This window comes from Rissa tridactyla, chromosome 9 (genome assembly GCF_028500815.1).
Source record: "Rissa tridactyla isolate bRisTri1 chromosome 9, bRisTri1.patW.cur.20221130, whole genome shotgun sequence".
Lineage (NCBI taxonomy): Eukaryota > Metazoa > Chordata > Aves > Charadriiformes > Laridae > Rissa > Rissa tridactyla.
Window position 1 is genome coordinate 9,215,204 of NC_071474.1, and position 121,896 is coordinate 9,337,099.

Sequence of the window (121,896 nt, forward strand, 5' to 3'; positions counted from 1 at the left end):
CTTTTCCACCTGCTGCTTCTCTGCCCATCTGTCCCACCCCAGGCAGCCAGGAGAGGGGCAAAGTGCTGACCTCCGTGTGTGCCTGCGGCAGTCAGCAGCTGTCGGCTGGTCACAGAGGTGTGTGTTTTTGCCGGTGAACTCTGTAAGCAGGGGTAAAAGGTGATGCTGAAGGCAGCGTAGCACCCAGGGCAGAGCCTCGCACACACCGGCCTCCCGTGCCCCGGGGGCAGGAGATCTTGGCAGGGTCTGTGGTGTCTCCCCATGTACTGCGTCACGCCAGAGGCTTCTAGTTCACATAGGCGAGGGGACAGCTACCGGGACTCTAAAACTTACCGCTGCCATCTTTCTCCCCAGACATCCTGGCTCCATCCTCCGCAGGTTACCATGGGAGCCGCGAAGCTCTGCCAAAATTCGCACCTTATAAGAACTTCTGAGTGGAAACTCCGAATCTGTGCAATTTCCACACTTTCGGCGGCAATCTCTCCATCCTTCCCCCCACTTTTCCCAGTACCTCATTATCCTACAAACCCACAGATTGACCAGCCCACCCCCCCTCCCCCATTTCAGTGTCTGTGCCCTGCAGCTCTGCGCTGGGCCTGCCCCAGCCCTCAATGGAGCCATTGATAGCGATCCCTGGTTTGCTTTGGCTTCCAGTTCAGCTCCTCAGAAACACTGAAAAATAGACACTGGCATTTCCCCGATGTATATCTAGGAATAAAGGGATTTCATTTCAGGGAGGCTACACGGCCCTGGCCCTGCCTGAGAGGTGCAGTGGGACCCACGTGAGGCTTTGACTCCATCCACTCCCTGCTCCTCCTTGGCTCTCCCTAGAAGCGTAGCACAAGGGCTTTCCTGAAGCAGACCTTGCTTTCTCCACGCTGTGGGTGCAGAGACCTCACAGCTATTTATCTCCAGACGATGCCCTCCACCACTCATTGGGCAGCTCAGGGGCTGGTTCAATTTAGGGACTTTCTGCATGCGTTGTGGGACACCCCCATGTCCCCTCCTTCTTGCCCCTGGCATGCCCTGGACTAAAGGCACGTCCAGCTGGTTCACAGGCTGATGCGTTTGGATTTATGCTAGTGGAAAGTTTTCCTCCACAAGGCTTTTTTTTTCCCTCCGGCCAGTCGCAACGAAAATCCAGTCCTCAACTTAGCAAGGACAGAGCAAAGGTCTCTGTATATGACTTGCGGGTTCTGGCTGGCAAATCTTAACATCATATATGGTTGTTGACTTTTCAGGTTTACAAATGTACAAGTCACACATTTTGTAGACCAGCTGGTGGGAGGTATTTTCTTTATGCTCTTTGAAAGCCCCAGTGAAGAACAGTGAACATTTCTTATCCCCAGGCTACATACTTATTTTATCCTTAAATGTTCTTAGTAACTATTCACAGATTAAGTCTCTAATTTTCTTCAGGAGTGAAGGCCAAGATAGATTGTAGATAGCAAGGGCTATCAGCAGAGACAGGAGAGCACAGCTGAGATCCTTTTTTGATCACTAGAGTGTGATGCAGAGAATTTAACAAGCCGCGTGTTGCAAGGTGAAAACTACACAGACCAGCATTTTAATGAATTATGTAAAGATTTATACATACATATTTTGCATGTATAAAAATGCATATAGAAATACACACACATGGAGAAAATGAGCTTAGCTAGTGGTTGTGCCTGGCACTTACACCGCCTTCGTCATATAAGGAGCTCAGCATGGTTTATAAAGCCGTATGAGAGCACTTTTCCCTCACCATTGAAAAATGGGGGTGGTTGTTTTAATGTTTCATAGCAACAACTAGAAAGAGAAAGCACAGTGCCCAAGTGAAGCTGCTGGCTAGCTTGGGCAGGCAGGTTTATTGGAGGCTGGCTAGCGCAGCAGAGTTAATGCATTTCTTCCATCGGGTGCCAGGGGGACTCTTTGGTGACCACAGGCTGCCAGAGACCTCGTCTTCCCTGTCAGCCCAAAGGCAGCCTTTCATGGTGTGGCTGGTCTTTCCATAAGAGCTTGTTTGTGCTGACAGCTTCTTACTGAACTTGCAAGAGAGATTGACAGCAGCTGTCCATCCCAGCAGATGCTTCTTGGACTAGCCTGCCTGTTGACATGGTGGGCAGCCCAGTGCTTGGACAGGCAGGAAGCAGCCTGGCTTCCCTTCCAGTGTGACCTCCACAGGCTCTGGGAGACCAAGAAAGTTCTTGCCTTGTGGACAAACATCTCACAAATCAGTTTCAACCAGGTCATGCTTGAGTTCTCTGGAAGTGCCTTATGGATCTATCTGCAAGCCTGAAAGGTGTTTATCCCATGTATCTACAGTGTAGTGGAGTCCAGTCATCCCAGTCCTGCCCAGTGACCCAGTGCTTAGTTCTTAAACAATCAGCAAAAACCAGATTTTGTTCTAAATTGAGCCATTCCTGATGAAGCATCTTGGTTGATGGAGTTTTGGTGCCGGGAGGTTCAGTCTAAGCCGCTTTCACCCTGGCACACCATCACGGGGACCCACACTGGATTTCCATGACAGCTTGTGGGCCAGTAGAAGGTCTTCTAGCAAATGATCAGATGAGAAGCAACATCCAGCACAGCCAGCTGGAAGAGGAGGGGAGAGGCAGGGGAAGGAGCAACCACCATCACGCATGGACCAGGGCTCCCCTAACCTCAGAGGACACTACCCTGTCCCGGTGAGCACCCTTCCATCAGTCAGTGAGTTGTATGGTGCCGACAGAATGAGAATGAGAAGATACCATTGGTGCTGTCTTCATCCTTACTGTTGCCCTCTTCTCAATTCTAACAGTTGCCCTTTTTTTCTTGGTTCCCCTTTTCCTTTCCTCCCTGTCTCTTCTCCCTGTGCCTGCTCCAAGCCATCTCTTCTTAATTGCCTGCATGTATTTTTTTAAATGAAAGGGCTATACAAACAGAACCCCACGAGTGCCAGGCTAAATTCCTAAAACAAGCTTTCTCTTCCGGGAGGAGACCCAAACACATTCACTCATTGATTGGGCCGCTAGCTGATACTCAGCTCACCCCCCTCCTCCTGTATTTCAGATAGGTTTTCTTTTTTATTAAATGTCTCTAAAAAAGACCAACAGATTGCCTGTGAATGACCACACAGTAGAATCCTACAAAGCTCCCATTCATGGCCAAGAAACTTGTACAATCCCAGTGGTGCAACAGAAAGACAGCTCTTTATAAACCAACCTGAGTTAAAAGGTCAATGACCATAAACTCCCCCTCCCTGCTTTCCTGCAGGGTTTGGGTTTTTAATAGTAATCAGTATTTTTTTACTATCCTAAGGAATAGGTCTTTTGAAGGGCCGGGGGGAAGGGTTATTTTTTCGCTTGAGGACTGCAGGGAAAGAGCTGTATCATGCTGAGAGAGGTGCCTCAGGATCCCTCCACTGAAATTCCCTTTATCCAGTGGAGCTGTCGGCTGGATGGATTAACCCTGGCTTGGTTTGTTTTATGTCGCTGGCCTTGGAAAGCAGGAGGGTGCTTTGGCTTGAACATGGCCTGAAGATGAAAGAACCTCCTACAGAAGGTGACCATGGATGTGGTCTCTGAGAGAAGGCAGGCAATGGAGTTAGGTGGCCAAGAGTCCTAAAATCAGGCCATCTGTTATGACCAAGGACAGGCAAGTTTCCACAATGTCAAAGGTCTCAGTACTTCCAGCAGCATCCTCTCCTCTTGATCGTTTGACCTTCCTGCCACGAATAACCTGCTCTGGCTGACTGAGCCACTTTTAGCTGTCTGTTAGTCTGCTTAGCTACAAGGTACAGACAACACATGGGTCTCTTCAAGGCTCTTCCATTTGCACTAACAAGAGGCCATACAAGAATGCCTGCAAAAGGAAAAAAACAAAACCGGATGATTGCAGATAGAACATGCAGGTGGCCTGTGCCCGTGTGGTTAGCTAACAACTATATGTCTCTGCTCAATGGCAGAGCTATGGTAGTAATTAGGTGTTTCCTAGAGACCCATGTGGAGAGGCAGGTAGAGCAATTTAGCTTTGCTACATCTTTGTGAACACAAGCACCGCCTTCTCCGAGCAGGTTCCTCAGCCAGAAGGTTATGAAGAGCCTCTGGACATCGTTCATTAATGCATGGGGTGCATTCCCAGAGAAGAAAGCATACGAGTAGGCTGTGCTCTGCTAAGTCAGGACCAGTGAGCCCTGTTAGCACACAATCCTCAAGGGTTTGTCCAAGTAGGAACAACTTTTGCCACCATCCTGGCCTTTTAGAAATTGACCTGGATACTTTTATATCTCTGAGTGATACTTGTAAAATATACCTGATTCTGAAAAGGTTAAGTAATTTTTATAGGAGATGATAAAATCCCTTTCCTAAAAACCCCTAAAGCCAAAGGAGACGGAGTCCTCCATTGCAGTAAGTCATAGGAGCATAAATACGAGGATTTGCAACTGAAGTGTTTACGACTCGAGCATGTATTTACTGTCTCAGAGACACGTCTTTATTCAGGAATTATTGGGGAAGGACTACAGTTCCCTGTGGCAGTAGCTATGGATGAATGGGTGGGTCTGGATGAAGGCAGGTGTGTGCCCATGCAAGTTTATGTTCAAGTGAACTTCAAAGGCATCAGCCCACAAACATACCCACTCAGCGTGGTGGGAATAAAAGGTTATTTAAGTTCTTCCATTAAAAAATATCATTCTTCAATTATTTTGGCATGTTTAAGATGTTTAAGCCCTCATTAATATCCTTTAAATCTCCCTTTCACACACACCGCAAAGCCTTTCAACGAAGGACTCATTTTAATGGACTTAGAAGTAATCTTGTTTTTTAGCAAATAAAATAAAGGTTTTGCTAATTAAAAATGTTACAACATTTAGACTGGTCTTTTCTTTCCACTGCTTTAATGAAAAGGCATCTTGGGGGAAGGTCTTGAGAGCTGGACCAAAGTTTTATTTAATAATCCTAATACCGAGGCCAAAAAGGAACAAGCTGTTCTTGAAAGAATTTCATCCTGGAGATGTAGAGAGTGGGAAAGGCTTAGCTTAGCTAAGAGCCACTGGTTCAGGTGGTCGGATCTGAGCAAGCCCTTCACGAAAACAACGAGGGGGTACACGAAGCAGAGATTCTGTTGCCATGGAGAGCGGGGTTAAAATAGTCAAGCTTTTGAGTTCAAGAACGAGGAATACACTTCTTAGGTCCCTGGAGAGCAACCGCAGCGACGGCAACTCTAGCCCCGTGTTGCTGGCTACGCGCCCCATCGGCTCTCCGTTGCCTGTGCAGAATATCATCTCACACAAGAGCTGCATCCCTTCCAGCTGGCCTCGCAGCGTGCCAATGGAGGGATGCAGTGATTGCTCTGAACGCTCATTTGACAACCCACACCACCCCTGGTAGGCGGTTGAGGTACAAGCTGGAGGAGCAGAGTTGAGATTTGGCGATCCCTGTGTGTCTGCCGAGGAAGGGCAGGTTACCTGTTACCCAGGTCAGCTGCCTGCCGGAGACGGTGCGAGTGCTCCCTCCAGAGCCCGTGCTGACTCTCACATGCGCTGGGCTTGCATCAGCGTCTCGCTGGAAAACAGGTATGGTTTTTTTGGTGGAAAACCAGACAGGAGTGGTTCTTCTCCCTCCTTTTTTCCCTTCCCTCACCCAAGCTCCTGTTGCTGAGCACCTCTTTTGTGTTTAAAATCAGCGAAATGATCGAGGTTCGAACGAAAGCTGAGGTTTATTCTCAAGGGCTTTTTTTAAACACAGATCCCTGACCCAGTTAGACATGAGTTGGCACAATGGAGTGGGGTGGCCAGCTGCCTCACAGCAGAGAGGTATGAGTAGCCGGAGGCTGGCAAGATGCGAACTTAAACTGGCTTTGCCACTAGGAAAATTGCAGTGGCACCACACCCTGCATCTCCTCTTCCTTCTCCTCCTCCTGAAAGTGCTTGAACATGAGACCAAATCCCAGCCTGCTTTGCAATGGACGCCCTATTGCACGGTGTTGCTCTCTGCTTGATCCCAAATCCCACTACCTCGACTTTGAGACGCTGGAAGGCATTAGGTCGGTGTTAAACAGCAGGGAGGCAGAGAGGTCCTGGTATCCACATAGCGCACAAGCTGATGAAGAACAGCATCCTAAGGGGCACTGCTATTGACCCTTTCAGGGAGCAGAAAAGGGCCAGCGGCTGGCTTTTCCCCATGGAAGGAAGGAAGTTGGACTAGATGATCATTCTATGTCCCTTCCAACAGAAATCAACTGAAAGATTCTATTCTATTGTCCCTTCCAAGTGAAATAAAATGAACTATTCTATTCTATTCTATTCTATTCTATTCTATTCTATTCTATTCTATTCTATTCTAAACATCTAAGCCTGTTTCCTTTGGCTAGTGCAGGGATAGCTGGAGGTCTGACTCCCACCTTGTTCCGATGAGCAGGAATGGGTGAAGCCAGGTGGTGAAGATGAAGGCTTCTCTGACATTGACCTAAACAAATACCCACAGCTCTGACCATGGGAGAAGGCCTGCTCTTCCATCTTCCAGCACTGAAAACACTCTTCCAAGCCTGGATGGAGGGGGCCTGAAGGACTCTCTTGATCTTGTGATCTTGAGAGCATTTTACAGCCTTCACCTCACTCAGCTCCTGAGCCGTGAAAGCATAAAGGACAAGATGGTGGACATCTGAACCTCAGAGTCAGCAGGGCACCTTGTCACAAACTGGCATAGGGGGTCTCTAGGTTCACTTACTGATCCTTTCTAGACTATAAAAGCTATTTTCAAAGCCTGGCCCGGTGTCTTTATCGGTGCTGAGCAATGACACCACTTCCCAGCTCCACCACTTGCATCCCTCCCACACATCTGTTAAAGGACCGGCAGCAATTGTTAACGGGTGCATGAGACATCTGCCACTTCTGGAAAATGTTAACGTTTTCCTGCCTGATATGCTCAGCTAGCCTGGAATTATTTAAAAAAAAAAAAGGAAGGACTTTTCCACAAGATTTCTGGGAGGGGTCTGCAAAGAGGAACTTCTTGTCAGCCACAGCTCATGACTAATGTAATATAAAAAGCGTCTGTTTGGCAGGATTTTAGGCAAGTGACTGTTTCAGGAATGAGGGTATTATTTTATGTGCAAGGTTATATTTAGAATTTGTAGACTGCAGAGTCGCAAGAAAATAATTGCATCAAGGAAATCTGGTGGAATCATAAACCATGAGAATGCAAAGCCTGAATCATCTGAGCCCACAGGAGCCTGGAAATTTATTCCACCATGGCTCGCAGCAGCTCATCCATTTGTTGGTGTTTTGAGTATTTCCTTAGCTTTAAAGGAGTTTATGCTTCCGTGTTGATATATTTACTAAGGGCAATAATTGCAACATGTGAGAATGACTGAAGCTGTAAAATAGTTTCTAGACCCTTAGAAAACAGACTTCAAACTGTCTCGTTTTGAACTATACCTCCTCCCCCTGGCACGGGTGCAGCTGAAAGCTCCGAAGATATGAATCCTCAGGAATTTGACTATTGTTCAGATGTGGCTTTCCACATGATGATTCACACCCTCCTCATTTTGGGCATCCTGGCATTCAAGCGATGATGCGTCCCCTGCTCCTGAGTATCAGCCTAGAATACAAAATGCCCCAAGATGAGATGGCAAAGCATTAGGCTGTGACAGCCTCACCCCCTGCCCCTCACAAGATCCTCTTGTGTCAGCTAAAAGCCTCCCAAAGGGCTGCGGAGGTGTTTATGGCTCCTAGATATCGCGTTATTTACATATACAGCATCGGAGGTGGGAGGGTTGCATACAGACTCCTGCATTCCGATATGGCAGGACCGTAGATGTACAAGCTGGACGTTTTGAAAAGAGGGGACAGCTCAGCTGGGACAAGAACATGAAACAAACTCTCCGACCCTTATCTCCCTCTGTCACCTCCAGACCCCTCCTCCTCACCTTTCTCCATACGCTCCTCAACAGGTTGCAGTTGGCTAAGCTGAAGCCTGTCTGCATTTTTAAATTAAATAGTTATTTTATTGAGTCTTCAGTCTGGTTGCACAGTGTGACAGGCCAGGGATGATCCTGGCAGTCACTGATCTTGCCTTTTCTAACAACAAAGGCATGTGTTTATCCCAGGGCAAGGACATCTGAATGGGGCCAAGGGTTGCCTCAGGTAAATTTGTTTTGCAATAAAACCATAATGCCTCTTCTTCACTTCTGCATCTGAGCCGAAGAGCATAATGGGTTTCAGTTACTTTTATTTGGGCAGTGAAGACAAGACCCTTGTCACAGCACCTCAAGGGACAGTCAAACACGAACTGTCCATGGCTCCCAATTTCCCTCCAACTGAAGGGCACGTATGATACCTAAGAAGAGTCTCTTTCTTCACAAGTCAATACACTGCCATAGTGTCCTCAGTGAGCAGGAAGGAGGGATGGGGCAAAAGAGGGTTTCAGAGAAAGAGATGAGAGCGGTGGTGACATTTATTTCAAGACCTTCATGATGAAAGGTTCCCCACGCTGTGAGGACTCATTCATGCCATTTCAGAGCTGGCATTCAACCAGGGCTTAATCCGGTGCAGAATGAAATCAGGCATTATGAAGAGATGGATGGTTGTAATTGAAATAATAACATAAATATAATTGAAATATAAATATATGTATGCACACACACACGCACACTGTATAAAACCTCCGTGGAAACAACAATAACCTTTTAGCTCTGCAAACCAACTAACCTATTCCTGTAACCGCCTCTAATCTGTATGTTTGCACCTGGGGTTCTTTAAGGAAATGCAGAGTTGTAATTAACTGGGGGTGTGGAGAAGTCAGATGAGTGGGATATTCACACTACAAGACCAGAGCGTGAATTTGCACCAGGTCACAAGCATAAAGAGGGGGGGTGTGCCAACTTCGTCCCAAGAGATCGTTTTACGTGCTCTCCATCGTCAAATAGCCACACATTGCAACTCGCAAATTTCCTCCCGTGACCGTAAAGCTTCTCAGAAAACTTTACTTCTGAGTTAGTCATTCAAAAAGTTACTCTGTGACGTTAAAAAAGACCCTTGGCTTTCATTAGACTCCTGCACAGCTTTAGCAGCCGTGAAGCTGGTACCAAGCTGCCATGAGACATTACAGTGCCTACATTGTTGGTGGGAACCTTAGGGAAAGAGGTTTCTGGACATGCCCTAGCGTCCACTTTCAGGTGATAACTTCTTGGCTAATAAACACATTTAAAACACAAAATATGAATTTCCCTTATTGCTCATGATGGAGTGGCTGCCAAGCATCGGCAATTAGGATTATGTCTGGAGAGGGAAGGGGCTTAGCCAGCGCCTTTGGATGTTCAGCGCAGGAGTCTTGGCTCATGGCTGAGACCGCTCTCATGTCTGGCTGGAAGGGCTGGCTGGTTGTGACGCTTCAGTGAAGCTTTAAACTGGGCCGAGGCCTGGCTAGATGAAGCACAGCTTCCCCCCAGATTCCAGTGGCCCAGCCCCTGGGCAAGCGGTTCCTTCTTTTTCCCTGTTGACAATACTGTTTCTTGCCCGGTCTTATCTTGGAGATGAAAGTTGTCTGCAAAATGTCCACATCCAAACCAGTAGTGTCAAAGGTGTTCGGGAGGCTTCACTAACAAAACTTAGTTTATAAATCCGAATCTCCAATCAGTCTAACACAGCCCACAAACGGGTTCTTGTCTGTTCCTCTCTTGGATGCTGCAGCCCACAAAGCGGCTTTTGAAAGGAGATGATGTTTGTAGTGTTTGTTAGAAGGACGCTCTGTAAACCATTGAGACATCCATAGCTACCTTAAACCAACATCATGGTGTGGCTAGTGGGGCAAACATAGAGAATTTGGCAGAGCGAGTGATGGAGCTGAGAATAACGTGGAGGTTTCATTTTGTCAAGGCGGATGTTGTTGTTGGGTGGAGGTGTCTGGTGTGTGTTCTTGTCAGTGAGAACTCTGAAAATGCCAAAAAATTGTCATCGGTGATTAAGCTCCCTCACGCTGGGAGGCTTTGGGAATAACAGTCAATGGCTTTATAATTAGCAAAAATTACTGAGAAAAGAGTCATTTGGATGCTTCTTTTTTTCATCAAAGACTTTCTGTCTCTAAGTCCCCTTCTGAGCTGGTCTGTCTCCCAGCCCAGCCTTGTTGTGATGACAAGGGACAACAGACCGCCTCAGATCACACAAGACAGGATGGATTCACACTTGCCAACGTGTGAATCATATAACGACTAAAGAAACTCCACTGGAGTCTGCTCCTCTGAATGCCAGTCAGCTTTTGCATCGCACCTGATCCTGGCTGGGTGGTCAGTCACGGGCACGGTGTTCCCTGCTGGTGCTCACCCCTGCCAGCTAAAGCAGTTGATCCTTCAATAGACTTGGAGCTGGCTAGCAGGTTCTAGAAACTCTCTTTGATCCTCTCAGCCTGCAGCCCGAAGATCCAAACATGAAAACTAGGACCGCATCAGGATCTTCAGCTCTGATCTGGTCCTGCTGGACTCAGCACAACTTCTGCTCCTGGTACCGTTAAATCCCCTTTTCTAGCTGGATCACACGTGTGCGGCCGGAGGAGCAGGAGCCTGGCAATGGTTAGAAGCAGGGTTGCTGGCTTTTTAGGCACAAATTACACTCAGGAAATATAGCTAGTGTGGTTTGCATGCTTAGCTCCCCGCCATACGTGAGTGAAGGCTTGGCCAGCACGTCCTGGCTGATGCGCAGAGCGTGCAGAAGTCTGAACCTTTCCTTCTGGAGCTGATGAGCCTGGTTGAGCCCCAGGGAACTGTCACAGATTCACACCGCTGCTGGATGAGACCCCAAGAGGATGCGTAACACCCTTTCCACAGGCAGATTGCATACATTAGTGTAAGAATTTCTCAGGAAAACCCATTCTTAGAGAGAGCTGGCTTCTATTTAGCAAATGCCACATGAAACAAGCTGTCATGAGCCTGCTGTCTCCTATGGCGTGATGAAGACCTTTTCTTGCTTCAAGGAGTCTTCTCGGATGGAGAAGATTTTATCTGCTCCCCCCCTCCAAAAAAAATTTCACTGTCTTTCTATCTGCAACTCTGTTCTTTCCCAGAGGGCTGGACATGCCTGCCAGTGAGTCTAGTCCCTCTAGTATGAACACAGGGAGCGTCACCCAAAAAACAGTGTGATGAAGGTCTAAGTGAACAGGTGCAAGGGAGCTGGTGGCACTGTGCTCAGTCGTCATGCCAGCGCTGGGATGCCGGAGTCACTTGTTAGTGTATAATGCATGTGCTCAAACACCCACGGGTTGCTCTTCACAGAATCACAGAGTCACAGAATGGCAGGGGTTGGAAGGGACCTCTGGAGATCATCTAGTCCAACCCCCTGCCAGAGCAGGGTCACCCAGAGCAGGTTGCACAGGAACGCGTCCAGGGGGGTTCTGAATGTCTCCAGAGACGGAGACTCCACCACCTCTCTGGGCAGCCCGTTCCATGTTTAGGTGGAACTTCCTATGTTCGAGTTTGTGCCCGTTACCTCTTGTCCTGTCACTGGGCACCACTGGTTACTTGCTCGTGGTTACTTGGATGTGACTCCATTGACCGCAGGGGGAGCTGCGATGGAAAGGGGAGCAAAGCAGACCCTTGGAAGAGGGACGCATTGTCCCAGTTGCCATCTGCCATGTGGAAGTGGCAGATATTGCTTTGTTTCTGCTGCCTTCAACAGATGGTCCTGTAAAACACACCACCAAAACCAGCAAAGATCTTGACAGCAAGGGCCGCTTAGCAGAGAGCGCTGCCTACTTGCTCTTTCAGAGAGACACTCGGGAGAGGTCCCCGGAGGCATCGGTGGAGCCTGGGGCTCCCACTGGAGCCAGCGTTCAGCTTCCCCAAGTCCCGCAGCCTCCGGTGAGCCCTGAGCAGCATCCTGCCAACAGACCAGAGCTTCTTAAGGCTCGAAGACTGGAAGTGTTGTTCCAGGCATAAGGCAGCAGTGTTTTAAGCTGCCTGTCCCCAGGGCTTTCTCTCACGAGCTCTGTGATTACGTCATGTCTCCAGTGAGGTCAGCGCTCAGCTAGCGAGATGGAGTTTCAATTGCTGCCGGGCTTGCAGGCGCGCTCTTGCCCGTGCAGGATGTGGCCAAGCCATCACCAGGAGGGTGCAATGGGATTGTCCCACCTCAGTAGTCCTTTCTTCGGGGACCGGCTTCCCCCCGCACGCCCAAGCAAGTCCCGTGGTGGGAAGAAAGGGGCGCTTGTTTCTTGCCTACCGTTAACAGAAAGGGTTGGAAGTGTAACCAGAAATGACAACTTGAGTGAAATGTGATGCCTCCGGAGGGGCCCTGAAGGCAGCAAAGCGGTGCCTTCCAGCCACACGCCAGAGACCCCTTTCTCCCCCTCACCAGAGAAGCAGTCAGCTTGGGAAATCTTGTTTTCACAAACGTATATTTTTCCCTCTAAAAACAATAAATGGTGTTATTGATGGGCAAAGCTGAGGTCCAATGTGGCCACACACTGTGAGGTTTGGCTGGCTTCCTCTGCTGTTGCTACGCTCTTCGTTTCCCAAGGAGACTTTGGATACTTCCTTCTGCTGCGAGGGCCACACATAATGACAGAGCAACCCATCGGAGGACCCTCTATACACCATCCAGTCACATCCAGGACCCAGGAGGTGAAGAGGTGCCCAGGAGGATGAGACAATGGCCCCTTACTATAATCCGTGCCTCCAACTCCTTCTGTCACTGCTGACCTGCAAGAACAGAGCCTGCCTCAAGCCTCAAGCTCCAGTCCAAGCTGACCAACCTATTTCTCAATACTAAATTTCAATTGACAAGGCTGCAAATTTATGTGCATGCAGAAATGACCATCCTCAGGAGGAGAAACAGCTCTGAGCAACGGCTGCTCTTTCAGTCCCACATCCTGCATGGCCTGGGCTGATTTAGAGCCATCCTTATCTCTCAGGTACAAGTGATTTGGGAGGTTTGTTGAGCACAGATGCTCAGGCTCAGGTCCAGTCTCATCTGGACAAGGTCTGAGCAAGGAAGGAAACATTGCTCGGCGCCTGGCTTGGACAATGCTTAATTCCCAAGAGCTGTCCTCACAATTTTCCCCCAACACTGTCTCTAACTAGCAGTTGCCAAAAAAAAAAAAGAAAAAAGGTCAGACCCTAAACAGATGTTAGAAAAGAAAAATTAGAGCAAATAAATAGTATCTGGCTTCGTATCAGGAATCCGAACTATGAACAAAACCCAACGGCTGGTCACCATTAAAGCAAACATCGGAGAAGAAAGCGGAAACTGGTCAAGCCCTTGATCTCTCCCACACATCTGCAACACCAAGCTGCTTCGCTGATTTACATCCCCCCCTGCCTCTCCCAGCTCCCGTGCATCACGTCCCCCTCCACATGCTGTCCTCCACGCGTGCACAGGCACACTTGCACACACTCGCACTCACACACACCCTTTCCTCCCGTGTCCCCTCCTCCGCCAGCCCGCGCCGCTCGCTTGGGCCGGTGCCCCGGCTGCCATGGCATGGATGCTGCTGATTCACATGTCGTCACCGGCGACTGCCCTCCCACGCTGCCCCCCATCCCTTGGATCTGCTGCGCCGCACGTCGCTGGCACATAGCGGGGCCAGGAGCATTTACTGGCCTGAAGTAGGGTACTGGGGCAAATGCCCGCTGCATACCAATGAGTGGAAAGCAGCCCGTGAGCAGCCGCGGGGCAAAGGTTCCCTATTCTCTTTTCTTGGCTGCCGGCACAACGTGGGGCAGCGGGGAGGTGGGAGAGGAGGGAAGGAGCGGCGTGAGCCAGAGACAGTGGTAGGAGCTCTGTCGCACTTTGGGATGAATGCTAAGCAGACCCCACTGGGCGGGAGTGCCCAGATGAATGGGATCCTTTCACATCAGCCTGACAGAGGAGGGATTTCATAGTTCTCCGAGCAGCACAGAGCTGCCTTAATCCAGCAGATACAATGCCCTGCTCATACGGCTCAGGAAACAAAATAAATATGTTCTTGCAAGGACATCACAATGAAGCTTTTAAGGACTCAACACGAGAAGGCTCTACCTGGTTCTCGGGTCTCCTCGCATGTGTGGGAGCTAAGAGCCAGGCTTTTTATTTTCTCCCTCTCTTTGGTTTTCTCAATACTTTTCTCCACCGCTGAACCTGGCCCCGGCGTGGAGGAGGAGAAGAACACTTCCATATAGTCTCTCCTCTAAAAATAAACAGAAACAGTAAGCCCCAGGTTTGTTCTAAAGAAAGCCATCACATATACACCTGGCAAAAAAAAAAAATAGAAATGCAACCACTGCTGCAGGTCAAGTAAAAATAACCAAAAAAGACTAAAACAGCTGAGGGGACCGTGCCTGGGCAGGACAGAGAAGATGTCTGCTCCCCACGTCTAACACCTCTGGTGTCTCTACCAAACAGCCATTGCAGCAGCAGCAGGATGGAGTAGTTGTGACTATAGGATAACCATGGAGCAAAGCTCACCATTGAGGACCAGGGGCTGTTCCTTCCATCTTCCCTGTAATCCCACGTGCAGGCAGGGATGAAGCAAAACAGCCCAACAGGGTGCAGTGTAGCAATACCCAAGCAACTCTGTGTCTAAAAGCAGCCGTGGAGCTCGTGATGAGCCGTTTGCACTGTGGCTTAGTCCTGCAGCAGGTCCACTAGCATGCAGGACCACAGGCTGCCACAGAGTCTAGTACCCAGCAAGCTCTCAATGGCTTTGAGACAGGGAAGTTGTGGATGCCCCATCCCTGGAGGTGTTCGAGGCCAGGCTGGATGGGGCTTTGAGCAGCCTGGTCTAGCGGGAGGTGTCCCTGCCCAGGGCAGGGGGGTTGGAACTAGATGATCTTTAAGGTCCCTTCCAACCCAAACCATTCTATGATTCTATGATTCTCCACTTCCATCCAACCATGGGTGGAGAGGAGTCTTTAGCATTAGTGGCTAACTCAGCTGCCCTCCTCTGGCCACACACCTGGTTTTTGATATTCTCCGTTTGTCCTGTGGTGCTGCTGCGGCAAAGAGCATTTACTCCGCCGTACAAGTGGGATGCTATCGGAGATCTATGGCACATTCGCTGTGGTGGTTGGGGCTGGTTTTGGTGCTGCAGTCAGGGCTGCTTGAGTCCATCCCTCCCTCCCCTAGACTGCCCTTTCCCAGGTGGCATGCAGCCTTGAGAACAGGCTGAGTGACTTCACTTAAGGCATATATGGTTCATTTCTTATTTCTGTGGTGGTTTGGGTTCCCAGCTGAAGGTTACCCTTGTTGTGCTGGGGGGGGATATATTAATATCTCTGCTAAGAGGTAACGAAGGCTCTTTCCAACACCGCAGCTGAAATCTCCTCTGGGAATGGCTCCCAGGAGATGGGTTTATAATACCCAGAGGTTATGACAGAATTATACCACGTATATGGGATGAATGATCACCTTGTTTGGCCTTCTGTGCTGTCCCTGTTGTGAAGGACCAGGTATGGGGTGTTACTCAAGCAGCCTTTGTCACCTATCATCTGGAACAGATTTCCGAGTGCAGGACTCTGTGCTGTCACACGTCAGCTTGGGAAGCTGCCTGCTTGTTCTGCACGTGGCAGGTGCCAAACAGCAGCATAAAACTGTCAAATCCATTCCTGAGATAACGAGCTTGTGTCAAGCTGATCAAAGCATGCAGACATGAGAAATGCAGAGAGGCTGAGGTTTTAAGGCCAGAACCGGTGGCTTTTCCACCAGACCTCCCTGCATACACCCAGTGGCAGAAATTGTTCTTCCTATCAGTGCCAGGGGCTGAGGAGAGATGTGCCTTTTGGGGACAAAGCTCTGCCTTCCAGAACCCTATCAGCCAGCTGTCCCGCTGCAAGACTTCTGGCCACATTTTGCTTTCCCAAAGCATTAAGCTTTGTCAAAAACCCAGTGCTTGTGCCCGTCGCTGAAACGGAAACATGCTCTTCCAAAATTTAGCCTAACCGTGGCCCTCGCTGTTAGATGCGTGTTAGCTCCCATGCCCTGCAGCCTGTCTGGATGTGGAGTAAAATGCCCATTTTCTGCCAGCTTCCCCAGCCCCTCTGTGTGCGAGTGCCGCCGTTCCCGTGCCAGAGCTGCCGAGATGCGGCGGCGGGTTGGCCGGAATAACGGCAGCTCTGTGATTTCCCGGGCCGATGATCTACCAGAAGTGCCAGACTGTGTCAAGCGACATGTGAGTCACCGCTCACAGCTTCTGCTCAGTGGTGAAGCAGAAATCCACAATTCTGGCAAAATTTAGGCCTTTTTATTATTCTCTATAACAGCCTTACCAAGCTGGCATTTTTAGCGTCCCAAACCGAAGTTGAATAGAGCTGCCAAGGGCTGTCATCCCAAGTCTCTGCTTCTAATTTCCTTGCAGTGGAGATGCTGAGGCGGCTGAGAATATTTCATTTTACCACCTGGCCGCCAAAAAGCTGGGTCTGCATTTTGGGTGATGTCACATTTCCTGAGCTTTGGAGAATGGTTGTCTCTCCTTTCTCTTTTGGCGCAAAACGAGCTCGATCATTCAAAAAAAGCAATCCCTCGTGAGCTGCCAAGGAAATACCAATGAGAGAGACAGGAACAAAAGCACAACTGTAAAATCGGAGGAGACAAAAGGATTCAATAAATCTGATATTTTTTTTTCCCACCCAGACCGTAGCAGCCATGTCAACTGGTGACAATAATAATTTTGTGACGTTGGAAGAAGTCGGAACAAATCTGCTCTTCCTCAGCAGCCCTGTGTCTAAGCCACCCATCCCAGTGGGTTTGTGGTTAATCTGGCTGAGGTCTGTGCCCTCTTTGACTCAAGCTGTAGCTCCCATACAGCCCTTCCTAGCAGGATTCGTCTCAGAGATGTCAAGGAGATGACTAATAACAGAATGTGCTCTCAAGCTCGGTGACTGAATTCATTTGTGTGGCCAAAGACCCCATTAATAGTCTGTACACACAGTGTATATATAGTTACTTTTTTAAATATAGAGGCATTGTCCAGAGGTATTTCTATTAGCCCTGTTTACTCCGAAACCACTTGGGCTCAGACATCTTGACGTCCCGAACCTAAATGTGGATAAAGCGTGAGGCAGCGCTCCAAAGGGTGAGACAGAAGGGAAATCACTGTGCCAAGCAGCTTTAATGGAAAAAACATTGGAAGTTGCCACAGTTCAAGATTTCTTTTTTTTTTAACCTGGGTAACCCAAAAAATGCAATGACTGGGTTACATCGAAGGTGGGGATTAAGGGTTACACCAGAGGCGGGGGTTAGGTGCCCATGGAGAAGGAAAAGACATCAGTCATGGGAAAAACACCAGGTTGGGTTATTGGAGCATCTCACTATCAGAAAAGATTGGAGACTGATTTTCTGGGCATTCCCACAGGAGCAGCTATCTCCTACTGGAGTCGTTATTTGTCAGGCCTTTTCTTCACTTTGCTGGTGGAGTGACCCCAACTTCTTTGAGAACATTTGCTACTCCAAAGCGCCTGCCGATGAACCTCTCTTCAGTGATTTTTAGGATAAGAAGTATCTGATGGCTATTTCCAGTTTGCTCCTTACTCTGGGGATTCAGGAGCTGAATAGCACCAAGTTTTTATTTTGGGTTTGGTTTGGTTTTGATCTGGAGGGCATTGGTTTGGGCTGGTGGTTTTTTTTTCCTTTCTGGATGGAGAACAGGAAATCAGTTCAAAAAAGCAATGACAAAAAATAGTACCTGTATGGCAAGTACATGTGAACAGATGATCAGTAAGGTTTAAAGAATATGGAGGTTTGCAAATATTTTCACCTAGAAACAACGTTGTGCCACCCATAAATAGCAGCAATTCAAACAGAGGGCTCAAGCTCACAAATAAACGCATGAATCACTGTTTTTATTCTTTAGTCATATTAGTTACTAAATACTTGGGAACTCCAGTTCTTCCACCCTCCTAGCTGGGCAGGGAGAAGCAAAAGCGTAAGGCCAAATGCTGACTCAGAGCCGCGAAGGAAAGCATATGTGCGGCAGAAGAGCTTTTGAGAGCCATTCTCCTTTCAGTCTGCCTTGTTCCTGCTAGAGGTCTTCTGAGGCTCTTGCTGAGGACTCACATTGTTAGAAAAGTGGTTTGGTTTGACCCAAACACAAAACAAAACTTTCCAGCTAAAGGAGAGCCGGAGGGTCTATGGCTCTGGGGCGATTCTGCTGGCTGGTGTGAAAAAGGATGCAGTGAGGATCCAGGGAAGCAGATTCCTCTGCCGTTGCCATCACTGCCTTAGAGCTGCAGATCCTGGGAGGTAAGCAGTGGAGCAGTCAGGGACTATTTTTCTGTCTGGCTGCAAAAGCAGCCAGTGAGATTAGCACAGGTCCCAGTGCATCAAGCAGGCTTCTGGAGCATCTCCCGACATGCCAAGGATGGCAGCCACTACACAAGCTTTTATTCCCACATTTAGCCCCCATAGAGAAACACTGTTGGTGGTTTTGGCAACAATGAAAACACATCAAAAAGGAAAGGGTTCTTGGGAGAGGAAATGGGGAGAAAGGAAAGGGAAGCGCCTGAGACTTCGTCTCTGTCACCTAAGGGACAAAGAGAAAGGGGCGTTGCTAATTAATGGGTGGTTTTCAACATTATGTAAAATGTTTTTAAAAGTTTCATTTGAAGAAGAGCTGGCCTGATGTGCAGGGGGATGTTTGAGCCCTTTCAGGTCTCAGCTGGCTCGCTCGCACCTCGGCCCCGCCGAGCCCGCCCGGCTGCTCCCGTAGAAGCGGGGCATTCATGCTCCCGGCGTGTTAATGATTTCACCCTCCATAAACCGGGCTGCTCAACCGCACGCTCGGCAGGACACACACCGAGATGAAATGCTCTCTTTGAAGGCCGGGAGGAGGTGAAAGGACTGAAGTTTCTTCCTGGGACAGTTTCACCTCCATCCCAGGGGAGTTCCCCATGGGAAGGGTTGTCTGATTCCCATCACCCATGGAGGCATCTAGCCCTCTTAGCCTCGCTGATATTGATATATTTTAACATAGGCGGCTCGCTGGGAGCTCATGGAGGCTGTTAATACTCAAAGCCAATTCCTTCTCTTGGCTCCTGCTTTGGCAAAGGGGCAGGGGGACTCCATACATCCCGCTGCTCTGCTGGCGGTGAGGGGCAGAAGACCTTCTCTTGTTGCAGAGCTCTCCACCCACAGACACACAGGGTTAATTTACTGCCCAAGCACTCTGTTGACAAATTTTACAGGAGGCTGGGAAAGTCATGGAAATAGTCTGCGCTGCATGTTTATTTGAAAAATGCTATAAAACCCCCTGAATAATTTTCACACTGAGGTGATCTGACCAGCCTGACATGAAATACTTAAGTGGGCAACAGCCCTGGACCTGCCCGCGTAACCCAGCTGGGTATGATGCTCTTCATTGCTGTTGCATGTTCCAGCTGTTCCTGGGGGTTAGTATGAGTCTGCTGCTGCGTCTGGGCTGCTCCTATTTGCATCCAGCTGTGGGATCTACCTTGACACTTCCAGTGCACCGGAGGGCTCCATGATGCACCCTCCCCAGCTGGGAGCATAGGACACACAGAAGGAACCTGGATGCTCCTGCACTGGGATGTTCCCAGGTGATGATGTAGCACAGCATCTTCCCAAGGCAAAGACAAGGGGGAAGGAGACAGCAAGGAAAACCCAGGATTTTCCTTCCGTTTTCAAGGTGAAAAAATGATGCAACCATTCAAATACAGTGAATTAAATGTGATCCTATCTCATATTTGCCATCCTATCTCATATTTAATGGGGAGCCATCTCTCCAGATGAAACTCTGCAGGTTCCTCTCCCTGTAGTTTGGACATTTGCAGCTCAAAGGAACTACAGATCCCAGTATGCAACGGTCCTTGTCCTTCTGAAAGGCCTGAGGGAAATGTGGGTACTACTGGATTAAAGTGTTTTTACTAGTAAGACTCCACGCCAGTACAGATGTTTCTATAGCTTTTATCCTCGTTCCATCCACTTGGCTCCAGCAGTCAGTGTTTCCCTCTGTGACACACTAATGCTTTTTGCATAGGTGTTAATGGCAGGAAGATCCAAACCCGCCAGCTCCGTTGGGCAAAGCAGCTTTACACCCTCTCGCACGGTGTTAACATCCACTGAGAAAACCCAAAGGAAAATGACTGAGCCTCCCACTGCCTGCTGGCTCTCTCCTGCTGCCCTGGGTGGGGAGAGTCCTGTTAACCAGGATCTCGTGATCACACCAGAGGGGCAGAAGAAGATGCGGGTGAATGGTTTTATGCCAAGTACAGCTCTCAAAGCTGCTGGGTCAGCGAGGGGTGGGACTGAGCACTGAGGGAGGGTGAGGATCTTCTCAAAGCAGCAGATGGAGAGACACAGCAAGTTCTCACATCCTGGAAGATCCATGGCCCACAGCAGATGGAAAAGCAGGAGAGGAGCAACACGGTCTCCGTAAAACTACATGGTGCTTTTGGAGGGAGGAAGGGATTTCTTTCATGGGGTAGTTGAGGTCAGAGTTTGGACTTGGATCGGTGTGTGAGTGAGACAGCAACTCACGTTGTGCTTCAGCAGGACCCAGCACTGCTTCTGGGTGACCAGAAGCTCTTTCTCCCTCTTCTGTAGCAAGAAAAGCCAGTCCTCTGCCTTCCCCTCTCAGGAACTCTGTCCCCCAGTGAGGCGAGAAGCAGCTTCAGGAGGATGGGTGAAATCCTGTAGCTGCTGCTGGCACCACGAACAGGACGTGTCACTTAAGCGCGGGAAGAGGACACACACCGCAGACTTCCTGAGCAAACCGGGAACTCCATCCTGTGCCTGACACAGCCCCTCCAGCCACCTTTGCACGAGCCTCCTGCTCCCCTCCACAAGACTGACCGTCTGCCAGCCTTCCTGCCTGTCCCTCCCGTCCCCTCCTTCCTGCCTGCCCAGCTACTCTCTCCTAGCGAGGGGAAGCAAACAACTTCTGTTTATTCCCTTTCTTCCATCTGCTAGTGCATAACATAAGCCCACTCTGCCGGTTTTCCCCTTCTTTTCCCCCTTTCACCTTGCTGAAGGCGCCGGTCTCCACTGAGCGGAGGGAGGCCACCTGCACCGCTCCACTGCAGGTGTCCACGCGGAGACGTGGCCCTTGGTCCAAATGTGAAAATTTAGAAACAAACAAAACCCTTCATTTGCCTTCACCAGCCTCAGATATTTGTCACAGGAAGACGAGCCCAAAATATTGACTTCACGTGAAATACGTCTCTTTTATTCTTGACTTTCCAAGTTGTGGGGTTTTTTTAAATTATACCTGTCATCCCAAATGAATTAAGAATGGATCTTTCCACGGGGGAAAGTTAAAAAAAAAAACCCTAATTCTTGTGAATATGCCAGCTCTGCTGGCTATTCTCATTCCTTTCCCATCCTACTCTGCTGTGTGGGACAGCCACGTGGTTGCGTACAGAGCAGCCCCACACCGGACCCAGCAAAGGTCTATGGGATTTTGGGGCTGGGAGGCAGCAAGGAAACATCTCAACTCACTTTCACAGCTCCTCCACCACTCAACAGCACTGTTATGAGGCGGCGACAGCTACGCACAGGACACTTACCATGCTTGCCATGTTCCTGCACACTTCCCTGTAACTTTTTATGGAACAATTAGCCTGAATAAGAAAATCCTGTATAAATACATAAATCAGTATCTTTTCTAATTAAGCACTCTGGTCCTCATTTTTTCTGGGAAGAAATGGCTTGAGAATAGCTGGCGGTGCAGTGGAAGCTGAAGGTCCATCCTTTTTTCTTTCTGTCCACCCAAGTCATGTTCTCTGCGTGCGACATCAGATTAAACTGTTCCCATTGCAAGATTAGAGCAGGTCCCCAACAGGGACCCGCAGCAAAGCCACACTTGGCAGGACATTATTTCTGTGACAGCGTGTTAGCTCCCTGGCTGGATGCTCTTGCTGCCCTGCCCGTTGAGTCCCACATCATATACTTCATTAATACTCCCTGGAAGCTTCACCCGTGGGAAGTCGGGAGTGCAGAAGGTGTTTGTCACATCCAGAGATGACAAAACCCACCCCAGCACCTGAGAGCACTGGGAGCTGCTGGCAGCATTTCTGAGTCATACCTCTGCACTGCACAGGCAGTTCCCCAAGCCCAGCAAATAGCCAAAACCTCCTAAAACTCACTTTTTGGTAGTGAGTGGAGATGGGAGGCGCTCTCCCACCCCTGCTGTGAGTTATCCAAGGTGAGTCTCAACTCTATGGGTCTGCTTCCAAATAAAAAACATCATTGCTTACACATAGTATTTATATGTTCCTCCGCCCTGGTTTTGGCTCCTTCCCACTTTTCTTCACAAACTGCAGGCTGAAAAGGGCCATTCAGGGTGGCTCGATGATGGGGACGCGACTCCAGCCCCTCTGCCAGCTCCCTGCTCTGAAGAGAGCACCATAGATTTTCATCAGGAGAAAAATCTTCCTTGACCTGCGTTAATGTTTTCACTTCTTAACGCTTAGACGATGTTCCCCTGGGCTTTGCTTTATTCTCCTGTCCTCTTTTCATGCTAATTACACAGAATCACACAGAATCACAGAATGGCATGGGTTGGAAGGGACCTCTGGAGATCATCTAGTCCAACCCCCTGCCAGAGCAGGGTCACCCAGAGCAGGTCACACAGGAACGTGTCCAGGGGGGTTCTGAATGTCTCCAGAGACGGAGACTCCACCACCTCTCTGGGCAGCCTGTGCCAGGGCTCTGCCACCCTCAAAGGAAAGAAGTTCCTCCTCATGTTTAGGTGGACCTTCCTATGGTCAAGTTTGTGCCCGTTACCTCTTGTCCTGTCGCTGGGCACCACTGAAAAGAGCCTGGCCCCATCCTCCTGATGCCCACCTTTTAAGTATTTATAAGTGTTGATAAGGTCCCCCCTCAGTCATCTTTTTTCCAGACTGAAAAGACCCAAATCCCTCAGCCTTTCTTCATACGAGAGGTGTTCCCGTCCCCTAATCATCTTGGTAGCCCTTGGCTGCACCCTCTCCAGCAGTTCCCTGTCCCTCTTGAACCGGGGAGCCCAGGACTGGACACAGTGCTCCAGGTGCGGCCTCACCAAGGCAGAGAAGAGGGGGAGGATGATTGTTGCAGTAGAGACCATAGCAGCAAGCAGGCAGCAGAGCTGCAGCCCGTGTAAGCTCCAGCTGAATTCTATATAGTCACATAAGCCTGGGGAAGCAGCGCCTTCTTCCCATGATCCCGCTTCTGAGAAATCATTGAACTGACATAGCCGGCCCTTGGTTTCTGCTCCTGAAACACATTTGCACCTGGTTCGCTGTCAACAAGTGCAAAATGGAAAATAAGCACGATTCCCTATAGTGGGTCAAACAGGTCTTTGCTTTCTTCAGTGATGAGATAGGAAAATGTGTATTCACCGGCAGTTTTCAATGGCAGAATCTGTGGCCATCAGCAAAACGCTCCTTGCCTGCTGCTGGCTGGACCTGTAAACATTTAAATCTCTCACCGCGTGACAAAACACATGAAAGTGAAGTGGAAGGACAATATGTCAACAGTAAAATTGTCTTTTTTATTTTTTAATTTTTTTTCCTAAATCATGAAATTGAAATCCAAATAGCCTTTTTCTGGGCTGATGATTTCCAAAGTCCCAGGGTGTTTCCAGCTGGATGGGGCTTTGAGCAGCCTGGTCCAGTGGGAGGTGTCCCTGCCCAGGGCAGGGGGGTTGGAACTAGATGATCTTTAAAGTCCCTTCCAACCCGAACCATTCTGTGATTCTATGATTAAATACCCAACAGCCCCACGACAGCAGCCAGGGCTGGGAGGAGCGGGCAGCTTCCCCTCAGAGCCTGCAGAAAGCTCACTAGGAATCATGCCCACTGCCATCCCAGATTTTATTGTTATGCCTATCAAATCTTAACCAAAAATAACATCTTTTCTGCTTAATCTCATCACTGTCCTTTCCTGATTAGATATATTCCCTCTGTCTATGTAGATAATAGGACAAACTGAGCCAGGAGTACAGTAAGGGAGAAAGAGAGAGCCACAAGTAAAGAATTAGTATCTTCAGTTTTACTAAGAGTAATAAGGTTGAAAGCTAAAAACAAACAAACAAAGTATTTTACCCTCTTTTGGAGACACAATCTTTATCTTTAAGGATAAGGATTTCCATCTGCTAAAGAAATCCCCCAGGGAGCCAGCGTGTTTCCTTTTGAGGAGAGGCTTGAATCCCATGCTGATCTTTTATTCTGATAATTTCAATTCTTCCCAAGTGACACTGGAGTCCACATTATTTTACCTGATGGGTATTTACACAGAGGGGTTCACGTTTCTCATTACAGCTTAACAGAGACACGACCTTCTTCTTAAAATAGGTCCAAGCCATTTTCCCGAATTCATGCATGCAGAGCAACCGCAGATTTGGGCATGCAAATTCTTTGGGTTGTTTTTTTTTTTCTTGTTGGAAGCTGAATTTCTTGCTTTCTATAATATATTGCATGTGTCCTTGCAATCAGATCTGCAGCTGGGAGAAACCAGTGTGGCTCCATTTAGTCACCGGAGTGTGGCTGATCTGCATTTCCCAACTGTTTCGCAGCTCACTTCCAGTTACCTATAGGCATGTATGAACACACTCGCAGAGTCTCTATAATTGCTATGAAGCTGATTTTCAGAGGAAATTTAAAACCTCCTCACTGTATAACAAGTCACTGCAGACACTCTTAGCTCCAGAGGAAGAGTTGGGTTGATAAAGGTGGATTAGATGGCCTCTGCTGATCAGTGCAAGTACAGCCTGGGCAGAAGTGGGACAGAAACCTCTCATTGATCAATGTGCTCAAAGGTAAGCTGAACCTGCTGGCAGAAGCACAGGGAAAACTCTGGAGCATGTAGGGTGACCTTGATCATAGAGTCATAGAATCATAGAATCATAGGATGTGTTGGGTTGGAAAGGACCTTTAAAGGTCACCTAGTCCAACCCTCCTGCAGTGAGCAGGGACATCTTCAACTAGATCAGGTTGCTCAGAGCCTCATCCAGCCTGGCCTTGAATGTCTCCAGGGATGGGGCCTCCGCCACCTCTCTGGGCAACCTGGGCCAGTGTCTCACCACCCTCATTGTAAAGAACTTCATCCTAATGTCTAATATAAACCTTCCCTGCTCTAGTTTAAAGCCATTGCCCCTCATCCTATCGCTACATGCCCTTGCAAACAGCCCCTCCCCAGCTTTCCTGTAGGCTCCCTTCAGGTACTGGAAGGCCGTTATAAGGTCTCCCTGGAGCCTTCTCTTCTCCAGGCTGAACAACCCCAGCTCTCTCAGCCTGTCAGCAGCCTGTGATCCTTTTGTCGAATGACCAAGCCAAAGAATGACAAACCCCGTGGCTGCTGGGTTTTTAAGTACGCTGTCACTGGGGTCAAAACTGGGATTCTCCAACTCATCCAACTAAAAATACTATCAAATTGTAATGGCTTTTGGACATAGGCAGTGTGAAAGCAGAGAGGGACCACAGCTCTAGAGAAAAGCTGTTTTCTTCTCTCAAGTACTTATGCTGGCAGTGCAGTAGACAACTATTCCCCGCCCCCACCCCCAAAAAGGCACCAAGGTCTATTTGCTCTGATCTGGGGTCATATTTGTTGTACACAAACACTCCTCCAGCCATTGGGTGCTTGCAAAAATATTTGTGACTCCGATGACGGTATACACGGTAGCACAAAGATCTACCTGTGACGGAAATGTCTAAAGAGAAGCACATTATTATTATTGTCCTGTTTTTGAAAACATGCCTCGTACAATCGGGGGGGCGGACTCTGGTGGCCAATCATCGAATGTAGATGCCAAGCAAATGGAGGACACGGCACACAAATAACCCACGGGCCGGCTGGGATGACTCAAAAGCTCCTTAAAAACATGTAGGAGAACACACTGGGGACCTGCTCCCGTGCCAGGGTTTGTGGTGGGGTTGGCAGGGTGCTGACCAGGTGCCCCCATCAACTCCGTCCCAAGAGGCATCTCCTCTCCAAGAGGGTTGAGACAAAGGAGCTGGGAGAAGCCGGGGGCTGCACTGGGGATGTGCAAGGTCTTGTCTGGGAGACAGGGAGTAATGGCAAGTTGGGGAGAGGACCTGCAATAAACCAGCCTGTGGGAAGGGCACAACGCTCTTTGCTCCCACAGCACCACCCAGAGCTAAACCATCCCTTGAGGACTGCTCCTCTGGCAAATCCCAGCCCAGCTTCAGCCTCCAAAACATCTCAGGAGCAAAGAGCCCTGCTACCCGCCGTGCTGTAACCAGACCTTGTCCTGGTGAGCTTGGCAGAAAGGCCCCCCAGGAGCAAAACCAGACCGTGTTTCTCTCCCTGACATCCGTCACAACACTCTAAGAGCTACCCAATTTAGGGTTCTTGCAAGCCTTTCTTCTCCTCCTGTGTTTGCTACGTGTGTTTGCTTTGGCCGCCTCACCCCAACCTCCTTTTCATTTCTAATTTTTGTATTCAATCACTTTACACACAGCAATTGGCTCTGGTCAGAGCAGACACAGGTCCTCACTTGTTCCCCAGCTGGAGCCATAGACCACGCAGTGTTTGGAGCCTCAAAGAGGGGGAAAATGGAGATGGAGAAGAAGTGACTTACAGACGCAGGTAGACACAGGATATGGCGAGTGGAGGGTTCACAGGGACGCTGGCCCAAGGGGACTGTGGAGCTGAGCTGAGCTCTGCTTTTCTCAGACGGCTTTCTGTTGTCCACTCGAAGGAACATCGTGTTTTTTAGAAACCCCACCAAATCACAACTGCCAGCCAGAATACAAAATGCCATGTTGTTCATGGTGGGGTTTCTTATCCCGGACTGCTTTTGACTGTTTTTTTCCTGTAAGGAAAAAAAGTCACTGTTGTTTATTGCCACTTGTGGTGTGTGTGTAAGCTGGTGTCGGCATGCTCTGGTGAAATGAGACATTGGTGGTTTGGTTTGTTTGCTCTTCTCCAGGAAATGTGGCTTGCTTGTGGCAGCCTGGTCCTGGCTCTCTCTCCCTCCTCATCACGTAAATGCAAAGGTTGTGATGGCATCTGGGCTAAAAGCCATTGCAAAAATTGGCATAAGGGATGTGCCCAAGACAATACGGAGGATCGGGGTGAAGCTGGGCACAGAGTCCAGCTCTTTGTCTCAGGTAGTCTCTATCCTCACTCAAGGACAAGAAACTTTCTCATGCCATTCAAGCCAATGAGGGGACCTCGAAGGAGTAAAGCCTTGAAGTGGTGGCCATCCATCCACACGCATGCTCTGCACTATAGCTGGGATGTGCGAAGCCTCATGACTCAATTGCAGTTAACAAGTATATTGAAGTTAGCTGGAGAGCTACATAACACCCTCCCTCTTTCCTTCTCGAGGTGCTTATTGCCTTGTAAAATGCCTACTACATGATGCTGCCAACTTTGTCACGCAGGATCTTATACTGATCTTCATAAACATCGGTACCCCCACCTGTAATGTCACCAATGGCCTTAGGACTTGGCTAAAAATCTTCCAGTCTTGTGACTAAAGTGGTTTCTGAGGACCTCATTTCAATTCTGTTTTGGCAGATAATTTGTAATTTACCTCTATCATTTTTACAGCACTGAAGAGTCCAATTACAAAATAAATCACTACCGACCAAAGACACATATTGCTTGCGGATGCTGCCCAAACACAGACCAAGAACCATCTAGATCACTCAGGAAAGGCTCAGAAATGAGAAGCAGAGCTTGTCCCTGCTCTTGGGGAACTTCCCAACCTTCTTCTTCACTCACCACCTTTCTAAATCTTGTGTCACAAGCATGAAGAAAGCGGATGTCTTTTGAGAGGGAGAAGACCACAATTAACCTGTGGCTGTGGTAGCCTGGCACCGGAGGAGTTAAACTCCGGTGGAGGGGCTGGAATCCACAAAGGTGTGTAAACGGCAGCCAGCCCCTCAGAAGTGCTGGGTTTGCCCAGGGGCTGCTAAATTCCTGCCTCTCCCCATGCAGTTGACATCTCCACCCCTACAGGCTTGCTGGCTGCCTTCCCTCCCCTGCCTAGCTGGGAGAGAGAAATGAAAATAAAGATGACTATAAGGCTGGAGAAGACGCTGCTGCTGCCGCCGCAAAGGTGGTTCCTGGCAAAGGAGGGTTGGCCACGTCACGGGACACTTCTTGGCTTCAGCCCTACAAACAGCTCTCACCGAGGCTGCCAGCAGCCTGCGAGGAGGAGGATGGAAAAGTACCAGTGAGTGCTCGCTCCCAGCCCTCCTCCTGGGGGGAGCTTTGCAGACACCCCGCACACACGCTCCCGGGATGCAGTATTTAACACCGGGCTGCGGGGAGTGAGGTGCTTTCCGAGGGCATGGGCCTCGAGGTGTCACAGACTCTGTGGTGGGAGCAGAGAGAGCGCAGGGGAGACGAGACCAAGTGACCTTTCAGAGGTGGCATTAGAAAGGGGTGTCCATCTGACCCTACTCCCATAGCTGATCTGGTACCCATGGAGGATGATGAGGGAGTTGCTTGGACAGTCCCAGGATTTCCAAGCCTGTCTCCAGGCAAAGGAGTTAAATTTTTAGGCGACTCTTACCAACCCCCGAGGCCAAGCACCAGCAGATGCCCCAGAGATGGCAGACTGGCTGATCCGAGAGCTGTCTATGTATTTTGCAGCCATGTCTTAAAAACGGGAGGTGAGCAATTTATAATGAAGCAGTGTCACCAGCTGGCATGTGAAAAGCATTTCCTCTCTGTCAACGGGCAGAGTTGAGGCTGGAGGAAATTATGTGAAACCAAATTTCATTTGCCTCGATTCATAAAACGTTTCCCCAGCTCAGCAGCCCAGCAGCTTCAGGATGGTTGTCGGGATCGGGGCTCAGAGCGTGTCCCCCGAGCCAGCAGCAGCCTTAAGCCCTGTTTGCAGCGTGGCATCGATCCGTACCCGAGTTAAGTCTCATCCTCGTGTCAAAAAGCATGCCAAGACAGCACATGTGCATGAATATCAGCAGTGGAGGCATGCCCATACTTTCTTAAGCTGATGCTGTGTAAGAGATAAGAAAATTCAAATCCTGTGTTTGTGGGCTCCGCGCAGCCAGGCAGAGGAAGAGGAACAGCTTTCCTCCGCCTCTGAATCTGATTTGCCCATTATCTCCCAGCTCCTGCCCTCCAGCCCGGAGAGTAATTGGGAATACAGATCTCTTTATAATTCTCCTCCATAAGCACATGAGTCAGAGCTGCTGCCTTCATTTGCAGGTAATCACAGTAGTGAATGCAGCCGCACTAGCTCCTTGCCTTTTAACATCCTTAGAGGGGGTCTTCAGAGTTTTAATGTTCTGGATCTGGATCAGCTCTGTCGGCTCATTATTTATGGCCATTTCTCCCAGCCTGAAACAGGTCTGTCAAGTTCTTTGGTGAGTCGGATGAGAGATCACTGAATTCCAAAGGGGTTTCTGGAAGCGCCACTGTCCTCTATTAAAACCAGCATCATCCAGAACATTTAGCTTCATGATTTTCCTATGAGTTAATGTCATAACCATCCCTTCCTTGCCTCAGCAGTGCTGGAGACTGTGCAGGGATGCAGGAAGGCCTCTCCGATGCAGGAAGACACTGTGCAAAGTGTCCCCCCTCTGTCCAGGAAAGGGGAGGGCAAAGGTAACGTGTCGCATTGCTGAATAAGTGACAGATTATTATACCGATTCCCCTTTCAGCTTTACTAGGCAGTAGGTAGTCGGTGTTTCATTCATCGCGCCTGTGGCTACCACCATCAGACTGTCTGAGTGCTCCAGTCTTCACAGAATTCCTCACATCTCCGACCACCTCCCAAAGGTTTCAGCTTTGCTCGCTGAGGAGGACCAGCCGGCATCTTCGTGGGATGCGGTGGGTGGCTGTAGCCCAATTCGCTGCACTGGCCAAGTGCAAGGCTGCGCTCAGACCACACAGATAACAGTTTAACTCCAGAAAACAGCGTAGCTCCTGCTTAATTCAGTTAAAGGTTTTAGCAACAGATATCTGTTGAGTCCTATGGGGAAAAATACAAAAGCAGCAGGCACAGGAGCCCATTGATTTAGGGAGGGTGACAGGGAGAAAACAGCGGTCCGACCAAGCTGGGGAGCGTGCAGCAAAGTGCAGGGTGCTCTCTGAGCCTTGCTAAACAAGGGCACTCTGTGCGCGGAGAGCTGCAGGACTTCCAGTTCTTCCAGAAGTCCAGGGCTTGAGTCGCTGCTCCCTGCCAGATGCCTGTGGTCATCAACTCCAGGGCACTGGCAGCCAGGACAAGATGACCAGAGCTGCCTCGTCTCTCCTCAAATCACAGAGTTATGCAAATTGCTCACTGGCTTAACAAACTGCTTTAAATTAGACACAGGCTTCTTTTTGCAGTGCCATCCGTGCTGCCACTAAGACCAAGAGTGTACGTTAAATTCCTGCCGTCTTTATCCATGGCCTGAAAGAAAACCATGGCCAACAAGCAGAGCATTCTCACTAATCCTGCTTGTACCCCAGGCCCAGAAAACCCTCAGCGTTTATGTTTAGCACCCAGAAACCCAGCTCCCAGCACCTCCATGCCATTTTGCTGGTGAATCTTAACCTTCTCCCAAAAGGACTTCCTCCTGTTGTCATCGGCAGGCGCCCTGGGTTTGTGTCCTCTTTGGTACCTTCAAAGCCTAAGCATGAGTGCTGTGTTAGGACCAGTTCTTGCAGTCCCGTAATATCTCCACTGCCTTGTCCACACAGGCACTGTTTAAGGAAACTGCCCTAAGACCTCTGGCTAAGAGCATCAGAAGACCCCTGGTTAAGAGCATCAGAAGCTTGGGCCATTTTCATGCAGGAGCCTTGAAGTGTACCCTATCGCTTTAATTTCTGGTCCTGACTTTTCTGAATACAGGGTGTTTACCCCTTCTCCAGCCAGAACAGCTCAAGATACCTAGGCCCACCGATGATTTTAGGAAGATTCACCACCAGTTGCTGGAACAAGGAAAAGACATCCTCCATAAAATCCCTCTCTACACATGATTAGAGCTCAGCAGGCTTTTCTACTGAGACACTTATGAGATCCTTGGCCACAAAGAGGGGCATTTCAATAACCTGAAGTGGCTTGATTAGTGAACAAGATTCCTGCTTTTCAGCCCAGAGGCCATCTGCAGCTTTGGTCCCGTCCTTTAAAGCCGTTGAGTCAGTTTTTCATGAGTTTCCACAAAGAGGCTGCTCCTGGGCATGTCTGCCGTGCCAGCAGCAAAGCGCAATTATCCCAGGTAGCTTTAAATGAGTTAGCACAAGTGCTGGAAGGAACACAGCCCTCAATGTCCGTGGTTCTGTGGATGGAAAACAGATTCAGCCCGCTCCTCCCGTCACCGGACACCGGGCTCACCCCAATGAGCTGGGGCAAGACGGAGCAGGAGGCTCCCAGGGCACCAGGGTGTCACCAGGAGAGATGTCCCACCACGCCACTTGGCTCACAGACTTGCGTCTCTGCAGTCTGGGTTTTCGCCCTGCTCCGTGCTCTCCGATAAGATAAGGGACAATTAATTTAGTGCGTGAGTGCAGAAATACAGACATGCCCAAACTCTGCTGCCTAATGCACCTCCAGTCCCTCACCCCAGACATAGACCTGGCCAGGCAGGGGTTCCTCCGGCCAATACAGAGGAGAAATGATCCAATCTTAAAATCTCTTTTTTTCTCACTCCTGCTCTCTCTCTGCTGGTGTTTTTTGGTCCCACTGGACAGTTGCTTATGCGGGGGTCTCTGGCATGTGAAATGAAATACGGAGGTGCCTGTAGGCCCTGCAGTTAGGATCTGTGAGTCTCCAATGGTAGCAGGTTGGCAGCTTCTCAAAAGGCAGAGCTAGCACTCACCCTGGCACAGAAAATTATGTCTGCGTGTGTTTGAGGTCAGTCAGCTCTGAGCTGTGTCAAGTGTCCTATTCAGGTCTCAGCTACCATTAACCAGTTCCTTCGTTTGCCTGCAGCTCATGGTCATGCCCGGAAAGGAAACCTCTTTCTCCATCTTTACATCCTGAAGTTCCCTCAGCAGGAGCTCACTGCAGCACAGACCGAGACTCTGCTGGGAAGTCGGATGCAGCTGCACAAGGCAAATGTATTGCTGTCCGGAGAGCCAGAAGCTGTCATACCAGAGCAGTCCCTTCTTCATCCAGCCTCATAAATCTCTCATGCCACCTCTCTTTCGCCATGTTGAAAAGTGACCATTTATTCTCAATCTACCCGATCTCTCTCAGATGGATTCTAATCCTGACATCGATCTTGGGGCCCATGTTTCCCATCAACTCTCTCTAGGCTTGCTGCTTTGAGGGAACTTCAAATAATCAATTTGTTATTTGACATTGTATGCTAATATTCACTCGCTAAGGGTTTTGCAAATGAGCTTCCTGCTCAAAGCTGGGTTTCTGAAGGGGTCTTTGGGTAACTCCTCGTCACGTAGCAATGGGATAGTTTTCCTCCTGTGCTTAAGCTGCCTTTCTGGTTCAAGTTACGCAGGCAAGATAAAACCACGGTGCCTTAGTTTGTTTTGAGACTGTCGGAGAGGACAAGAGTGAGAAAGCTCTGCAGGGACAGCAGCGGAGAGGTGATGGTCTCAGCATACGCTTGAATAAATGGCAGGGAATGTGATGGAGTGGTGCTCTGAGCGTATTTGTGGCTAGGGACTACCAGCCTTTTGCTGGTGCAGTAATCACGTACCTGGCCCAGGTATTCGTGGAGGCGGGGATGCCACCTGAGACCAGCACTGTGGTTTGTGGGGTCTGTGGGGAGGATCCCCGGGGTGCGGAGCAACACCAAGCCCAGGCAGTGGGAAGGGGCATGCTTTGGGCCACTTTGTTTCTAGATCTCCCTTTCCCACCACTTGCGCCGCCCTGTTTTGCTCTGCTGTGCACTCTCTTCTGCCTGCGGTCTACCGCACGCTGCATGGCTGTGGCAAAGGCGCTGGACCACTGGCTTTCTTAAACCGGAGACATGCCTGGTAGCTTATTCGCCCACCTCAGCAGAGAAAGAATTAATGTCACAAACCAACCTCGGCACTAACGGACACGGAAAATTGGCAGGGGAGAGAGCGGCATAATTGCAGCAGCTGCGGGAGCATGGAAAAGCGCTGCCCAGAGGCACACATCAAAGGAAAATCCCTGCCGGCCTGGCTGGCTCTGCCATCAGCCCCACTTTCCTCCTCCGTCTTTTGTCTCCTACCCTGAGGGTACCATGAGCCAGAGCGTGCCTGCCAGCCCTCCACCTCTGCATCCAGACTGGAAGGTAAACAGTGTGGCTTTAAATGAGGGAAGAGCGGCAACGAAGAGACCAACGCCGCCCGAGTGTCTCGGGGGCTGCCGGGGATGCGTGCTGTCCCTCCTCGCGCCCCAGCCTCCTCCCGACTAGCTGAGCGGTGTTGAATAGAGAAGCCTGTTTGGGGACAACCGGGGCAGTGGCTTTTCCAGGGCTGGCATGCGTCAGGGGACAAAGATGAGAGCCACACACAGGGCAAATGGAAAAATCCAACCAGCTCACCTTGCTAATGGCAAACAGAGGGTTATTCTTGGCCACCCTCCCCCTGCACGAAGGAGGAGTGCTGTAAACACTGCCCCAAAGCCTTCCCTGCCTCCTGGTACTGCTTCCCAATTAATCCGCATCCTGAGTTTCAGGCAATAGCTTAGTAATGGGCAGAAATACTCATCTACCTAATCTAATTCCCAACACCCAGGTGCTCCCTGGCCAGCAGAGGCTAGAAGCGTGACGAGCTCCCCAGTTCCCTTCTCAGACCCAGCAGTACCAGTCGTCACTCTTTCATCTGTGACAGACAGGTCCTGCCTGCCTAAGCCCGAGTATCTTTCCACTCACTTTCCTCCTTGCCATAATCTGGATTTTGTCTGGATTTTGCGCCTCTGCCTTATTCCCTTCCCCTTGACCTCCATGTCTCCAGCAGCTGATTCAAACACAGCCTCCAAACCCAGCCTCCTCAGCTCCTCCGTACAAGCAGCACCCAGCACTGAGGGAGGACATTTGGCAGCCTCTTGCCACATGGCACATGTAAAGACAGAGAGGACACGGGTTGGGAGTCGGGGACGTGCACAGAGAAATGGCCTTCTGACATGGAGGTAAGACAGAACCTTCAGGAGAGCCAGAGGGATATTCCAGAAGCAAATATTGGGCAGGGAAATGTACAAAGTCCAAGAAGAGAAGAAAGGAGAAGAGCTCCCAAGAAAAAGGGATGGGCACAACTTGAATGTAGTGTCAAGTGACTGCTGTGCTTTGCTTCACCTCCATCCACCTCCTCCATTTCCGATCAAATATGAGGAAAAACTTCTTTACGGTGAGGGTGACAGAGCACTGGAACAGGCTGCCCAGGGACGTTGTGGAGTCCCCTTCTCTGGAGACTTTCAAGACCCACCCAGATGCAGTCCTGAGTAATGTGCTCTGGGCAATCCTGCTTTAGCAGGGGAGTTGGACTAGATTATCTCTAGAGGTCCCTTCCAACTTTGAAATTCTGTGATTCTGTGATTCCATGATTCCGTAGTCCTCCACAGACTGTAGATGCTCAACACCTCTGACTTTATGTGTCCTCTAGCCAAGCACCACCATACAGTCAGAGCAACACAGTATGGCAGCTGAGGCAACACATAAAGAATTGAGCAGCTGTTGAATTACTGAATTACCCGGGTGCTGCCAGCCCACTTGGGGAGTAGTTAAATATACTGGTGCCCCTGTCAAGGATGAGGAGACCAGGTCATGTCACTTTGCCTTCAAAGTCAGTGGCATTGCTGTGAATATAACTCAGGAGTCCTGACAGCCCGTCCCTACGCTAACCACCAGGCAATGCTCCTCCCTAATGTCTAATAGCAACCACCACAAATATGCTTCACTCATCTCCTAAGCACAGTAGGAAATAAACGGCCACAGTATATTCGTGCCTTCTGTAGAGCTGCTGTTCAGTTCTGGTGTTGCCCTCAGGTAACCTGGGAAAGAGTGGCTCTTGTAAGACACCCAAGATATCTCTGGCCACAGAGTGACGTAAGCTTTAAAAATGAAGCGAGCAGCAACAATAAGGAAGACAAACCAGCTGGCAGCAAGCACTTAGTTTTCATAGGGAAGAGCAGGGTTTGCAAGCAGGAGAGTCTAAGTGCTGCTTCCCCTGCCTGGGAACAAGCATTCAGGGTATACAGGGCCACTGTAGGGCTAGTTGTAGGTGGCTAGATATGTGTAAAACAGAGATTTTTAACAAGGCCCTGGGTAAGGCTGTGGTCTCATAGAATTGGTCTCACCAGACCAGTGAGACCTTCACTCTTCACTTCTCTATTTTCAAAGCAGGAATAATAGTACAGCAGATCCAGAGAGGTGATTCTACCCCTCTACTCTGTTCTTGTGAGACCCCACCTGGAGTACTGTGTCCAACTCTGGAGCCCTCAACACAAGAAGGGCATGAACCTGTTGGAGCAGGTCCAGAGGAGGGCCACGAAGATGATCCGAGGGCTGGAGCACCTCTCCTATGAAGACAGGATGAGAGAGTTGGGGTTGTTCAGCCTGGAGAAGAGAAGGCTCCAGGGAGACCTTATAACGGCCTTCCAGTCCCTGAAGGGAGCCTACAGGAAAGCTGGGGAGGGGCTGTTTGCAAGGGCATGTAGCGATAGGACAAGGGGCAATGGCTTTGAAGTAGAGCAGAGCAGGTTTAGATTAGACATTAGGATGAAGTTCTTTACAATGAGGGTGGTGAGACACTGGCCCAGGTTGCCCAGAGAGGTGGAGGAGGCCCCATCCCTGGAGACATTCAAGGCCAGTCTTGATGAGGCTCTGAGCAACCTGATCTAGTTGAAGATGTCCCTGCTCACTGCAGAGGGGTTGGACTAGGTGACCTTTAAAGGTCCCTTCCAACCCAACACATCCTATGATTCTATGGTTCTATGATTCTATACTTCTGCATGTCACAAGGTGTGGTGGAGAGCTCGGAGAGATCAACAATAGGTGCCATGCAATAAGGTAGCAACATGAGTCACATGGACACATCAGTCCTCTACTCCTCGTATCAGTTTCCCTCAAACTAGATTAAAACAGAGACTTGGGGTCTTCATTTTCAGGGATCTCACTGAGCCCAAGGGATCAAAAAATCCCAACAGCAGTGAAAAACCCCACCTAAATAAGGTCATACCTCACTCATATAACTCTCTCTTTGGAGAGAAACACACACTCACAGATACAGCAAGGTCCACCAGGGAACTCAGAACTCTAGAGGATACAGAGCCTACACTGATGGGTTTCATGGGAACAGCCAGAAAGAAAGAGGTCTATGGTGGACTTGTCACTACAGCGTGGGCAAGGTTGAGCAACTTGAATCTGTCTGGGGAGATTTTGCATTAAAAAAACTGCTGTTCTCTGTGGAGTGGGATCAGTAGATGGAAGAAGCAGGCAAGAGCTCTTAGAGAATGTTGGAGAGGTCTTCAAAACAGGAGGACTGGCTGGTTTAACTCACTGACACAAGGCAGAAATTGGGTGCATTCAGCTGAAGGAGACACAAAGATACCAAGATTCTTGATACCAGAGGAGTAAGTGGGGCTCTTGGTCCTTGCTCTCCTCGCTCGTAGGTATCTTACCCCTCAGCTCCACACCTGACCACCCAGGTTGGTAGTCTGCAGCCCTTGCGGGGTCTGGGGGAGGGAAGCAGGGAGCATCACGCCCGCAGTAGCTTAGTTTAATCCCAGACCCTGATGCACATGCTGCCCTCCTGAACAGTTTCTTTCTTGCAGCTTGAACACTCCACATTGTCCTTCCCTACCATTTTGCAGGCAAGGTCCTTCTCCTGGTTGCTAGTGTTAACACAGGTTTCCCTTGTTCTGTCCCTTGAAATTTCCAGTAAAGCGCCCTTAATACAATCTCTCTGTGGCTGCTCTAATTATGTGTGAAATATTTTTTCCCCCCATAAACCAAAGAAAACAAATCAACACAGTAAGATCCTTTCTCTCGGGCTGTTTGGCAGGTCTCACAGTCTTCAAAAATGTTACCCAAGGTCCACACAGTCTCTGCTGTCTTTTCACAACTACTTTTGGGTTCCTGTAAAAGGACCCAACAAAGGAAAGGGTAAAACAAATCACAAAGACCTGAAAGGCTATTTTCCCACCTGAACAGTCCCAAGCCAAAGGACAGGCTGTCTGCTGAAGGGCAGAATGTATGTGCTCCGTGCCAGGGGTGTTTCTGATTTGGGAGAGATTTGGGATAGGGTAGCAGCAATCGGGGATCCTTTAAAGGCAAGGATGGGTCAGTCAGTTTATTCTCACAAAGGACAAGATGCATTCACAGCACCCAGGAAGAGAAAGGGATTTTGTTTTGTTTTCTGAAGGCGAGGGACTGTTTAATCTCCTCCCCACACCAGTGCATCTCCATGCCTTGCTTCTCCATCCCTGGCAAGCACCCAGGTGTCCACACAGCCCTGACAACACCTGGGTCATAACCTACTGCCCCTGTGCCCTTCCCAGTCCTCCTCCGCCACAGCAGGAGGGTCTCTGCTGGCACCTCCATCCTGCCCCGCAACAGCCCTGGTCCAGCCCGGCTCTCCTCAGGGCCACATCGCCAGCATGCCAGAGGCCACACAGCGGGGATTTCCTTGATCTGGTTAATTTTGCTCTGGTTTATCGCTTGCCCTCTTTGCAGCCCTCAGCCGCTGCTCAGTTCCAGTTTCTCTTGTTTTTGCTTTTGCCATCAGGACCATGTTACTTGCCTTTTCTAGTAATACTTGGGAGAAGAGAGTCCAGAAAGTGAATGACCTTCAGAACTCAGCATGGCTGTCATTCCTTCCATACAGGGAATATTCTGACATCTTTTTTTCCAAAACCAATACCGAGCACTTACCACTTAAGGAAACATTATCCCCATATTTAGGACTTATTTGAAACACCACAAAGAAGAAACAAAGAAGGGAAGGAGGTAAAGCTTATATGTCATGGGAACAACTAGTCTCGATCTTGTAACTGCACCAAGTCTGCCACTCGGTCAGCTGAAGGCTCCTGGCAGGTTCAGGCCCCTAACCCATTCTTTCTGAGGTGTCTTTTCCCCTCCTTGGGGACAGTGACATTACTCTCGCAGCCTGCCATCATCATCGTTGCATCCAGGCTCAGCTTCTTGCCCTCTCTCACTCGTAGGGCTGAGAGATTCACATCACTGTTAACTCGCCCCTTCGAGGAAGCGGTACTTTAACACGATGATCACACTGGAGCAGCATTATTCCTTTGCAGACATCAGAGCTCTTCCCCTCGTGCCCTCAGGCAACTGTGCCCCCTCCTGCCCCGTATCAAAGCCAGTTCACTCATGCATTTTGCCGAAGCAGAAGGACCACAGCATCAAAGCAACATTTGCTGTGTGCTTCTGTGAAGAACGGTATAAATCTCACCCAAACCTCAAAGGGGCAGGCCAGGGTTGTGAGTAGAGCCACCCCACCTTCGCCTCCCCCAGCCTCACAGGGTAGGTCCGGCCGGGGGCTCCTGAAGCATCCCCAACCCCCGGTGTCCCAGGCTGAGCCCGCGGCAGCTGCCCCAGCCCTGCACACAGAGGCTTGTTTCTGGAAATGCTGCAGCTGGCAGGGCCCTTCCTACTTCACAAATATTGACACTGAGATGTCTGCATCCCAGCCGAGGAATAACATTTTCAGGGAGCCCTTGATCTGCAGAGCTTTGCTGTTTAATGGGGGGGGGGGTTGAATTTTAGTCCTTTGCTTTCCTCTCTACCGTAGAAACGCCTCAGGTGGACCTCTCCAACCCTGAGCCAACTTCGGGCACCAGGAACCTCTGGAGAGCACACAGAAACACCTCCTGGAGGTGCAGCCGCCACTTTGCAGGCCAATGAGGGATGTTTCACAATAAAGTACAGATGCCAGGAAGCAGCAGTTATCAAAGAGAGACCTGTTAAGAGCTCTGAGCACAGTCCCAGATGGGTTTTTAAGAAAGCAACTGCAATTGGTAAAGTAGAAGCATACAGACTGCTGGGAAGGTATCCTGAGGACTTCTCCCCTGCATCCTTACTTGGTCCAGTATTTGTGAGTGTGGATCTAATCTCAACACGGATGCAAAAACCTAGGGCAGTTCAAGATGTTCTCTCCTAACATAAGCACAAGCCAAGGCAAGTTTTTCTTACCAGCCACACCACATATGCCTCAACCAAGGCTCAAACATCTATTGTTCATCTCATCAGCCCAGAAACTCAGCCTCAACCAAGGCTCAAACATCTATTGTTTGTCTCATCAGCCTAGAAACTCAGCAGAGGGCACAGAGAGACATCAACATGTGGTGAAGGCTCAGCTGCAATGAGCTGAGGAAAAGGAAGAGGCTGTCTGGAGTCGTGTTTGGTGATGGAGAACCATACGAGTATCTTTCTAACTCTGGATGCTCCTCAGAGAACCACTCCAGTGATGGGGGAAGGATGGGAGGGTCACAACCTGCTCTCCAGCCATGGGTTTTTAATGATAGGTTTGATCTGGTCCCCTGAGTACTCGTAGCTAAAAGGTGAGGCAGGTTATATCTTCCACTGGCAGAAAAAGATGAGGTGCACTATTAGGAGTAACCCTGGGGATATTCCTGGGCCTCCTGAATTAAAACTCCAGCTCCACCTACCCACCCTACAATCCAGACAGAGAAATGTCCTCTCTCCTGCAGCAAACAAAAAGATGCATTTCCTGAAGACTGAAAAGCAAGGAGTGAAGCGCTGAAACCAGAGGATGAGGTTTCATAGGTAAATAAACCAAGAAAGAGAAAGACTAATAATAAATGTAGGAGAAGTGGAAGGAATAAGCTGCCAACTCACTGGCAACCTTGGGGTTGGATAATTTATCAGCATCTCCATGTGTCATGCCTGGAGAAGCCCCCTACACTCTTCTTCTTCCCTGCAAGTCTGATACTGAGCTCTGAGCACACGAGTGGGAAAAGGGCTGGTGGAAGATAGCAACACCCAGCAGTGATCTTAAATCCACATCTGTTATATGCGGGTCTGTGTAGCTATTACTGATGAATTGTGGAGGTTTTAGTATGATTTTGGTTTCGAGATTGACTTTTTTACAACATTTTCTTGTGCACCAGCGTGAAACCTGTTTCACTTGGAAATTAGGAACTGAGGTATAAATGGGAAAGGGAAAAAGAATACTCCAGGGCAGGGCTGAGAGGGTTAAAAGGCTCAAGGGGATTCTTGTGTTAATGGGATGGCAGAAAAGGCTGACCTCCAAAAGATGAGCGTGCACCTCTTGCTGAAGGACTGAAAACCCATTTAACCACAGTAAGAAAAGCCCACTGCCTGCTGTGAGTGTTCTTGGACTTTCTGCTTAAAAAATGACCTCCGGGCTGTTGCATGCCAACAGAGCCGAGTCTGTCTGAGATCCCCTTATTTATCAGCTGAAGCTGCTCCGCCTGGAGGATTCCTGGAAAGCAGAAAGCTCTTTGCAACCGAGGGCCTTGGCCTCGTCTTCTGCAGGGACTTTAAAGCTGCCAGCACAATGGCCATGACCTTCTCGGTACAGAAGACATTCCTTCTAGCTCCTAGCAGGAAGCCTTTCCCCCTCCAGAAATAAGTGGGTGAGGAGCACCTCGTTCACCTCTCATCACTGAGATGCGAGGGTTCATTCCTCCTGTTTCTCAGCAAGACTGGCCACAGGACAAGCCGTACCCAGAGCTGCCAAGCAGCCCCTTCAACGGTGGCAAGCTGCTCCTCTTTCTGTTGAGTTTCCTTTTCACCGCCAACAAATCAGCTGAAATATTTCTTTGTGGAGGGCCATTGGTATGATCATGTCCAAAGCCTCTCCAGTGACCTCTCCCACCTCCAAAGTGGCCAAAGGGCCTGACACAGGCCACCAACGTCAAGAAGCTTTTTGAAGAAGGCAGACGGAGCTATATCTGCTGTCAGACCCTATTTGCTGCCTGCTCTTTGCAGCCCGCATACCCCCCTGCCTCTTCCTCACCAAGCTCAATCAAACACCTTTCATTGGAGCAAAACAAATGCCTTGTTCAACACCAAAAAAAACCAAACAGGGAAACAAAGCAAAAGGAGGAACTCTCTGCAGAATTTCCCCTGAGCAGCCAGTTTTCTGGGGGTCAGGAATATCTCCGGGCTTCCCCCGTGGGGAGAGGCAGCCGACCCCACTTTGGAGCCCAGCACAGGGCTGAACGCACGCCCCGTACGTCACCTCTGCAGCCAAAGCAAAAGGGTGCGAGACCGTAAATATCCAGCCCGGCAAACCTGCTGGACTTGACGTAATCTCTCTGCCAGCTTCCAAGGTCAACAGCAACCTGTTTATACGGCGCGGGGCGAGAAGAGGCATTCTGGGAGAAAAGCAAACAGAGGAGATGTCCTATGCCCATACAAAAGGTGCTGTATTCCCGTGTTGCTCCATCCCAGGCTGGGAGGAACATAAAATTAGCACTGTTTTCATTCATTCATTGTATAAATATTCCGCGTGGTGCCCACCCCCACATTTCCTCGCTGAGCCTGCAGGTCTCCATCAGGGAGGCTGGGAGGGGGGCGAAGTTAGGTTCAGTCCAAGCAGCTGATTAACAAGGTGAGGTGAGGGCATGCATGTGTGCAAAAGGGAGGAAAAAAAAAAGGAGAAAGGGAGAAGCGAGGGTTGCGTTTCGAAGGCAAGCAGCGCACGAGAGGAGCACGCACGGGCAGGGAGGTGCGCACAGCATCGCCCTGGCCAAGGGAGCGGTCCACACTGTGCCTCCTGGACAAAAGCCGTTTCACCATCACCTGGGGATGGTCCGGAGGGCCGGACATGTACTGCACACTCTGAGCACGGAGCTGCGTAGCGGGAGGGACAGCATGTCCCTTGTGCGGTGGGGCACCGTGGATGGAGCTGGATGGGCCGTGCGGTCACGTCTCGGCTGATCAACAGCACTGCGCAGCCCTGCCACCCCCCGCTGCAGCCTCACTGGTGCCCACTCCCCTCACCAAGGGGGTGCCAGCCCTTTTCTATACCCTAAAAACCACTGCCAAAGGCAGGAGGGAGTTTTCCCGGAGTGCCCTCCATGAGTGCGGAGGGGTGCGCAGCCCCAGGGTGCTGGCCTTCCCCTCTGTGCGCCCAGCCCCAGCCCAAACGGCAGTGCAAGCCCTGACACCAGATGTGTTTAAGCTAGTGGAACCCTCCACATGCCATCGGCAGCCATCCGAGCATGGAGACAGGGTGCTGCGCAGCCAGGACAAGCACAAGAGGCCCCATCTTGGTGAGCCTGTGATGCCTGGCGCCGAATCTGTGACCGGAGGTGTCCGTTCCCCACTCCCTCCGCACAGGCCCATTGAGCAATTCAGAAAGACACCGCGAGGACAGGAGAGGGGCAAAAAGAAGAAAACATTTTTGAAAAAAATCCGCTGCCAAACAAACACCGGTCTGTGCGCGCCATCCCACCCGCTGGCCGGGGCTTCTATTTTTATCGGGTGATGAACAAGCCACAATACCGGGGTGGGGGCGAGCCCCGCTGTTTATGTCTGCCAGCACGGGGACGGCCACTGCAAGCAGAAGGCAGCTCATTCAGCAGGAGCCGGAGCGTCCCGGTCGCTGCAGGTTGAATAGGTACATTGTCCGGCCCGGGAGGTTCAGGAAGGGCACCGTTTCCAATCCAGGATGCAAACAGGGCTGGGAGAAGCTGTGTGTGTGTGTCTATGGGGTTTGCTTTTTAAATATGGGGTGAGTTTTTCAGCGGCACCAACAAGGCTGATATTCACTCTGGAATGAAGGGGCACAGGTGCTGTCTTTGAGACAGAGAGAAGGCTCCTCCGTGCCCTTTTTACCCCCTGATGTTGACTCATCTCTTTTCAGTCCTGTCCCATGCTCCCAGGGTAACGTCTCAGTGGGTAAAGTCTCTCCTGGGAGTGTTTAGACCCTTCCTAATTATTGGCTAGAGAGATTTTGGCAGCATCCCTTCCCATCCCTCCAGTGGGACCCCAAAGTAAGACCATACAATCCCTTCCAGGACCCAGTGACATGGGCTGTGCAGAGACAATGACACTTCTACATCACACCATGCTTTTCCCATCGTGGGATCTTGGCCTGGAGAAGGGCAGGACCTTCTTGACCATGAGGGTCAAAGCTGATGTTGAGGCACCCTAAGAGCAGCACTGGGGCAACAGCTATTCAGGCTTTGCCCATGACATTTGGGAGGCAATCCTTGCTGATGCACAGGGTGGTGCCTCAGCATCAGCTCTGGAGGGGTTTCCTCCTGGTGTAGGACTTTCACCTCCAGGACACCCAAGGCTGTCCCTGCCGGGCTGCGTGCATGTTCTGGGCTGTCAGCAGGACCAAGCAGCCCAAATGGATGCGTGTGAGCCCGTACATGTGTGAGTGCGAGTGTCAGTACCCAAACCCTGGCACTTCTTTCCCATGCACGCTCAAGCTGAAAGCCAGAAAGGACGGGAAGTGTCGAGCGCCTGGGCAAAAACACAGAAAACGGGCCATCTCAGCCCTCTCCCCACCCTCCCAATTAGAGGCTCGTTTCCCTCGTCAGTCAGGGCACACAGTGGGCTCGTTTTGCCGGTGCTCGTCTCTCCCCGCTGCGGGAGGCGTGGGGGCTGTCAGCCTGCTGCCTCCGCTCCCTATCTCCCAGCCGCCACTGCTGAGAGGCGAGCTCCGGACCAGCAGGTAGGTGGGACCTGGCTTTTGTGTTTTTCCCACCTGGATCAAAGCCCAGCAGAGGTTTCTAAGTGGCAGCCTCTCCCTCGCAGAGCATCCCTGCTTCAGAAAAGACAACCTCGCAGTGCAGGCAAACCCGCTCCTGAGCTGCTGCAGTGGATCAAGGCCTTTGTTAGCTTTAAAAGAGGGAACGGAGCTGGGAACGGAGATGTTCTGGCTCTGACACTGGCTTCACCCATAGCCTTGAGCGAGTCATCTCGGCGTGCCTCAGCTCCACACGGTGCCAGGGCTTCAGCAGCACCACGAGGCAGCAAGGACTCAAATACTGTTATCTAAAGGAACCTGTGACGGCTCATCAAGAAACGTCTGTTGTAATGTGTTTTGAACTCCTCAGACGCTGACTGTAAAAGCATGAACAGTACTTTATAGGCTCAAGCTCAGAGCTCCTGGGTTGCCCTTAGATCTCCAGTGCCTTTTGATGAAGACGGGTCACAGACAAACTCTTCACCACCCCACGCAGCTACTTGTGCACAGAATAGCTGGGATCCCATACCCCTTCCTCACGTCCCTGTAGGTTTTCTTTAATGCCCAATTATCTTTTAATAGGACACAATCATTCTAGAAAAGGTAAGCGTTCTAGGGGCACAAAACCTCCCTTTTCACCTCAAGAGCAAGACAGGGTTTGAGTTGAGAGCCATGAGATGGCTCCCCTTGTAGTTGCAGGGAAGGAGCAGTAGTCCACAACAGTGGGTGATTTCGCTTGCACAATTTTTAAAAGGAGTTTGAAGGTTTTATTCTACTATTTTTTCTATTTCTTTCTTGTTTCCTTGCTCTCTCTCTCGGCTGGAAAGCCACCCAAGTCTCCCTTCATCGCTTTTGGAAAGCTGCAAGCAACTATCAACTGAAGTGACAAAACCTTTTTCTGTGTGGTATTTTTTCCTTTTCTACCCATTTTCATTCAGTGGCTGCTTCCACCATACAAATTCTGGATATTCTATAGTTTTCACGGCAAAGCTATTATTCACTCCTCCATGGCCACAGGGTTTGTTCTCTGTTCAAACATTTGCTCTCCCTGAAGGCTGAACTTCACTGGGGATAGACATAAGCCTCCTTTGAAATTTATAATGACATGTAAAAATCTTACCTAACTGTAAGCACTTTTGCAATGTGTTACCTGTGTTTCAAAGAGCTCTGAGTTGTTGCTTCCCTGCTTTAAACAAAAATCAAAAGCCATCTATGTGACTTTTTTTGACCTGGCCTCTCCTTAGCTTAAAAAACAAACACACACAAGAGCAGTTTATGAATCACAATTTCTCTGAAACATATTTAGCTGTTTTTCCAATCATTCCTGATGCAGACAAAAAACTGGAAGAGCCAGCAGGTACTGAGCAGTTCCTACCCCTTTCCTGAAGTTGCTAAGAAACTGCTTTGTGTGGAGCATCACATTTTCCTAACTGGTCAGCTCCAAAGTGGAATTTTCTCTGTTCCCTGGCTTAAGCTCATCAAAAGTTTAGATGGGGGTTTTCTTCGCCAAACCACAGTGGCAGCAGAGGGTACACAGGGCTCACAGTTATTCCACAGCAAAACAACTAAACATATACATTTCCCAAAAGGTCTTTATGCTACGGGGAGAAAGGGCTGCAGACGGGCATGAGATGTTTCAGAGTCTCTCACGTACACGAGCCAGAACAAAATCGGTCAGGTCATATTTTATAGCTCCTGTCTACGTGCTTCTTATCCCCAGCTGGAAAAAACGAGTCCTGCCTAAAGCGTGAGCTGTCAAGCCCCGTGTGAAGTATGTTTTGCCTGTCCGCTCTCATTGCTACAGCTACACCGTGCTGCCCGGTGTAGAGACAGCCCAGCCAGCGAGGCGAGGAGGCAGGCGATGCTCCAGCACAGCCTGTGCGGCTCCATCTGCCCCAGCCCACCCAGCAGCTGGAGCTGGTGGCAGCCCCGCGATGGATCCTTTGCCCTGTAAGTTGGTGGGAAGGTCCCCGCTTGAACTCCACAGATGAAGGATTAAGTTTTTTGTGGACAGGCAGCACTCTTATACACCGAAAGGCATGTGAGGTCAAGGAAATAAAGTCCGAGAGTTTCAGATGAGGCTGTAAATGTACTGTCCTTTCTAATGGTTGTGGAGTTTTCCCCCACTGCCCTTTGAACTTTTAGCATAAAGGCACCTGGAAAGCTTTCAACACCTAGCACTTCACTACTGAAAAAAAGGGGGGATGATCCAAGGGAGACGTTCACACCCAAAATCTGGTTGTGAATCTTCAAGATGGAATAAGGTACTCGTGGGAAGAAGCGTGTCTCCACGCTCTGTGATCTGGGAGCATTACGTGTCAGGATGATGGATGCACGGCTCTCACGAGAGGGCACAAACACTGTGAAAGGGTTACGAGCCTCAGGCCTAGGAGCGAGACAGTCAAGGAAGCAAGTTTTGAAACGAGGCATGGGATCAAAATAATTCATGGAGGGAGGAAAAACTATTATATCATAACCCAGAAAGCAAAGGAGGGTTTTGGGAAGAGAGGGGGAAGTGCAGATATCAAAGATCCCATCAAAAGAGAGCTGGAGGGAGAGAGGTTGAGGGCTGGCAGGCGGCTTGGGTGCAAGGAGGGCGTGAGCAGGACATTCAGATTTTATCTGTACTTTAGGCTAGTGATGCTCTCTTCCGTATTAGGGGAAAGGGCTTTCTCCTTCTTAACCCCAGAGGGTTCCCCACCTTGTAACTCTTTAAGAATTATAGGCTTTAAAAACTTTTCCCTCTTTCCCACAGGAACAGTGGTACTGCAGAAATTAAGCTGTTAAGACTTGATATAATTTGACCTACCAAATTAGCCATCTCTGTCTCCTGCTCTTCTCTGGTAACCCATGTCACGGCCTGCACAATGACTTTCCCTTGGGCTGGAGATACTCTCCTGCGGTGGAGGGACCTTCACCTATGAGCCAAGAGGAGTGGTTACTACCCAGATAGCATCATACAGTTGCATTTCTGTACTCAGGATCACCCTACTCTGATCTCTTGGAGATCTCTTAGCAGCCAAAATGGCGATGAACAGGGAGGTGAGGAGACTGACCCACGGCAAGGACAACCTCAGCCTGAGCTGGGGCCTTCTTACAAGCCTGAGGAACTTCAAACGTAAGACCTCAGGTTTCTCTGCTGATGTACAACAGGTTTTTCAACCAGAAGATCTTTTCTCAACTGTGAAAATCTCAGCGGTTTCCCACCTCCTCCCAGCTGCCATCTGGCCCCTTCACAAGCCAAAGTGTGGGCCTGCAGCAACAGACCCGTTCCCTCCTTTCCAAGCACAGCTTTTTCTCCCACTCAAAGTTACCAGCATCCCCCACAGGAAAAAAGAAAAAAAAAAAAAAAAGAAAAAAAATCAAAACACGTTACAACCTCTTCAGCACTTTCTGACAGTACCAGAACTGCCAAGGATTCAGTTATGGGATCCTCCTGAAAGTTTTGGGGTGGTTGCTCCACTCTCCACCATTCCCAGGTGCTTACAGGCTCTGTATTTCTCAGCTTTTAGACAAACTCACCCCTAACATCCTCCTTTCTCTGCCTTTATATCACTTATCAGTTACTAATGCTCCAGGTGCTTTCTTCAGGAGCACGGAGCATCCCTTCGCTCCCTCCCTCCCCCCCTCCCTCCCCACTGAGATTCACTGCCATCACCTGCCTCCTCCTCCTCTGCAGGAGCTAGCACAGCCATGCCAGAGACTTCCCTAAACTTTCCTGTTTGCTACTCTCTTTCAGCTCCCCACTAAATCTGCTCATTTCCACTCAGACTGCAGTGATATTGACTGCATTGCAGACACACGGACTTTGCTCAGGTTCCTTAATTAGCTTCATCTTATTTTAGTTTGCATAAACCACGTTCTCTTTTTATTACATAAACTATTTCTTGTCTCTCAACCACTTGTGGTGCTCCAGCCAGTTTGCTTCCAAACCAGAGGGCTAAATTTAATCCCCCACTCTCCATTCAGCTTTCTCCATTTACAGTATTTTTTTTTTTTGGTCGTGCTTTTTTCCCCCCTTTCTTTTCTTTTCTGTGTTTTTTTTTTTTTTCCTTCTTTCCAAGAGGCTGGGCTTCCCTTTCTGTCCTTAAGCCCTCCTATTTCCCCCTGCCCCCTGGATGCCTGCCTACCTTTACTCTAAAATCCAGAGGAGGATCCAATGCACTTAGTTTGCCAGCTCTTCAAGAGGTATCTAAGGAGGCTGACAGGAGTTTGATGGTCTCTCTTGCAGCCAGTGGCAGCTGATGTGGTCTGAAACCCTCTCTCTCCTTTTTGCCATTCACACACAGTACTTACTCTTCAAGCCTGCTGCTGCTGCCACTGCCTGAAAGGACCTGAAACACCACACAGGGAATTTTGATTTCTTCTGGGGAACCAGGGAAGAGAGAAAAAAAAAAAAAAAAAAAAGGGCAGGAAAACTCATCTGGAGATTGTGAAGAAGACATACAGTAATAGCAAGAAGTGGCAAGCTCTTTCCTTCTTGAACGCCGAAAAACACCTCATTTCTCTGCCAGGTGTATGGGACTTAGATTCTGGAAGCACTGCACTGAACTGTTAAAGGTAATGTATTGTGCTTTCCTCCCTCCTTTCTCTTTGGTATCTTTTCCTTAACTTTCCTATTTGTTTCCTCAGCGCTCTAAAGATGCAGGCTCTCGATCAGTGGATTGGCTGTTTCCCTGGTGAGCAGCCAGCAGAGAAATGGGAGGAAAAGTTGTAAACTGATTGAGCCCCAGCCTCTCCACGGAGTTTCCCTTCTGGAAGCTGCGCTGCCGTGAGCGGGGAGCCTGCGCCTGCGGCGCCTCTGGGCGCAATGGTCCTCACCAACAACCCACCCGTTACGGGGAGCAAACCTATAGCCAGGGGCAACACCTATGTGTTGAGTTTGTTAGTCAGCTTGGGGAAGGGAGGGAACGCAAGCCACTGGCTTCAGAGACCCTATAGCCAAAACCACGAGGCGGGAGAGCAGAGACAGGGTTATCCCCCTTCTCCCTCCCCAAAAGACCTTCCAACCCACCGGTGTTTCTCTGTGATGGATTTCAGCTACTGCTCAAGCCCTGGTGATGCGTCTGATCCTGCTTCTGAGCACGGGGGAAGGAGGCTGCCGTCGTGCTGGGTTGTTTTTTTTTGCAAGCGTCCTAAATGGCTGTGCAGGGGTTTCTCGTGGCTATTGCTTTGATCAGTGTCGTTGCTTTGCTACAGGGAAGGCAAAGGGTGATCTCTGAGCTAGAGGGGTGTTAAGCTTTCTAAGGGCTGGCAAGTTTAGAAAGAGAATGAAAAGAGCCTGGATGCCGGAGGGTTTGACAGCGCCGTCCCCTTGCATGTGGATGGCAGGGGCCGGCGGCTGGCAGCGTCTCCTGGGTTATTTCCAGTTAGCTGCTCCGGGCGTTACTCAGTACCTGCCCTCTTTCTGAAGCCATTCACTGATGAAGCATATTTTTAGCAATAGTTTGCAGGGAGATGAGTTCTTCCGCAGAAGTTTTATTTTTCAGAATCTGTCTATCAGAAATGTCTTCTTCTCATTCATTTACTACTTTTTAAGACTTTTCATTTAAACCTTGTGCTAAGTAACCCTCCGCAAGTAGCAGAAAGCGTGCGCTTTAACCTTTCCCTTTTGAGTTGTGTAGCCAAAAAACTTCAGTTTGAAGAGCTTTCCTAGCTTTCTAAAATAACTTTGCCAGATGTGGAAAGGAGGGGAACATCCCACAATGAAATAGTTGGGAAAGTGGAATTTTTTAGCATTCCTTACTACTGTGGTTTTTCGTCTATAAGTTCCCAGTAAAGGATGTTGGCTGGGCAGAGGGGCCGGGGGTTCGGGGACTGAGTTTGGTGGGTTTTCAGATCCCGCGAAGGAGGGCAACCCTGCGTGCTGTTGGAAGCCAAGCTATTTGTTTCTTTGGTTTGGATGTTTGATGTTATATTTTCCTGCTGGCTTCAAGAGATTGCATCCGCCTGACAGGTCGAAGGGGAGATGTTGCTCCTCTCCGAGATGTTTCGAGTTGCTGTCAGAGTGTGAAAAGGGAGGCATCCCCTCCCACCATCGCCAGACGGGGCAGAGGGTGAGGGTTGGAGATGTCCCTGGCTGAGCGCTCTCAGCAGCCTGAACGGTCTTTGGGGGAAAACTTCATCTGTTCCACTTGAACTTGCCGGTTAATGTTTCCTATAATCACCTCCGTGTACAGTAGCAGGGTTTGACAGCAGCACGGGGGCTGGAGGATGGATGGGTGAAGAGAGCAGATGAGATGATAGGAAACTGGGGGAGGGAAAGAAACGGAGGGAAAAACTTCCTAAGGAAAAGATGTTCAGCAGACTTAGCACTGTCAGAGCAAACAGCAGCTCATCACCGTAAAACACTACCTAATTAGTGAGGAACATTGAAGGGTTTAGAGGAGAAGAGGATGGACGGTATTACTTAAAAGACAGAAATGAATGAATGAATGCGTAAATGAAAAGAGAGACCAGATTGTTGTTCAGTGCTCTGGTATCACCCAGGGACGTGCATAACAGTCAGAAACCCTGGGGACTCCAAAATCCACTCCATTGTTGGTCTTTCCTCTCCTTTTCTCTCTCTGGGGCAGATCCTCTGCAAACATAAGCTGCACAGATCCAGTGACTTCACTGCCTTCCCATGCTGACGGGAACGTGGGCTGGTGGAGGGCCAACTGGTCCCATTTTAAAAATCAACAGGACCTTTCTTAGCTGCCTGAGACAACTTTTCCACCGCCACCTTCCTCCGTCTCCTCGCTTCCCCCTTTCCCTCACCAGTGGTGGGACGGCTGCTCTACCACAAGACAACCTTCCCTGAGCTGCTCTCTTCTTCCTCCTCCTCCTTTTCTTCCCCCCCCCGCCCCTCCCCGAACCCGCTGCAGCCTCCACATGTGAAACAAGCCGGGCTGTGTGTGCCTCTCTCAGGCAGCTTCCCAGCAGCGGCAACAAAAGCCGTGTTCATAGCGGGTCTGGACCACATACGGAGCCAGCGCGCGACGGCTGCCGAGCAGCCCAGAGCAGCCGGGGCTGTTTAAAGAGTGAAAGAGAGAGAGTGAGACGGCAAAAGAGAGGGAGCTGTTATATATTAAAAAAAAAAAAAAAAAAAAAAGAAAAAAATTAAAAAAAAATACTTGAGCCCAGTGCAACAACGGAAACCTTACAGTTTACTTTTTAAAAACTCAGTACTTCCTTGTGAGAGGGCAGAACAGCTCAGCCTGTGTGCGGGGAGCAGGTCTGCGGGCTCTGCCTGTGTGCACAAGGATGGGTGTGTGAGCGCTGCCTCCCCTCCCGCTCAATGGGCTCACAGTATAAATCTAAAGAAGCTTTTTGTTGGCCTGATGAATAGGCGGGGGGTTTTGTCGCGCTACCCGCGCAGCCTTTTTTGAGACACTTCACACCGAGATATTTTTTTTTCCCTCTGTGTGCTTTTCATTGGGCTTTCCCTTTTTAATAAAAATTTCCATTTCTCCCTTGCATGATATTCCCCCTCCCCGGTGATTGCTCCGTACAGAGCAGAGAGAAGAAGGGTGGGGGGAACGATGAGAAATACCAGAATCATTCGACTTGGGTGGAATGAGCCTCCATGTGCTTTAGCTGTTGAAATGCCCTGAGGTGTTAAGTAGCAGCCCCATGGACCGCCTTGCTTCGATTTCCTTCCCCTGCTTTACAAGCCCAACCACTGTGCAATCAGCTTTACTGATCTAACACTCCCGATGGTTCCAGCCACCTCTGTCAATGGGTTGGAGCCATGTCACTGCCCCTGTGACCAAGTGAGGATGAGGGAGATGATGTGACTCGGGCACGCTGGCCACGCAGCAAAGTCCAGAAGCCACCAGGTCTCCGTTCCTGCTGTATAAGCTGCATGGAAGCAGCCTGAGAGCAGGCTTTGCCTGCGGGTTTCCATGGCTCTGCCTTTCCCTGAGGCTGGCTGAGGAGGAAACCATGCTGGACTTGGGAAATGGAGGGAAGGACAGAGCAGAGGACACGGAAAGGGCTCTGCTGAGAGAAGGAAGCAAGAGATCAAAGCAGGGGAACGGGATACCTCTGACAAGCATAATGGTCTTGGGTTTTCACCTTTGTCGTTGCTCTTTATGTCAGCCGAGGCATGGCAATTCATGGCTCTTTTCCAAACCCCAATGCCAGCCAGAGGACACCTGGGCCAGCTGAAGTAGGGAGAACTTTAGGAGAGACCCAAAATTAACCCAGGTGAGGAGTCCTGCCTTGCTGCCTTGTTCCCCCCAGGTTGTCACCATGTCCTGAGAGTGTCCAGGCTTATGATGGAAAGGAGCAGTAATTGCTGTGAAGAACTTGAGTGGTGGCATGTCCCAGGAAAGGGACGTATTTGACCTGGCAGCTGTACTCATTATTACAGTCAGTGAGGCACCACGTGAACCTTGAACGTGGGGATAGCCCTGGTTTCCGCCATGTTACCAGGGAACTGCATGGGAGGCAGGGATCTTCTGATACACCTTGGTGCTGCAGAGGGGTGGAAGGAGATGAATCCAGCCTTGCTCCATGCCCAGCCATGGGTAGGGCAGGTCCCAGAGGAAAGGCACTCACTTCAACGGAGGCCACATCAGGCAAGCGAGACAAAAGGGCATCTGCAAGAGCAACCACATCGCATCGTAGGGACAAAGTGATCAGGACAGGAAATTTCTTCTGGCAGGGTAGTGCTCATGGGTTAGGCCCAAGAGGAGCAAAACTGTCTATTAAGCCATGCCCAATAAATGTAGCTTACATTGGTGGGAGAATATGGAATGTAAATACTCATGCTTCAAGGCATAAGGTGACCACTAAATGCCTAGTGTTAAAAAGAAACTTCCTCCTCAGCAATTTATTCCCTATTTTTCGATGATGAGAACTTTGCTCTGAAGCTGGTGATATAGGTCTTGTCCAAGATAGGATACTGGCCTGGACACACCATCGGCTTCATCTGGTCTGGCAATTTCCATGTGCCTTTGGCGTCTCCAATGCCTTTGGTTAGCCCTGGGCAGAGGACTTGGACACTTTATTAGCAGTAGTATAGAAAACCGCTGAAGGACAGAAGGAATCTTCTGTGATGGCTGCAGGAGATTTGACTTAATAGGTGAGAAATTTAAATAGGAATAATTTGACAGGAAAAAAAAAAATCCATAGGGAAAACTAACAAGAAATAACCAAGGAACATCTCCTGACTGAGGTTAGATGACAGACTGGAGGAAGAGGGCGTGTAAGGAAAATGCAGAGGTCAGCAGCTGATAAAGAGGTGAAAATGATGGTGCTGATCCCTTCCAGCTGGAGCTCCCATCCATCATTCACACCTCCGTAGGGAGAGCCGCTGCTGTGCCGGCGATTGAATAACCTGTAATCCACTGCAAAACCTGCTGCTCCTGCTGGGATCCTGCATGGGATCAGGGATAAATACCCAGCCACAGCCCTGGAAATCCCTGGGCACCTCAGGCTTTGCGGAGGGCTGGGGCAGATTCGGTACTTTTGCTGGCACAAATCTATTGACTTCAGAAGATTACTCCGGCTTAGCAGTACTGTGGTACAGCAGCCGTAGATCTAAGTGTAATTAACATTACATCATCTGTACCACAGTTTCAAGGTTGAAATAATCACGTAGTTCACATATTGGAAATTACAGGATGGCTTTCATATAAATGATTAACTGTCACTATTACTTACCCCAGAAAAATAGTTTCTATGGTGTTTGGTGTATAAATAATACCCTGTACCTCTATAGCGCTCGGCTTCAAAGTAATGCTTCAGTGCCATACCATAACGAATACCCTAACATTCTGTAATAACCGGTCTGCAAATGATGTCTTTTCCCCTGTTGTAAATTATACCGTACGGTTACTGCCACTGCTGCTATTGCATTCAGTCTGGTTAGTAAATAATACTCTTTCCCTACCATTGTATCTGGGGTTTAAATAATACCCTGTCCTCATACAGCAGTTGGCATGTAAGTGTCACCCTAATCCTGGTCCGTACTTTGGAGTGCACAGAACTTCCTGCTGCTGCAGAACAAATTGCAGCCTTCCTCCCCGTAGCATTTGCCCTCTAAATATTACCCTGCTGTTTTATATAGCACTTATTGTATAAATAATACCCTGCTGCCTTTTAGTAATTGATATGTAAGTGATACCATCAGGCTGCGGGGTACTTAGTCTGCTAATGCCGCCTACTACATGGGCATTAGATGACACAGCGGGGCTGTGTGGTGGGGGACACTGGGATACCAGCTCAGCCCTTCGTCACTGTTACCTGGGTCTTCTCTCAAAAACCAGGGTGCTCAGCAGCCACAGAGCTGGAGCTCCCCTGCAGCCGTCACTGCGTGTCAGCAGGGAAAAGAGGTCACCCTTTTGCTTGGCCACCTAGCCCACGGGATCTTCACCCTTCCTAGAGTCCTTCAGGATCACTTTGCCAGAGACAGAGCAAAACCCCTATGCCTTCACAGTTCCCAGATTCCCCGCAGTTTGCCTCCTTAAAAAAAAAAAAAAAAAAAATTGATGCTAAGGGCAGGGGTCACCTTCCAGTCTCAATGCACGGTTTCCTGCCTGTTATATGACGGTGTGAAATGATTCAGCACCGCCAATAATGTTGAGAAAAACCTAAGGAGTCATGTTTAGCACAGGACAGAAGGATCTTCATGACTCTGATTGCTCAGCTCTGAATCTGTCCAGTGTTTTGAAATGCCCCGGGCCATCCCCGGTGTTCCCCTGAGACTACAGCTCTGTGCAGTGTTGTACCCATTTCATCTGCGCAATTATTCCCATATCAGCACACCGATGCTGCATGCATACCTCCTTTATACCATTTTGAAGTATGCGCATTCTGGTTTGGACTACTCTCTTGTGGTAGCCAGGTAGACCTGTGGGTTACGGGCATGAAAATCTCAGAGACTGGGAGGCAAATGCGATCTTCATTTCAGTTCATCTTCAGTGCTGTGCTTCCAGCTCTCGCTAACCTACCCAAAGAGACTTTGAATTAGCTAGCCCAGGCACCATCACCACTCCAACCAAGACAGCACTGAGTTCAGTGTGGGCTACAAAACATACCCGAGAAGTGAGATAAGTTCTCGGGTTAGTTGTCCGCTGCTGGACACCACACCGCCATGGCATGGCGCTTAGGCGGCTGGCGGCCAGCTCAGTCTTGTCTGCAATACCTAGTGAGGTTCCCCTGGAAGAAATTAGGACAAGTGCCCCTCAGTCTTCATCTCCATTCTCCATTAGGGAAACCATGTATTTTTCCCTAGAGACCCCATTTCAAAGAGATAATAAGCTTCTGTCCTTCCTTCTGCTAGCCCCACCGGGTGTTCTCCTTTAGTCAAGGTAAGGTTTATGGGCAGAGGTGCTATCTCCAAGGGCAGCTGAGAACACTGGAAAATAAATATTCTTTGTCTAACACAAGTCCCTTTTCCAGATTTTCAATCCAGACCAGCCACCTCGCTTCTGCTCTGGTTTTGGCCAGTTTCATATAATTGTCACTGTCAGTTGACTTAAAACTGGCCTCCTACTTTGAATAAGCACATCGAACCAACATAAACCCCTGTATTCTGTGAATATTAAGCTCAGCCCCTTTTTTCCTTGGTGCTAAGGCCCCCTGCTCCCCTATATCCTCCATGGCAACTCAGATGTTGACGTGTTCTTGGAGAGAGGGTGCTTTGGCATCTTCAGAATCAGTCTAGCATCAAAGACAAGAAGGCTGGGTTTGCTCATGCTTAAAATGGAAATATCTCTCTTATACTGTAGTCTCAGGGTAATGTTGAAGCTTTACTTTTGCCTCCATTATGTGTATTGGTGAAAGTGAAGTCCCTGAAATACGTTGGTTGGCACCTTCTCCCCAATCCTGGCACAGTTTATTTCAAATTTCTTCTGTTCTCCACTAGATTTCTCTCTCTGTTCTGCAACTGCAAATGTAGCTGACTGTTTTTCTTGTAGATCTGCAGTACCTCATCCGTTAGAGAGTTACCTCTCATCTGTGCTGTTGGTATAATTAAACAGTAATATTTAGAAATTGATTGGATATCGGGGTCATTAGACGCTCAGATAGCTGATTGGATTTATCTCACTTATAAAATTATGTCATTTTCCAGAAGTTGCTTTAGGGACCGAAGGCCACGTTTTGCAGAAGCAGCAGAGCGCCCCAAGACACAGAGAGCACTTCTGCAAATTCCATTAGGTGCCTCGCCTATCCATTTGCATCTTTAAATTCTGAAATACGGTGGACATTTTGGCAGGCTATCAGAGTTTTACTAAACAGTTTTGACGCTCCCAGAAATCTCAAGGCATCTCATGAGAGTGCACTGTTCTTTTGCTGCTGTATCAAAACTTGTATCCAGGATCTTTAGAGTGCAGTTTAGAAGCCTGCTGATTTTGTCAATGACCAGTGGGGCTTGTTTCTCTTGCTCTCCTAAATACTTGCTTATACTTGTCATTCTCTTTTGCAGCATCCTTATGGTGGGGAGGAGGTTGCACTGAGTCTTTCAGAGAGCAAGCACAGAGCGCACAGCCTAAGGGGAGAGGATGTCCAACGTAGCTTTTGAACATCCTCAGTGCCGCACAGAGGGCTCGAGAGGTCCCAGACATTGGCTGGACAAGCCTGGGGTCTACATGGACCAATCTTTGAGGGCGAGAACAAGTACCTGCTCTAGTCCCTCACCTTCCCAGTATGCTTCCATTCAAAATCATTAACTTAAAGTATCATAGAATGTGTTGGGTTGGAAGGGACCTTTAAAGGTCATCTAGTCCAACCCTCCTGCAGTGAGAAGGGACATCTTCAACTAGCTCAGGTTGCTCAGAGCCTCATCGAGCCTGGCCTTGAATGTCTCCAGGGATGGGGCCTCCTCCACCTCTCTGGGCAACCTGGGCCAGTGTCTCACCACCCTCATTGTAAAGAATGACTAATTGTAAAGTATGACTAATTGAACCATGTTTGCAGGAATGCTCATGCAAAATGTTAGAGAATATTTTTGTTTTGAACATCTAGCTGTCAACCAGTTTTCCTGAACATCGCTCCCGTTGTGTGGTTTATTTAAGCGGTGTGGATCAATGTGCATTAGTGCTGTGATGGTTTTTCAGTTGCAGTGATGGAATTACCACGATCTGCAGACTGCTCCGTGACGGTGCCCAAATGTTACGTATGATTAGATCCAGTTCTCATACTGTGCGTAAAAGCCAAACAGGATTTTCCTTGCTATATTGTCTTATGGAATTAATTGTTCTTCTGTCTGAAAGCAGAGTGCTGTGTACAAACTTTTGGGGATTTAGACTTCCTTTTGAGAGCTCTCCCTGCTGTCTGTTTGGGACTTGCAAGCAGTTATTTGTCTAGACTAGGTTTTAATACCAGAACTCGGGCTTAATGTTCCCAACCTCATAGTTAAATGACATCTTTTCTACTGATTCCAGTGGTAACTGGATCTGGCCACCAGATAATTTACCTGCCCATCCTATTGGAAGGATCTGGTTAAAATAGATCATAATTATAACTTGCCTTTGAATTGGTCTTTTATGCCAATAGTATAAAACAATTTTTACTTTTATACAGTTTCTTTTGCTAGTGTTTTGTGTCTGAGCTAAAATACCAGTGTAGCATGCTCCAGGATCCATTTTAAAGACCACATCTCCTCCATTAATGCTGGACTGTATTTGCTGGTTTGAAACACTTTGCTAGGCAGTTATTTTGCCTACAAGGAGATCTGTGTTGGTGTCTTTGTGTTCCCCAAAATGTAGGGTACTGTTGGTTTTAAGCTGTTCCACGTACCTCTGGAAAAACAACATTTTCTGTTGCCCTTACAGAATGCATCACCAAACACTGGGCAGTGTTTTGGCGCTCTCCCTCAACCACATCTCATACATAGGAATTTATTTGCCTCTCAGAAAATTTTGCATTCCCATCTAGTTGCTGTTTTGGTTTCCTCCATACCTATGTTTCTCTTATTGAACGTATGACATACGGATTTTGCTTAGCAAACTGTAGATTTGGGCTTAGTAGCAGCGTCTCTCCAAACGTCTGTGGCTTATGCTAAAGTTAAATGGTTAAATTTCTTTCCCTTCGCAGTCTACACCTCACAGAGTGATTTTATATTTCATGTAAGAGCCTTGCTTTTATTCAGGATTCCCATGGTCTCCCCAAATTCACGTTTATGCTCTCTAGGCTTGGTCAGAAGCATTCCTTCTAGATTGCAAGGTCTTTAAGGCAGGGACGGTTGCCTGCCTGTGCTGGGGTAATTCAGTGGAGCCCCGAGGTCTGAGCTGTAATGAAAAGATTATTGATATGCATTCATTGACCCTAGACTGAAACTAATTTTGGAGAGGCTAATTGTCTCCTTCTTGCTCTCTCTTTCAGTGTCACATCATCACAGTTGCTTCCTAAGTAATACCATACCTAAGCCCATTTATAAATTCATGTATATGTAGAGACAAAGCTCTATATTTACATAACACACATTCAGGTCAAAGAGTTTGCCTGCTTTTAAAGTGCAGCGTTTCTATTCTTCAGGCCAGTTTCACCGCGTGTTTGAAGGGAACAGACCTTTCAGTGTGGGCAGAGTTTTGTGAAGACACTGAGATCTCCTTTGGAAAAAAGCAAAAGGCTGTGAATGAGTTTTGGATTGAACAGTGGGTGTCATAGGATTAAAAATTTATCCTTTTACATTTGTTGCTTGGTTTAGAAAGTGTTTCTTTCAAGGGTTTTCTTGGGGAAGTTTTGGACTGACCCAAAATGGAAATCTCAGCCAGGAAACTGAAACCCTTCTGCCAATTATTCCCTCTCCTATGCTGAGGTGTCCCGTTATCTTTTCTGATGGGTGGATGAATTCATCACGCAGAGGCTGACATCCACGTTCATGGAGGGGCCAGTGGCTAAAAGAGGACAATTTCTAGGCATCTTTTCCATCACCTTGCTCCTTCCCTTCCAGCTCCCTGTCAGTCTCATAAAGTAGGACTTAATGATCTTGAGGTCTCTGATGGATGGTCTTTCTCTGGGGCAAACCCAAAACAAGCTTGCTTGGCTGTGAACTATTTTGTTGTTATCTTTCTTGTCGTGTTTTGTTTCCCGCTGTACAATTTGGCTTGGTTCAGAAGCGTCGCTATAGTGTAAAAAAACAAGAGGAAGATTTATTTTCTGCCTGGAGTCCCCGTCGGTTTCTTCCCAAGAAGAAGGGAACAGGCTGAACCAAAGGCAGGAATTACTGTTCGGATAAAGTGACTTGACAGGTGAATAGGAGCAGTGGATGAGTGTCCGTGCCCAATGGGACCACCCCTAGCAAAGAGACCTGAGCATCCCTCAGTGTTCCCAACATGGTGAAATCCCCTTGGAACGACTGGTGCAGGACAGGGCAGTTGACTGTACTTTGAGGCTCCCCGTCCCCCAAAAGGAATGGAGCAATATCAAACTAAACAGGGAAGTTATTGACTGAGCCAGTTAAATTGAGTTAAATACACACTGTGTGTCTTGGCTAAGAGGGAAGAGGACACTGCATGCCAGAACAGTCTCCTGGTACACGAACGGTTTGAGCACACAAAAAAAGGAATTGTACAGGGATGCAGGGCTACCAGGTGCCATGAGATGGCACTGGCTGGGGGAGTGACTGGGGATGAACATAAAGGAAAAATCTGAGCGAAGAGATAGCCTGGTGAGATTTTAACAGGCCCTTAAACCCTCCACGCACTTACAGCAAAGCCCCTGGTTTGCACCACCAGACAGCAGCCACAGACGCTGCCCCAGCTCAGCACCCGCCTGCTGCGGGACTCGGTCCCAGGAAGGGAGGAGAAGGGGGAGCCCATTGTCCATGGTCCACGTAATCCTCCACCGCTGCTAAAACTGTCAAGAGGGGGACAAAGTGGGCCAGGAGAGCTGGTCTAGGAGGAAATGAGAGGAGACAGCGAACCATTCTCCTGCTGTCATGCATGAGGCAGTTTCAGGGGGTGCAATGCCCAGCCATTGATTAAGATTTCCTAGAACCAGAGATGGGAGTGAAAAGCTGCTTCTCTTTCTTAATCCTTCCTGTACTATTCAGTCTCCTAGTACAAGCTGGCATGGCTGTTTTGTGCTCAGTCTAGTTTTCAGAGGTTTGCTGGCAGAGGAAACCGAGAAGTAGGAAAGTCTTCTTCAACACAGCCAAGGCAGAAAAAACCTCATTATAGTCTGAATGTGAAGTCTGTGGTCTCTGCTTATGCTGTGTGCCCTCTCCATAAACTGGAAGGCGAAGCCAGCCCAGTGCCTCCAGAACTGAGGTTCATCATATCAGCCCCAGACAGCAGACAGCTTTGGTGAAAACCTACTCCAACATTTTGATAAAGACCCTTCTTCAGACAGTGGAGTGCAAGAGATCCTTCGTCAGCAGTAGCAAAGCCCACACTTGCATTATGGTTGGGGGTTCCCACCGCTGCCAGAAAAAGTATCTGAAGTCCTTGTGATTAGAGGCTTGAGAGGAAAAGCTCTTTTGCTCCCAGGAGGCTCTCTCCGCTTGCCTGCACAAGGAGTGCGTGAGAACATTTGATATGCATGTGCCTTTCTAGGGAGTCACAAACGGCTTGAGCATCTGGAAACAGAAGAAAATAGCAATCCCCTTCTCCACTGAAATGCCAGTGATCTGCTCAGTAGGAAAAGATGGTTCTCCATCTTCTGGGGTTATGAAGAAAAAAAAAATGCCAAGAGATTGGTAGATTTCAAATCTTGCTGTTTATTTATGGCACGTAGTAACACTCGTTTGGACCACTGGCACTGCCTCCTGAACCGCACGTCGCAGGATGTCTCCCCGCTTTCCAGCCAGTCAGCAGAAAGCCCCAGGCCCTCTCCCATGCCATTTGCCCATTCGTCTTCCAGGTCATCCCAAAGGGAGGATCGAGTCGAGATTCTACCTTCCTTGCAAAACTAAACTGTGCATGTCTTGGATTTATGAGACAGGAAATCTACTTGGGAGGAAAGCTGGGGCTGAAACGGCCTCATTTAAGTAAATCTAAGCACAGTGTTTACACAACGTCTGGAATTAATGCAGAGAAAACTTTCAGGTGCCAACTTTGGAAAGAGAAAATGGGGCGCAAAAAGAGACAGATACTGAGACTGTGAGGAAGCTGGAAGCTCTTCCTCCAGGTTGGTTGGAAGGTTGCTTTTACTGCTGTTAAGCACCAGCAGCATGCTATACTTGGTAACGCAAAGGACAGATAGGGTGTGATTGCTCACCTATCTCTTTTGTGTCCAAGCTGTGAGAGTGGGAGGATGTTTAGTATCACCAGCTGTGTGTTTTCCCAGCACGGACGGGATCACCAAAGATTGGGGTGCAGCATGATGCACATAGCATATCAGTAGAAGGTGTCCTTAGCAAGAGGTTGCTGCAGCCTTTGTATCTTAAAAGAGGTGCCTAATTCACATGAAGGGACATTAATGCAAGTGGAGGCTACGCACAACATTACACATGACTGATACTAACCAGAAATGGGGTCACACTGTCATTAGCATTAGCATGTCATTACCATGACCCAAATGTGTAGTTATTACAGAGGTCCTACAGCTATGTCTTGTGGCTTTCACCTTGAATGTCCTAAGTTTGTTGGCGTTCCAAGCCAGGGTGATGTTTTCTGTCCATCTGGAGTACACCAAGAGGAAAAATCTTTACCACCGTGAAGCTGAGAGGAACCAGCTTCATGACGTCACTTCCAGTCCTGCCAAGTGCCTTGTTAGGTGAACTTTCACATCACATTTCTTAGGAGAAAATGTTGCATCCAAAAGTATTTACAGATATCAGATTTGGGCAGTAACTAGCAAAGTCAGTGAAGAATTAGGTTTCCGTGCCTATGAATTCTGTATTAAAACATGGTTTCAAAGGCATTATGGATTTCTGGAAAGCCAGCTTTCTGAAGGGCTGAGCTCAGTCAGAGCAAAAGGGAAGCAAGGCAGAAGATGTCCACGAATCTTCTGCCAGCGTAGCAGCGCTGCAGAGATTTGCTTCTCTGCAGTCACGTTGGCATCTTGTTCTGTAGCCAGAGGGGGACATCTTCTCGTTTTTAAGGCTGCTTCTTTGCACAGATGAGGTTTCAGCCTACTCATGAAATAAGTGGAAAGCCAAATGCTTCACAAGTGAAAACCCCCAGCGCAGCCTGCGCACCATTGTCACGCTCCAGCAGAGTAATGGGACACCCCCCAGTGGGGACAAGCAGCCGCTGTCAGTCGGATGAGCTTTAACCGTCCGTGAGGATCTGTAGGATCCTCGGCATCTACGGAGTACCTACCTGCCTGTTTAGCTGATGCCTGCTCAGAGCAGGTAGTTATGTGGTGATTTAGAGAGGCCTTACCAAGGTAACGGAAGGAGGGTTGTCCAGGTCCCTCAGTCTTTTCTTTCTCCTGCTCTGAACCGGGCTTAGGTAGCTCAGAGCGTAGGTGCACAGAAACAACAGCTTTCATATTTTTCAGAGGGTTTTACGGTGAGCCAGTGCATTTGAATGGGAAAAGATGTCACTTGAAGGGCTCGTTCTTGACTTCCTTGGATTGTGGCCCAAGGTGCCATCTTCACACCTGATATCCAGGGAGGATCTGGTTTCTCTTGCGTTTTCGTGGGTTTCCTGTCTGTGTCTAGGGGACCTTCGCTGAAGGCTGACAGTAGCTCCATAAAACAAGCGTAGATTGTTACTTTCTTTCCCTGGGATATAACTGTTTACCCGCCTCTTGCTACCAAAGGAGGGTGATGGGTGATTGTCATTCCCAGAGAGAGCACACCCTGGAGGAAAGAGATTTCCAAGTTCCATTACTTCTCTGTAGATTAAATTCTTCCTTCTATCCCATGCGAAAGAATAGATCCCAACTACATCGACTGTTGTGCATAAAGAATAGGGTATAAGGAGGCTTTATGAAGTGCACAACCACCCTCCCATCTCTGACAGTTAGATGTCTAACAGTGCTCCAGGCTCCCTTACTAGCCGACAGAGAAATGGCTGAAACCCTCTTCAAACGTTCTCAACCGACACATCTATTTCATAAGGAGGTGAATTGCTCTTTAGAAGGTTCTTTTTCTCCCCTTGGAGCAGAGAGGATTCTGACTGCGAGCTTCAGCTGGTCTCAAAGGCTCATTGTTCCCTTGAATTTAGAGGCGCTGGGGGCCGTTTGCATGTGGCTCTTGCTTTCCGTATTGAGCAGACACTCAGAGCCATGGCAGCTCAGGACTTGGTGCTGATCCCACACCTTGCATGAAAGGCTCCAGCTGTCATCTCTTTACCATAATGGACATTTTGCAACTTCTCTGTCCTTGAAGGGTAGGAAAATTGCTGGGGTGTGTGCAGCCAGTGACAGACAGTTCTGGTTTTCCTGCAGGAGAGCTAGTTTTGGGGTGGCCAGTGGTGTGGGTTTGCTCTTTGCTCTTTGCTCCTACATGTTTACCTTGCTTCTGATCTCTCAGGGGGAAAAAAAAAAAAAAAAAAAAAGAGAGAGAGGAAAAAAAGAAGGAAAAACAACAAAGAAGAAATGCTGCTGAAGTTAATAGAGATGTAGTGTAAAACCAATGTAAATCAGGGGAACATGAGAGCCATTCTGTGGTAGATACCAGAAAAGAGATAAATGCTTATAAAGCTTTTTATGCTCAGTAGGATGTTTGTTCCAGATCATACGTCTGAGCTTGGATCATAAACTGAACCTAGCGTATGACTGCTTAGGTTTTGCTAAGATTTCCTGCGGCATCTTGCTTATTGAAGCATGTCCACACATCCTTGGATATTTTGTCCTTCCCTGTAGTGTATGCACAATATTATGAGAGAAACAGTCAAATTATAACAGACTGAAAGTCTTTGACTGAAGGAAAAACCATAAAGACACTGAAAATGTAATAGCAAAGAACCAAAATTACAGGTCCGGTCAACTTTGGTTCTTCACGGAGGAGGACAGAGAGGAGCTCTGGACCACATGTTATGGCTGAGGGACATGCCGATACCATCACCAGGGTGTAGTGACAGAGCTGTGTCTGACCGTGTTCACGCCTGCAGTAGCAAGGGGTGCTTGAGGACAGGAGCCAGACGAGGCTTGAGGTGAAACCTGGCGTTATTCCTACTCTGCAATAAATGTTCTCTGTTTTGTGCCTTATGCACTAAGAACGCCTCAGTGCCATCAGTCTGCCATCTCCTGTAACAATCCAGGCAGGACTGTCATTGTGTGGAGGACTGCCTCCCTTGATGACAAAATATCTGAGCAGTTACTGCCGTGTGTCTTTCTGATTCGGGAAAAAAAGGACTTTATTGTTCCAGGGATGGTTTCAGAAGCAGAGCAGGCGGGAGCAGCATCCAAACTGCTCTGTACATAAAGACCTTACTCTCAGAATGGTTTGGAAGCCAGACAGAATGGAATATTTCTCCTATTTTCTTTACAGCTGAAAAAACATGAAAAATCACAGGAGTGCATTTATTGCCATATTTCAGTTCCAAAGTTTGCCTTATTTAAAAAAAGAAGAAGAAATAAAACTGGTTTTGCCCACCCCCCTCACTTTTTTCCCCCCCTTTCCATCCCTCCCATTTCCTGGACCAGGCTGAGGTTTTTAACAGAAAATCTCTCAGTCCTGCACAGAGGCTGGGAACATGCAGAGGGACAATAAAGTGTTTGTTCATAGACATCATAGAGGAACGGTCTGTAGTTTTACAGGGGAGAGGGGAAACCACCGTTTGACACCGAAGCCAACAAGGCCCTGGGACATGCTGTCTAAACATACAGGAGATGTCCTGATGTCCCTGCTGGGTGATGGTGTCTCCTCAGACCTCATCAAAGCCTTGATCCCCGGTGCTGGTGCCTGAAAATAATAGTGCTGAAATAAGGCTGGATGGAGGTGACCATGTGTCCTAGAGAAACTAAGATCCGTTCCCTGATGGGGAATAAACTGGGTATGGAAAACCAGTTGAAGAGAGAGAATCCAAGGCTAAATGAGTAGTGCTGGTTTTGACTCTCGTTCAGAAACCTCTTTATATCCACAATTTTAAAGGAAATATTGTCTTTGGAAATACCTTTATGTCCAGGCATATCTTCTAGGTAGTGAGTGTCATTTTATTAGCTGCCAGAAACAATACGTAAGTGTATTAAAGGTCTTTCAAAACTGAGAAACAAGGAAGCTTAAAATGGCCCATCCGCCCCCAACCAAAGAAGAAAAAAAAAAAAAAAGGACAACAGCAGGATTAAGGGTGATGAAAATAAATTTAATTGCAACAAGGGTGATTAACATGGTCTGGAACAAGCAAAGGCCACAGGAGAAACTGCAGATGGGACTCAATTAAAATAGACTAGAACAGAAAATGCTTTCCAGCAAGCAAACAAGTGAGACTGTGCTGCAAATGGGCCATCTGGCTATTTTCCACTGTACAGTCTTACTGTGTAGGCACATTGTTGGACTTTCACTGTAGTGACTTTCCCTTTTCTTGCTTCCTCCAGGTCCTTCAGCTTTTTGAAAACCTGGGGACAGGGTTGGAAGAGCAAGGGATTAAACCTGTCTGCACATATGTACACACTTCCCTCCACACACACTTAGATTCTCAAATAAACATATTTATATGCAGCCAATTTAGGACAGTCTGCACACAACCTGATACAGAAGCACGGCCTTAGGCATAAAATAAAGTGGCAATAAACTCCAGTGAAAGGGACAGTTGTTCTCTGGGGTGGAGAGCTCCTGAGCCTACCAGCATTTCCCGACTCCGTCTTTTTTGGAAAGGCAAGAGCTTTTCCTGAATTCTTCCTGGCCCAGGCTGAATTGGAGAGGGCCTTGTTTCTGTTTCGGTCACTGGTTAGAGAAGGTAGGATAGCCGGGATTTTTGTGGCAGTTTGGTTGGATTCTTGTTCCTCCAGACTGCTTGGTGCTCTGCACAGGGACAGTTATTCTGATGCAGAGGCATAGCCATGACCTTGCGTAACTTGTCCTACCTCCTCCTCTCTTCTTGCCACAAAAGCTGCCTGCTCCAGCTGTTCTCCTAGCAAGCACAAATGGAGTTTTGAAAGAAAGTCATCTGCAGGGCTGGAAGGTGTTTTTGTAGCATGGACCTTGCAGAAAGCATAGCGTGATCACTGCTGCTTGTGTGTAGGGCTCTGTGCTGCAAGAATTAGTCCCTTCCAGGGCTCCCCACTAGACACTGGACAATCCTCTCTTAGTAGTCACCCTAGGAAGAGCTCCACCAAAGTATCTGCAGCACTCTTGAAGGTGACTTTTTCTACTGGAAGATAAGGACGCTGCAACCAAATTGAAGTTTGTCAGCAGTGACCTGGTATCTCCTATGGGTTCCGTAGCTCATGAAGTAGCTCAACGTTTTCTAGTAGCCAGGCTACCTTGATGATCTTCAAAACAGTAGTCAAATGAAGTTACTTCCAGTCAATGCCCCTACCATATATGTCATAAATATTTATGACATATAAATATTTATTATATATATGGTAGGGTCATTGACTGTATCCCTAATATGTTGCTCAAATCCACCTCTCTCCTTGGCCATTCAGCTAAAATTGGGGGCCCTAATTAGTAAGATGCTGAGCAGGGGATATTCCTGCCACTGCTCGGCCTGCTCCAACCTTTACTCTGCTTTACTCAGTCGTGCAGCTCAGGCACTTCCTTATCCTTGAAAACTTTTCCTCTGTGCCAGATCCCGGTCGGTGAGCTCGGAAACTGCTCCAGGTTGGTTCTCCCATGCGCTGAACTGTACCTTCATGCTCCTTGGGCACAGCTTATCTAATCTGAACTCACACCGCTGTAAAGACAACATCCACACTTGAGCTAATCACCCTCTCTGCTCTGACAGCCAGTGGAGAGGGATCAGCAGTTTTGAGGTATGCTCTACATAATCTGGTTTAGGTGTTGCTTCAGAATGAGAGGAACAACCTCCCCAGTTCCCTTGGCCAGACAGACTATGTCTCCATCATCTGTGCTACCCATGTCTGCTCAGACAGACCTCTGTCTTTACTTATTTACTTCCAGAACTGCTCCTTCAAGCAACTGTTTGCTCATTACCATGTGCTTGGACATCCCACTAGAGACAACACGGCGTAGAAGTATTGCAGCATGCAACCACTGCTGTAACAACGGGACGTTAATCAAAGGCATTCCCAGCATAGTGAATCCCGACCAGAGCTGTGTGCAGACTCAGGGTTGGATCTCTTTGGCATACTTAAGGGGAATGAAAAATGGAGATCAACATTGCAAACAGCACCCTGAGGAGTAGGTTGGGTTTCTTACTGGCAGGGAGTCAACACTTTCGCAGAATACACCCAAAACATTATTATTGTGATTTGTTTAACCACTGCTCACAAGGAAAATACATTGCCTCTGGGCTTCTGTGGGATAAAAGGAGTCTGGGTTTTTTTCTCCACAGCTAAACCAAACTGCAAAGATACCCTGGTCCCAGTTATTATCATATGAGGGTATTTTTCCTTGTGAAAGATGAGCGTAGATCTTGAATAAGACTCGGAGTACATGAGCTTGTCTTAGCTTTTGGGACAAAATGAATTTCCTCTAGTTAGGGCATTTTGTTCTGTCATGTCTAACTGATGCACAGATGAACTTGTTCTCCTCCTACCCATTGCCAACGTACACGGAAATAACAACTGTGTGGGCCTCAGAACAATACCGGTTTGCTGTAGGCATGGACCCTAAAAATCTTTTCAGCCAGTCAGCTCCCGTTATATTTAAACACCTCTGTTTCCCTGCTCTAGGATGTTTCTATTATTTAGTAGGTAATCCGGGTCTAAAGTTGCCTGCCTCTCTTGGCTGAGTTTGTCGCATGACACTCAGGACTGTTCAGCTTGGATTCTGGCAAAATGCAGAGCCTGCTGAAAGGTACCCGATTTAAGGAGCCTAGAGAAGCAAGAGCTTTTATTTAGTGCTCGAGCAGGTATCATGACTGAAGACTTAGTTACTAATGGCTAGGAGAGTGTCCTCTGCCTGAATCCCCTCCAAGTGCCTTCTGCCCTGGAGGATCCATCCCTGCTCCCAGGACTCACATGATCTTTGCCTTCCAATTTCTCCTTTTATCCAGAGATTGAGAATGTAAGCTATCCACTGGAATGGCAGGTTTGGGATGGTGCAAGTAGAAATAATCTGAGTCCACCCCACAAGCTCAGTTAATTCTAGGGAGACAGTCCTCAGCCGATGTGGGGCTGGTCCATACTGAAAGTAGTGACCTACTCTAGGAGGGGTCTGGATGCACAGTCCCACGGTTATTTGTTCTTGTAGGAAGCATTCCTCTAACTAAACAAGAATATGCTTCAGAGAATGGACTTCAGTTTCCCACAAAACTCAAAGATACGTCAAAATGCAGAAGCTGTGTCTGCTTCAAGTTTTCTGCAGTGCCTCATGTGATAGCAGTGACTGATCTGTAATCCTCCTTCCCTGGCAGCTTTCCCCCAAATCCCTTTCTTCCTGCCTGACATGGAGCCAAGGGACGCCTCGCCTGTGCGGACTTAGGGTATGGATGGCTTAGATCAAGCAGGGAAGGGGATTAATTTTACAAGATGTCTTTTTTGCCTTAGATCCTACAAGGCAGGTAAAAAATATATGGGGTATTCATAAACACGATCCTTTGTACTGCCTAGAGCCAGGCGAGGTGAATAATGCAAGAGCAGAGATGGAAACAGTGATATGTTCATATTCATGAATTTTAGTGTCAGAAGGAACCTTTCTGGGCCGATCTCCCATGTATGTAGGCTCCTTAAACTTCGCCCACCTACCGCTCTATTGAGCCTACTAACATGTGTTTGCCTAAGCCATGTCTTCCAGAGAAGCCTTCAAGTCTGGATTTGAAGCTACCAAGGGATGGAAACTCCATTGCTTCCCTTGGTACCGGTTCCACCACCCCCTGTTTAAAATGTGGGGTGTGTTTCCCATTTGAGTTTGCTTGGCGTCGGGCTCCCAGCTCTTAGTTCTGGTGGTGACTTTCTGTCAGCCCTTTAGCAACAGCAGCTTCTGCTTGAAATGACACTTGTGCACTGCTGTCAACTTCTCCATCTTTTTTTGTGTGGTGGTGTTAGAATAATTAGATTCAGACTTCCTAGCCTCCCCCCATAAGGCATTTCCTCCAGCCCTCACATCCTTGGTGGCGGATACATTCTGTGCCATCTTTTTCTGGTATCCTTGTGCCAACCCAGAGGTGCACACAGTATTCCCGTCGCTTACCACTGATGCACAGAGAGGTATTCCTCTCTGGTTTTATGGATGGCAGTAGCTCTCCTGAGTGACTCTTTCTAGGACGCAATATCTCATTGTCAGGCATGTTCTGCGTCCCTTGTATAATTTTGTATTTGAATCTGTTAAAATACAGTCTATTTGGAAACACATCGGATCTAATACTGACCCCTGTAGACGCCCATCAGAAATACCACCTTCAATATCAGTGTCCCTCAGACGGCTCCTTTTAGAGACCTGCCAGCTAGGCTTCTGCTGAGCCACCTCAATGTGTGCACTACTGACATTACATATCCCCATAGCACGGAACGAACCCTATGAAAGTCAAACCTTATCAAAATCTAATTACATTATTATATTACAACCATGCAGGCAGCTTTATCAGACAAACTTAGAATCATGCCAACTAATAAAATCAAGTTTGGAAGCACTTGTTTTATATACAAGTGCCTCGACTAAGATTAATATTACACTTATTCTTCAGCGCTTAATGAGTTGAAGTCTGTATCAGATTTTCCATTATTTTGCCTGGAATTTATGTCAATCAAACCAGCGTGTATTTATGAGGCTCATCGTTGTATATCTTGGCTGACTGTTGGCACAGCGCTTCAGTATTCGGGACCTGCCCCAGTGCTCCAGCGCAGATTATAAATGAACATCAGTGGGCCAGCAATTTACTCAGCCAGCTCTTTAAGGACTCTTGGGTACGGCTGTTTAGCCAAGCTGATTTCAGACTGTTTATCCGTAGCAGATGGTGTTTCCAATTCTCCTTGCTTACCGATGAGCGGAAGGCACTTCATTGCCCTCCGCAGCCCATCCTGTGCGCATGTCCCCCTGCCATTGTCCAGCAGCTGACTGCCAAACGCTTTGACCTCTTCTGAAGCGTGGCAGTTGACTTGGTCCTGGCCATCAGTAGAGGGAAATGGTGAAGTTAACTGTCATGCTGCAGAAGAAGTTCATAATACATTGCTTATGCAGATGTCATTCCTAATGGGAGAGACACCCAAACAGACACACAACTCTACAGTTTCTCTCTGAGGTTGGTACTTACCTGATATTTCATTCCCAGGCCCAGCAGAAATTGATATGTCTATCTGATCTTGTTCATCCCTACAGCTGCAAACTCAAGCCTCCACACTTCTCTGTCAATGTGTTCCAGCCCTGTTCTCCTCTATTTTCTGCCAGCATAGCTGTCTCTATTAACTAAAGATTTCACAAATATAAGATTTTGTGGTGTCAAGTTGAAATGAATGAGTGCATGGAGGTCAATTTTTTCATAAGTGAAGGGCTAATGCTGAACTGTTCAGGATGAGGTTTATTTTTGGCCTTTTCTTGTGCCAGTGAGGATATTTAATAGACCTTTCTGCAGGGTCGATAGGCGTATACTCAGGATGTTCCCTGTCAGCTGAAGTCAGCTGGAATCTTTCTCCATCACTGGAATCAAACAGCCAATATTTGGACAGGTGACCTCAAAGAAACAGCAGTGATTCAGTAGGTGTGGCCTTTCCTTCTGAGTCAGTGCTGAAATGTGATGCCAAATGATGCTGTATTGCTGGAGGACATGGTTTTTATTTGAAATATTAAAACCGACTTGAGCGTTTGTGGCTATTTAAAATCCCATGATTTTATACTGGATGAAAATCCAGTTAGGATTAATTTAGTCGGCCTCCCTATATTGCTTCTGCCATTCAATGTCAGGAGGATGCTCCTTCCCTAAACCTTGCAGCAGTAGCAGGTTGCTCTGACTAATTGAGGGATCCCAAGAGGATATTTTTAGAGTGGAGTTGAGATGTCCAGAATTGTGTCCGGTGGATTTCTTCTATCAGTTCAGGATCCATTCGCAGTTAAGGCTACGTATGCTGTCAACGCAAGAGTATTGCCAAAGCATTATAACCTTTGGCTTTTCCACCATATAGACGGCAGATTTCCCTTCAGAGCATTTTAAGGTATAACAGAATGCATCCAATCATCTGGCCTGAGAGTCAGCACGGGCTGGGATGGAGGATGCTGGTGAGGAGCAGCTCCTGTGCTGAGGTGAAGGCTTAGTGGATGTGATGGTCCATCTCGAGTAAATACATAATAAGAGTGAAGATCTGATGGAAAATTGTCTTTCTGCTCCACGGGAAAGATTGAATCGCAAGAGAGAGAATGGGAGAGCAATATAATAAGTGATCTATAATAACACTTCAGTCTGTTGTACATAGCAGAGCATCTTATTTATTTGTCTCACAGACTCATTTCCTGAAGCAAGAGGCACTTTGAGACAGCATCCTTCCCCAGGGACCAGCTTTCACTGCCAGACACATATAAAAGGCTTAAGGGGCGGCTGAAAGTACCACGCTGCCCCACAGCAGCATCCTCGCCCCTCGACTCCCGGGGAACGTACAGCCGTCATAAATCCTTTCTCCCTCTGTTGTTTCTTGCAGGTAAACTATGACCACTTTACTATTAGTGTTTGTGTGTTTGCGAGTCATCACAGCAGCCGTCTCTGTGGAGCTCTCAGGTATGTGCCCAGGGTGCGGGAACGCGGGGCTGAGCAGTGTGCTGCGCTCTGGTCCCATCCCCAAGCACAGCAGCCACCAAGTGTACCCAAGATCTGCTCTGTGTACACGCAGGGCTCCTCTATTTGGATGGCTGCTATGCCATAGCTTCTCACTGTTCTTGTGCTTGGGGAGCCACGGAGATAGCTCCAGGCAAAGGCAGATTTATGGGGAAAATGAGGGGTTTTCAGCATTCCGCTTTTTAAACCCTATCAGTGTGATCTCATAGCGTGGGAGGCAGCTTCATTGCAGTAGAGACCTTCATTCCCTTCATTCCCGCATCCAGCACTGGTCCAAATTCCAAAAGCAACTGTGGCATGAGAGGCATGGCTGTAACTGCCCTTTCTGCAAGTTATTTTCAGCAGACTAGACCAAAAAGGGCATGTCTGAATATGTAGGTATAGGTTTGAGCAGATATAGGCATTGGAGCACGTGGAAGCACTGGGTGTTTTGGATTAAATATGTTATTGATGTAACCATTGCTTTGTTTGGGAACTGGCAGACAGTAGTGATGGCCTGGAAGTGAAGATACCTGAGCAGTCTCCCCTGCGTGTTGTCCTGGGAAGCTCCCTGAACATCCCCTGTTACTTCAACATCCCCGAGGAACAGGACACCAGTGCTCTGCTGACCCCACGGATCAAATGGAGCAAACTCTCAAACGGTACCGAAGTTGTCTTGCTAGTGGCCACCGGTGGGAAAATCCGGCTCAACACCGAGTACAGGGAGGTCATCTCTTTGCCCAATTACCCCGCCATCCCCACCGATGCCACTTTGGAAATCAAGGCGCTGAGATCCAACCACACCGGGATTTATCGCTGTGAAGTGATGTACGGGATTGAGGACAGACAAGACACAATAGAGGTCCTAGTGAAAGGTGAGATCCTGCCCTTGCTCTTTCCTCTCAAGATCTTGCTGACTGGCCTGGGTGGAAGGGAGGAAGGAATATACAGGCAGAGGAGGTACTGACCTCCCCGTAGGCATAAACCCTTTCAGACAGGTCACAGATAAGGCGATGGGTAGGCGAGAAGAAGCCATGGGCCAGGCATTTATTTTAGCAGGCTAGGATCAGACTAAACAAACCAGTAAAATGACTCATGGCAGAATATACAGCAATAAAATGAGTCTTCTGGCAGAAGGTGAGTTACAGAGACAGCAAGATGACATCCTTGGCAGGAGGTGGTACTGGATACGCTGGGCTGTTGCTCAGAGAGGTGAAGCTGGAACAGGGCCGCTATGAGACCTTTTAATTTTTCCAAACATTTTAGGAGATGGGATGCCCTCAGCCGGAGAATTGGTCTGTTCTGAAAAAACTTTCCCCATCGTCTTGCAAAGCCCATCCTAGTAATAGGTGGATAAAATAAAAGAGGTTGCCTACAATCCTTATCTTTATTGTGGTTTTTGCTTCCGGTGTAGGACAGGGAGACATCTTCCACTACGACAGTTAACGAGGCAGCCTCTGCTGCTCACATGCACTGAAGTACACACCTGACAGTGGAGCCCCCTCATTGCCTCCTGGTGAATTTTCCTCTTGACTTAAAGCCTGCTTGTGCCAGACCAGAGTGTACCGCTGGCCATCCTTTATAAAGATCCCTATTCATCAAAAAAATACGACTTAGATATGTTTGCAGCAGATCTGGAGACTTTAACTGTATTTGCCTCTTGCTGTTGTTTCCTGCGTGTTTGTACAGCGATTGACACTCTGCACCCTTGGTGCTGAGCAGGACCTCAGGAGGTGGCAGCTTTCAGTCCTGCACAGCAGCACAGTCCCTGGCTGATTTCTGCACCGTGCATTTAGAACGCTGCACAGAGCTCTATCAGGAAAGTCCTGAGTCCTTCTGACGGTGATACAGCTCTGTGTTCTGGGTGACGGGTTTCCTCCCACCGGTCACACCGCTATTTGGGTACTGGCTTTTAATACACCATGACTTTGCTACAGCACCATGGGAGAGCAGTCCCTGTCCTAGCTCACCAATGTGCTCCACAAGATCCTGTGAAAGGACCCCATCAAGTCACCCTTGGCTTGAGATGCTCAAATACAGACAATCACCATAAATAATTCATTCTTTCTAGTTGACTTGTAGTATCTGTTCTTTGAATCTGTAACTTTTTTGGAAGGAAAGGGGCTGGTTGCTCCCTAGCAGACGTGTGAGTGATGGCCGTTGTGTTTTCCAGGCATCGTATTCCACTACAGAGCAATCTCCACAAGGTACACCCTGAACTTTGAGAAAGCAAAGCAGGCCTGTATCCAGAACAGCGCTGTCATTGCTACTCCCGAGCAGTTGCAAGCTGCCTACGAGGATGGGTACGAGCAGTGCGACGCCGGCTGGCTGGCTGATCAGACTGTCAGGTAATGAGCAGTGGAGGGGAAAGGAAAGCCACAGCAGGCTCGATGGGGAAGGACTTCTGTAACGAAGCCACCGAGTGAGAATGGTTGAGAAACGGTTGCTGAATAGCTGCTGTTGCAATTCCTGGTGTGCAGAGGGAGGTGGTGGATTGCAAGCCATTCCCTGCCAGGGGGGAATCTATAGTAGGAAGGCAGAGTGACCACTGCCCTCCTCACCTGGTGGTGACAGCTGAGTGGACAATGGCCTAATCCTGATCCTCCATCCCCCCTGAGCAAAACAGATGCTACGCCAAGATGCACAAGTGTGGCTTAACCGTACCAAGCTGTGCATCCCCCACTGAGGAGGCACCCTGGCCTGATATCTTTGGCTGGTGCTCCCAGGGATCTGCTGTGCTCAGGACCATCAGAAGGAGAGCAGGACAGCTGATCATCCTTCCCCATAACCCGGGAAAAGCCATGAATCACCACCCTGTGCAGGGCTCCACAGCTCCCTCCCAGCCTTCCTGTAGCTGCCAGGGTCCTGCTCCCACCCCTTACGCACCCTCTCTCCCCCAGGTACCCCATCCACTGGCCCCGGGAGCGCTGCTACGGCGACAAGGATGAATTTCCAGGAGTGAGGACCTATGGTGTCCGTGAGCCAGATGAAACCTATGATGTTTACTGCTATGCAGAGCAAATGCAAGGTGATTTGATGCTTTTGTTGTTACTAGATGCAGAAGCAGCCAAAGCTCTGATCATTTCTGGGCTGGTGAACAGTAGATACAGAGACAAAGGGCCTTGAGCCAAGACAGGTTAGATGGAAAAGCACGTCCCCCGGCAAGGCCAGATGTTCTCTACAGTCTCTTTGTTAGACCTTGGACAATTTTAATGTCAAATGACTAATGCAGTACAGAGGGTGGAGTCCGTCTAACCTCCACCACAGGCCACGCCATCCTACGTGTCTCTGGTCATCCATTTGAGGGTGTGACATTCAGAGGTGTCCCTCACCCATGCTTACAACAGGGATCCATTGAAATATTCAGTGCATCAGAACTGAAATTGTTCTTCATCCTCAACTTGCCCTGTGGCTCTAGATAGTTCGGTATGTTTTGTTCCAGTCTGTATTCGGTTTGTAAGACTCCTTTTCTTCTGGTCTTTATAGACGGTCACCAACAGGGGGTTGAAGTTCAGCTGTAATTCACTTTTCATCTTTTCCTAACTCTCAGGAATGGGAAGGAGAAAGAAAGGGAATTGGGATTAAATTCTACAGTTAATTCCTGTGCAAATGGATGTTGTGATTGCAGGTAAAGTCTTCTATGCCACCGATCCCGAGAAGTTCACCTTCCAAGAAGCTTTCGACAAATGCCGCAGTTTGGGAGCCCGTTTGGCCACCACAGGAGAGCTGTACCTGGCCTGGAAGGATGGCATGGACATGTGCAGCGCAGGCTGGCTGGCCGATCGCAGCGTCCGCTACCCCATTTCCAGAGCACGGCCCAACTGTGGAGGAAACCTGGTGGGTGTGCGGACGGTGTACCTGTACGTCAACCAGACGGGGTACCCTCACCCCGACTCTCGCTACGATGCCATCTGCTATAGCGGTGAGTGCACCGGGGCTGTGGGACTAAGCAATGTGTTTCTACACTTCAACAAGCAAGAACTCCCTGACCAGACCTAACGTCTTGCTTATTTCCTTTTTTTTAGTTTTTTTGGTTGTTTTTTTTTTCAAAAACTGGGGGTGGAGGGAAGCAGGTCTGTCAAAGAACTTAGTCCCCTATTCATGTTCAGGTAGGAAGCAGGTCCAGAAAGTGCACGGATGCCTGGCTTGTACAAGGGGCTCTGAGGAGGTGGGTGTAACACAGCCCTCTTCTCTCCAGTCCTCCCACACCTTCCAGCTGTGGTAGCTCTCCTGGAGACGTGGAGCAGAGCTCAGGTGTTTCATGCACAAGACTTGGAATGCTGGAGATGGAAAGGAAGGAAAAAGAGAACAGATCTGCCCATGAACATGTGTGTAGTGCTGTGATGTGGTGCAGACATGAGTTTCCAGGCTGGGATAAAATGAGGACTGCGGCAGTCTCCGGCAATCAGAAATGGGGCAAAATTGCAGCTAGGAAGTTGAGAGCATCCCAGCTTCTCCCCCTTTCTTCTAACTGCACTCTTCTCCCTGCAACAAAAAGGGGCAAAGCACGGTGTTATACGGTCTCTTCAGGACAACCAGAGGCTAACATTCAAATAGGATTGCCATCCTTGATAAATTAATAGCAGTATTCTGAAATATGTTTTGAAACCCCTTTGATACAGACCTATTGTGCCCAGATGTGTACATGATCAGTGTGTCAGGAGGCCCTGTAAAATTCCAGACCCCTTGGAATAATCCAGCTATGTGGCCAAGCTAAAGACTGGTCCACCAAGCCACAGCCTTCTGGCTGTCTCAGGGCACGCATCTGGAATCGCTGAGCACAGCTAGTCGTTGCCTGAGCGTCTCTGTCTAATTCTCTGAACCCCTTGAGGTCTGAGAGGTACTGGCTGTAATGAACTAGCAGGAAAATGGAATTGGAAATAAATAGAGCAGGGAAAGCAGTATTAGGGGAAAAGCCTGACAGTGCCTTATTATCTCTCCCTCCTCAGCTGAGACCTGCCTCACTGCGCGTCTGAGATGTCCCATCCCTCCCTAACCTTCCCAGTTCTATTTTACGCTGCTCTTTAAACCGCTGCCCTTGCTGTAGGGTGACCTGCTCAGTGGCGCGTTAAGCATGTTCTCCTACAGCCGGGGAGATGAACGAAAATCATTTGGGAGGGGGAAGGTGGGAAGTTGTTTGAATGCATTTGGTACAGGAAGAGACTGCCTTGGTGATGGGGTTAGCATGCTTATGTGTGATGAGCTCTTAAGTCTTTGCCTGGGCAGACCAGCAGGAGATAGTGATCCTAGTGAGACTTCAGGCATTGTGTGTGAGGACAGCTGTCTCTCTCGCATGGCCCAGACCTGCTGTGGAGGTTATCCAAGCTCCCCTACTTCCCTCCGGCCACGTTACATTCCTTGCGGCAGGCACTAGAGGTCAGTGCAGACTTGGATATGGGCAAGGTGCTCCCACTAAAGAGAGGTGGGAGGAGACCAGGGAAAGTCCTCTCTGATTTACCAGCTGTGGAGCATGTGGTGGCTCATTGCCTCTAACTCATGAACATGCCCTCCGTGCTGAGGTGTTGCAGAGAGTCACAGTGGAGGAAGAAAAATCGTTTCTTTTACCAGACTGTCATGATTTCCCTGCTCCTCTCAGAGCCAGCAAATACCCAGCTGCTTCTCTGAAGCAGCACCAGCGCGGTACACCTTTGCTAGACTGACCATGTCCTCTCTGATTGCTGCTTTGTCTCCGAATGTAGGGGATGACGCTGAGATTCTGGTCCCAGGGCAGTTCATCGATGAGACGGGAAGTGAGCTGGGCAGCGCTTTCACTGTCCAGACCGTCACCCAGACTGAAGTGGAGCTACCTCTGCCGCGCAACGCCACAGAGGAGGAGGCCCGTGGCAGCATCGCCACCCTGGAGCCGATTGAGATCACACCCACCGCCACCGAGCTGTACGAGGGCTTCACTGTCCTGCCCGATCTCTTCGCCACCGGTGTCACAGTGGAGACAGCTGCCCCAGGGGAGGAGAATGTGACCAGGGGGGATGTCACAGGGGTGCGGGCTGTACCTGAGGAGGTCACCACCATAGCCTTAGGCACTGCCATGACCACCGAAACAGCAGAGGTGACTTTGGTGGAAGAGGTTGTGGGGGTGACTGCCACACCAGGACTAGAGTCTGCCTCGGCGTTCACAGTGGAAGATCAGCTCGAGCGAGCGACAGCAGCCCCCGGTGTTGGTCTCCTCCCTGAGCAGCCCATCTCCCCCACAGGTACGTCACCAGGACTCCAAGAGGCCTGAAGATCAGTTTCTTCTAGGGGTAACCATTCAGCTGAAAAGAGTCTGAGCTTCTCTCGTCCCTGAGGGCACCCAAGTCCCTGGAGGTGTGCAGGCCTGTTTGGGGTCAGGGACAGGCTGAGTGCCTCCACTGAGGCAGGACAGGAGGGGTGAGGAGAAGGCTGTGGGCCACCCCATCCTGTGCCAAAAAAGGCTCAGCTGGCAGATGCTTGGGGCTGCCATGGTCACGCTCTGCACTCCCATGTGCATCTGGCTCCAGGGAAGGGGAAAGTCAAGGCAGGAAGATCCTAGAGGAGTGATAAAGATATCCCCAGAACATCACCCTCAATGGAAGCAGAGCTCAATGAATGAGACATCTCCATCAAAATGTGTATGACATGCATTGGTCCTCGCACTGTTGTTGGGAAGACACTTTCTGGTCACGCATCTGGGTGGAGGGGCTGTCCCGTATCTGCTCTCTCACCATGGCTTCTCTTCTCTCAGGTGTGGTGTTTCACTACCGCGCTGCCACCAGTAGATATGCCTTCTCCTTCGTCCAAGCCCAGAAGGCCTGCCTGGAGAACAACGCAGTTATTGCCACTCCCGAACAGCTCCAGGCTGCCTATGAGGCTGGCTTTGACCAGTGCGATGCCGGCTGGCTGCGGGACCAGACAGTCAGGTAAAACTATATCGACTTGGGGAAGACCCCTCTCAAAATGACTACTCAGTTGTGAAACTGGGGCTTTACTCTGGTCTGTCCTGCTGCTCTGCTCATCATCATCTAAAGTCTTCCTGATCTAAGGTTGTCTCCAAGCTACGATATCTAGTGGCCAACAGACCTGTTCTTCTGAACCTGTCCTATCAGTTTCCTAACCTGTGTATACATCCTGCAGCAATGAGCTCCCCTAACATGTAGGAAAAGTGGAGGAAAGTTTGTATTCATTGCCCGGAGCTGCAAGTGGACTTGAGCACCTTAAATGGTGAAGGGCTCTTGTCCTGCTCCCAGGTTGACTGAGGTTCTTCAGTCCAGGATTCATAAGGCTGACCTTTGGTTACCTCCTCTCTTCTGTTAATAGGTATCCCATTGTGAATCCCCGAAGTAACTGCGTAGGAGACAAAGAGAGCTCACCGGGTGTGCGGTCATACGGCATGCGCCCAGCCTCGGAGACCTATGATGTGTACTGCTACATCGACAGGCTCAAGGGTACCTTCTCCCCCTTCCTCTGGGCACAGCTGTGGAGCAAAATCATGCTTCACAGCTCCGCATCTGCGTGTGCGTGGGTGGGATGCAGGGACTCATGCCTGTTTTCTCTCCCATCCCTCAGGTGAGGTGTTCTTCGCAACCCGGCCAGAGCAGTTCACCTTCCCAGAAGCTCAGCAGTACTGTAAGAGCCAAAACTCCACGCTGGCCTCTGTTGGCCAACTCCACGCTGCCTGGAAGCAGGGCCTGGACAGATGCTACGCTGGCTGGTTAGCTGATGGCAGCCTCCGCTATCCCATCGTGAGCCCCCGTCCCGCCTGCGGGGGGGATGCTCCTGGTGTGAGAACTGTCTACCAGCACTACAACCAGACGGGTTTTCCCGACCCCCTGTCCCGACATCATGCCTTCTGCTTCAGAGGTACCCTCCCACCCTCGCAGGGCATGTAGACCTCTCTCCTTGGGGAAAGGGAGGCTGGGCACATCGGGGTGCCGGTTTGGGCAAAGCACTTCACCGGCATCTTGGACCATGAAGTTTTGGAAACTCCCTCCAATATCTTTTTGTTTCAGCTCTGCCACCTGTGGAGGAGGAGGGGGTCACCTCATTCTTTGAAGAAGATGTGCTGGCAACCCAAGTGATCCCTGGAGTGGAGGGGGTACCCTCTGGGGAGGAAGTGACCACGGAGATGGAGTTTGATACTCAACCTGAGAATCAGACAGCCTGGGGGACAGAGGTCTTTCCAACCGACGTGTCGCTGCTCTCAGGTGGGTCAGAGATTCCCCATCTCCTGGGTCGCACTTGGCTGGTGTCGTAGTGTTGGGACACTCCCAAAATAAATTGTCTGTGTCCTTGATGAAGGCAATTCCTTCTAAATCTAGACAGTTATCACCATATTAGCAAAGTGTGAGGCTGTGCACACATGCATATTATTGAATTTGTGCCTAGGACTGAACTAAATGACTGAAAGACCAACACACACAGCATTGTTAAAGCACCTTACAAAATATGTTGTTGTGTATCTGGGATGGGAAAGGCAGGCTAGAAACAGATCTCAGGCCATGCCTTCTAGGGAGGACAGAGCTGCAGTGTGATCAGAGCAGCACCAAACTTTTTCTCTTCCACATGTTATCTCTGAGGAAGCAGTAGCTCAGTTTTGGCACCTGGGAATTGGTGTCGCTGTTGCCATCATCCCATGACAGAAGATTTTAACAGTTTCCCAGAGATTTTTAATTTGTAATTGTTTAAGATATAATGTTCATTAAGAAATTTGAAGGGACCAAATTATTTCTGCAAGCACATAGGACTTTGTGCTTTTATCCCAAAGTATCAGTTTGTAGGTGAAGTCAATCACGAGATTCATAATAGCTTCTTTAAAACAATTTAGTCAATAATTTTCCTATCTCCCTCTCTTTGTTCGCTCTTTCCTTTCCAGCGAGTCCATCTGCTTTTCCTCCAGCTACTGTAATACCAGAGGAAACAAGTACCAACACTTCCATCAGCGAAGTGTCAGGGGAGGTGGCTGAATCTGGAGAACATCAAGTCAGTGGTGCATCTTCAGCATCCGGGTGGGTATCTGGAGTTCCAGACACAAGCGGAGAACCAACTTCTGGAGTTTTTGAACTTAGTGGAGAACATTCAGGGATTGGAGAAAGTGGATTACCATCCGGAGACCTGCATACCAGTGGCTTTCTACCTGGAGAAAGTGGGCTGCCCTCAGGAGACTTGAGTGGAGTGCCTTCTGGCATTGTTGACATCAGTGGCTTATCTTCTGCAGAGGAAGATGTATCAGTGTCTATTTCGAGGATACCAGAAATTAGTGGGATGCCATCTGGAGTGGAAAGCAGTGGGCTGCCTTCTGGATTTAGTGGAGATATCTCCGGCACTGAGCTAGTCAGTGGCGTGTCATCTGGAGAAGAAAGTGGACTCACCTCTGGCTTTCCTACTGTCTCTCTTGTGGATACTACATTGGTGGAAGTTGTCACAACAGCGCCAGAACGGCAAGAGGAGGGAAAAGGATCCATAGGAGTCAGCGGTGAAGGAGATCTCTCAGGGTTCCCATCCACTGAGTGGGATGCCAGTGGTGGAGCCCAAGGGTTACCCTCAGGAGCTGAGCTCAGCGGGGAGCCCTCTGGAGAGCCTGAGCTCAGTGGGGAGCCTTCTGGGGTTCCTGAGCTCAGCGGGGAGCCCTCCGGAGGGTCTGAGCTCAGCGGGGAGCCTTCTGGGGTGCCGGAGCTTAGCGGAGAGCCCTCTGGAGGGCCCGAGCTCAGTGGGTTGCCCTCAGGACTGGATGTCTATGGAGAACCATCTGGAACACATGAGGTCAGTGGCCTGGTGGACTTAAGTGGCCTTACTTCTGGTATTGATGGAAGCGGAGAGGCCTCAGGCATTACCTTTGTGGATGCCAGTTTGGAGGAAGTAACAACAACCCCCTCAATTACAGGAGCAGAAGCAAAAGAGATTTTGGAAATCAGTGGATTGCCTTCAGGAAGTGAAGATGCATCAGGCATGGTATCTGGGAGTTTAGACATCAGTGGTGAGCCTTCTGGGCACGTAGACTTTGGTGGGAGTGTTTCTGGAGTGCTCGAGATGAGCGGACATCCGAGCGGAGTGATTGACAGCAGTGGAGAGGTCTCTGGAGTTGATGTCACCAGTGGCCTACCATCTGGAGAGGAAAGTGGACTTACCTCTGGCTTTCCCACAGTCTCTCTTGTGGATACCACTTTGGTGGAAGTCGTAACACAGACATCAGTTGCACAAGAGGTGGGAGAAGGGCCATCTGGGATGATAGAAATCAGTGGATTTCCTTCTGGAGACAGAGGACTATCTGGAGAAGGGTCTGGAGCCGTGGAGACCAGTGGGTTTCCTTCAGGGACAGGCGACTTCAGCGGAGAGTCATCCGGGTTCCCATACATCAGTGGAGACATTTCTGGAGCCACAGATCTAAGTGGACAATCTTCAGCAGTGACTGATATTAGCGGGGAGTCCTCAGGGCTTCCAGAAGTCACTTTAGTCACTTCTGATTTTGTAGAAGTTGTGACAAGACCAACAGTATCACAGGAACTGGGTGGGGAAACAGCTGCCACATTTCCCTACGGTTTTGGGACAAGTGGTGAGGCCTCTGCATCTGGTGAACTAAGTGGAGAAACATCTGCATCGCCAGAAAGTGGTACCGAAACATCAACAGCTTATGAAATCAGTGGTGAAACATCTGCATTTCCTGAAACTAGTGTAGAAACATCCACGATTCATGAAATCAGTGGGGAGACATCTGCATTTCCTGAATTTAGCATAGAAACATCAACAATTCAAGAAATCAGTGGGGAAACATCTGCATTTCCTGAAATTATCACAGAAACATCCACAAGTCAAGAAGCCAGGGGTGAAACATCTGGCTATCCTGAAATTATCATAGAAACATCTACAGTTCAAGAAATAAGTGGGGAAACTTCTGCGTTTCCTGAAAGTAGCACAGAAACATCCACAATACAAGAAAGCAGTGGGGAAACATCTGCATTTCCTGAAATTAGAATAGAAACATCCACAAGTCAAGACATCAGTGGGGAAACGTCTGCATTTCCTGAAATTAGAATAGAGACATTCACAAGTCAAGAGGCCAGGGGTGAAATATCTGGCTATCCTGAAATTAGCATAGAAACATCCACAGTCCATGAAACCAGTGGAGAAACATCTGCCTTTCCTGAAATTAGCATAGAAACTTCAGCAGTCCATGAAATCAGTGGAGAAACTTCTGCTTTTCCTGAAATCAGCATAGAAACTTCAACAGTCCGTGAATTAAGTGGAGAAAGTTCTGCATTTCCTGAAATTAGAATAGAAACATCCACAAATCAAGAAGCCCGGGGTGAAACATCTGGCTATCCTGAAATTAGCATAGAAACATCCACAGTCCATGAAACCAGTGGGGAAACATCTGCATTTCCCGAAATTAGCATAGAAACTTCGACGGTCCACGAAATCAGTGGGGAAACTTCTGCCTTTCCTGAAATTAGCATAGAAACTTCAACAGTCCACGAAATCAGTGGGGAAACATCTGCATTTCCTGAAATTAGAATAGAAACATCCACAAGTCAAGAAGCCCGAGGTGAGACATCTGCATTTCCTGGGATTAGCATAGAAACACCAACAAGTCAAGAAGCCAGGGGTGAAACATCTGCCTATCCCGAAATTACCATAGAAACATCCACAGTTCAAGAAGTAAGTGGGGAAACTTCTGCATTTCCTGGGATTAGCGTAGAAACACCAACAAGTCAAGAAGCCAGGGGTGAAACATCTGCCTATCCCGAAATTACCATAGAAACATCCACAGTTCAAGAAGTAAGTGGGGAAACTTCTGCGTTTCCTGAAATTAGAATAGAAACATCCACAAGTCAAGAAGCCCGGGGTGAAACATCTGCATTTCCCAAAATCAGCATAGAAACATCCACAGCCCATGAAACTGGTGGGGAAACATCTGCATTTCCCGAATTCAGCATAGAAACATCCACAGCCCACGAAATCAGTGGAGAAGCATCCGTGTTGCCTGCTGCTAACCTCGAAACAGCTGCCACATCTTTGGCCAGTGGTGAGCCCTCTGGTGCTCCCGAGGAGAAGGAAATTCCTGACGCAACATATGGAGCTGTGACATACTCAGCTGTAGGCATTTCAGGGGAAACCTCTGTCCCAGACGTTGTAATTAGTACCAGCACTCCAGATGTTGAACCAACACAGGGACTCAGGAACCCTGAAGAGGCTCAGCTCGAAATAGAGCCCTCCCCTCCCGCAGCGTCAGGACAAGAGATGGAGACAGCTGTTGTTCTAGACAACCCTCATCTGCTGGCCACCACTACTGCTGCCCTGCCTCAAGTTTCACAAGAAGCAATAGATGCATTAGGACCCACTACAGAAGGTACCGTGTCTTCTTCTTATATGGAAGGGAACTTGCTATGGGGGGTAAGGGAGGGAGGGGGCATAGCTGTCGCATTTTACTTCTTCTGCGGCAGAGAACATTGACACAGAAGCAGGCTTGAGCAAAATGTTACTATGGTGGGAAACCATAAACACGTGGGGTTTTCCACAGGTCATGTTCAATAGCTTCTGTCTTAACAAATGATAGTCTGTGTTTGGACAGATAATGCAATTATCCGGTCAGCATAACCCCATCCCCAGAAGCTTCCTGGACCTCCCTCCTGCCTGCCCACAGCAATTACATGCCCCTGGGGAGAGCAGCAGAGAACCAGTTCAAGGGAAGCACCAGGAGATGCATATCTGGCCTTCCCCCACTGCACCATAGCAGTCGGCATCAGCCACTCCTGGTGGACACGGCTGCACCCCAGCCTTGAGGAACAGCCCAGCGAAACTGGCACTTGCCAGAAACATGACAGGGGCATCACCTTCTTGTGCCCCCCGGGGTACGTGGGTGATTGCTGAGATGTAGGTGAGACCACCCCTCTACACTGCCGGAGGTGGGGGCTCAAAAAAAGAGTATTCTGTGAATGGTCATTGAGAGCCGCTGTGACCAGGCTCCTGGGTGTGATATAGCTGGGGAAGGCACTAGAACATTGACACCCCCTCTTAAATTGCTCTTAGCCATTGCTATAGCACAGAGAAAACATTTTCTTCTCATATGGAAACAAGAGCAAGGACTTCTCCACCCGCCAGAGACTTCCACCCTGGCTAGTGAATGCAGCTGAGAAGTTGGATAAGACAGGCTGCAAGTCTCTGCCCTGTTTTGTTTCTCTTTCCGTGATGTGTTGACTTGCTGCCTGTATTCCTGAGTGTTCCATCGCGTTTGCTCCGGAGCGGGAGGCTGGCCATCAGCAGCTTTGCAGTGCCAAGGGGTAAGAGGCAAAGCAAGACAGCTTGGGGACAAAAATCTCTCCTACCAGCATCACCCGTGCCGAGAGCAGTGTTTGGATGGGGCAAACTGCTCCACTCCCTTTGGCACAGAGCATGATCACCCTCTGGTCTGTATCTCATGGTGTTCTTTGCAGCTAGAATGGGATAAATGTGTGAGACGACGCTCAGAGCATCGCTACCTTTTGTCAGCTCTGCTGATAAATGCCCTTCCTCCCATCCTGCCCCTTTTTGGTGTTTTAGCGCTCTGTCTTTGGTAGGATCCCTCGCTGCCAAGTATAAACAGACACAATATTTAAATCTGAGTAACCATTTATGGTGAAAACACTCCGCTAGCTTTCTGATGAGCATCCCCCGAGCAGTGTTCACATGCCATGGAGGCATTAGGATACTACAATGAGAAGAAAATGAGATGGGACATTGTTGCGCTTGCTGGTGGCTGCTTCTTGGCCAAGGGAGGAGCCCAATGCCGGTAATACAAGGTGTCCCACGACATCCCTGGCCACAGCTTGGTTTCAGTTTGCTGCAATCAGGAGCAGGCTCCGGGGACAAGCCCCTTTTCAAAACCATCAATCCTTGTGCTGTTGTATGAAGGTCCTACATATGGTCAGTTCTCAATGGGCTGCACGTTTGTGTAGGACGTGTTGCTTATATATGTTACAAAACATATGTGCAAAGAGATTTGCTCAGTTCCTTCTAGCAAAAGTAACATTAATTCCAGCCCCTTCCCACATTACCTCCTGAACTGCTTCTTTTTGGTTAATTTACACCATTCAGCATAGATAGCTCTGGACCCCTTAGGAGTCTGTAAGTGCAGGGCTTTGTGAAGCTCAGCCTGGTTTCTAACATCATTTCCATCCCCAAAGTGTTTCGAATGAGTCACTGCATTTCCCTCTGCGTCAATTCTCTCCCTCTGAGAAAACAGGTAATCACAAACCTTTGTTCAGTCCTACCTGTAACACGTTTGAGGTCCTGCCTGTCTCTGCTGAGCACAGCGGGTGCTGCAGGAGTGGGTGAGGGCAACTCGGTGGGGTTGTTCCTGCAGCATTGGTCCAGCCTGGCACAGCATCTGTGGATGGGCAGGGTGCTGCAGGGGTTACGCACCCAAAAGACCTCCTTCCACACCTAATGGGCTCTACTTTTGGGCCATGCTCGCTGCCACGTCCAAGCCTGGAGATAAAAACAAGCCAGCAAAGGCAGGGTTGAGGGAAAGGAAGGAAACTAGCCAGTGAGGCTCAGAAAAAAAAAAAAAAAAAAGAAAAAAAAATTAAAAAAACATATTGGCCCCAAAGTATGGTTTTATTTCACTGCTTTTTCTTTTTATAAATTACCCACAAGGCGATTGCCAGATTCCTCGGAGCGTTTGTTAGCCAACATTCTTGTGAAGTATTTTGAAAGAAAACCATGTGTTCGGCAGCTCATGTGTGAAGAAGCTTGAAAAATGTTCTGAAATTGGAACGTGTTGTGTATTTGCAAGTCACAGAGATGACGACGTAGCAGCTGGGGTTTCTTAGCAGGTGACAGGGAGAGGTAAGCAACGACTGCATGAAGTTTAATTGTAGACTCTTTATAAACTAGAGGTGGGCTGTACACGTGCAGTACACGTGCGTGACTGGTTTTCCCACCAGGGATACTCTAGGGTAAAACTTCTCTTTCCATTGGTAAGCTTCTTTACTACAGTGTCCCTATAGGGTTAAAGGCAGTCCTGGTCAGGGTCTGAAGGAAGCTCATCCAGGTGGAAAGAAAGTGTGTTGATCATGAACATGCAACGCCTCTGCAACAAGGCGAACTTATTCTAGAGAGTTAGCGCAAAGTCATGAGAAAAGAAGAAAAATAAAAAGGAAAAATAACCACAGATTTCCTTTTTTGGGTCGTTACTCTTTACAGTGCTCTGGGGATTGTGAACATGGAAAGTCTACAAGGAAGAACCATAGGCTGGAACCCAAAATGCTATTTCCCATGTTGTGGCTGCTTTTTTACCTGAAGCTTTCCAGTGTTGAAATTTAGCTCTCGCAAAAAGATCAGTTCTAATATCTGCACCTCGTGCCTCAGAGTTTGTAGGATGTAATGGATGCCCATTAAGTGCAATCAATTTTTACGAACATTAAAGCACAGGTGAGGCTCATTCAGCTTACAGAAGGAGCTCAGAGTGAGGAGCAGGGAGGCATGTGGCTGTTGCCCTCTTGTCCTGTTGTTGAAGGGTTCCAGTTAGATCCAACAGTCTTTTTAGTGGGATGATTTACAAAGAATTATATTTTTCTGCTCTGCTATAGCCTCTCCTTCTCTCTAAAAGCCAGAGCCAGAAGCACAACGATTAACCAACGATTAACGCTTGGAGTGCCAGTATTTTTGAGTATTTAACCAAATTGAAGGCTGTGCGTGCACATGTCTTTAGTCAGCAGTTTGATTCCTCCACGAGGACAGGAACCCCGCAAGCTTGAAGAATTGTCCATAGGCTTGGCGTCTTCAGCCAGAGTTTTGCCAACTCAGCGGGTCTTTTTTGCTTCGGGTAACATTTGAAGACAAATAATTATTAGCTGAAAAAAGCATGCTGGCGCTTCAGTGAAAGGCTGTGGTTTGGAGCACTCTGACCAGTCAATGACTTAAACACTTCACTTTAGCTGGGGGAAAAAAGAGAAATGTGCTGAAATGGCAGCTATTTATGTTAAGTTTTGCTTGTCTCTGGTGAAATGAGTTCATGAAGTTTGCTGCCTATGGCCCCGACACAGCTGAAGGTTAGAATCCAAATAAGGAAAGGTCTTGATGGGCTTTCCTCATTCCTAATGCCTTCGAAATCCAATGAATAGAGTTTTTTTGGTCCAGAGAAGATCAACCCAGAAGAAAAGAAGTCTAGAAAAATTCACCCGATTCATAATTTTTCACCTAATGTGGAATGAGGTGTATGCTCTCAAGAAGGAGATGGAGGTACCAGTCCTGGCTGAGAGACAAGCAAAAGCACAGACCGTTTGCGGCTGACCAGAGGATTTGATGTCTCCTGGATATGCTGTCTATTTTGCATCAGAAGTTTATTAGCTTCATTAAAACCTTTCTCTGAAGAGGCAACCTACAGTCCTGGACTACTGTTATATACATGTCAGTTTTGTTCTACACATAATATTTTGGAGGCAGAGATGTCCAAATTTCCTGAGCTCTCCTTCCATGAGAGCGTTGGACAAATCGAAGGTCCCAGCAGATCAACAGGTTCCCCTGGAAACTTGCTGTTCTCTAGATGAATATAGCTTTTTAAGGCTGTAGCAATATCTGCCGCTTCTCCTGCGTGGCGGCTTTGGTTTAATTATTGTAGTTAATTATTTTAATGACTTCAGTGCTCATCATAAGTCACCAGCTGATGTGATTCAGTTCAATGCTAGTATTTTACTTAAAATGTGAGAACTGTTTTCCCCGACTCCTATTCTTTTCTTGCAGGAGTCACCCTACAATTGCTCCGATGTTTTCCTTCCCTGTTTGAGCTATCAGATCAGCAGTTCAAACTTCCCAGGAGTCTCTGAAAAGCAAATTTAATTTGTACCTGGATTTTTTTTTCCTCAATCTCTAGAAGATAATTATCTAGCTGGTGTCTGGATCCCTGTTTGGATAATTGCACTTACAAGGAGCAAGGAGGAGCATTTTTTTACGAAGAAAGGGTGAGGGGCACAACAGGGACTGTTGGACATCCGGAAAATGTCTTGCCTTTCAGTCTTACCTTTTCCTCTCTGCAGAATAAAAACAGGAGTTTAAATCCTGGTGTATATTTCTAAACCGGTCACTCACAGCTTCAGGAAAACTACACAGTTTTTTCAGGGCTCGGGCGATGGCGTCCTCTCTGGTCACAAGCTGCTTCTCCTTAGTAGGTGTTTCAAGCACAAAGCTGACCTTTTCAACGGGTGTCCTTGCTCATCTTCCATACAGGCTGCCATTGAGAGAAATGCACAGACTGTATTTATTACTTTAAAAAGTGTCAGGACTGTTTCTAGTATTGTATTCTTAGCTTGGGATGGAGGATTTTAAAAGCATTTCCTTCTCACCACTGACACTGTGTGTTCATTTTTGCATGCCGTTTGCCTTCTGAGCTAAACCAGGACCAATCTATTTCTCTTTCATTTCTAAAGGATTTCTCTTTCCAGTTTCCATGATCTAGTGCAGCAAATTGTTTTCAAAGGCATTGGGAGAATACTGATGTTGTGTTCAGTTGCACCAAAAGAAAATAATTCCGACTAAATATAGTATGTATCTGGCAATGTAAAAGAAATCTTAGGAAGAAAATGGTGAAACAAATTCGAAGTTTGCATTGTAGCTATGTAACTCCCCTTTACTTTCTCCAGCCAACAGTTTACATCTTCCAGATGCAAGACCCTGTTTACATTGGATATTTTGTTTTAATTGTTTTATTTTAAAAAAAAACAAAAATCTAGAAGTTCGACCGTAGGTCCCGTTAGCAGCAAAAAATAGAAATTGTTGTGACAATAGATTTGAATAATCTTTTGCAACTTCTGGGCAATATTAACTGCAGTAGGAAAAGTCTTCTAAAGAGCTGCTAATTTTGCATTATCCTCCAGAAGTGAGTTAATAATATGTTCTAAATGGGCTTCCTATTCTTTGGCACCACAAGGCATTTTCTCCCTCCCCCCCCCCCCCCCCCCCGCCTTTGTTTCAGAGCTGAAGCCTTGAAAGCGAAGGCTGCCTCTGTCCTGCATCCCATGCCGCATCGCTTGTCCTTTGCTAGCGCTGGGCAATAATAGCAGTAGTCTTGTCTTCTTGTCGGTTGATAAGCACTTGAGCCGCATCTCAAAGCGGAGCCGACTTTTTGCATGACTGCTCACCCAAGCAAATAAATAGCTCGCGTCTGCGTAAGACCCTTGGGTGTCAAGGTACCTGGCAGCCGGTGCCGTGGAAGCGGGGGGTCGCTCCGGGCTGAGCAGAGCTGGCACATCTATCGTGTCGCAATCTTTTCAGCTGCCTGAAGAGGTGTGCAGTGATTTACTAACCTCACCTAGCTCTAAACTCTGTGGAAGTGGACACATTTATGGTATATAAAAGGTTATGAAGAAAACAGCCAAGCGTTGCATGATAGATGGGATTTTATTTTATTTTATGACTGGAGTTCTCACCTCCCATAAATCCAATGGCTTAGTCGCGATATATTAGAAACACCCACAAACCGATTTGCCACGGTTTCCAGAGACAACATCGCTGCCAGTTTTACCGTTTAGAACTTACTTTTCTCAAAGACCTCCAAGACCCAGGTTTTCTGGGAGGACCATAATCAGCAATGCTTCCTCCAACCCGGCGGATACGTTTGAGTTTCCTGGTGTCAGCTTGGTGACGGGATTCTACATCCAGATGGAGATGGTGTCCCTGCCCCAACAGCCCAATGGGCTGAAGGGGGAGCTTGGTGTTTATGATCATCATGTGTTTAAAACATCTTCTCTCCAGCCATTTGCAGCATGCTTCTGGGAAGGAAATCTGTCTGTGTCTCACTTGTATTTTTTTTCCAACGCTACCTACGCATACATACCCTTTATCTATGTGTCATACGTAAAAATATATATGTATCTGTATGGAGAGATATATAACATATATATTATGTGCAGAGATTTGTTTTTACAGAATATATAATATGTACAATCATATTATATGCAATAGCTGTAAAAGGAAATTCTGTTCCGGTGTTATTTCTCAGCTGTAAATTTGTGGCAATGACTTTGCACGTGTGTGCCTGCTCCCTCCTTCTCCAAGACCAGAGACGGCAACTCACAGCAGGTCTCCTGCATCTCAGAAGATGCAAAGAGACGCGCCAGAAGACGCGCCAAGTTTTGGTCCACGTGGCTGAAGACAGCTGAAGACTCGTTATTCCCTGCTAAATGTTCTGCTTTAGCTGTCATATGTGCTTTATTCCCACTTCTGCAGCATGCTTTCCACTTCATGGAGCATAACTGACAAAGGAGAGTCTTGCCTTACTTGTTCAGCTGGAGCCTATGGGAATCAACATGAACTTCTGCTGCCACTGCTGTTGGGAAGCCCAAGGGGCCTCTAGAGTTACAATCATCCCTCAGGATATCTCATTTTCCTTTATCCTCTCTATCTCCCAGGAACTCCAAGTGTGACTAATGAGCAATAGTCAGCCAAGTTCAGCTCCTTTCTTCTACCAGGCCCGTGACCCCCATTTTGTTCAGAAAGTCTCTAAGTGTCACAGAATAGGAATTCTCTTCATGTTGCAGTGAACAAAGAAATCCAGAAAGCATTCATGAGCATTTATAAGGGCAATCCAGAGGAAAAAAATCCTCGGAGAAGAACTGCAAAACTGGAGTAAAAGACTCATCAGACACCTGAGGAATAATTGCATTGCTCACAGTGGTACGGCCTACACTAAAATGACAATCTTCATGCTCCAAAGCACAAATGGATTTACGATCCAAGGTCAGAAAGAATTTTCTCCATCACTTAGGCATATTACAGAACACGTCAACTTTTAGTTGACGGATCAAATGTTGGCCACCGAGCAACTAGACAGTCACACACGGTATAAGACGCATCTGCTCTCATATGTCTGGGGACACTGAGCAGCTGGGCCGTGGTTCTGCAGGGAGACAATATCCAACCAAATATACCCCAACCAGAAGATGAACAGACCTTGGGGAGTTGTTCTGGTATTTCCATAGCCAGCATGTCTATTGTCTTTGAATGTTTCCTCACTAACCCCTCTCATCCACAAGAAGAGCATGGAGTGTCAGTCAGCACTTTTAAAGCCTTAGATTTCTTCTGAGTGTGAAAGAGAGAAACGTCTCGCATGAGGATCTAACCAGTCATCTTTTAACCTAACCTGCATGGATGTGCTCCTGCTTTCTTCCTCAGTCTTCCTCCTTGTTTCTGAGTTGAACATCTCTGAAATCTTTCCATTCTGAATGACTCGTCTTCTGATTCCAAAGCTCAATAAGTAGGATTAAGGCTCAGTCTGGAAACATACTGGGAGAAGAGCTTTTACTTACAGCACAAGATAGATTTTACAATATATAGACACAAACTGGCTACCTGTGGCCTTCTTTGGAGCATCTATACTTCCTTCCTTCTGCCCCAAGATGACAGAGGATGGAAGTGCTACCAAATGGTAGCATATACTACCCAGACTTGTGCTAATTAGCAAATTGAGAAACATTAGAAAGTTGAGCGCCAAACTCTTCACATACCAAGTTCTCTTCTCAACTCCGTTAAAGCAAAAAGGATCTGAAGGGCTGCTCTATCTAGATGGGAAACTGAGAGGACCTTTCTCCACCAAGACAGAATCCACAGCTGAAAAAGACATACCAGCTTCTTCCAGCCCCCTCACAAGCAAGAGAGCACATAGTGGGGACAGGTCTGAAGAAAATGGCAGTGCACTCCAGTATTCTTCACGAAGGAAGACGTACCCAAAGCTAGGCCTAAGATCCTCAAAGGAAAAAGGTTGAGGCACTCTGAACCACCTTTGAAACCACTTCTTTTCTTCTCTGCATTGTCTTCATCTTCATTGAGAAGAGATTTCTTGTCCCAGGATTCCATATAAGTTATGGTTAGGAAGAAACTAGTAGTGAGCACCGTCAAGCAGGAAGGCCGGTTAGGAGATAGGGATCTATTTCAGGATGTTTCCATCACTTATGAGAATTCCACGTTCTTCCTCGTAGACCCACCGCTGGTGGAGACACAGACACAAGTTTGCATGTTTGATGCATCAGGCAGAGACAGCAGACAAGGAAGAGTTACCACAGCTGCCAAAGACACTGAGTGTTGCGTATTGGATACATCTTTCTGAGCTTGTACTGATATCTTCAGAGCGGTGTTCAACCATCAAGTGACAGAAAATCAATGCCTTCCTTGTAGGGTGGGTTGGGTCTCTTGCCTTCATTCTTCCAGCAGCAGCAGTGGCAGTATGGTTTAAAATCAGACCCTAGCAACTCCCAAGTTCCCCTAGAACAACTGATATTCCCTCCTAAAAAAACAAGGAAACAAATTCTCCTGTTGGTGGAGTTGTCTGCCCAGAGCCCTAATGGAAGCCCTTGATTTCTTGCAGACACTGATGAGTGCCACTCAAGCCCCTGTCTGAATGGAGCTACCTGCGTTGATGGCATCGACTCTTTCAAATGCTTATGCCTTCCCAGCTACGGAGGGGACCTGTGTGAGATCGGTACGGCCTACCCGGCTTCAGCTAATCTTACTAACTGCTGCACTACCTTGTTCCCACCCTACCCCACCAAAAAGCTGATCCCAAGTGCTCCCATCAGACCTCATCTCAGTAAGCTAACCTCTAATAGCAGCTTAAAATACACTAGGGAAAAGCTTTGAGACTTTTGCTTATATATTTTGACTAGTTTGTTCATCACAGCACCATGTCATCTAAGATTCCTAAGCAGGAGTTTCTGGTCTCTTCTTCAACTTTTTCTTTTTTAAGTTTCTCTGGTGAAGCTCCATACAGATCATAACAATGTTGATCACAGAAGTCACTGTCGCTTTGGGTCAAGGGTCTTTCTGTTCATCTGTAACAGTAGGAAAACATCTAAGTACATCTTCACCCCAGGCAAACTTTCTCTGCTGGACTGGAATTTCATGGAAGGATGCTTCAACTGAGCCATGAAAAATGATTGTGTTTCTCTCTGTGAAGATGCAGCTGAGAGAAGCCTTGTTCACTCCAGGAATTTCCACCGATTTGACACAGCATGACACTTTTGTCACCTCTTCAATGTGGTCTCCTGTCGCAAAATCAGCAGGGAACGTATATCTTTGAGAAAACATGAAGTGACCTATTTTTCCATCAAAATTAGGTACTCTGAGCTGCACTAATACTTCTTTTTGTTTCTACAAGGAAAGAAAAAGAAGGTGGGTTTTTTTCTTAAAGCTGATCAAAGTCCAAACTTTTATCAGCTTATCTGAGGGGAAGCTTTCCTGCCGTGCTCAAACAAAAGAGAAATAAGGTTGCAGTGTCTTCTTCACCTCGGCATGAGTAATGATAATATATATTGGGTTTTCCCCTGCCCTTTCTCTGCATCTCTCTTTCTGCTTCCCATATGAACATATGGAATAGACCATAAGAAGAAAGCTCAGGATCATTGGAACGTCTGGGCAGGAATTGTGCTCTCTTATCATCACTTTCCTAATGCCACCTAATCAGCCCCGGATTTATCCATCCCTGCTACCTGTTGTTGAAGATCCCTGTAAACCAACAAGAGACTTTCTACCCTGCGGCTGCTTATGATTTTGTTTGGTCGAAGCCAGACTTAGTTTCCTCTCTTCTCTTATTTGTGGGCTCATGATGCCTGGGGGTTATAGCCTGGGAGATGCAGGAGGAAGCCAGTGCCTGAATTCACTGGGGAATGTAGATCTTCATTATTCCCATGAGGCAGACCACCCTTTCTCTTGGTCTCCAAGGACAACAGCACACCATAGTTGAGCTCTGCCATCTGTGCACACAGCCACTCCTTCTTGCCACCTCAACAGTGTCCCTACTGGGGAACAAGATTTCTGTCATTCTTTTCCAAAACGATTGTTGTCGTATTTCCCCATAAGTAACAGCTATGTAAGAAAGAGTGGCTTTTCTCCTAAGAAATGTCCTGCTGATGTTCCGTGCCATGTGCTGTCCCATCCCCAGGCTGTGATTACAAGGAGTGGTGTTGAAGCTTCTGGAAAGAAGTCTTAAATCTCAAAAGTCTTAAATCTCAAAAGCATGTTCTCTGCTTTGTGATCGGCCTGGAAAGACCAAGAATCCTTAGAGCTTCAGCTACTTACAGATAATCCATTTGAACTGCTGAAGAAAGTGGAAAACATTTCTAATGCCTCAACTAACTACCAACCCTCCCAACAAAGTATCTGCAATCTCCAGCTGGAAGAACACCAGAACAGTGGATTAGGAGGAACTAGTGTGACTGAAGGTGACAAGCGCTTTGGCCTACCAAGTTTAACAACAGAAGAAAGAAACTGAGTACAGAAACCCTTAATGGAAGGGGAGAGAGGCATGAAGACTTATGAAAGCCCACTACTCCAAGAACAAGTGCCTGAGAAAGGATGGTAGATCGGCCATCTGAAAGGCAGAGATTAAAAACATTTCTTTTTCTGTTTCCTTAAGTCCCATAGAGCACACGTGTGGTGTTGCATTGCATGGGAGCTGCTGAAGGTCTTTTCTGGTGGCTTCTCCATTCGCCTCTGCTCTCCTCCATCTGTAGTTCCATTTATTTTAATTAATGAGTTCAAGTCTTCAGTGTTTCTCAGATGGTAAAAGATATTCTGAAAAGTTGAGAAATTTTCATACTTCTCTAGCAGCTTCCAAGCTTTTTCCTTAAGATTTCATTTTGTCTCTCCACCATGGTAAGTTCCTGCCTCCGCCTTGGTAGACTTGCTTCTCCTCAAAAGCCACAGAACCACACCAAGCAATGCGACCACCTGAACCTGGGCTCTCCTTCCCTCTTTCCTTTTCAACATATACATGTTGATTCTGGACATCTGGATTCAGGTTTTGGAGTTTCTTTCCAAAGCAAAAAAACTCAGCAGGCCAGCACAAGTGGGAAGAGAGGGGTTCTTGCTTGGTCAGTTCCTCAAAAACAAAGTCCAGGAACATGACACGGGGATCGAATTGCTCAGGAATAAGTTTGTATCTCTCGTTTTCTAGTAGCACTGGTCACATTACTGCAAACACGGGGTCTTCAAGACAGGCTGCCCTCTCTGCATGTGCCTTGGATGCCTTCTGATTGTTTTCCCTAGGATTTCCCACAGGCAACAGTGTCAGGTTTTGCCTTTTAGTAGAAGTGGACATGTGTTGTCTTATGCCATGAGAGCATGAGCTGCTAAGAGGTGAGTTGGAAGACTTCCAGGCTCGTGCACCAACTCCTTTTCATCCCTCCTTTGTGTGTTTCAGACCTGGAAAACTGTGAGGAAGGATGGATCAAGTTCCAGGGCCACTGCTACAGGCACTTTGAAGAGCGGGAGACTTGGATGGATGCAGAGACCAGATGCCGACAGCATCAAGCCCACCTGAGCAGTATCATCACCCCGGAGGAGCAAGAATTTGTGAACAGTGAGTGCTGAGGGAAGCCTGAGACTGGGCAAGGGTCCATCCTTTGGACTCTCACTCTATGGGCAGGTGTATCCAAAACTGTATAAAAACCACAATTTCCCCCAGTAGTGCTCAGATATTTCTTAAGGAGGCCTCGTCCTTGCATGGGAGAGGAAGAGCTGTCCGGCCATGAGACAGAAGAGGGCCCTTTCTTGGCTAGGACAGATCTTTGCTCTTACCAGGTTGCTGATGTGGCTTGTTCACAAGATGTTCACTTGCTGCAAAAAGCGCAGTGACCCGTGCCAGTGCGGGTGGCTCCATGTTGAGTGGGGAGGGAGATGGACAAGCACGATGCAGGGAAAAAAAGGACACCAGGGGCTAGTGGCTGGGAAGGAGCCCAATGTCCCAGAGGGTCCAGGGCCAGAGATGGCTGAGATGGCAAAGAAACACTTTAACAAGGTGCAGGGGAACCACGACCCACACTTCTCTCCTCCTCCGCTCTTCTAGGCCACGCACAAGACTACCAATGGATCGGCCTCAGTGACAGAGCTGTGGAGAACGACTTTCGCTGGTCCGATGGGCACTCCTTGGTGAGTCTGCAGCCCATGCCACCAGCAGGCACTGGCTTTTGGGGCAGGAGGAAGAGGTTCCCTTGGGTGGGAAGAGCCCCATGAGTTCCATGCTGAGTGCTTGGGTTGGGAATTGAGTGGAGGCAGCCCTAAACTTTATAAGGCTCATGGTTTTTCCAAGCCTCTAGTAAAGATGGTCAACTAAGCTCCTGGGCACCATCGCAATAGAAATAACCACTGTAGAAGCAGTGCTGGGAACCCATGGTCTCTGATGGTCAGATGCATGGGTGAGGCAGCAGCAAGGATGAAGATGACAGTAGGAGAGGGGAGGGCTCAGCCTTAGGAGAAGGGCTTTCCTCTCTCTGCAGCAATTTGAGAACTGGCGGCCCAACCAACCCGATAACTTCTTTGCGGCGGGTGAGGACTGCGTTGTGATGATCTGGCACGAGCAAGGCGAATGGAACGACGTTCCCTGCAACTATCACCTCCCTTTCACCTGCAAGAAAGGAACAGGTCAGAACCCTGCGCTGCACCAGCAAGGACAGGGGGCCCAGGCAGAGGTTGTGGGGCTGGAGTGGAGCCCCCAGTGCACATGAATGTGGGCTTTGTCATTGCAAAGGGTGGTCAAAGAGGTAGAAGGAAGTAACAGTAGATGTTGGCCAAGGCTCTAGGAGAAAGTTTGCCAAGGGCTTGTAGACAAATAGGTCGAGCCACCAAGGATGGGGTTTCACGTCTGCAGGCAGAGCCATACCCTGGCTGCAGCATCACTCCTGCACACCAGGTCCATGCCCTCCCATGGACGCAAGCGGCTGGTGTGATGTATCCTCCCGCCGCTAAATTTTGTGGACAGAGGCAATCTCAAAGGGATTCAAGGTTTTATGTGCGGGAGGAGTGACGAGGCTGTGCATACCCAGCCCGCGCTGGGCAGGCAGGAACTGCCCGCTCAAACAGGCAGGACTCCTCAAGCTCTCCATGTCTCTGCCCATCTCCTGCAGTGGCCTGTGGGGACCCCCCTGTGGTGGAGAACGCCAGGACCTTTGGCCGGAAGAAGGACCGCTATGAAATAAACTCCATGGTGCGGTACCAGTGCAACCAAGGCTACATCCAGCGCCACGTGCCCACAATCCGGTGCCAGCCCAATGGGCAGTGGGAGGAGCCGCGGATATCCTGCATAAACCGTACGTCTTGTCCCCTTTGCCTTCGTGTTAGGACTGATGCATCCCTGCAGCTGGGAAAAGCAGCTGGGAATGAGGGGGCTATCATCTCAGGGTGCAGGTTAGCTCCGAGACGGACAGAAGGGGACATCTTGGTCCCCTTGACTTGTTGAAAGCTCCCCCATGATGGGGCCGTGGGAGGTAGCATCTTCTGAGCAGATGTGGACCACGGGGGCTGGCTGGAGGGGTAGCCCAGGCAGGGGTAGGGGCAGGTCCAGAGCCAGGAAAGGGCTACAGAGATCTCACCAAAGACCCAGGCTACTTAACGAAAGGAAAGAAAAATAAATGCCTTCTGAAAGGGTGAGTTTTGGCACCACCTGCATCATGCAGAGAGAATAGGAAGGGGGAGCTGTGGTCCTCCCGAGCCCTTCCCCAGCATCCCCCTGCCTGGGGAGCAGGCAGGAGCCCTGCGGCAGAGCTAAGCCGAGGGACAGGGCTGGGCTCCTGACCCTTCTCCTGTCAGGCCTCCAGCTGGCGGCAGCCAGCCCTCTCCCACTGGCGTCCCAGCCCACTCCCAGGCCTGCCTACACCCCTGTCCCATCCCTGCTCGCCTGCAGCTTCCCAATAATTTCATCGGCCTCATCCAAATCACATCTGTCCAGTGGCCTCCTTGCCAGGTTCTGGTCCAGCTGGGCAATTCCAGCTCAAGCAACAGTCCCACGGCCAGGGAAAGTCGATATGGGCTTAAGAGACAAACCTCCACCCCAGGGAGGAGGTGGAAGGAGGAGGGATGGAGGAGGTGTCTGTGTGGTGTGGACCACGCCACTGACTCCCTTGGCTCTGCCGTGGATCCAGAGAGCTGCAGGCTGCTCCTGGCATGGACCACCAGCGGTCAAGAGACCTAGATTGTTCCCGATCAGTTTTTGCCTCTTCCATCAAAACCCTCATGGAAATATCGCACCGGAGCGGTGTCAGCTTCAAGGGAGACTGGCAGCAAAGATCAGGCAGAAACCTTGCCCCTGCCAGCCAGACGGGGCTGTTTCCCCTCCTGTGCCCTGAGCCCATCCCACTGCTGATGGAAGTTTCCCTCCCTGTCCCAGGGCACTGGGGGGGGTGGGACCGGCAGGACAGCAGGGGAGATGGGGAAGCAGACCCCATGCCCACCCCATTAGCAGAGCTGCCCTCCCGGCCGGGCATAGGGAAAGGATGGGACAAGCATCCACGGAAAGGATGCTCCTGCCCAGGCTCCTGGTAGGCACTGGGCACCTTCACCCCTGGGTGAAGCAGACCCCAGCTGCAGGGACGAGAGAAGGGAGGATTGTCGGTGGGCAGGCAGGCTGGCGCCGGGGCACGCACAGCCGCCCGCCGGGCAGCGCTGCCTGCGGCTGCCCGTGTTTTTCCAGGGAACTGGGGGCCAGGGCGGCCAGCGCGGGACAAGCAGCGTCTCTGTCCCGGCTCCTGCTAACAAGGTGCCTTTTCTTCTCCTCCCTCTTCCGCAGCCTCCAACTACCAGCGCAGGCTATACAAGAGGAGCCCCAGGAGCCGGTCGAGACCCAGCGGCAGAGCCGTGCACAGACCCACCCATTAGAGTGGGGCCAGAGAGACCCGGGGGGAAAGCGAGAAAGAGAGATTTTTAACAGAACAGTTATAATAACAGAGTCGATTTCTTCTTCTTCTTCTTGTTGCTTTTTTTGTCATATAAGGAAAAAAAAAATTATATTAAAGACAAACCCACCTTTGTGTATATATATAAAAAAAAAAATTAATGTTTTTCCAAGCACCAAAGCAAAGTGAATTAGATCTCAGCATTTTTACTAACCGTCCGGTTCCAATTATCTTCGTGCCTTCGGGGACAGGGAGGGGGGTGGGTTTGCAGAGGGCAGGGGGTTAAGTTAAATAATAAAGATGATTATTTTTTCCTGATTTTATCCACGAACAATGTAATTATTTCTGTTATTTAATCTCCGGGGTGAACAGCACCTTTTGGGGTTTTATTTTATTTTTATTTTTTTTTTCCAGAATCCTCCTACTGCTGCAGCATGTCGGGGCGGGTGGGGAGGGCGAGGGGGCTGCGGGGGAAGGAGCTGTGGGAGGAGGGAGGTGAAGGGATGCTGAGACCCGGGACCCGGGCGCTGGGGGCTGTGGCCCCTCTCTGCTTCCCCGCCGCCTCCCCTGTGGCTCAACGCCCATCCCGGGACGACGTGCTCTTTCCAGGGGACCGTGCGGGGCACCAGCGTTCCCTGCACCTATTTATATTTTTGAACATATCCTATTTTGAAAGAATGATAAATAATAAAGAGAGTGAAATCGGAACAGGCAGTTTCTCAGCGTTGGTTTTTTGGGGGGAAAGGGGGGTGTCTGTGTGGGCGGGGGGGGGGTTGTTCTTCCCATGGCAAGGCAGCAGGGAAGGAAGGGAAGCCCAAACAGGGGGCTCAGCCCCAGCCAGCACCCAAGGGTGCAGCCCTGGGGACAACGGAAGTGTTGGGGTGGTGGTTCCCAAGCCCCAACCGAAGAAGGCCCCTGGGGTGGGACATCACCGCCCTGTTCAGCTCTCACCCTGGGAGGGGGTTAACCCACATGCCCAAAACCCATCTCAAACCCATCGCCAGCAGGAACTGCTTCACCCTGCAGCTCTCAGTCGTGACACCCCGGGAGTTTATTAACATTCATTAATGAGGGAGCATGGGGACCCTTGCAGGAGCAGTGCTGAGCCAGCAGCGATGAGATGATGCTCAGCCAAGGATGAGACAGTCCTGGGTATCAAGCCAGGAATCCCCAAATCCTTTCTCCATGGCAGACCCCTCTCTCGTGCTGGGACAGAGATGGGGACACAGCCACGTCGCTCCAGGGCTTTCTCCACGGATTTATTAAAGAGGTCCAGGAAAATACATCTTTTCACAACCAAATGCTCGAAGAAGAAGGCACCAGAGTTCAAGTGGAGTCTGGGCAAGGAGTGCATGGAGATAAGGCACTGGCACTCCCACAGGGACAGGCACAATGGTATCCTTCAGCAGGACGGGTACAGGGCTGGAAGAGGGGCCAGGATGCAACGGAGACACCCACTCTCTGCCTCTGGCCAAACCCAGGCTCACCTCACTCCTGCCCCACGAGCTCAGGGGCAGGACCAGCCTGGAAGGGCAGGTGGATGTTGGAGACGTGCTGCCACGGTGGGAAGGGGCCACGACCCACAGGGTAGCAGGGACCAAGCCAGGGTGGCAGCAGCCCATGGGGATCGTCCTCATGCACAGCCCATGCCAGGGACAGTCCCACACTGCCCCAAGCAGCTGCGTGTGCCAGCTGCTCAGCAAGATGTGGAAAATATAAAGGAAGGAAACAAAATAAAACAAAAAGAAGCCTCCCCTCCAACCCACCTCCCCCCCAGTCACCCCCAAAACAGCCCTAGGAAACACCTGACGCCAGGCACCGTCAGGCTGGAAACATCCTCCGGCCAAGGAGCACTCCCGGCTCCTTATCTCTCCTTGTAGCAGAAGACACCAAACCTGCCCTTGCTGGGGAAGCCGAAGCTGCGGACTCCGGGCTCTGCGGGGCCACAGTTGGCCCGGGGCTTTGTGATGGGGTAGCGGACGCTGCCATCTGCCAGCCAGCCAGCATTGCAGCGGTCCAGCCCCAGGAATTTCCAGGCAGAGTAGAGCTGCCCTACCCGGGCAATCTCAGCCCCCGCATCCTGGCAGCTCTGCTTGGCCTCCTCCAGCGTCATCCCGGCCAGGTGGTCCAGGTAGAAAACCTCTCCTAGGAGGGAGAGGAGAGCATCAGTGCTGAGCATCATCCAGAGCATCCCCATCTGGAGCATCCCTGCATGGAGCATCCCCACCCAGGCTGAGCCCTGTGCCCGAAGGGGGAGGGAGGACATGGGATGCCGCTGATCGGGCACAGCACCTTCCCCAGAATCCCACCCCCCAGCCCCTGGCCCAGCACCCACCTCTGAGTCCGGAGGAGAAGCAGAAGGCATCAAAGCGGTGCAGGTGCCGGTGGCGTGGGCCGTAGCTGCGGATGCCCGGGGCAAGGTGCAGCCCACCACAGGGCTTGCGGGGCAGGCGGATGGGGTACTGCACGGTGCCGTCAGCCAGCCAGCCCGCGTTGCACCAGTCCAGCCCCTCGCTCCAGGCCTGGAAGAGCTGGTTGAAGGTGGCAAGGATGGCGCCCTGCTCCTGGCACACTTGCTCGGCTTCATGGAAGTTGAGTCTGTACTGCCCACGGGGAGGCTGGTAGGGGAACACGATGCCTGGGGGCAGACGGGGCACTCAGCCGGCTCCGCAGGCAGCCAACCCACCCCGAGTCCAGCCCCGGCAGGAGCCACAGGGGTCCCCGACCCATCCCAAATTCAGGCTCTGCGACAGGGACCACCCCAGTGTGGCACAGCCCGAGGCTCAGGCAGGCAGGGACAGGGCTGCTCTCCCCACGCAGCCGCCAGCGGCAAGTTGCCAGCGACATCTGGTGGCACAGGGGCACATGGGCACACGGACATATGGACCACAGTCCTGGGGACACACAGACCATGGTCCCAGGGAGACATGGACCACCCCTGTGGGGACAGACAGACCATTGTCATGGGGATGCACCAGCTACAGGAACAGGGACACAAGGACCAGCATCATGGGGGTGTATGTGCCATGATCCCAGGACACTGGACCACCAACATGGAGATGGATGGAACACTGTCACGGGGATAGATGGACCACGGGAATATGTGCACCACCACCATGGACCACAGTCACAGGGATCAGAGGGGACAAGCCACCATGAGAGGGAGGGGCCAGGGGCTGAGGGGGTGGGCAGGGGCCCAGCAAGGGGGACCTTTCCCCTGCTCTGGGCTTGGCAGTGGAGCTGGGACTGAGTAAGGTCCTCAATGGCAAGTGAGCAAGAGGGGTTGGACCAGTCACCAAGATTCATCACAAGATTCATGGGGACACTCAGACCTGGGAGGCGAGGGGGCGGCTGCACATGGTGCAGCACAGCGGGAAGACAGGAGGAGGCAGATGGGAGGAAGAAGAGTGGGAAGAGGCAGGAAACACTGCGGCCACGGGGTCACCCCCAACTCTGACTCCACAGTAGCATCCCCAGCATCCCGGCTGGGCAGGCTGCGCTGGGCTTACTCATTGCTGAGTCCCCACAGTCAGATGGCCCCAAGCCACCACCCCAAGCAAACACCCCATCACACTGAGCACCCCAGCCCCTTTCTGCCCACGATTGGACTCCCCAACGCCCCTGCCTTGTGATCTGCCCCAAGGAAAGGGTGCCACGGGAAGGCCAGGCTCACTGGCTTGGCACAGGGGTTCAGGCGGTCCCCACCTTGCAGCTGGAGGTCCACCACGTCGCTCTCGTCCTCCAGCCCATCAATGACCTCGCAGCGGTATTTGCCATCATCCTGCAAGCGCACATCGCTGATGACCAGCGAGGCTTCCCGCCGGCTGACCTGGCGGAGGTGAGCACGGCCCTGGAAGTCCCCAAAGGCCATGTAAGTCTTGCCGATGGCCACCAGCACATCCTGCTCCTTGGTGTAGTCATCCCGCAGCTTGGACCACTTGATGCGGATCTTGGGCTTGGCCTCCATGTCAGGTTCGTAATGGTAGTGGCAGGGCAGGGTGACGTTGGCGCCATTGGAGCTGTAGACAGGGTCTTTGGAGGTCTCTACCACCAGTTTGGCCCCGTTGAAGTAATCCACTGGGGACAGGGAGGGAAGGTGTGAACTGTGGGTCAGGGTCCAGGGCTGGGCAGTGTCCCCAAATCTCCCTGCAGACACTCTGCTCCCTCCCGCCAGCCACCTCTTCTCCCTGAGCATCCCATGAGCATTCACAGAGCATCCCTGGAGCACCCCCGCCTGCTCCTCTGGGGTCCACATCCCCCCCAGGAGATGGGTTCCAGCAACATCCCAGAGGTAAAGGGGGGACTTCAGGCCCTTGCACCGACCTCCACCCCTGCCAATCCCCGATATACCTTCCTCCTGCCCGTTGCCCTTGTCGTTCATGAGGTGGTTGTAGTAGAAGCCGTTGTAGAAAGGGTGATGGAAGCCGCTGGCCAGCCGCAGCAGGGTGGCCTCCAGAAGCAGCGGGAGCAGCAGCATGGCAGGGGAGCGAGGCTGAACCCTGAGCTGCTGAGGGGGAAAGGTCTGCAGTAACACCCCAAAATAGCCAGGAGGGCCCCAGCACTCCTGGCACACGGCAGCAGGCAAACCCCATCACAGGCATGCAAGGAGAGCAGTGGGAATAGCCGGCAGAGTGGCTCGCCTGCCCGCAGGGGAGGGCGCAGACAACCTGAGCCGTACCCCCAGACCTGCCCCACAACTGGGGCTCCCAGTCCCCTCCATCCTCATCCTCCCGCCTGGGGTCCCACCAAGGGGATCACAGAGCAGCCAGCCCGGAGAGGGAAACTGAGACCAAGCCTGGGACAGGGCAGCCGGGGGAAACAGGATCCCAGGGCATCCTTTGAACAGGGAGCACTGGGAAAACATCACGTAGAGGGTGTGGGGGGGAGAGAAGTGGCCGAGCCCCGCTGCAAGCCGCAAGCTCGGTTTACAGAGGCAGCCGAGCGTGTAGCCCAGCCGAGGCGGGGAGGAGAGAGCTCGGGGCTGCCTCCGCTGCCCCGGCACCGGACAAAGCGCGGCGGCACCCAGCCGGCCTGCCGGAGGACCCCTGGCTCCAACCCGGGGCAGACGCTTTGCACCGCGGATGTGGCTGGCGCTGATCCCGTGCAACACGTTTCACTCCCAAACCAGGTCCTCCGGGTGGAGGGAAGCCCGGCTGCCCCACGGCACCGGAGACCCACGCTGCCCCGAGCTCTGGGTGCCCCAGGCAACCAAGGGTGCCCTGCATGGGGCTCACCCAGGGCGGCTCGCAGCAGTATTTGCCGGCTTGCGAACTTTCCCGGAGCCGGCAGAGGGGGCCCGGAACCCGGCAAGCCTCCGGTAGCCCCCCTCCAAACCTGGGAGGGATCTGACATCCGTGCCCCCTGCTTAGACAAGGTTTACCAGTGCCTGCAAAGGTGCCCCAGGCCAGGGGGCTGTGGCAGAGCGGGTGCTCACCCCCGGCAGGGTCCGACACGGCGTACAGCGGTGGTCTCTGGGGACGGGGGTGGGCAACCGGGTGCTCTCACCATGGGTTGCTCATTCCCGGGCTCTCCTCCCCGGTCGGTGCCCCTGCCCCGCTTCCTGTGGGGTGCAGCCCACACTTGCCACCCTCTGAGGTCCGTGGCGTCGGTGCTGGAGGGCACGGGGTGCACCCTCTCGATGGCCAGTGCCGCCTCGGTAGCCCGGTGGCAGCGGTGCATGGTGCCGCAGGCACCGGAGCCTGGCAGGCACACGGCCACGTGCTGCCCACGCCTGGCAGGGCGGGCTCGAGGCACCGGCAGCTTCACACCTCAGTCTGGGGGGCCACCAGCTCTGGTCCCCCTGTGCCTAGCCACCCCCCAGAGCCCAGCGTTGCAGTGACGTGCTGGGGGGGCCCGGCATCCTCAACTGCGATGGCGGTCAGCATCGTGCTGCAGCACCCACCGTAGCGATGCCTGGCACATTCCGTGGTGATGCCCAGCATCCTCCGGGGTGATGCCCGGCACCCTCCATGGCGATGCCATCCCTCCCTGCCCTCCCCGGCAAGCCGTGTGCCCACCACCCCGGGGTGCCAGCCCTCCCCAGCCCCGGCTCCGGAGCCAAGCCCCACTCACGCTGGTTGCGGGCAGGCTGCAGGCAGGCGTGCAGGCAGGCTGCAGGCAGATGCACTGTGTTTAGGGCTCTTGCAGGGCTGAGAGGAAGCAGCTCCAGGTCCTGCCTCTTAAAGGGAAACACACGCCTTTCCCAACCCCCTGCTCGCAGCCCAGAGCTGGGGTGGGTGTCCCCGGCCCCCCGCCTGCCTGCCGTGCCCAGGCAATGGCCTCGCCATGCGCCCGCACGCTGCCCGCACGCTGCCTGCAAGCTGCCTGCGTGCCTCATCTGTGATGTGCCAGCTGCCAGCATTGCCCCCAGCTCGGAGAGCAGAGCAGCGGGCAGCGGGGTGCCCAATCAGGGCTGGTGGGACCCCATGATGCGCCATGCAAAGCCCCAGTGAAGCCACAGGTCTGGGGGAGGAGAGCCACCCCTTGTCCCACGTCCCAGTGGGTGGACTGGCAGTGGTGCCCAGGCGATGGTGACATTGAGCACGCATGTGGGCAGGAGCACTGTGGGCACTAGCAGCTCGGGACGGGAGGGCTGCAGTGGAGGGTGGTCTATGCCCGGGATGTGGAGGCAGTGCCTGCCTGCTCTGGGGTCCAGGGGAGGCAGCTGAGCCTCAGGGTTCAGCATCTTCCGGGTCTGCTTGAGGCCGTGGGGGCAAAGCAGAGGCACAGAAACAAGGGAAAAAGCTTCAGGGTGCCCAATTGCCCCCATCTGAGGAGGCATTATCCCTAGACCTGGGCGATGCCCTCCATGCCAGCTCCCACCGGCACACAGACACGCAACCCCGGCTCCGAGAGACCCACACCCAGCCCTCAGGAAGGGCAGCACGGCCAGGGGATGCCGGTCCGGGGGTGGCCAGTGGGGCTGAGCACATGGAGGAACCAGGGAGCAGCGTGTGCCCTGACCCGGTGACCCGCCGCCCCAGCCCAGCGCGCCGCTTCGCCCCCCGCTTTGTTGTTTTATGGCAAGGAAATGAGGCACAGGGGCCCTGGTCCGGCTCTTGCCGCCGCGCAGGACGGCATCAAGCCGGAAAGAAAACAACTCATGTAAAAATAAACTGCAGCGAGGCTGGCTGTGGGCTGAAGGGGGCCAGGACCCCTTCCCGAAGGCCCCCCCGGTACGGCGTGCTTGGGGTGCGATCTCGTCTGCCCGCCGCCGCCACGCTGATAGGGAGCAGCCGACACGGAAACGGCGTTATCTGCCGCCAGCGCCGGCCCCGCAGCCCCCGTCCCCCATGGGAAGCCCTGACCAGGGATGGCTGCAGGACCCGGCATCTGGTGGCACTGCTCTTCCTTGCTCTCCTTCTCCCTGCACAGCCACACATCGGGGCCTGCCAGCCCTCCCCGAGGAGGGACACAGGAGGGCTGGGCTGCTCGGGGACACAGGAGCGTGACGGCCGGGCACGCTGCCTGCTTGCCTGCCCGGAGCAGACTGCTCAGCAGCCCACAATGGAGGGGCGATTACATCTCTCAGCATGATGGCATGGGTTTGCTGCACGCCAGCATCCCGACCAAGGCTCCCCGGGGACCCCAGCCCTGCCCTCTGACCAAAGCAGGTGGTGGGATGGCATCCTGGCTGCATCCCAGTCACATCCTGACTGCATCCCAACTGTATGCTGGCCACCAGTGTCCCCCGGCAGTTGCTTGCCCAAGTTGTCCATGTCCCAGTGAGACGGTGATCGGGATGGTCCTCTCCACCCCGGTGGCTGTGCGGACAGACAGACACCCTCATCATGGAACGCTGCTCCTTGACGTGGCCGCCCCATTGTTTCAGAGCCGAGGAATAAGCCACACGGTGCCCTGCGCTGCCTGTGCTGCTTGTGCGCAGCACCTGCCAGGAGCCATCCTCTGCCCGGCTCGAGGGGAGCCGCAGCGGGGAAGGGGAGATGCTTTTGTGCATCTCTCTTCAGCTCATGGCTCACTTTTGGCCACGGCTCTTGTCTGGAGGTGGCCAATGACACCCTCCACCTCCTCCTGGGGAGCAGGCAACACGGGGAAGGATCCAGCCACCGGCAGCCCCCTGAGGAAGGAGGACACCCCTTTGCTCCCTCTCACCTCTCACCCTATTTTTGGATCTTTCAGGGATGATCCCAGATTTGTTTTCTCTTCCCTGAGGGGGACCCTGGGTGGGACTTGTGGGTTTTAGGGTGAGCGAGGCTATGCAGAATGAGGGTAGCTCTGACCTGGGAGCACGTGTTTAGGGCACGTGTGTAGGGCTGGCTGCGATTTTCGTTGAATGGGAGCCATAAAAATGTCATCCCTGTCTTCCCCGCCTCAAAGCCGGCAGCTGACAGCTCTGCCGTGGCCCCACCGGATAGATTTCCCACTGAAATGCCGCTTGCGCGGGACGATTCCAGCGGGAACCTGTTGCCCAAAGCTCAAACTGGGGAGGAAAACCCACATTCCTAGTGGGATGGAAGAGGCGGTGATCTGTGCCGGCTTTTCCAGGTGGAGCCAGGAGGATGCTCTCCCTGATGGCTGCTTCCTGAGGAACTGGCTCGTGGGCAGCTGGCAGCACCGGCAGCCGAGTCAGCAGGCAGCGGGGTGCCACAGCCACAGTGTGACGGCCCTCCCAGCCTTCCTGCTGTCCCAGCAACCCAGCCGCGTCCGGGAAGAGCATCCCAGGGATGGGGACAAGCCGTGAAGGGCTGTGCTTGGGGTGGAGGGCACCCTGGCCCTCGCAAACCCCCAAGTCTGGGGCTCGGCCGGAGGAAGGAAACACGACAGAGCTGGGAAGGGGCTCAGCATCCATCAGCGGGTCTGGCCTGGGGGGCTGGCAATGGGCAGGGGGAAGCAGTGGCCGAGCACTGAGGATGCATCCCCTGCTCCAACACACAGCATCTGCTCCCATCACCTTCCCCATGGAGCCTCTGCCGTGCCCCTGGCTTGGGGCTCTCTTGGCCGGACTCAGAGCTGCTCTTATCTCTGCCCCAGCTTCCCGGCGATAAGGGTGGCACGTCTGGAGGTGAATGGGGCTGACTGTCCCTCCCGTCCCCAGCTCTAGCTGTGGCTGCTATTTGTCACCAAGCAGCCACAGCCAGAATGAATTCAGCCCAGTTTCTGGCAGCACCCCCCCCAGCCTCTCTGGTGCCCAGGGCTGGCACGCACAGGACCAGGCAGGTCCCACTGGCAGGGGCCGGGGACAGGATCCATGGCCGAGCACAGCACTGCTGGCAGCGGGAAGGTGCACGGAGGTTGTCCAGGGCTGCGATAGCTGCGGTGGAATGCAGGTGGCCCTGGGCCATTCGTGCCGACCTCAGGGGTCCTTTCCCAGTGTGGCAGAAGACTCTGAGGAGGAGAAAAGCTCCTTTGTCCTGCTCACCCCAGTGCTCCTTCCCTGCCAGGGACCCCATCCTCAATGCAGGACGTTCCTGCTCCAGCAGCATCCGTCCCCCCACCCTGCCTGGGGGATTCTGCCAGGAGCATCCCCGCAGGCAGCCCTGGCAAAACCCACAGCTCCTGCCCACCCCGGGTGCGCACTGGGGTGAAAGAGCCGCTTTTGCTCTAAGCTGGAGGATTTGCTCCAGGATCAAAGCCAAAGGAGGAGACGCAGGGCGTGGGGTGCTAATAGCGGCTTCCCCTCCCCAAGTCCCATCCCGCTGCGCCTGAGCAGCTGCGAGCACAGGCTCCGGCAGCTGCAACGGGGCGGAGGCAGCAGGGAAGATGCACAAAGCCCTGGTACCGTTTTTTGGGCAGAGAAGGGAGCTAAGGAGGGTCTGTGACAGCAGGAGAGGTGTGGGGACAGCACGGCAGCCAGTAGCCCCCAGGATGAAGGAGGCTGGGGTCTCAGAGGGGATCCTGGGGGCTCGCCAGACCTGCCGGGCTTTGGGAGGTGGCTTTCAGGGAGGCAAAGAGCAGCCAAACCAACAACCCTAAAGTTTCAGCTGGTTTTAATACTGTCAGAGACACTCCAGAGCGGGGCCACCGCCGCTCCCACCATCCCACCCGGGCTCCCTCGGCACTTGCCAAAGCAAACCCGTCGCCAGCCCAGCCCCACGGCCGCTTCGCACCCCAGCAGGCGGGGAAGCATCGCCGCCAGCGCCGCTGCCGGACACCATGCTCGCACTCCTGCTTGCCAGCACCGGGTCTCGCTCTTCTCCTACTGCTAATCCCAAGGGCTTGAGCAACGCAAGAGGCTCCCCTCCACCCCACGGAAAGGGAAAAAGTCAGGTTACAAAAAGGGTCATGGCACAGGTCTCTGCCTACTGCATTTGGGTGGTTTAACCACTGCCTTTCTCATCTTTTCTCTGCGCCCTTGTGCAGGGCCATCTCTCCCTGGCTAACCAGATTGCAGCCCCCCCCGGTCACCACTTGGGTCTGGGGACAAGGGATCTCCAGGCACCCCAAATTGCAGTAAGGTGGGGAGAGCGGGAATGCTGAGACTTGGAGGACGCTGGAGCCAGCATCCCAGGAAGGGGAATGGGCAGTGTCTGCCAAAATGCCAGCTGTGGCACCGGCCGGGAGCGCCCAGCGAGTAGAGCCACCGGCAATGGGGACCCAGCGCCTCTTGGCAGGAGCCATCTCATCACTCCGCTCACACTATGTGGCGCTGACACCACAGGCAAGCAGACCCAGGGCCTGGCAAAACTGGCATGGGACAACAGCCGAGTAGGTTTTTCAGAGCCCTTGCTTGCAGCCGTGCAGAGAGCCAGAGGGATGTCGGAGGCTGCGAGCCTGGGGTGCCTCCCATAAGCCCCCCAAAACTGCTGAGCCCTGAGCCCCAGCACAGGCGGGGGACTGCTGTTGGCTGCAGCCTCTCTGCTGGAAGCAGAAGCAAAAAGGGGGAGAAAATTTGTCTCTGGGCTTAGCTGGCAGGATGCAGCCAAGCCCTGGTTGCAGGACGGGGTCCTCCAAGGAAGCCCCAGTTGCAGGAGAAGGTCCCCCAGCCAAGCCCCGGTTGCAGGAGGGGGTCTCATCCCTGGCTAGCGGGGCAAAAGGGCTGAAGCCATCCCCGCATCCCACCTGCGAGGGCCCCATAAAGTGCAGTGCTGCAGCCCCAGCACCAACGCGGGGCAGGGGAGCCCTCTTGGCTACCGCCCGAGTTTGGGGACAGGGAGAAGGGGGAGTGTGAGGTCGGAGCAGGAGCAGGCAGGGGCGGGTAGGGCGTGGGCCGGGCGGCGAGGAAGAGCAGCCCCGTCCTTCCTCCCCCAGGCGCCTACTCGTCGCAGCCCAGCAGCTCCACGCGCAGGGTGATGCGGTTGTGCCAGGCCACGGGCAGGATGCGGACAAAGCGGGCGTAGAAGGGCACATCGAACACGTTCTTCTTGTGTGAGTAGTTGTCGCTGTTACCGTGGAAGATCTAGGAGGGGAATAAGGTGGGTGTCAGCACCGCCGGGACCTCCCTGCCACCATTCCATCCCTCCCCACAGCAGCATCCCCGAGCCCCGGGATGTCACTGCCCGCTTTGCCACGTCCCACACACCTTGGTGCTGTTTGTCTGGCCATCCCGGTAGAGGGTCCAGGACGTGCCGTTGTCGCTGTAGGCCACCTTGTAGGCTGCCACATATTGGATGTGCCCAAAGTCACGGGCTCCTTGCGTGATGATCCCCGTCACCTTCTTCTGGTCCCGGAGGTCGATCTGGCACAGAGACAACGCTCGTGGAGGCTCCTCGCAGGAGCAGTGCTCCCACCCCAGAGCATCCCGAGTGTCCTGGAGGCAGTCGGGATGCACTGACCCTTGGAGGTCAAGAGTGGAGAAAACACCACTCGACCCCTGCCCCGATCCCAGAGTGACTAATAAAACATACTGCAAAATATTTGACCCTTTAACACTTGCAGCATCCCTCAAAGCAACCCAAAGCGGGACACAAACCCTGCCGTCCCAGCTCCCTTCCCCATCAGTGCCGCTTTAACATTGCTCAAAAGGTCAATGTGGGAATGATGGCAAAAAAATCTCAATACAAAAAAAAATTAAAGGATTCCCGGAGGAAACGCATTTCCACTGGAAAGTGATTCTGGCTGAGAAAACAGGCAATTCAGCGCGGTCTGACATTTGGGTTGTAAGTGAGATGGTTTCTATTCTCTTTACTCTACCACACTGCGCTGCTGCTGCTGGCACGCTACGGGGCAAGCCAACAAATGAGATGAAAATCTTAATTTAGTTCCTGGTTTATGCTCGTCGAGGGCAGTACTAACTATATACACGTATATATGTGTATATATATGAGTATACATGTAACTCTATACACACGTACACAGGCAGCCTGCGGTGTGACAGCCCAACTCAGCATGTCATCCCGACCCCACCAGCAGACGTCTTGATAAGCTGGTTTATTTAGGGCCACGGAGCAGCTGCTTTTAATCATTTCCCAAATAAAAAGCGGGACAAATATCTAAACTGCTTTGTCCCATTATGTCATGAAATCATGTGAAAAGTACAAAAACAGGGGAGGAAAGGAAACTGAGAAGGAAATTTCAAAACTATTTGTTCCCATTCCAGACTGAGAAAAGAAACGCAAACCTGATTTTTTTCCTGCAAAACAGAAACGCGGTGTTCTGGGCAGCCGGAGAGCCGTGGGAGGGTGACACCAGGCTGGGATGGCATTTCCCGTGGGGGTGATGCAGAGCTGGAGTGCTGCAGGCTCAGGGCACCCCACAAGAAGGCCTGCGGAGATGTCACCACCCTGTCCCTGTCCCTATGGGCACTGATGTTTCTGGCCCAGCGCTCCAGCATCGCTGTTAAAACCGGTGGCTGCAGCCCTATCCCGACCTGCCCCTGCGATCCCAGCTCGGGGAGAGCCCCGCTGGGCTGTGTGCCCCATGGCTGCACCATCGCAGCGGCTCTGCCCGGTCTCTCCCACCGTGCCAGTCCCGCTGCCAGCCAGCCCGGCACAGGAGGTGGCCCCAGGCACAGGAAGTGGCCTCGGGCACATCTGGAGGAGTTGGGGAGGAGAAATCAGGCAGCAGAGGGGGGGAACCGAGACTCACCTGCAGCCACTCGGACTGGCCGTTGTGGAGCGCCGTCCAGGCGTTGGTTTTGCCCGTCTTGTCCAGGCGAGCGTAATGGGGGTGCCAGGTAAAGGCGTCGATGCCCCAGGTCTTGAAGACGCTGGAGGCTGTGATCTGCTGGTCGGAGATCAGGCGGGATTTCATGCCCAGAGGCTCCGAGCAACCTGCCGTGTTGAAATACACTGTAACACAACGGTTTACACAGGCGATGAAAAGGAAAGAGTCCACGGCACCGTCGCAAGCAAAACCCCACAGGCCCGGAATGCGCCATCCCCATGTCCCCACGTTTCCACTGCCCGGAGCGGCAGGAACGGCCGGGCAGGGAAAGGCTCGGCAGAGGCGCAGGGTTGCAGCTCACTCCCCTTTCCCTGGGATTTTTAGCTCCCAGCTATTCCCTGGTTCACAGTGCCTCCTGCTGCAAGGACGCATGGATGTCCCTGTGGCACAGCCCGGCCCGGGAGGACGGAGAGTTTCGGCAGGAGGCAGAGGAGGATGCTTTTACGGGTGAAGAGAGCAAGGCAAAGGCATCCCCAGCCCACGGCATGGCTGGCACTGCACCCACGCAGCAGCAGGATGTGACCCAAGCCCCCGCGGAGCCCTGCACCCACACGGGTCCCGCTCAGCTGACGGGGACGTGCCGCAGGGCAGGAATGCAGGAGGCATGGGGAAAGGGCTCAGGCTAATCATCCCTCACATTTCCCAGAGGACTTTGATCCTCAGTGCTTTTAAAACTCTCCAGCAGGAAAAGCAGCCGGTTTGCAGCTCGGATAGGGAGCAGGGCACAATAAAAACCCCTCAGCTGGGAACTGGGAGAGTTTGGGAAGGTGTTAGCAGCGTGAGAATGCAGCTCAAGCCTGGCTGAGATGGTGGGATTAACAGCTTGTGCTCCCCAAAAACACCCGTGGGTATTTCCAGGTATCACATAGCCGGCATGAGAAAAAAGAAGCGCTGACAAATCCCCCGTCCCAGGGGATCAGAGCCAATACAAGGGGTGATGCCCTGCCCTGTGTCACCCCCTGCCCTGTGGTCCCTGGGGAGGGGAGAGCCACCGACATTTACCGTTCATCTCGCAGCCGATGAGTTCAAAGCGCAGGGTGCAGGCGCGGCGGCACATCACGGGGTAGATGCGGATGAACTGGGCAGTGATGGGGGGGTTGAACATGTTGGTCTGCATGGTGCCGTAGTCCATGTTCCCCTGGAAAACCTGCAACGGCGAGCAGGGCTGAGCGCCCCAGCCCCCCCCGCAGCCTCGTGCATAAAACCCCTCTTGCTACAGCAATGTTCCCCGAATTGTGACCAGCAGAGAGGTGCTTCCCTCTTTTTAACACAATACATACAGACAGGTCATGTTTTCATGCATTTTTTGCACCGCTGCAGAAACAAGAGAAATTTTTCTTTTTTTTTAAAGCAAGGCAGATATTCCCAGTCATTCCCTGGATGCTCGAAAAACAAGCACAAGGCGCTTGCCATAGAAACTGAGAGTGGGAAGCGTTGCCCTCGGTGATTATTCCTGCTTTGAGAGGGTGATACGCTGTCAGCTCATGCTGGGTGCAGACACAGCACCGAGCCGCGCTAAGCCGTTTGCTGGCACTTCCAGACCATGCCCGGTTCCCACAGTGTGTCAGCGATAAAGATGTTATCTGAATGACCCAAATAAGTCAGGGCTGCTTCTTTGGTTGCGCTTATTATGGTCAATTAAACAGAGCCAGAGTGTACTGCTCAGCGCTGGAACCATCTGTGCCATCTCGCTGCTAGGACGGTTCCCAACGTGGCTTTGACGCTGGTTAAAAGCACTTTCCCAAACATGGGGACAGTCTGGGATGCAGCTCACAGCCACGCTGGCACCCACACCACCCCTGGGTGAGGGGAACCGGCACGGCCCCCACGCGGAGCATCGCAGCCCACCTTGTCTGCGTCCTGCTTCTCGTCCTTGCAGAAGGTGAACTCCCGCCCGTCCAGGCTGTAAGCGACTTTGTAGGCGCGGACGTACTCCTGCTGGCCCACGCGGCGAGCGCCTTGCGTGATGATCCCAGTCAGCCGCATCTTCCGCAGCAGGTTGGCCTGGGCGGGAGAAGACAGCATGAGCTGGGATGGGGTGCACAGCTCCTGTGCCCACCAGCGCCGCCGAGCCCCACTGGGAGGGTGGGCTCACGCTCAGCATCGGGACCAGGAAAGGCACCGCGCAGGGCACTGTGACTTCCTTGAGATTAAAGTCCTCCATCCCTCCAGCCTCATATCCGAGGGTGGGCAGAGAAGGGGGGATCACCACCACCACCCCAGGTCCCCATCTTCCCCCCCAGGGACCTCATCTTCTCCAGGCATGTCACAAGATGCCCTTGTGTGGCACCTTGCTGCAGCAATTTAGCCCTGGCATTGCCACCAGAAGCAGAGAAACCCCATGACAGCAGCCCAGCAAGACCAGCTGGGGCTACCAGGGCTGCCCGCTACACCAGTGCTCCCAGACCTGCCGCAGGTACCTGGATCCAGGGGCTCTTGTCGTAGTTGCTGGAGGTCCAGGCATTGACGATGCCGTGGTTGTTGAGGCGGGCGAGCTCTGGGCCCCAGCGCTGGAGGCCGAGGAAGCCGTAGTGGACAGAGGATGCCGAGAGCTGGGCGTCAGAGATGGCTCCTCCTTCCATGCCCAGAAGAACTGCACAGCCTGGGGGTGTGGGCGAGAGAGGGCAGAGTGGGGACATCAGCACCAAAGACAGATAGTGACCAGGAGGCAAAACCAGGGGGTCATTTGCCCGTTGTCTGAGGACAGGGCAGGAGATGGAGGCCAGCGCTAGGATCTGCTTGTCCCTTATGTGTTCCCACCTTCCTCAGCCTTCAGCCAAAACCACACTGTCCATCAGCTCCCCTCTAGGTGGAAAAAGGGACGCTCTGGGGACCCTCTAGAAAGGAGATGGCATCTTCCCGGGGATGCTCCCTCCATCAGGACCAAGCTTGGTGGCACCAAGGGCAGCCGGCACACAGGCACCCATGGCTGCCCTCCAGATCCCCTGAACTAGCTGGTGAGAACCCTCCTGGGTGTGCCAGCGATGGGGGACAGGGCAGTCAGGAACAGGGAGGAAAAGAGAATTCTGTATGATTGGTGCCAGGGACTTACGGACATGGCAGGTCTTCCCCAAGAACGGAGAAGGACACTTGCAGGCATAGTCGCCATCCAGGTCCAGGCAGGTGCCTCCGTTTTTGCAAGGCTGGGAGTGGCAGTCATTGTTGCCTAGGAGACAGAGTCGGGGAGCTCAGGACGTGACCCCAAATCCAGTCCCAGGGAGGAGACCCCTCATTTGGTGCAGCAATAAGAGGGGAGAGGCATCCCCTGAGCAAGGGCCACGGCAGCATCCCTGCCGATATGGTGGCACGGGTTGAAGTTCTAACCCAAGGAGCCTCCTAAGCCATGTCCCTGCTGACTGCAGCCACGCGGATGCATCGGGACACACAGCCACAGCAAGGCTGGGAGGTCATGCGGAGCAGACTGAGCCTCCAGGCACCGCTTGTCTCATTACTTGAGGCACCATGTCCCTCCGAGCAAGGCTCAGACACAGCCGTGTCCCTGCGCCATGGTCCTTCCCTCAAACCTGCAAGGTCCAAACCAGCCCGTGGTCCCCAATAGAGCCCAGCGCCCAACATGGCCACAGCTGGAAACACCCCCTGGGTGTCACCACAGTGCTGCCCAGAGGGCCCCCAAGCCCTTAGCAGCAGAGTAGCCTCCCCCAGTTCCCCCAGACCCCACTGTACTCACTATTCTGGCAGTGCACCCCATCATACCCCGCGGGGCACTTGCAGATGTAGTCGGTGAAGACATCTCCCCGATTAGGGACCAGCTGGCACTCGCCATTGTTGTGGCAAGGATTGGGGTGGCAGGGGCCTGGGGAAGAGGGAAAAATGGCTGTAATACAGGCACAGGTGTAAAATGAGAGTATCTAATGGGCTGTCACTCCCTGAAGACATTGCATCCCCCCAGGTGATGGAGGTCACCGCGTGTCTGCTTGGATCTCTGCTCTATGTGCTCATCAGGAGGGCTGGACCCCAGGGCCAGACCCCAGGGCCAATGGTGCAGGGCCATGACGAGGGCATAATGCCACTCTGCAAGACTCAAGGACTTCACAGAACCGCCATGATGGGGTCAGCACCTCACCTTTCTCCGTCTCATTGCAGTCAATCCCAACGTAGCCCTCGGGGCAGATGCAGAAGAAGGGGGTCTCATTAATCCCGGTCAGGCAGGTGCCCCCATTCTGACAGTGGTTCACGTCGCAGAAGTCACCTGGAAGCAAAGCCACACGTCACTGCAAGCCATCTCTAAGGTGGGTATCCACCAGAGCCCCGCAGATGCACATGGAGGCATCCCGGCAGGAGCTGCTCCCCTGCGGATGCTGTGGGGACAGGAGCACCCGCCAGGGGACAGTGGGACTGGCTGCCGGATCCCACACGGGACTGCAGGTGTTCAAGAGCCATGGTTGAGACCAGGAGCATGAGAGGGCGGCCAGGACCTGCCCTGCCCTGGCATATTAAAAAAGGGGTTTAACAGAGCCTGCACGTCAAACCAGAGCCTGCACGTCAAACCAAGGCCAGATCTTTGGTGCATCAAATGTTTCCACTGCTCAGCTGGGAAGGTGGCCAGGCGGGGGCTCGCTCAGGCGTGAGCAGGACAGGATTATTCAAGGGAATGGGGCTGGTCCCATGGCTGGGTTTTGCTAATGAAAGTTAGTACTCGCAAGACCAAAAAAAAAAATCATTGTAGGGGGAGCCTGCAGGCCTCGGTCTCAGATGCTGAAGACACATGAGGAGGAAGCATAAAGTCCATCCCTGCACGATGCCTGCCAGAACTCCATTCACTCCAAGCACTCTCTGAGGAGCTCCCACCAGGCAGCCCCAGCCCAAGGGCAGGTCCCCCTGGGCAGCTGGTGGGGCTGCACTGTCCTCCCCATCTGTCCACCCACCTCCAGCACCTCCCATGGTACTGGGTTTACGTGGCGAGGTGGTGGTAGCTGGGGGGCCGCAGGGGTGGCTTCTACGAGAAGACACCAGGAGCTGCCCCCAAGCTGGGAACAGCCAGTCCCAGACCACTCCAAAAGAGACCTACTGCTGCCCAAAGCTGAGCCCATCACCAACAGTGGTGTTGCCTCTGTGATAATATGTGTAAGATAAGGTAAAAAATGTTGCACAGCAGCTGTGGGAGAGAGGAGTGAGAAAAATGTGAGAGAAACAGCCCTGTAGACACCCTGGATAGAGAAAAAGGAGGGGGAGGAGGTGCTCCAGGCACTGGAGCAGGGATTCCCCTGCAGCCCACGGTGAATACCACGGAGAAGCAGGTTGTCCCCCTGCAACTTGTGGAGGAAACCACAGTGAAGCAGGTTGTCCCCCTGCAGTCCATGGAGGACTCCACGCTGTAGCAGTCCGTTCCTGAGGAGCTGTACCCCATGGAAAGGACCCACACTGGAGCAGCTCATGAAGAACTGCAGCCCATGGGAAGGACCCACACTGGAGATTTTTCATCTTCTTTTCTCCCCCGTGTCCTGCTGAGGAGGGGGAGCGAGGGAGCGGCTGGGTGGGCACCTGGCAGCCAGGAGAGGTCAAGCCACTGCACCTGTCAACCTTCTGCTCCCCATTGCAGTGCTGAATCAGACTGCAAGAGCCAGGCTGAAATTCCTCCCACCCTCAATTTATTCTGCCCCAAGAGCTGCAAGACAGCAACACTCTCCATAAACCTCGACCAGATTCCCACAGATCTGTCTGAAAGCCTGAACAACTCCTCGCCAAGCGCTGGGACAGCACATCCCTTGATGCCAGGCTCTTCTCTGCCACGCCACAGGAGTCAGAGCAAGGGCTGAACTCAGGTGGAGACTCAAGAATAACCCCCCCACTACCTGCATGCCCCGGAGAAGGTGGAAGTTAATGAGCTGTGGGCTCGCTGCCCAGACCCACACCACACAGCACAACTCTCATTAGCCTAAGCTACTACTCAGCGAGCTCCTACTCATTAGTCTTTTAATAGCAGGACTCCTTGGAGTTAATCCTACTCTTCCTGACACTCCACATCTGTAGGGTACACACTGGTGGCAGACAGGCCAGCGTTAGGTGAAGGTTTCCGAAAAGATGCTGTAGCTCCCTTAGCCCAGCCTCAGGAGGCAGAAAAACTTGGGCACCGATTCAAGTCGCTGCCTGCGCTGCCCAGCCTGTTCTGCATGACCTCATGCTCCATCAATGCGCTGCCATGAGCTACGGCATGGGAGGAGAGCGCTCGTGCTGATATGTGGGGATGCCTTTGCCCCACGCCCCTCCGCAGGTCTCGGGCGCATCCAGCCGCCCCATCCCAAGGATCTCTCCCAGCAGCCATCCAAGGCCTTGGAGACAGAGCTGCTTCTGTTCAGCAGTGGGAGCCAGCTGCTTCCCCAGGAACAGAACGCCAAGGAACGTGTGCTCCCCGGCATCCGCAGTGCCTCCGACCCAGGAGAGTCTGGGGTGGGACACAGCAGCAAAAGAACTCCTCCCATAGTCGGGACAGGAAGGGTCCCAGTTTTATACTTTTAACTATCCCAAGTGACTGGGCTCCTTTTTATCCCCTCCCAGGAATAATCCCTTACGTGGTGGGTCTCGCTAGCCAGCCCCCTGCCTAGCAGCAAGGCACACGGGTCACATTTTCCACTATGGCAAGTAGTTTTGGATGCTCCTGTTTCCCGGCTGTTTCAGGCCTGGTTTCGGAGCAGTTCAGCATCTCCATGCTCCCCACACACATTTTTCTCCGGTCAAGGACAGAACTGCCACTGGCTGGACAGTCAGGAACCAAGGCAACAAAGATCAGCCACCGCTTTTGGAAATGTTTGCTTATACGAACCCACAGGCTGGCTGGAAGGCAAAAATAACATCCTCCGAAAACTGGGACGGCTGGGGGAGGTCAGGTCAAGCCTATCTCGGGAGGGCAAAATGGACACCTCTGCCCAGAGAGAACCAGCACAACCAGGGCCTTCATCACAGCACACCTTCCTGCTGCCCTTTGTCCCCCGGCCCACAGCCTGCACTTGGGCTTTGCTTCCCTTTTCCCTGGTCTCACCCATCCGTTTCGGAGTCAACCACCCCAGGCGTCATCCACAGGGTGATGATGGAGCTACTTCTCCCCGGCGTTCCCCTGGCCAGGCCAGCCCTGCGTGCTGTGCCAGGCAGTCCCAGGGAAGCTGTTTACATCGCAGGCACGGTTATCTAAGCCTGAAAGCACGGGACAGCCCGGCTGAGCTATTCCCGGCTCGGGAGCAAGGACGCAGTTGTGGACCTGAGCTCCTCTGCTCCTGGTCCGCAGGGGCTGTGCACCCTTCTCACTTGCCACCCCTGCACCCCACACACGGCAACCTGGACCCTCTCATCCTGCACCCCAGATCCTCTCGCTCTGCACCCCGGATCCCCTCCACCTCAGGCTCCCCTGTATCCCAGATCCCCTGCATCCTGGCTCCCCATCACCCCAGGCTCCTGGGCACCCCTGATCACTGGCACCCCAGCTTCCTGAGCTCCTCAGCACCCCTGATGCCTGGCACCCCGGTTTCCCCGCACCTCAGGCTCCCTGGCACCCTGGATCCCCTACGCATCTGACAACCCTGAATCCCAGATCCCCTGCACCCCCATCACCCCAGGCTCCCTGGCACCACTGATCCCCAGCTCCCTGCCACTCCGGGCTCCCCTGCACCCCAGATCCCCTACACACTGGACAACCCTGCACACCGGACAACCCTGCACACCGGACCCCCTGCACTCCAGACCCCCTTCACTCTGGATCCTGGTTCCCCGGCATCCCTGACTCCCTGGCACGCCTGATCCCCAGCTTCCCTGCACCTCGGGTTCCCCCGCACCCCATATCCCCACACACACCGGACAACACTGCACCCTGGATCCCCTGCACTCCAGACCCCCTGCACTCCTGATCCCCTGCATCCTGGCTCCCCATCACCCCGGGCTCCCTGGCACCCCGCATACCCAGCACACCGGACAGCCCTGCACCCCACATCCCCCGCACTCCGGATTCCCCAGCACTCCGGGCTCCTCGGCACCCTGGATCCCCTGCACTCCGGATCCCCTGCATCCTGGCTTCCCGGCACCCCGGGCACTCACCGGCCACCACCAGCAGCAGCGACAGACCCAGCCCCAGGCAGAGCAGCGCTCGCCACGGCCTCGCCGCCTCCATTGCCGCGTCCCGACCCGCACCGACCGCTCCGCTCCGCTCCCCTCCGCGCCGCTCCGCCGCGGGGCTCGGGGCGGGGAGTGACTCAGCCCGGCCCGCCGCGGCCCCACGTGCTCCGTCGCCCGCCCCCGGGGCGGGGACCGGCCCCGCCGCGCCGGGCACAGGGCGGCCCGCGGGTCCCACCCCTCTGAGAGACCCCGCCGGGGAGCTGGGCAGGCGGGGGGGGTCGGCAGCAGAGGAGTGCAGGGTGCAGGGGGGGTACCCCAGACACCCCTGGGTGCAGGGTGCGGGGGGGGTACCCCAGCCATGCCAAGGTGCGGGGTACAAGGGGAGTACGCCAGCCACCCCGGGATGAAGGGTGCAGGCAGCAGGGGGGGTACACCAGGCACCCCAGGATGAAGAGTGCAGGCAGGAGGGGGGGTACCCCAGACACCCGTGGGTGCAGGGTGCAGGGGGGGGTGCCCCAGCCATACCGGGATGCAGGGTACAAGGGGGGTACCCCAGCCACCCCAGGATGAAGGATGCAAGCAGGCGGTGGGAGGGCGAGAGGCAAGGTTGGGAGCCCGGCCTGGTAGCCGAAAATGCATAATTAGCAGCCTGGACCGATGATACTGAGGGTACATGGGAGCAGCCAGCTCACCCCATGTCAGACCTTGGCTCTTGGGCTTCCTGAGCCTGGCACTGCCCATGGCTCCCAGCCCTGGCTGGCAGGCAGAGGGGTGCAGAGCAGGACCAGGATTCACTGGGGACTGCTAGCACTTGGCAGGAGGAAGAGCTGTTTCACAGCACAAACCCCCTTTTTCTCTCCCTGTGTGGGATGAAAGCAGGAGAGGGGCTCCCCTCCGCCGGGACAGGGCACACATGAGCACCCTGTGCCACCCTCGGTACCCAGCATGCCAGTGACATGGGGTTTTCCCAAGCTCCTCCTCACCAGCATCAAGGAAAACAGCTCGCAGCCAGGTCGGGTGTGGGCAGGAAAGGAGTTGGGGGGGGGACAACAGCTCTGTGCCCAACACACCACACCGCAGGTCTGTTGGTTCAGCCACAAACAAGCTCCTTGTTGAGCTATGCCCAGCCCCCAAGGCCTGGAAAAGCCCCGCTGTGCTTTTCCAGAGAGGAGCTGCTGCCATGTGGGGAGCTCTGGCCTCAGACGGCAGAAACTGTCAGACTAAAGCATATTCATTCTAAATTCATTTTCAGCAGCAAATGCTTAGGAAGAGGGTACAGGGAACTGCACAGTACAGGAATGCTGGATCGTTTGCCCTGGGAATCCACTCCTAAGCCCTCCTAAACATGAAGCTGATTTTATCTCTTCTTGCAAAACCCTCCATTTCAGCATTAACAAACCCATCTCAGATGCTCCAGCTGCTCATATTTACATGTTGACTCTGCCCGAGTCTTGCTACATTTCTGGCTTTGGCAACGCGGCCACCTCAGCCAGCAACGAGCCGGGCAGCCCAGCCGTGCACTTTGACCAGTCTTTCCACCTCATTTTCCATCCCCACTCCACCATCCAGCTACTGTGGTCAACCAGTGCCCGCGAGAGCACCCAGATCAGGAGCGACACCCCAGGAACAGACCCACCGGCAGGACCAGCTGCCCCGGCGTGCCAGCAATTTGCACGGCTGTTGGTGGCGTTGCTGGGGCACCAGGGCATGAGGAACATAGGGAGCCGGCTACGTAGTCCCGCTCAGACCCACCACCCTCACTGGTGGTGTTTCCTTTGATTAATAGTAACATGAAGGAAGCTCGAGGCAGGGTTTAACTCCAGCACAGGGAGCAGCAGAGGCTGGAAAGGAGGGAGAGGACAAGACACAGTACTTGCTTTCGAATAACCCTTCAACCTCAGGGTAATTACTGCTGTGGCGTTCAGAGGAAAACAAGGTCAGGAGGAGGAGAGACCAGGGCAAGATTCCCAGGCCTGTGCACAAGCAACTAGGACAAGGGTGTTTGTTCTGCCTCTGGAGGGGCAACTGCCAGGATTGGTCTCGGAGAGGATGCAAGACCCAGAGGGAGCTGTGGAAAAATCATCAGCCTCTCTAAAAACAGGAAGCAAAATGT

At 51.0% G+C, this 121,896-nt stretch overlaps 3 protein-coding genes across 5 annotated transcripts; 1 reads left to right on the plus strand and 2 right to left on the minus strand.

The window, feature by feature from the left end:
- The first annotated feature begins 47,871 nt into the window (after positions 1-47,871).
- Positions 47,872-98,683, plus strand: ACAN (aggrecan). Its single transcript, XM_054214561.1, has 21 exons — positions 47,872-47,977; positions 70,943-71,019; positions 71,559-71,930; positions 73,229-73,403; positions 73,956-74,083; positions 74,684-74,977; positions 76,755-77,267; positions 77,777-77,951; positions 78,349-78,476; positions 78,598-78,891; positions 79,041-79,235; positions 79,904-81,835; positions 81,896-82,337; positions 82,398-82,577; positions 82,638-83,374; positions 92,363-92,476; positions 95,195-95,353; positions 95,840-95,922; positions 96,270-96,414; positions 96,897-97,079; positions 98,555-98,683. The coding sequence occupies exons 2-21, from the start codon at positions 70,950-70,952 to the stop codon at positions 98,641-98,643; spliced, it is 6,408 nt and encodes a 2,135-aa protein (XP_054070536.1). The 5' UTR covers positions 47,872-47,977; positions 70,943-70,949; the 3' UTR covers positions 98,644-98,683.
- Positions 98,684-99,745: 1,062 nt separating this feature from the next.
- Positions 99,746-104,792, minus strand: HAPLN3 (hyaluronan and proteoglycan link protein 3). 2 transcript variants are annotated; one of them, XM_054214515.1, is made up of 5 exons: positions 104,733-104,792; positions 103,011-103,164; positions 102,366-102,737; positions 100,996-101,298; positions 99,746-100,805 (listed from the first exon to the last, which is right to left on the minus strand). In XM_054214515.1, the coding sequence occupies exons 2-5, from the start codon at positions 103,135-103,137 to the stop codon at positions 100,525-100,527; spliced, it is 1,083 nt and encodes a 360-aa protein (XP_054070490.1). In that variant the 5' UTR covers positions 103,138-103,164; positions 104,733-104,792; the 3' UTR covers positions 99,746-100,524. The 2 variants fall into 2 exon arrangements, with proteins under 2 accessions (XP_054070490.1, XP_054070489.1); XM_054214514.1 differs by having other exon boundaries at positions 103,011-103,167; positions 104,733-104,791.
- Positions 104,793-108,592: 3,800 nt separating this feature from the next.
- MFGE8 (milk fat globule EGF and factor V/VIII domain containing) lies at positions 108,593-119,914 on the minus strand. 2 transcript variants are annotated; one of them, XM_054215438.1, is made up of 10 exons: positions 119,766-119,914; positions 115,807-115,932; positions 115,411-115,536; positions 114,775-114,888; positions 114,143-114,324; positions 113,571-113,726; positions 112,725-112,869; positions 111,645-111,829; positions 110,140-110,295; positions 108,593-110,016 (listed from the first exon to the last, which is right to left on the minus strand). In XM_054215438.1, the coding sequence occupies exons 1-10, from the start codon at positions 119,836-119,838 to the stop codon at positions 109,873-109,875; spliced, it is 1,407 nt and encodes a 468-aa protein (XP_054071413.1). In that variant the 5' UTR covers positions 119,839-119,914; the 3' UTR covers positions 108,593-109,872. The 2 variants fall into 2 exon arrangements, with proteins under 2 accessions (XP_054071413.1, XP_054071412.1); XM_054215437.1 differs by having other exon boundaries at positions 111,645-111,847.
- Between the last annotated feature and the right edge of the window lie 1,982 nt (positions 119,915-121,896).

Coding starts and splice junctions, on each gene's coding strand:
- ACAN (XM_054214561.1), top strand. CDS start 70,950: ATGACCACTTTACTATTAGTGTTTGTGTGTTTGCGAGTCATCACAGCA. Junction 78,477..78,597: donor CTACATCGACAGGCTCAAGG/GTACCTTCTCCC, acceptor CCCATCCCTCAG/GTGAGGTGTTCTTCGCAACC. Junction 81,836..81,895: donor TATCACAGAAACATCCACAA/GTCAAGAAGCCA, acceptor AAACATCTACAG/TTCAAGAAATAAGTGGGGAA.
- HAPLN3 (XM_054214515.1), bottom strand. CDS start 103,137: ATGCTGCTGCTCCCGCTGCTTCTGGAGGCCACCCTGCTGCGGCTGGCC. Junction 101,299..102,365: donor GGTGGACCTCCAGCTGCAAG/GTGGGGACCGCC, acceptor GTCTGCCCCCAG/GCATCGTGTTCCCCTACCAG. Junction 100,806..100,995: donor CTTCTCCTCCGGACTCAGAG/GTGGGTGCTGGG, acceptor TCTCCCTCCTAG/GAGAGGTTTTCTACCTGGAC.
- MFGE8 (XM_054215437.1), bottom strand. CDS start 119,838: ATGGAGGCGGCGAGGCCGTGGCGAGCGCTGCTCTGCCTGGGGCTGGGT. Junction 114,889..115,410: donor TGGGGTGCACTGCCAGAATA/GTGAGTACAGTG, acceptor TCTGTCTCCTAG/GCAACAATGACTGCCACTCC. Junction 110,017..110,139: donor GCCAGACAAACAGCACCAAG/GTGTGTGGGACG, acceptor TTCCCCTCCTAG/ATCTTCCACGGTAACAGCGA.